The sequence below is a fragment of the Pinus tabuliformis genome, chromosome 2_2 (genome assembly GCF_031772625.1).
Source record: "Pinus tabuliformis cultivar Carrire ecotype Pingquan chromosome 2_2, CPIR1, whole genome shotgun sequence".
NCBI lineage: Eukaryota > Viridiplantae > Streptophyta > Pinopsida > Pinales > Pinaceae > Pinus > Pinus tabuliformis.
Genome location: NC_142300.1, coordinates 1022942899 through 1023087077, shown reverse-complemented (window position 1 = coordinate 1023087077; position 144179 = coordinate 1022942899).

Genomic DNA, 144179 nt, shown 5'->3' with positions numbered 1-144179 from the left:
TCTTTTTAATATAAACAAAATATGTTTACAATCTTCTAATAGTGCAGACTCATACCAGTATAAAGGCACCCACCTGTAGAAGGCTACAACCTTCCCTCATTCTCTAGCTTCTATTGGAATGGAGCTACAACCCCCTAGCTCTTATTCTAGTTGATATGTTTACTAGTATGTAGGTGCTAACCTATAAAAGGCTACAACCTCTTTTCTTCCTCGAGGGACCACATTTCATAATTTTTCATATTGGATGCTCTTGGTACACAACAACATAATATGAAGGCCTCGTTTCATCAAATTTTCACACTCGACCCATTAAAAAATTTGAAGCTCAAACTCTATAATAATAACTTCATCCAACAACAATCAGTTAATCTGAAGAATCAGATCATTGTCACCAGAACACTGTGCTGAACCCAGAATCCTCCATCATAATTCACATCCAGTTTCAACATCAAGAATCATACATCAGAATTCATATGCCACTTTAGTGAACCCAATCTGCATGTATACGCTACCTTATTTAGCAAAACTTATGTATACGTCCAAAAATAGTGAAACATAAAACTTATGAATCAAATCTGTACCAACCAGTAATATTTTGAACATATACTGTCAAATCACAACCATCTAGATAGGCAATAACAAAGGTCACCCTTCTCACTTAATCAATCAATCAATCAAACTCCATCTTGTCATGCATTTAGTTCTAATTTTAGATCTAAGAAGAGATCATTAACAGACAACAGTAAACCAATTGCACTGATTAGATATATCAGTCATTTCTAAATAACAGGATTTTATTTTGGATACGCTACTTGGAAGCTTCGAACCAGCGTGTATACGCACCTTCACTAAGGTGAGCCAATCTATATCTTCAAATACTAACTTACAATTTCACTGCTATTCCAGATTTTAGACATACCTAGATCATGACATTTAAAGAATTAAACTTGTGTAAGAAACCGGATCTAGCCCAACAAAAATAAGATCATTCAATGATAAGTAATTTCACGTCTCATGATCCTGGTCCAACACTGAATTCAAGGTGGACAAAATATTTTAGATTATATCATAATCATACCCCATGCAACATAAAAAGTCCTTCATATAGAAGTATTCCTGAGAAACCCTTTCACTTACACACTTAACCCTTTGACCTTCTCCTCCTTATATATTTTTTAGCCTTTCTCAATACCTCAGACAAAAACAACAGTTAGAACCTCTGGTATTCTTGGACGAGATCAAATATTCATTACTCCACTCAATATTGTGGGTTAATGCCATGGTATTGACCCTTGGTATTCTTTAATCTTGAAATTCCTTGATTTTCCAACCCATACACGATTTTCCCCTTATGAAAGTGCATGCATATGTATACGATATTTTTGTTTTGTTAGCCCACATGTATACGCTGCCTTGAAAAAATGAACTTGCGTATACATCTTAAACTAGCTTACAACATATTTTCCCTCAACTTCTTGATTCTCATTAGTAAACCTTTGTTCCAACTTCCTGTTCTTCTGTACCAATGCCCTGTTACCTCTGAATTGACCTGTTATAATGTGAGTTTCCTTTTACCAAATCTAAACTGACTTGTTAGAGAGTTTATGTTAGCTCTGCTACATAATCCAACATTTGAGGATCAAATGTAGTCCTGTTTGGGTTTTTTATGCACAGAAGGATGCCCAAAAATGGATACAAAGTGCCCCAAAAGCCTTCAAAATCCTCTTAAGGCCTCCACCGATCGAAATGGTTGCAAAGGAAAAGCCCTTGGGAGGGTGGAAATACATTATCGGGAGGCAAAAACATTCCAAAACCATGAAAAAATCAAAATCGCAAGCTTAAAGGTCCGAATTCATATCAGCCATCGGATCTGGCTGATCAACCATCCTGATCGCGTCGGCATATCGCAATTGGAGGAGGCAGGCAGTGGCAACGATGTGGGACATTGCCGATCAGCGACTGCCGATGCGTGCATCGGTGTATCAGCAGGTTGGAGCATCGGAGCATCGGAGATATCGGCAGTAGCATAGCGATGCGATATAGTGATTCGATCAGGACCATCGATCACGCATCTGGATCAATGGCCGAGATCACATCGCAATATCACTATCGGGATAGTCAAAGGGCCAGGGCTTTTACATATGATGTGCATGCAACCCGATGGGCCAGACCCGACGACGTTATTAATTCTTTTTGATAGATGTTTGGGTCCATGGCAATATCGCTATTAGTGTTTTCGAAGGGGCGAGGCTTCTAAATAAGTTATGTTGCGATGCGATGGGTCGGACCCGAAAGTTATACAACACTCTATTTCATAAATTTTCAAGTCTGCCAAAGAGAAATTTTTGTGTTTTACAGTGTTTTTTATGTATTTTCAAGTATAAGGACAAACAGAGGATTGGTCGGCTATGATATGCACTACGACCCAAAAGGCGGACCAGATAGAGGAAATATCGCATAAATGGACCTTTGATATTTAAAAGTGGCAAAACGGGCAGGATTTCTCAGTGGCACGGAACTGGTTAAAGCCGACATGGAGCAGTACAGCGCAGCAGGTAACCACATGCAACTAACAGCTTGGTCGAGAAGGAAATAGGACAGCCTCAAGCGGTTAAATACATTTACTAGTTATGGGGCGTCTTTTAGCTAATATTCCAGCTACCAGAGAAGGACAACAAAATATCATAGAAGATCAATTTTGTTTACTGACAGAGTCACGCTATAGCAGAGACCCATACCAAGCAGTTAGAATGGTTGGTGATCCATTATGATCCCTCCACGCATATGTTTAGCTGAGATATTTTGTAATGTAACACCATATATACCTGTAACAGAGGTGTAATCGAGGATGAGTGTTAGATGAAGGTGACTTTGTTGTAAGGTTCAACTTCTGGAGACTGTAACTACTTTATAACCTGCAGCGTCTTGTCTTCATTTCCAGCTAATACAAGCTTCTTTTGTTGTTAATTGCTCACTTTCCACTTCTCTTTCTTGTTCGAGGCTGTGGCTGTTTGCATTGATTCATGTTCTGTTAATGTTTAGCCTTAGAGGGGCTGCCATCCCACCTCTGCGTTAGGATTTAGCATGTATCATTGAACGTGTATGCAGGTTTCTATTGCTTAATGTATAGAGAGCTGTCACCCTGTCTGTGTATTAGAAACTAGATTTACAAACCTTTTAACTGGTTGTAGCCGGCCATCACAGGGTCCTGGGCATCTGCTGGTGTGGTCAGTCTTGTCCATTATCACCTTATCCTCAAACTATGAGTAATTGGTGGTTAAAAGCATTGTAGTGTGGGGGTGTTCACCCATGTCTGGGGTCAATCATAGTAGAAGTGGTTACCTAGCTTGAATATGCAGCATTTGTTTCATTCATCCACCATTTATCCAACTATTTTGTTGAATTTGTAATGTTCCCGAGCATCACCGATATGCAACCTAGGTGAGTTCTTGGGGTGATAACATTAAATGTCGCCATTTCTGGGGAGAAGAGAATCGAAGCTCAGCTTCCCTGGGAGATGACACAGCTTCAAGCTTTGATGACAGACAAGGTTTGAGCACAGATTTTGGTTGTAATCATCTGTCTGGCGACTCCACTGTAGGAATGCCATCCTTTGGCAACTCCACATTGAAGTTCTGGCATAGCTGCTGAAACATGCACGAAAATATCTTCAGAATATCAGCTGAATCATTGCCTGATCCTGAGAAGATCATTCAGTAGATGAAAATTTCACAGTAGGGAGCATCAGGGTCAGGTAAGCCTTAAAAGTTCCATGTGTCTCTGTTAGTGAATTTCACCTTCAGAGATTCATTCAGCTCCTTACCCATTCAGTTCCCCTTCGGACCTCAGTTGAAAGAAGATTTCCATGCTGTCCTTCGTATTCCTATGTTCCTGTCATGCTTTTCATTGATTAATTCCTCTCAATCTACCAATATTCTTTCATATACCTCAGTCATGGAAAGCCATCAAGCTCCAACAAAAATAGAAAGAATCATTGCTGCTAGGTATAGACCTCTGGTCTTTCCTGTTCCTCTAAATGCCATGCCTGAAAGAGATTATCAGGAATACATGCCAAAGTTTACTAGTACAGAAGGAGTATCAGCTGAGGAACACCTCGAATCCTTTTATAACTTTGCTAATAACCTAGATATCTATGAAGATGATGTATGGTTGAGGGTTTTTGTCCAAAGCCTATATGGGGACGCTAGAAAATGGTTCAATGAATTACCCCCTAGGACTATTGTAGACATTGAGGCCCTAGATGATGTGTTTTCAAAGCACTGGGGAGATAAGGAAGATCTGCTCTATGATCATACTGAGCCTGGGAACTTTCAGAAGGGTGGTCTCTCATCATCCTCAGAGCATGAGATTGAAGAGTTAGTTGGGATGATTGAGTTTTTGGCCTCTGAAGTTTCCAAGTTAAAAGCTGAGCAACATTTTGTAGAAGCAGGAGCTCATTGTTCCATTTCTTTTTCAGCTCCAAAACAATATAGAGAAGCCAATGAGCATATGCAGATCTTGTAGAGAAAAAGAGATACAAATGAAGATAAAGGGGAGAGGCTCCTTTTACAGAATATAGTCATGGAATAAGTGTATCCTGAGGAGGAGGGGGTCTCTGGTTTGGAAGGTGCTCCTTTCCTAACCAAAGCAGCCTATGAAGAGGCATTGGCCAAGAGTGTTGCTCGACAATTTGTTGTAGTTGTAGAACAACAAGTTGACCAGCAGTGGCAGGATGCAGCAAGCACCTGCCACTTCCAGCAATCTGAGCCCGAAGTCAACACACCTCTCCATGGCTATGCAGATCTGCAAATTTTCCAGCCTGCTATTGTCCCCAGTTCAGTGATTAAAAAGGGGGAGGAAAGCTCCCCATCATCTTTTGCTTCTTTGTCTGCTCAAGTGAAAATCCCTCTCAGTTGCCCCTTAAACACTGAGGCAGGAAATAGTTCAATGATCGAGGCTGAAGCTGATGATCTCGGTCTTGATATTATGAATCATGCTCAGATGGCCTCCACACAAACTGAAGAGGCAGTTTATCAGTTAACACAGGAAGAAAATTCACATTCATGGGACTCCTCCTTGGATGAGGACTGTTCTATGAAAGATGCTGGAGCAGATGATGTCTTTGTGTCCCCTGCACAAGAATACTGTGGCTCACCATTCATATTAGTTGTTCAAACCACAGATAACACAGATAAGTATACACCAGAAACGAATATTCAGCTGGTATACAAAGGCTCCCATGAAGAACATCCAAGGAGGAAAATACATAGAAAGGGAGTGAAATCTGATCCCTACCTACCTGTCAAGCTCAGATGTCCTAAACTCTTTAAGGTAGAGGATCAAATCAATCCATTCCTGCTGATCTATGAGGAACTGGGCTGAGAGTAGGAGAAAAATTTTGGTTGACCTGCAAATGGGCAAATTTTGAAGTTTAATTTTTCAGGCTTTTATGTTTGCAATTAAGTTCTTTTACAGTTTTATGTTGTATGCTTAGTTGACTCCATGCCCAATGGACACTAGGCAAGTGTTTTTATTGTTGTTTTTGTATGAAGGCATTGGTCTGTAGGTTCTTGAGACCTCACAGGGAGGATCTCATCCCCAGAAGGAGCCAGTGTTAGCTCTGCTACATAATCCAACATTTGAGGATCAAATGTATTCCTGATTAGGTTGTTTGTGCACAGAAGGATGCCCAAAAATGGATACAAAGTGCCCCAAAATCCTTCAAAATCCTCTTAAGGCTTCCGCCAATTGAAATGGTTGCAAAGGAAAAGCCCTTGGGATGGCGGAAATACATTATCGGGAGGCAAAAACACTCCAAAACCTTGCAAAAATAAAAATCGCAGCTTAAAGTTCCAAATTCATATCAACCGTTGGGTCTGGCCGATCAACGGTCCAGATCGTGTCGGCATATCGCAATCGGAGGAGGCAGACAGTGGCAGCGATGTGGGACATTGCCGATCAGCGATTGCTGATGGGTGCATCGGCGTATCGGCGGGTTGGAGCATCAGAGCATCGGAGCATCGGAGGTATCGACGGCAGCATAGCAATGCGATATAGCGATTCGATCAGGACCGTCAATCGCGCATCTGGATCAACAACTAAGATCACATCGCAATATCGCTATCAGGATAGTCAAAGGGCCAGGGCTTTTATATATGATATGCATGTGACCCGATGGGTCGGACCCAATGGGCCGGACTCGACGGTGTTATTAATTCTTTTTGATAGATGTTCGAGTCCATGGCAATATCGTTATTGGTGTTTTCAAAGGGGCGGGGCTTTTAAATAAGTTACGTTGCGATGCGATGGGTCAGACCCGACGGTTATACAACACTCTATTTCATAAATTTTCAAGTCCGCCAAAGGGAAATTTTTGTGTTTTACAATGTTTTTTATATATTTTCAAGTATAAGGAGAAACAGAGGATTGGTCAGCTGTGATATGCACTACGACCCAAAAGGCAGACCCAATAGAGGAAATATAGCATAAATGGGCCTTTGATATTTAAAAGTGGCAAAGCGGGCATGATTTTTCGGTGGCACGAAACTGGTTAAAGCGGACATGGAGCAGTACTGCGCAACAGGTTACCGCATGCAACTAACATCTTGGCTGAGAAGGAAATAGGACAACCTCGAGCAGTTAAATACATTTATCAGTTATGGGGCATCTTTCAGTTAATGTCCCAGCTAGTAGAGAAGGACAACATAATATCGGAGAAGATCAATTTTGTTTACTGACATAGTCACGCTATAGCAGAGACCCATACCAAGTAGTTAGAAGGTTTGGTCATCCGTTATGGTCCCTCCACGCATATGTTTAGCTGAGATATTTTGTAATGTAACACCATATATACCCAGAACAAAGATGTACTCGAGGATGAGTGTTAGATGAAGGTGACTTTGTTGTAAGGTTCAACTTCTGGAGACTGTAACTACTTTGTAACCTGCAGCGTCTCGTCTTCATTTCCAGCTAATACAAGCTTCTTTTGCTGTTAATTGCTCACTTTCCACTTCTCTTTCTTATTCCAAGTTGTGCCTGTTTGCATTGATTCATGTTCTGTTAATGTTTAGCATTAGAGGGCCTATCATCCCACCTATGTGTTAGGATTTAGCATGTATCATTGAACGTGTATGCAGGTTTGTTGTTTAATGCATAGAGAGCTCTCATCCTGTCTGTGTATTAGAAACTAGATTTACAGGCCTTTTAACTGGTTGCAGCCGGCCATCACAGGGTCATGTGTATCTGCTCGTGTGGTCAGTCTTCTCCATTATCACCTTATCCTCAAACTGTGAGTAATTGGTGGTTAAAAGCCTTGTAGTGTGGGGTTGTTCACCAATGTCTGGGGTCAATCTTAGTAGAAGTGGTTATCTGGCTTGAATATGCAACATTTGTTTCATTCATCCACCATTTATCCAACTAGTTTGTTGAATTTGTAATGTTCACGAGCATCACAGATATGAAACCTAGGTGAGTTTGTTGGGGTGATAACATTAAATGGCACCGTTGCCGAGGAGAAGAGAATCGAAGCTCAGCTTCCCTGGGAGACGACACAGCTTCAAGCTTTGATGACAGACAAGGTTTGAGCATAGATTTTGGTTGTAATCTTCTGTCTAGCGACTCCACTGGAGGAAGGCCATCCTTTGGCGACTCCACATTGAAATTCTGGCATAGCTGCTGTTATCGACATTTTTGGGCACTACAACACCAAGCATGAAATGTCCATAAACCAAGGGCTCCTAAGTCCCTAAAAGTGTTCTTCTAACCCCTAAAGGAACAAGGTCAGCTCGTTACAGCTTCTCCCAGAAGTTCTCCATAAAAAACTGCTCAGAATTGGTCAAAACAGGATCATGTGAGCTGCTCCATAGGCCATGTGCGTTGCATATCACCTAAATACACTGCGTGGATGCATTGCATTTCAAAAATCCGTTCTATGGGGTGCGATGGGTGAGAAATGACAAATGGTAGTGTCATTCCGCAAGGTGGAGAGGCAATGGAAGCTTCCAAAAACTTCTCCTGTGACACTTGCCTCTCTGAATTCGACCAAGGATGAGTAAGAGATCATCAATCTCCAAGTGGAAGAAAAACTATCAGAGGGAGGAAACTAATCAAATCACACGCTGACTCATCTCCCTTACAGATATCTATATATGGATCCCTCATCCTAGAGATCCAGGGGGCTGGAATTTTGCATATTGTAAGGAATTGTTGTTGGTTTCTTGAGATAAAAAATCAGATTGTTTGGTGATCTAAGCTTTGTATGAGGTGAAGAGGGGATTCCTTGCTGAGAGGATGATGCCGGGTCAGAACAACTGGTTGTAACTCCCCTTGGCTCTCTCTTGTTTATCAATAAAAGCTATTCAAGTTTTCCTCCATACTCTTGTGTAATTTATGTTTGTTGCATTTGTATGGTCAATTTACATCTGATCCTAGATTGTTTATGATTATAGATCCATGTTCTTGTATAGTGCTATGATACTGTGATCTTACATGTACTTTGTGAAGCTAGGCGTGCAAGGGAACAAGTAGCGAAAGACTATCAAGAAAGAGAGGAATCGAACCAGGAGATTAGTGCAAGACAGAGGTTGGTCTTCTTTGTTCTTCTCTATCTATACTTCATAAAGGAAAAAAGAAAGTAGCTTTACTTTGTTTGTTTCTAAGGCAGCTATCACACCTTAGTGGGATAAGCATTTCTAAGTAGACACTTTTCCATGAAACAAAATGGTGACTCCACTGGGTACGAATTGGTTTGTTTGTTTATCTTCCTTGTTGTCTATTTCATAAACTTATAGACGGAGTCTGAAGTCGTGCCAGGTAGCTTTCAAACTACATTTTCTATGCAAATGAAAAGTAGATAAATGTCGCTTCAGTCAATCTCCAGGATCTGTTTATGATTTAAACAACTCATTCACAAACTCTCTGATTGCCCCTTGTGGTAGCTCTTAGATCCTCCTTAGATCTACCCCTGATTGTTGCATTACTAATTATCATTTGCTCAGACAAAATCCATGAACTGAACTGCAAACTGTGACCGAGAACCCAAGCAAAGTCTCGTCTCTGGCCCAACGCGGGTACTGTTCTGAGAATCTGAAATTCAGCGCACTTCCTGAGTTTAGTAGGTGCGCTACATTTCAAATTCCCTGTGTTACAGGTGCGCCGCCTTTCAAATTCCCTGTGTTACAAGTGCGCTGATCAGACTAGGCATTGTGCAGTTTTGGTTTCTGTGATTCGTTCTTTCCAGTTCTATTCATTAATTTTGCTGCCTGTGATCAGTATATCTCTGTTTGAAACCCCTTTTCCTTGCTATTATTCCGCCTCCTTTGTACAAAAGAATTGTAAATGTTTTTGTGTGTTTGTTGAGTCATTTTCAGTTCTCCTTTGCAAAAAGTAACATAATCGCACTGTCGTCATTTGATTTGAAAGTGTCGCAAGTGTCATTTTCGATCATAGGAAAGATTTTGATTTCTTTAGATAGTCGATTATCCTGTTACTATTGTTTTTGGTCTAAATTTGTAATTTTTCTAGTGTCGAAAACAAGCATTCATTTCCAAATCGTAAGGTGTTGTGATTGTCTCCATTTTTTATTTCGAAAAGAAACTTGTTGATAACTGTCACTTGAAAAGTAATTCAGATTTGTGCATCAAATTTCTTTTTATCATTTACATACTAATAAAGTCGAAAACAAATACATGCATGTGCATTTGCATTTAGACAGTCTGATTGGTTTGATTTAGGAAAGTGCATTTAGAGTGTGCTCTTTGCTCATTGTGAAAGAATTATGTCTTTCTTTCCTTAGTAGCTAGGATTTTCATTGCACAAAGAAGATAAAAAGATTTTTTATCATCTTAGATTGCATTTTAGGAATTATACTACATCTCGCGGTGAACCTGAAAGGCAAACTTCATAAACAAGATCAACTATAAAATAAATTCAATGAATCTAACAATGCTTTGGAACCTAATACACAACACTTAGAAGTCTAGGCTAGAGACGTATTTTGGCGTCATAAAGCCCGATAACTATTATTCTCACTGATGGTTGGGTGATTCCTCCACTTTGAGACGATAAGTGCCAGTACGGACTTGTGCTCCCACGTACCATCCAGTATATTTTGGGAGACCACAGTAGGCTTAATCCTTTATCCATAGGAAGCTATGTCTATTTCCCTATCGATCACAATGCACTGAACACAGCATTCGGGAAGATTGACTGCCGTACTGTAAAAAGTATTCTGCAGTTTTGTGATTGGTTTAGTATTCCCTCTGCCTAGATTTCCAGAGCATTCCCTTCCATTCCTTTTCAAAATCTTTAATGGAAAAGGTCCATCTAAGCACTTGTCACTTCAGGCTCATTAAAAATCGAAGGCGATTAGAGTCATCTTTTGTTTTTTATCGACTCTGAAAAATTGAAAAAACAAGTTGTGTTAAAGCATCTAAAATTTATTTTAAACGGAATAATCATCACCCTTTCCTACGTTGATCTTAGGTTGAAGAAAATGGAGTCCACCAACCAAGGAGTTCCACTTGGAGGAAATCCTAGTCCCTTCTCCTCTTGGGGAGATGTTGGTGCACCCCATATGGCCACATTGTCGCTTCCAGGACTGACAATCGGCTTGCCTGTATGGCTCTTCTCAACCTCTGTCATTCAGAACACCGCAATTCCTAAACAGTCGAGTCAACAACTAGACGAATCCAGAGTTACCCACCAACCTTCCACTTCCTCCAATTCTTCCTCTCCTCCTTCTTCTTCGCTTGATGGGGTTGGAAAACCCAAAAATCAAGTACCTGAGAAGAAGAAGGAAAAGAAGAAGAAAGAGAAGAAGAAGAAGGAGCCAAAAGCAGAAGGAGGCAACCAAGCGTCGTCTAGTGAAAATCCACACACTGCACTGACCAGGCCTAAATCACCATGTGTCGTTTGCAAAGGAGACCACTATCATAGAGATTTTCCTTGTATCCCTCGGATCTTAAGGGACTGGTCTCCTCGTTTGCACAACCTGGTGTCGTCAACCTCTGATGATCATGTTGAAAACACACCGTCGACTACTGAAAGTGAAGCCCCAAGACAGAAAGGAAAATATAGATTTCCTTGTAAATTGTGCGAGGGAGACCATGCCGTCCACTGTTGTCCCTTCTTAGACGAGGCGAAAAGAGTTTTGGACGATCGTCTGGTTTCACAATTACGTCTTCCTCCTGGATATAAAAAACTCTTGCCGAGTCCGTCACTAGTTGGAAAACCGGCTGACCCGCCCAGATGGTCGGCTGAAGCATCTATCATTGAAGACAAACCATCTGAACCCATAGCAGACAAAAGTCAAAAGGTCAAGGCAGCAGCTGACCCGGTCTTGCCTTCAGAGGTTCCATCTTCAGATGATACAGTCACCGAAGAGAACAAGGATGGCATCATCCAAATTCTTTTCATAAGCACAGACTTTGATGAACATGGGGGAAATTTACCCGTTCCTTTACCGTAGGAAGGAAGTTCGTCAGAGTCATACCCAGCCGTCTATTAGGTCCCACCTCCAAGCAACCTAGTTGTTTCCTTCGATTGGAATCAACTAGGCAGACCCCGTTTACCGGCTAATGTACCATTCCGCATCATTGCTCAAATATATAGGATGGTTATGGCTGGTACCATCATAGATGAAGGGGCTTCTGTGAGTATCCTTTCCTCGACTGCTTGGAAAGCGCTTGGTTCACCATCGCTTTTGCCTGAGATGAGAAATCTAACAGGCTTTGACAAAGGAACCAGTCGACCATTAGGGATCCTTCCCAATGTGCCCATAACATTGAGAGGGAAAACCATTCAAATGAACGTAATGGTAGTTCAAGGACCCCTGGATTATAATCTACTCCTTGGACGAGACTATATTTATTGCATGGGAGCAATTGTCTCCTCACTCTTTAGAGTAATGTGTTTTCCGCATGAAGGAAGAGTGGCCAAGCTCGTGGACTAGCTTTCATTTCCCTGATCACACAGAGCAAATAGTCATATACCATCCCTGAATGGACTTTTCACACAAGGAATCTCTCATCAATCTCCAGTCCGTCCGCCTGATGAGCGCGAGTGATTCGGGGGACATGACTGAAACCCAGGGGGCATGCACCCTGGTCTGCTTCAGCAGGAAAACTTCGTGTATAGGGTAGGTTTCCACGAGAGAATATGACTAGTCTGTACTCCCATCCTTGATTGGAACAGGGGGTTATTCTGGAATAAGATTCTCTTGTCAAAGTTATGTGGGTTGGCAGGCATTGCCACTCACCTTTGTTTATTTTGATAAACATCGTCGAACAAGTGTTTTGTTTACACCGTAAATAGAACAATCTTTGGTAACCTATAAGAGGTAGGCCTCTCTGAGTAAAACAAATGTTTTGACGAAAGGAAGAAGGGGTAAGCTTGAAATTCTATTTTATACCTGGGGGCATGCAAACCTTTTGGCATGCAAGCGAAGAGTGACTATTTATTTTTTAAATTTGTAAGTCCTCTAACCCTTTAAACTCGTAGGATTGGTCGTTTCCTAACTTTCATAAAGGAAGGATGTGGGGAAAAACTCTAAACATTTCCATTTTTATATGAGACATTCTTATTATACAACTAGATTAATCGAGAAGTTTTAGGACATAGTTCAGGCTCGTTAAAAAATAAGCATAAGTCATGAGCAAATGTTTCCCCCCAGTGTTTAAGCTCAATAAAAAAAAATGAACCGATTTCCCGGTAAATAACCATCCTCAATGTAGTATTTCAGCCTTTAAAAGCCTTGGTCATGTTCTAATCATCACCTCCACTCTGTATTGGCCGATCATTCACCTCCATTTGATTGTTTACCCCTTTTGAGGAACAGTTGCGAAGAGTGATCTCACTAGCCATCCTTGTAACGTTGTCGTGATTGGAAAATTCTAAACCTTAGCTAGAATCAGCTGCTACCCATTGCCATTGGCCTCTCCAGCTCGTTAAAGAGACCGGAAGTGTTATCCCTCCTCTAAATTTTAATCTTTTTTGACCTGAGGGATTATTACACAAAAAGATAGAGCGCTTGTTTTGTTGGGCTCGTTAAAAGTATTGAAAATTCATCCCTTCTGTATTGTTTTATACTTTTTCGGACTTAAGGGATTAGATCACGAAAAAGGAATTTTGGAGTTTCCTTTATGTTCCTTTTCAGACTCTCTAAAATCTAAAAGGACCAAGTTATCTTTGTCGTTAAACTCGTTAAAATTTTAATAGCGACAAAGTTGTCTATAGACGAGAACGAGTTTCACTATCGCTAGGCTTGTTAAAACATAGCGATGGGTTTGCCTGGAGGAAAAATTATAGAACAAGCATATGTTATCCTCCTCAAGCTTGACAAAAATAAAGAGGTACTAGTCAACAATGACTGGGGAAAAAATGGGAAGAAAACTTGAAGAAGTCGGGTTGGGTTGTTTCATTCACCGGTCACATCACCATGGTCCCATCACACCATCCACATTTGGGGTTAATGCTACCAATCCATCATGTCATTGTTGCCGATATGTTCAAGAGAAGTCATTCAGAGAATTCACCTGTGTCTCACCTGCTACAATACATTTACACTCCATTCTTTCATGGCCGCCACCCTGAACCTTATATCACCAGATCGTTTTCATCTCCATTAAAATCATTTGCTCCGTTCCGTGTCATCGATATGGGATTCATTAAGTCCCTCCTATGACAGATTTCTTCTTGTCGACATCAGCTCATTATCCAAGAAGTTGATCTAGGAACACCCCATTCAGTACTTTGAAGCTTGTATGCCTCAATGGCAAGTTTCTCACTTCTGGCAACATGTTTACATCAATGACCTTCGACCAAAATATTTTGCATGGTGTTCGACGCCAAGTCCTTTATTCACACCACGTAAATTGTACTGCAGTACCTTGAGGGTCATTATCATTATCGGTGATTCGTCTCGTGTTTGTTAACAGCTTACATCATTGGTTGGTAATCAAGCGATGTCTTTCCATGTTCGACTCCAAAACATCTCTCACATGGATAGACTTGTACATCGAGTGAAGATTGAACAAGATTGAAGACCCTGGATCTAGTTTCATCCATCCAGGCTGGGATATATATTCAGGGAAATAAAGACATCAAATGTACATCGTTGCTGCACAGATAATCATCCAATCGAAGGGATGATGGCTCTACTAGAATCATCAGTCTACACTCAGACGATTGTCTGTCCTATGTACATGAAAATGAATTTATAAAGCTAAGCATGGGAATGCCCGCCTCAGCTAGATCATGAAAATATTATGAAGATAATGTATTGTATTGTATCTTATTACATGTCTCCTCCCAACTTGAAAGAATTTCAGATCCTCATAATAATGCATTTCACCCGACATCAAAAGATTAATGACCTCATGCTTTAGGGGGCAACTGTTATAGATATTTTTGGGTAATACAACCCCAAGCATAAGATGTCCATAAACCAAGGGCTCCTAAGTCCCTAAAAGTGTTTTTCTAACCCCTAAAGGAACAAGGTCAGCTGGTTACAGCTTCTCCCAGAAGTTCTCCTTGAAAAACTGCTCAGAATTGGTCAAAACGGGATCATTTCAGCTACTCCATAGGAAAAGTGCATTGCATCTCACCTAAATACATTGTGTGGGTGCATTGCATTTCAAAAAGCCCTTCTATGGCGTGCGATGGGCGAGAATGAAAAATGGTAGTGTCATTCCACAAGGTGGAGAGGCAATGGAAGCTTCCAGAAACTTCTCCTGTGACCCTTGCCTCTCTGAATTCGAACAAGGATGAGTAAGAGATCATCAATCTCCAAGTGGAAGCAAGAAATATCCGAGGGAAGACACTAATCAAATCACAAGCTAACTCATCTCCCTTACAGATATCTATATATGGATCCCTCATCCCAGAGATCCAGGGGGCTGGAATTTTTCATATTGTAAGGAATTGTTGTTGGTTTCTAGAGATAAAACATCAGATTGTTGGGTGATCTAAGCTTTGTATGAGGTGAAGAGGGGATTCCTTGCTGAGAGCATGATGTTGGGTCAGAACAACTGGTTGTAACTCCCCTTGGCTCTTTCTTGTTTATCAATAAAATCTATTCAAGTTTTCCTCCATACTCTTGTGTAATTTATGTTTGTTGAATTTGTATGGTCAATTTACATATGATCCTAGATTGTTTATGATTATAGATCCATGTTATTGTATAGTGCTATGCTACTGTGATCTTACAGGTACTTTGTGAAGCTAGGTATGCAAGGGAACAAGTAGCGAAAGACTATCAAGAAAGAGAGGAACCGAACCAGGAGACTAGCGCAAGATAGAGGTTGGTCTTCTTTGTTCTTCTCTATCTATACTTCATAAAGGAAAAACGAAAGTAGCTTTACTCTATTTGTTTCTAAGGCAGCTATCACACCTTAGTGGGATAAGTAGTTCTGAGTAGACACTTTTCCCTGTAACAGCTGCTGAAACATGCACGAAGATATCTTTAGAATATCAGCTGAATCATTGCCTGATCCTGAGGAGATCATTCAGTAGAAGAAAATTTCGCAGTAGGGAGCATCAGGGTCAGGTAAGCCTTAAAAGTTCCATGTGTCTCTGTTAGTGAATGTCACCTTCAGAGATTCATTAAGCTCCTTACCCATTCAGTTCCCTTTCGGACCTCCATTAAAAGAAGATTTCCATGGTGTCCTTTGTATTCCTTTGTTTCTGTCATGATTTTCATTGATTAATTCCTCTCAGCCTACCAGTATTCTTTCATATACCTCAATCATGGCAAGTGGGCAAGATCCCAAAAGAATAGAAAGAATCATTGCTGCTAGGTATAGACCTCTGGTCTTTCCTGTTCCTCTAAATGCCATGCCTGTAGGAGATTATCAGGAATACATGCCAAAGTTTACTGGCACAAAAGGAGTATCAGTTGAGGAACACCACGAATCCTTTTATAACTTTGCTGATAACCTAGATATCTATGAAGAGGATGTATGGATGAGGGTTTTTGTCCAAAGCCTAGATGGGGACGCTAGAAAATGGTTCAATGAATTACCCCCTAGGACTATTGTAGACATTGAGGCCCTAGATGATGTGTTTTCAAAGCACTGGGGAGATAAGGAAGATCTGCTCTATGATCATACTGAGTCTGGGAACTTTCAGAAGGGTGGTCTCTCATCATCCTCAGAGCATGAGATTGAAGAGTTAGCTGGGATGATTGAGTTTTTGGCCTCTGAAGTTTCCAAGTGAAAAGCTGAGCAACATTTTGTAGAAGCAGGAGCTCATTGTTCCATTTCTTTTTCAGCTCCAAATTAATATAAAGAAGCCAATGAGCATATGCAGATCTTGTAGAGAAAAAGAGATACAAATGAAGATAAAGGGGAGAGGACCCTTTTACAGAATATAGTCATGAAAGAAGTGTATCTTGAGGAGGAGGAGGTCTCCGGTTTGGAAGGTGCTCCTTTCCTAACCAAAGCTGCCTATGAAGAGGCATTGGCCAAGAGCGCTGCTCGACAATTTGTTGTAGCTGCAGAACAACAAGTTGACTAGGAGTGGCAACATGCAGCAAGCACCTGCCGCTTCCAGCAATCTGAGCCCGAAGTCAGCACACCTCTCCATGGCTATGCAGATCTGTAAATTTTCCAGCCTGCTATTGTCCCTAGTTCAGTGATTAAAAAGGGGGAGGAAAGCTCCCCATCATCTATTGCTTCTCTGTCTGCTCAAGTGAATATCCCTCTCAGTTGCCCCTTAAACACTCAGGCAGGAAATAGTTCAATGATCGAGGCTGAAGCTGATCATCTTAGTCTTGATATTATGAAACCTGCTCAGATGGCCTCCACACAGACTAAAGAGATAGCTTATCAGTTAACAAAGGAAGAAAATACGCATTCATGGGACTCCTCCTTGGATGAGGATTGTTCTATGAAATATGATGGATCAGATGATGTCTTTTTGTCCCCTGCACAAGAAAATTGTGGTTCACCATTCATATTAGTTGTGCAGAACACAGATAACACAGACAAGTATACACCAGAAATGAATATTCAGCTGGTATACAAAGGCTCCCATGAAGAACATCCAAGGAGGAAAATACACATAAAGGGAGTGAAATTTGATCCCTACCTACCTGTCAAGCTTAGATGTCCTAAACTCTTTGAGGTAGAGGATCAAATCAATCCAATCCTGCTAATCTATGATGAACCAAGCTGAGAGTAGGAGAAACAGTTTGGTTGCCCTGCAAATGGGCAAATTTTGAAGTTTAAGTTTTCAGGCTTTTATGTTTGTAATTAAGTTCTTTTACAGTTTTATGTTTTAAGCTTAGTTGACTCCATGCCCAATGGACACTAGGAAAGTGTTTTTATAGTTGTTTTTCTATGAAGGCATTGGTCTGCAGGTCCTTGAGACCTCACAGGGAGGATCACATCCCCAGAAGGAGCGAGTGTTAGCTCTGCTACATAATCCAACATTTGAGGATCAAATGTAGTCGTGATTGGGTTGCTTGCGCACAGAAGGATGCCCAAAAATGGATACAAAGTGCCCCAAAAGCCTTCAAAATCCTCTTAAGACCTCCAACGATTGAAATGGTTGCAAAGGAAAATCCCTTGGGAGGGTGGAAATACATTATCGGGAGGCAAAAACACTCCAAAACCATGCAAAAATCAAAATCGCATGCTTAAAGGTCTGAATTCATATCAGCCATTGGATCTGGCCGATCAACAGTCCACATCGCGTCGGCATATCGCAATTGGAGGAGGCAGGCAGTGGCAGTGATGTGGGACATTGCCGATCAGCGATCACCGATGGGTGCATCGGCGTATCGGCGGGTTGGAGCATCGGAGCATCGGAGGTATCAGAGGTAGCATAGCGATGCCATATAGCGATTCGATCAGGACCGTCAATTGTGCATCCGGATCAACAATTAAGATCACATCGCAATATTTCTATCGGGATAGTCAAAGGGCTAGGGATTTTACATATGATATGCATGCGACCCGATGGGCTGGACCCGACGGAGTTATTAATTCTTTTTGATAGATGTTCAGGTCCACGACAATATCGCTATCGGTGTTTTCAAAGGGGCGGGGCTTTTAAATAAGTTATGTTGCGATGCGATGGGTCAGACACGATTGTTATACAACACTCTATTTCAAAAAATTTCAAGTCCGCCAAAGGGAAATTTTTGTGTTTTACAGTGTTTTTTATATATTTTCAAGTATAAGGAGAAACAGAGGATTGGCCGGCTGTGATATGCACTACGACCCAAAAGGCGGACCCAATAGAGGAAATATTGCATGAATGGACCTTTGATATTTAAAATCGGCAAAGCGGGTAGGATTTCTTGGTGGCACGGAACTGGTTAAAGCGGACATGGAGCAGTACAGCGCAACAAGTAACCGCATGCAACTAACAGCTTGGCCGAGAAGGAAATAGGAAAACCTAGAGCAGTTAAATACATTTATCAGTTATGGGGCATCTTTCAGCTAATGTTCCAGCTGCCAGAGAAGGACAATAGAATATCAGAGAAGATCAATTTTGTTTACTGACACAGTCACGCTATAGCAGAGACCCATACCAAGCAGTTAGAATGGTTGGTGATCCATTATGATCCCTCCATGCATATGTTTAGTAGAGATATTTTGTAATGTAACACCATATATACCCGGATCAGAGATGTAATCGAGGATGAGTGTTAGATGAAGATGACTCTGTTGTAAGTTTCAACTTCTAGAGACTGCAACTACTTTGTAACATGCAGCGTCTGGTCTTCATTTCGAGCTAATACAAGTTTCTTTTGCTATTAATTGCTCACTTTCCACTTCTCTTTCTTGTTCCAGGTTGTGCCTGTTTGCATTGATTCATGTTCTGTTAATGTTTAGCATTAGAGGGGCTGTCATCCCACCTCTGTGTTAGGATTTAGCATGTATCATTGAACATGTATGCAGGTTTCTGTTGTTTAATGCATAGAGAGTTGTCATCCTGTCTGTGTATTAGAAACTAGATTTACAGACCTTTTAACTGGTTGCAGCCGACCATCACAGGGTCCTATGCATCTGCTGGTGTGGTCAGTATTCTCCATTATCATCTTATCCTCAAACTGTGAGTAATTGGTGGTTAAAAGCCTTGTAGTGTGGGGGTGTTCACCCATGTTTGCGGTCAATCATAGTAGAAGTGGTTATCTGGCTTGAATATGCAGCATTTTTTTCATTCATCCACCATTTATCCAACTATTTTGTTGAATTTGTAATGTTCCCGAGCATCACCGATATGAAACCTAGGTGAGTTTCTTGGGGTGATAACAATTTCCATCAAGGACAACACTTGTATCACAATGCCAACATGTCATGGTAATGTATGGATCAGGACTATATACATCTAGCTGAGCAGGTTGTACTGACGATTATCATATGATTTGTTGGGATGATTACCCCTGACCGACTATTGGGGCTTTAGATTCTGGGCTTGAAGAGACTACATGTTAGGTAGTTCTTTGATTGGGCTAGATTTGCATATAGAGGGATGGTGTCATAACTAACATAGGTGTGATAAGGCTAGCTACAAAGTTTCTACTACATGAGCATATTCTGTAGCATCCTCTATGAGAGAGTGGTCATGCTACATTCTATATTGGCAATGCCACTAGGTCTTGCAACAAATGCATGGATTAGGAGGTGCGATTGAGTGATGCCACGAGCTTGTGGCGACAAAGTGCGGTGCTAATGAAATTCCACGGTGGAGAGATGGTTTCAATCCAACCCTGAGATGATCCTAGAGTACCCCTACCATGTTTTTGATATCAATGGTGATCTAGACATGGGGCTTCCTCTTGGTGATGCTTCGAGGCCAACATGTATGTGGTTTTTGTTTTATACATTTTTTCTTTCTTACATGTAATATGATGTATATATATTATGATTCTAATATCATATATCTCTTCTTATATATGCTGGACCCCACAGATGATCATTGGGCTACTTGGTAGGCAATAGTCCTTGACTGTCGAGGGTAGATGGTGTGGTAGTTGTTCCATAGGGATGAAGAGGTGGCATGGATCAAGAAAATCCAGAGAGAATAGTGTAGTGTTGTTGCCTGGATATAGGTGGTCCCTTCACAGAGGGAGGTAGCTCGTTTTCCTGAGCAGATATGAACAGGTTACGGGATCATGTAGAGGCGATGTAGAATAGAAAGGCACAACAAAGGGATTCGGGAGATACATGGCGTTGAGCGGTCACCCTACTGAGCGGATGCATGAAGAGGACTGGGCTAGACTAGGGGAGGAGATGATTGATACGGTCCTAGTACATGATAGAGCGTGATGTCCAAAACTTCATCACCTAATGATGGAAATAGCGACTGTGTCCCATCTTAGCACCATATGATGTGAATGGACCTCAGGAAAGGGGCTCTAGGGGTGGAGGGAAAAAATGATAGATATTATGATGTATTTAAAAAGGAAGGAACACATTATGAGAATACTCCCTTCTTTGAGACCTTTTTTCTGGCTTGAGCTAGAAGATGTATATTTTTGTACTCATATATATATATATATATATATGATTTCTTGCAGCTCTCATGATGTGTTCTATATTTGTAAGCTTCTATAAATGTGATGTATGTTTGCATTTATTTTATGGATATGATGTTCATGATATATGTGTCTTGATGGCGATTTATATCTGATAGTGCCAATCTAGGATTCAACTAGCTATGCTATTAGCTATATAATTTTGATTTCTTGGAATATGTGTAAATGTTATATGATCAAAATGACGAGCTAACCATTTTTCATGCATATATTTTTGAAAAAGGCATGGATCATGAACTTTGATGTTTTGTTCAATTGTGATACAACAACTTTAGAATCACAGAATACATGTAAGTGATATATACCTAATTGGGAGGCATCAACCAAGAGGCCTATGATGACGTCTTATTCATCTAGATTGTTGGTAGTTGACCCAATACATAGTCCATTGGTTAGAAGTGGTGTGAGGTTAGGAGAATATATGTCTCAAGTAGCTAAAGTGACATTTTGTGACCATTGAGAGGCACAATCACCGAACCGATGATGATGGGATCATGTATGATCCATCTAGGAAACATGATGAGGAACTAGATTTAGTGTGTATCCATGATGAGGTGGTCATCATAAAAATACGTCATGGTGCATACATTTACATGTTATGGCTCTTTATAATTCTTATGGATGCAATTTTTTAATATCCCATTGATAGAATCTTTGAGGCAAGTCCCATCAGGCTCTGCTAAGATGTATGCCCCTTGAGGAGGCAATATTTGACAATGTACGAGCCCTTCCATAATGTCTCAAACTTCCTAGGATCTAATTCTTCCTGGGGAACATCGTAGTGAAGGCCTAATTCCCCCTTCTTAAATGAATGAGAAGTGAAATTGTGGCCGAAAGAGCCTTTAGTTCATTTCTTGTGTGCTTTGTTATGCTGAAGAGACTCTCGCCAACTTTCGTTGACATGTTCTAGCTGTAACAACCTTTTATCTAAAGGTGTGGTGTCAGATAGAAGCTCGATGGACGAATGTAAGGAGGGGATCTCACACTTTATGGGGAGGATAACTTCAACCCCATAGACGAACTAGAAGGTTTTGAATCCCATAGATGCTTTGACTACTATGAGATATGCCCATAAGGTTGAAAACACCATGTGGTGTCAATTGGTTTTGTGATTGTTTACCATCCACTGTAGCATTGTTTTGAGGACTTTGTTGAAAACTTCTATCTAGCTATTGGATAGAGGGTAGAATGGGGAAGAAAAATCATGATAGAAGCGAAGGTGTGGGTGTAACTCCTGAAATATTTCATTATTGAAATGTTTTCCATGATCGGATACCACCTCCTTAGGAATACTGAATGGTGTGACGTGGTTAAATAAAAACCATGCATCAGTTCTTGTAGTTTATTTTATGTGGGAATGGCCTCTACCATTTGGTAAAGTAGTTGACGACAACTAAAATGTACTTACGGTTGCCTGATGATGGGGGTTCCAGGGCTGATGACGATGATTAAGTGAAGGGGAGATGGTGGTGCTCGCATGTTATGAAACCAGCTCAAGAAACGATAGAAAAGATAGATCAACGCCTTAGAATTCAACCTCTTCGAGGGGGCAACCTCCTTTACATTACATAAATGAACAATTCCTGGATGATTCAAATGACAAAACCTCCTTTCTATATATAGGAGTCTAAGGAGTCACAATATAATCCAACCGACCTAACAATAATAATATAAAGCCAAAAAATAACAATAGAGGGATTCTATGGGCACATTAATAACAATATGGGGGCAATGGGGGCACAACAATATAAATAAGGGGTATAACTACAATAGTAATGGGGTAATCACTAGTATTATAGGGACCCAACATGCCCCTCTCCTTCAAAAAAGTGTTGTCCTCAACGCTTGAGTAGTTCTGGATACTTCTGCATAAAATTCTCATCCTCCCATGTGGAATCTTCAGCGGATAAGTTCTTCCACTTGATAAGGTACTCTGAAATTGATCGATTTCGTAGCTGTCGAGTTCTTGTTTTTATAACTGCTTCCGGTTCCAATATAATTTTTCCTTCCTCGTCAAGTTCTGGCAATATTGTTTGAACGGGGAGCTTGTCGCCTATAACCTTCTTTAAGCATGAAACATGGAAAACTGGGTGCAATCGAGAAGCTGCAGGAAGCTCCAATTTGTATGCCATAGTACCAATCTTTTGCAACACCTTGTACGAACCATAATACTTTGGTGATAATTTATTATCCTTCTTAGCTTGCTTGAGGGACATTTGCTTATATGGTTGTAGCCGTAGGAATACCCAATCACCTACATCAAAACTTCTTTCACTGCGATGTTGATCTGCCTGTTGTTTCATTCTATTATGTGCCAACACGAGGTTATCCTTTAAGAGTTGGAGGACTTGTTGTTGATGTTCGATGTGATGTTCCACTGCCTGAACCTTAGAATTTTCTCTTAAATATGATGTGATGGATGGTGGTTGATACCCATAAAGTGCCATAAATGGGGTCATTTTTTTTGCTGTATGAAAGGAAGTGTTATACCACCATTCAGCCAGAGGCAACCATTTGACCCATTGTGTCTGTTTATCAGATACAAAGCAACGAAGATATCCTTCCAAACATTTGTTTACTATCTCAGTTTGCCCATCAGATTGAGGATGATAAGATGAGCTATGAGCTAACTGAGTACCAAGACAAGAAAATAATTCTGTCCAAAAATTTCCAGTGAAAATGGGATCTCTGTCACTTACAATAATCTTTGGGTTTCCATGTAGCTTTTGAATTGTTTCCATAAATGCAGTAGAAACTGTACTGGCTTTAAATGGATGTGATAATGCACAAAAGTGTGCATACTTGGTAAGTCTGTCAACTACCACCATGATGACACTCTTTCCCTCAGACTTGGGTAAACCTGTGATAAAATCCATTGAAACCTCCTCCCAACGTTGGCTTGGAATGGATAAAGGTTGTAATAGACCCGGTGTCTTAATTGTTTCAACTTTATTTTGTTGGCAAACCAAACATTCTGCCACAAACTTTTGAATATCTGATTTAAGGCCATCCCAAAAAAATTCCTTCTTAACCCTGTGGTAAGTTTTTAAAAATCCTGAGTGCCCTCCTAAGGGAGAAGTGTGCAATTCCATAAGAATCTTTTGTTTTAGCTGGGAATTCTTACAGAGGTATAAGCGATCTTTGTACCATAACGAATCATTTTTCCAGCTAAATGTATCAGATGTACTGGAATCTTGTTGTAGCTTTCGAATAAGTGCCCACACTTCTTCGTCATTCTTCCATTCCTCCCTTGCTTCATTTATCCAATCTGGTTGGATAATAGAAATGGCACACAACAATGCTTCCACATCCTCATCCTTTCTTGAGAGTGCATCTGCCACCACATTTTGCTTCCCTTTTTTGTAGATGATTTCAAAGTCATAACCCAACATCTTTGTGACCCACTTTTGTTGCTCTTCAGAGGATAATCTTTGTTCTAAAAAGTATTTAAGGCTATCATGATCCGTTTTTACCTTGAAGTGTCTTCCCATTAGGTAGGGTCGCCATTTCTTAAGTGCATGGAGTATTGCCAACATTTCCTTCTCATAAATAGCTTTTCTTAAAAACTTTCCCTTGATTGGACGACTTTCAAAAGCAATGGGTCTTTCATCTTGCATTAGAACAGCACCAATTCCATTTCCTGAAGCATCACATTCCACAATAAAGGTTTTTGTGAAGTCCGGTGTAGCTAAGACCGGTGCTTGGCACATTGCCTCTTTAAGATGTTCAAAGGCCTTTGTTGCTTCCGGAGTCCATGAAAATGCATCTTTCTTCAATAATGTTGTTAGAGGTGCTGCTATTCTCCCATAATTCTTAACAAACTTGCGATAATACCCTGTCAACCCAAGAAATCCTCGCAGATGCTTTATGGATGTGGGGATTTTCCATTCCTTAATGGCTTTAATTTTGCTAGGGTCTACCTTAACTCCTTCATGAGATACAATATGACCCAAATATTCCACCTCCTGGACTCCAAAGAAACATTTGGATCTTTTGGCATATAATTGTTTCTCCTCCAATAGTTGTAGCACCCTGTCAACATGTTCAACATGATCCTTCCAAGACTTGCTGTAGATTAGTATATCATCAAAAAATACTAACACAAATTTTCTAAGGAATGGTTTGAAAATTGAATTCATCAAACCTTGAAATGTTGAAGGTGCATTGGTAAGGCCAAAAGGCATGACCAAAAATTCATAATGACCCTCATGAGTTCTAAATGATGTTTTCGGAATGTCTTCAATCTTCATTCTGATTTGATGATATCCTGAACGAAGATCCAACTTGGTGAAGTAAATTGATCCATGCAATTCATCCAGTAATTCATCAATGACAGGAATGGGGAACTTATCTTTAATAGTGAGCTTGTTGAGCTCCCTATAATCCGGACACATGCGCCATGATCCATCCTTCTTGTGCACCAATACTACTGGAGCAGAGAAAGAACTTTGACTCGGTTGAATTATACCAGCCTCTAGCATTTCTGCAACCATACGTTCAATTTCACTTTTTTGGACATAGGGATATCTGTACGGCCTGATGTTTGGAGGAACACTTCCTGGAATCAGATGAATAGCATGATCATGATCATGAATAGGTGGGAGACCTTTGGGAGTCTCAAATGTCTTGGAAATATTGTCTAGGACTTTTTGGAGATCTGCAGAAATAGACTATTTTAATGTGGAAACATCTAGTGAACATAATTTTGCAATTACACTCCTTTTCTCCCTTTTTAGAAGCTTTGTCATACCATTAGAGCTGATTATCTTTCCTGGTTTCCCTGCAATACCCCTTAATTCAACTTCCTTTCCTTCCGTAGAAAATTTGATGAAAAGTTCTTGAAAATTAAAAGCTATTGTACCCAAGGATTGTAGCCATTGGACTCCTAGTACAACATCAACACCTCCCATTGGAATGGAAAGCATTGGGCTAGTCAATACATATTCTCCCATGGATAGCTTGATATTATGGCACTTTCCAAAGAAATTTATTGTTCCTCCATTTGCAATCATCACTTGACACTCTGGTGCTGGATATAGGAAGCAATTCAATTCTTTTGCTACCCTACAATGAATAAAATTGTGGGTGCTTCCTGAATCAATCAACACTATTACCTTTTTCTTCTTGATTTGTCCTTCTATCTTGATGGTTTGAGGAGTGGTAATTCCCGCCAATGCATTACAAGATATGGTCGGATTTATTTGTTCTTCATCTAGGCTTTGTTCCTGGAGTATATCCTCTTCTTTTGACCTTTCTTGCTCCTTTTCTTCTTCCTCTTCACAATCTATGTAGAATAATTTCTTCTCAGCACACTTATGACCTTTAGTGTATTTGCTATCACAACTGTAACAAAGCCCTTTTGCTCTTTTTTCTTCCAATTGTTGTGGTGTCAACCTTATAGGTTGTGGAAGACTAGGGACAACAACACTTCCGTCTTTATAGTTGTGAGTGGTATGCTTCCTGGTTGCCATAATTTTGCTTTCCATTTTTCTTGCTAACCTGAATGCCTTCTCTAATGAATCAGGTTCCCAAAGGCGAACATCATGTTGGATATTATCCTTTAAAGACCCTATGAACACATCAATCCTATGCTCCTCTGGAATATCTTTTACCCTTATGTTCAATTTTTGGAACTCCTCAATGTGCTCCATTATTGAACCCTTTTGTTTGAGACTTATCAATTGGCTAAAAAAAGTGTTGCTTTTGTATCCTCATAATGTGCTATCAATTCTTCCGTAAAAATTGCCCAAGTGATAAATTGTTTACGAGAGAAAAGCCATTGATACCATACAAACTGATTTGGTTCCAAATATAAAGTTGCCATACGTACCTTTTGTGTGTTTTGCACATTATTGAGATCGAAGAATTGCTCCATCTGTAATATCCATGTGGCGGGATCCTTGCCATCAAACTTCCTCATATCGATTTTTGGAATATGGTGGGTCTTCGATCCAACATTAGAGTCTATGGAATCATGATTAACATTTTTTTTGTTCACATCATGAGTTTCCTTTACAACCTTTTCACCATTAGTAAGTATTTCTTGTAGAAAATTTGTCAAATCTGTCTTCAAATATGCCATGTCTGTCTTCAAATTTGTCATCAAATCTGCCTTCAGATCATCCATCTTAGCTTCGATGCCCTTTATCTTAGATTCCACACCATTTATCTTAGCATCTGTTAGCTTTTGTGAGCGTGACATTTGTTGCACTTGTTCTTGTAATTTTGATATATCATGTAGCATTTCTTCCTCTTCTTCATGAGTCATGCTAGAGCTTTCAGGTTCCTTACTAGGTGTTTGCATTTTCTTTCCTCGGGGCATCAGTTACCGATAATAATGCTTTACTATGCCCTTTGAATTCCTTCAAACCAAGCTTATGCAAAAAATTTAAAAAAAAAACTACACACCTTTTTTTCTTTGTAGAAGCCTGATATTGAATCTGATGTATCTCTATAATTTCGAATCATCCAGTTCTGAAATTGTGACCTGTAGTAGCGTTCTATGTCCTCTTTCCAATGCCACTAGTCTGATCCAAATTGGATTCTTCAAGGAAGAGTTATTCACAATCTCCCACAGTGACCTGATTATAGACTAGTTCAGTAGAGCAAACTTGTATGAAGTGCCACGTGTCACTGTTTCAACCTTTGACTCTGAAAAATATATAAAAGAAAACTAAAGTCCGTCCTCTTTCTGTACCTTCTTACGAAATTTTAATCCGATGCACAGAAATAAAGTTATGACGATTTTCCCTAGGTCACCTGTTTTGAGTGTAATTTATGAGTCTGCCAAAAGACCAAATTCCTCAGATCATATCTCCGAAAATATCACGTAAAAAGCTCTGAAATTCGGACCAAAGGTTCACCACGATTTCTTCTCAAATGGGTTTTTTTTGCGACTTCTGAAACGTCACAAAAAAAAAGCTATAGTGCAAATTCCACAATGACGTGTTTGGAGGAGCGAAACCCTAGAATCCAAATCTCTGATACCAAATGTTATGAAACCAGTTCAAGAAAAGATAGAAAAGATAGATCAACGCCTTAGAATTCAGCCTCTTCGAGGGGGAAACCTCCTTTACATTACATAAATGAAAAATTCTTGGATGATTCAAATGAAAAACCTTCTTTCTATATATAGGAGTCTAAGGAGTCACAATATAATCGAGCTGACCTAACAATAATAATATAAAGCCACAAAAATAACAATAGAGGGATTCTATGGGCACATTAATAACAATATGGGGGCAATGGGGGCACAACAATATAAATAAGGGGTATAACTACAATAGTAATGGGGTAATCACTAGTATTATAGGGACCCAACATCGCACCTTATGAGTGTATCTTTGACACTGCTCACATCTCTTTACTGCTTGAATATAGTCATGGAAAAGGGTGTGCCAAACCTAACCAGCACAGGTTAATTTACGAGCGGTGGCCATCCCTAAGAGTTTTCCCCACAAGCCTCATTGTGGCAATCATTTAATACCTACTCATTTTGTTTGTGAGTGAGGCATCAATGAAGGATGGTGCCAATGCCCTACCAATAGAGGATGCCCCCCAAAAGGAGGTAGTGAGGGGCTTGGTGGAATATGCACCTGTGGTCATCACGAGTAACGTAAGGCTTGAACTTCTAAGTTGGAAAAAGGAGGAGGATGTCATCGTACCAAGGGTCATATGTTGATACTAAGAACAGATGTTCATCAAGGAAATCATCATTGAATGGGAATTCTTGGGGCTATGTAGGGAGATTAGTGATGAATTTGATAAGTTAAAGGGTCTTCTTTCTCTTAGGGGATGAAAACTGAAGATTGAATTCTTGTAGAATAATAAATCAATGAGTGTAGTTGTAGTTCATCATCTCACGAGTGAGAAAATATCTCATGGGGTTGATATTTGATATGATGGTGGTGGTCTGTAAGATGATGTAATGTTGAAGCTTCTGTATGGAGTGTACGAGGGCTAAAGTTGTATTTTTGGCCGACTCATACCTCAATCCAAGCCCAAAGATGTTCTTGCTAACGTTCCATAAGTTCCTTAAGTTTCCTTCAAAAAAGAAGAAATCATCCTTGTAAATAAGAAACCAAAGGGTTTGAAAAATTCTCCGACTTGGTAAAAAGAACAATTATTTCATTACTATTAAAGATTCAGATAGTCCACTATCAGTGACGTGATAAGGGAATAATTTGTCTTAGAGATAACACAAAACTTTAGTACCTGACAGTAAGAAAATTAACACGTATCAGTTAGCATAGAGTAGTACCTTTATAGATATCTACAAAAAATAAATAATATTAAAATGAAAGTTTCAAATGTAAGGAAGCATTTATACCTTGTATTTAATTGTAACTCTTGAGCAACCCTTTGCACAAATAGAATGGGAGTCAAACCTATTAAAAAGGTGCCTATCTATATATATAGATATATATATAACTATAATTAACATGGTGGATGATTATAATAAACCATGGAGAGTTTGTAAATTATATAAAAAGTTTGATAGTTGACACAATACAAACACCCAATTCAAATTTAATAAAATATCCTAACATATAAGCGATTCAACCTCTTCAATATTGTAAATGGAAACAATACTGAGAATGAAAATGAGAACCAATGAAGAGTCAAATCCTTTATTTTAACAAAAAAAGTAAGGAATATTTTCGAATGAAGAGACATAGTTACCACATTATAGTAATCCATATAACTATTCCAAAACCCCATTTATCAACCCAAATTTATATTAAAGGAGAGAAAATCCCTATATAAGAACTTTACAATAGCCATGGAAGTATCTTAAGAGAGAATCTCTCTAAGGAAAAAAAAAAAAAAAGTAGAAATAGTATAGAAACCCTATGAACATTTGAATTTAAGAAACTTTAATAAGCCTTATGATATTTAGTATTTGTATGAAAAATAAAATCAATAGAATGGAGAAAAATGGAATTTGAGATCTAGGGTTTCAATAAGAGTAAATCAACTAGAATTCTCACTAAAAACATTTACCAACAATGTACGGTAAAAATATAAATAGAAAACTATGTATCAACACTAAATATAGGACAGAAAGCTTCAAGGATTCACCACAAAATAAACCATCTATGATAATTGTAAATCAATGAAAATAAAAAAATTAGGTGTATTTATTAAACAATGATTTACACCATGAAATTTGAAAATATCAAATGGGAGGAGAAACATAAATAAGTCTTACCTCTACTAGTAAAATTTAACATGTTGCAGAAGAAGAATTATTCTATTTGACATAGCATGAAATCAAGAAATTTTAATTGACAAGTGGTGAGAATTAACATTGAAAGAAGGGTAATATAGAGCCCTTGGTGAACCATACATTAAAATGCTAGTGCCAGAGTAGCAATATTGGGAGAAAACTCTAGAGGATTGAATGTGACATATTGAGATCTCAACATAGTCATTAACCTCATCATAAAACACTAACAAAACATCTACCATCAATTCAGAAACAATAAATTGTGATCCATTGACGTGTTAAATAAATAATCAAAACATGACAACAAGGATTTACTCCACACAGAGGTGAAGAACCATCTAGATACGTTGATGCATGTCTAATAATCTCAAGGTGAAGTGTTAACATAGAGATAAAACAAAAGCAATACCATACCCATAGATATAACAAATTTGATAGCCCCACCCAAGGTTCTCGTATGAAACACATTGTAAATATGAAGTAAATATTATGTAATAGTTGAAATAAAAGAGAAAGGGGATTGATTCTATCAGACATATATTTCAGAGTCGGGGTTGGAGAATTGGTGCTTGGGATGTGGTGGTTTCTTGTGCCAAGGATAAAATTGGTTTGACAAGGAAATCATTAATGGCTTGAGTTAATGAACTAGCTCTTGAAATTAAATGTGTTGAAAAAAAGTACTCAAGCCTATGCTTTATTGAGAAAATACAAGAAGCAAAGCGAATAAAGATTTATGAAGGGGCTGCCAACAGCAAGAAGGCAACAATAACGAAAGGAAACATAAATATTGACCAAAGAAGCAGTAGGAGGAGAAAGAATAAGAATGCAGAAATGTGGAATAGAGAGAGAGGATACTATAACACAAGGAGAATAATACAAAGAAGAGGGAGAGAACAATTTGAGCAACACATAGGAAGGGAGGAAGAGACTTTTAATTAGTTTCAAGGATGGAGACTGAGTGGAGGATGAAAAGCGAACCTCCAACAAAAACTTTGAGCAAGTAGTGATGAAGAGAATAGAAGATAAGGGAATTGGTTTTGTGTTCCTCGATGCTGTGCGTTGAGTGTTACTATTCATAGCCCTATAATAGCTTGGGTTCCCTAGAGGCTGTGGGATGAGATAGGATTCCTTGAACCCTATAATATCTTGGGTCTCTCAAGGCTATCGGTTGAGACAAGAGGTATCTGGAGCCCTATAGCAACTTGGGTCCCTAGAGGCTATGGGTGGAATGAAAGATCTATAGCCCTATAACAACTTGGGTTCCTTCAAGGATTTGGGTTGAGATAGCTACTTTGAAGCCATATAACAGCTTGGGAGTAGATCATCCTAAAGTTGAGTCAGAGATAGGCTTGATCATAATTCTTCGTTAATTCGTTGATTGGTAAACTTTCAGACTCCTTAGGAGGGGGTGAAACATTGTATGTGTATGAGGGTGTGAGTTTTGGCACTTATATACTCACCATGTAGGAACGAAGGAGGTAAAAGAGTTGTGGGCATAGGGATATTTGTACGGCCTGATGTTTGGAGGAACACTTCCTGAAATTAGATGAATAGCATGATCATGATCATGAATAGGTGGGAGACCTTTGGGAGTCTCAAATACCTTGGAATGATTGTACAAGACTTTTTGAAGATCTGGAGAAGTAGATGATTTCGATGTGGAAACATCTAGCAAATATAATTGTACAATTACGCCTCTTTATTCCTTTTTTAGAAGCTTTGTCATACCATTAAAGTTGATTATATTTCTCGGTTTCCCTGCAATACCCCTTAATTCAACTTCCTTTCCTTCGGCATAAACTTTCATGAAAAGTTCTTGAAAATTAAAAGTTATCATACCTAAGGATTGTAGCCATTGGACTCCTAGTACAACATCAGTGCCTCCCATTGGAATAGAAAGCATTGGGCTAGTCAATACATATTCTCCTATGGATAGATTAATATGATAGCACTTTCCAGAGCAATTTATTATTCCTCCATTTTCAACCATCACTTGACACTCTGCTGCTAGATATAGGAAGCAATTCAATTCTTTTGCTACCTTACGATGAATAAATTTGTGGGTACTTCCTAAATCAATCAACACTATAACCTTTTTCTGCTTGATTTTTCCTTCTATTTTGATGGTTTGAGGAGTGGTAATTCCAGTAAATGCATTACAAGATATGGTCGGATTCATTTCTTCTTTTTCTAGGCTTTGTTCCTGGAGTGTATCCTCTTCTTTTGACCTTTCTTGATCCTTTTCTTCTTCCTCTTCACAATCTATGTAGAATAATTTCTTCTCAACACACTTATGACCTTTAGTGTATTTGCTATCACAACTGTAACAAAGCCCTTTTGCTCCTTTTATTTCCAATTGTTGTGGTGCCAACCTTATAGGTTGTGGAAGACTAGGGGCAACAATACTTCCATCCTTATCTTTGAGTGGTATGCTTCTTGGTTGCCATAATTTTGCTTTCCATTTTTCTTGCTAACCTGAATGCCTTCTTTAATGAATCAGGTTCCCAAAGGAAAAAATAATGTTGGATATTATCCTTTAAAGTCCCTATGAACACATCAATCCTATGCTTCTTTGGAATATTTTTTACCCTTATGTTCAATTTTTGGAACTGCTCAATGTGCTCCATTATTGAACCTTTTTGTTTGAGACTTATCAATTGGCTAAAAAAATCACTACTTTTTGTATCCTCATAATGTGCTGTCAATTCTTTCATAAAAATTGCCCAAGTGATAATTTGTTTACAAGAGCAAAGCCATTGATACCATACAAACTTATTTGGTTCCAAATATAAAGTTGCAATACATACCTTTTGTGTGTTTTTCACATTATTGAGATCGAAAAATTGCTCCATCTATAATATCCATGTTGCGGGATCCTTGCCATCAAACTTCCTCATATCAATTTTTGGAATATGGTGGGTCTTCGATCCAAAAATAGAGTCTATGAAATCAGGATTAACATTTCTTTTGTTCACATCACGAGTTTCCTTTACTACCCTTTCACCATTAGTAAGTATTTCTTGTAGAAAATTTGTCAAATCTATCTTCAAATCTATCTTCAAATTGTCAATCTTAGCTTCCACGCAATTCATCTTAGCTTCCACATCCTTTATATTAGATTCCATGCCATCTATCCTAGCTTCTTTTAGCTTCTGTGACAGTGAAATTTGTTTCACTTGGTCTTGTAATTTTGATATATCATGTAGCATTTCTTCCTCTTCTTCATGAGTCATGCTAGAGCTTTCAAGTTTCTTACGAGGTGTTTGAATTTTCTTTCCTCGGGGCATCAGTTACCGATAATAATTCTCTACTATTCCCTTTGAATTCCTTCAAAATGATTTTTCAAACCAAGCTTAAGCAAAAATTTAAAAAAATTCTACATACCTTTTTTCCCTTTGTAGGAGCTAGATATTGCCTCTGATGTATCTCTGTAATTTCGTATCATCCAGTTCTGAAATTGTGATCTGTAGTAGCCCTCTATGTCCTCTTTCCAATGCCACCAGTCTGATCCCAATTAGATTGTGCAAGGAAGAGTTATGCCAAATCTCCCACAGTGACCTGATTATAGACTAGTTCAATAGAGCAAACTTGTATGACATGCCACGTGTCCCTGTTTCGACCTTTGGCTCTGAAAAATATATGAAATAAACTACAGCCTATTCTCTTTTTGTACCTTCTTACGAAATTTCATTCCGATGCCTAGAGGGAATGTTATGACGATTTTCCCCAGGTCACCTATTTGAAATGTAATTCAGGAGTCTGCAAAAAGACCAACTTCCTTAGATCATATCTCCGCAAAAGTAGCACGAAAAGCTTTGAAATCTAGACACGAGCTTCAACACGATCTCATCTCAAATGGATTTTTTCTTTAGCTTTTGAAACATTGTAGAAAAACAAATTATAGCGAAAATGACACGATGACCTATTTGGAGTAGCAAAACCCTAGAATCCAAAGCTCTCATACCAAATGTTATGAAACTAGCTCACAAAAAGATAGAAAAGATAGATCAACACCTTAGAATTCAGCCTCTTCAAGGGGGCAACCTCCTTTACATTACACAAATGAATGATTCTTTGATGATTCAAATGACAAAACCTCCTTTCTATATATAGGAGTCTAAGGAGTCACAATATAACCCAGCCGACCTAACAATAATAATATAAAGCCACAAAAATAACAATAGAGGAATTCTATGGGGCACAGATAACAATATGGGGACAATAGGGGCACAACAATATTAATAGGGGATACAACTACAATTGTAATGGGGTAATCACTAGTTTTATGGTTACCTAACAGAGGTCCTTTGGAGTACCTGACTTATCTCGAAGCTTGTCTGTGGTTCCAAAAGCAAGAATTCCCGCTTAAACTATAAAATATGGCTTGGGGGTGGTAGGTGAATGTCGAAGTAGCTACAGCTATCTATGGTTGGGTGGAGAGTTGTAGTCCAAAACTCAATTTCCCTGTAGACTAGAAGACAAGTATTTGTGAATACAGATTGCAATTAAGAGATTATGTTAGAGTTTTGTTTATAATAGATATGGAAAATAAGGACTGTAATTATTTTGTTTTTTGTATACCTGTGGTGCAACCATGAAGGGATAGTTCCCTAATTTGTATATTGAATATGTATATATATATGTGTGTGTGTGTGTACATATGTGCTTGTGTTTGCACTTAAAATTAAATATGTTTAATATCCTAAGAAATGGAAACCATGGAGTATTTGAGGTTAAGATGTGAATATTGTTGGAAGAATCACCACACCGCTATAGAATCCGTAATTTCCACCCTGGGGATCCTAGTTACTGGCTTGTAATGTTTACCAACACCTGCGGGTTTTGGTGTAACGGCAAACCTCCACATGGTATCAGAGCTTGGACCCAAGTTCGATTCCCCCAAGTTGCGTTTGAGGGGGGGTGTTGGAAGAATCACCGCACCTCTATAGAATCCGTAATTTTCACCCTGGGGATCCTAGTTACTGGCTTGTAATGTTTACCAACAACTGCGGGTTTTGGTGTAATGGAAAACCTCCACAAATATATCCTATTCATAATGATGCCCAAGTTACAGAGCAGAGGCGAACTCTTACTCTCAATAAAATTCTTGAACGTGTCAAAAATAGTACAGTGGCGAAAATTAATGAAGTTAATGATCTATTTTAGGCCCAAACCATGAACAATTAAAATAAATGATTTCTGATACTTTTTATTAATTTACAAATTATAATTAGACCCTATGTTGGACAAAGTTAATCATTATATACATTGAGGTAATTGATTACTAGTTGTGGTGCCGACACGAAAGGAGTATGTGAGATATGAAGGGATTGTTCATAGGGCGGGATGTGCCTAGCAGACTTACTTTAATATCCTTCAATATTACATATGGAAAAATTCCATTCCCTCCATAAGGATTTTGGTGATGAGGACTACAAGCCTCTTCCAATAGTAAAATGAACTCACAACCCATTATTGGTGCCATGAAACTGCTTGTAAAGTTTGTGTAGAGCATAGAATTGTTGTCATGTAGGAGGAGAGGTGGGAGCCTCCTCTAAGATTGCACTAGGACTCTTGTAGATGTTATACATAGGAGCATCTATGCTGCCATGCACAGAACTCCCTATCCGAAGGTAGGGAAGGCCCGCGGGATAGGAATCCCTCAAGGTAGCTCTCACTCAAGCTCAGAAGGGGCAACATAAAGGAACATATTAATCTGACTCCAATGGAGTGGTGAGATATTAAAGGATATGTAGAGGCTCACTAGACGCTTGAGATGGACCATGGTTGAGAAGACGAGTTTGAAGAAGCATGCACAGTGGTATATTTGGCCTCTTGGGAGAGTGCAAGGAGAGTGTAGAGATCGCTACCAATGGCATTAGATAAGGCAGCGTTGAACTCCTTTGACCGAACGATCATAGAATGGTAAGGGAATGGAATCTGTTGCGATGTAAGGGAGAAAAACCCTGACGTTATAGGAAGGATTGGATAGGGTTATTCCATTACAGATCAAAACCTTGGACATGAAGGCTTCCAATTGGAGTAGTTAGATTCTCCTCTTAAGCGACTGGTTGAAGGAATCAACCATGGCTGCCCACGGGGTTCACACATCTAGATGGACAACCTAGAGTTCAGAGCTCAGAATAGATACTTTTGTGGTAAAAAAAGGAGACAATTGATAACCCTAACTTACTTAGAGGTCATGAGGTTGGTCTGTGTGTTGAAGGAAGGAAGCCTAGTGGATACGCTGACCCAGCAAGACTGGAAGTTGGGGGTCAGGAGGTTAGGAGGAAGGAAAACCCGGAGGTCTTAAAATGGGCCGACCTTGACCCAGTGGGGAGGTCAGAAGTTTGGTATGTGGGGTGACATTGTGAGTACGTAGATGTACATGTATACACCATCACGCTTACTTGTTCTTTATATGAGCCCGTGGTGAACTGCTGCATGATAGCAAGAGATAGGTGATTGTCATTCCCCATGTGTAAGAAAGGAAAGGAAGGAAATATAAAATTTAATGAAAAAAAGAACCAAGGGTTGGAGTCTCATAAACTCGTTCCCATGAACATAAAATGGGGAGCCGATTCCCGAGTAACGACTCTCTTACCTATGGGTGAGTAAGGGGGTATGTTACAACTAAAGTAGCAATATAAATATGGCCAACATTATTTTAAGACGTTACAAAATTTGTATTAATATATTAGATATGAGAGGCTGATTTATTATAATTGAAGCACTTTCACTCCTAGAATTTAATGGATTCGGTGATTTATCATGATAATTGGAACTGTTATGAAGGTAAATGACATAGACAATTTTCATATAGATTTGGACTAAGATCTACATTTTATAAAATGAGATAACGTGACAAAATCTTTGTATTTGTAAACATTGTTCTACAGTTAGTGTATTACATTACATATTAAAAAATTTGGGTTAATATCTTACGTTGTGCATTGATAAGTGGTATATATATATACATTAGGAAATTAGAGAGAATGAATGGATAATTATTTATACAAAATAATTCACATCGAGAAGAGTGTGAAGTGGTGACAAATAGAATATACTAGGATTAGAAATAACCTTGTTTGTCACACTAGGGTACTCAAATTTTCATTATGTATGAATAAATTATCATTACAAGAAGGAAAGGTTCTTAAGAAGTAGACAATAAGTGTTGTCCTTTATTACTATTATTAATGAGATAAAAAATAGAAATTGGTATGTATGTGAGGGTTTTTAAAAGTGGTATGAAAGTGTTGCTACAACATTGGGCCTTGTTGTCACTGCAACAACAACCCTCCAAATTTTTTTCCTATGTTCATTTTGAATCCTATGCTAACTCTGGTTTCAAGCCCCCTTTTATTGTCCTGAGATTTGATTTGTTATTTGTGTATTTTCACCTAGTGTCGCATCCTCCAAAGTCAATGTCCCTAAAGCATCATCATTTAATCATTAGAATAATTTTAGTTAGTATCTTTATGGTTAGGTGAAATCATGGTATTTCTTGACTTAGAAAATTTCCTCATTGCTATGTATACACTAAAAAAGCACACACAAGTGGAAAAATAAAGAAAAAATCAAGAAAATAACTCATAAAAGAAAAAATTTCACTTTGAGTTGACAAAGGAATTCTCTTGAAGTAAGCACACTCCTTCGGGCTAAATAAGTGTGACCTACTTGAGCTCATTTATTCAAGCTAAGCAAGTGCGCCCTACCTAGGCGCACTCCTTCGTGTTAAGACATAGACCTTGTTCAAATGCATGCATGATCCTACTTGATGTATGAGGCTTCACTCTTAGAATATAGGAACCCCTTGAAGTCCTTTTTAAATATTCCTTTCATGCAATGACAAGTGGCACTCTTGAATTGACCAATTTTGTATGTTAATTTCTTTAAGTAAACTCAGTTAATCATTCTTTTCATAAGGACTTCATCTAAGTGAAGTGTTATTGTAGCTGCTACAAACACCCTCCAAAATTTTTCCTTAGCTTGTTTTGGAGCTTCCCTATCAACCTTTCACAACACCTTGTCTTTCTTCGTAATGTCCTCAAGCTTCAGTGTTTTCCTCGCACAAAGGCAACTTTTCGATCACAGTTTGATCCATTCCCCTCACATGTTGTTCACCCGAACTTGGTCTAGCTACAGGCTGAGCAGCTTCCCCAAGAAAATTTCCCATTTTTGGAGGGAGACCAACCTTCCCTCAAGAAATTGTGCAATCCTGATTGGTAGCATGCTGGGCTCCAGGATTGCACAATCCTACCAGTGAACACTCCCAACAGGATTTGCGTAAATTTCCCCAATAGGGCTTCTTAGCTCAGAATTTTCACAAATTTGGGAAGCAATCAGCTGCTCTTGCCAATAATTGCACAAACCGCGTGGTTAGTCAGTCCATCTCCCAGCCATAAATGTGCATTTTTCCCAAGGAGTTGAGCAACTGCATGCATGAGAATTTTGGTTGACCAGTTCCACCCAGGAGCAAGGAAACTTGACTCGCATGCATGCATGACTTGCTCTTCCCGGAATAGCAAGAGGAAACATGCAAAAGAAATTCCATGATTTAGGGAGCTACTTTTATTAGCCTGGGGTTACATGCAAATTTGTTTTAGAAACTTCCCTCCAAGTGTCAGTTTTTCCTAGGTTTGTGGCATGAACATCATGAGACTAAACGTATTTATTCGACTGAGCTTAGTCTCGAAATATCCACAATAGAAACCATATTTGTCAATGTTTCATATCCTAATAGGGATTCATCATCAGGTCCAATCTAAAAGATGATAGAAGAAGATCTTTGTGATAGGATAAATAGTTAAAGAAATAATTTTGATTGAAGGTCGGCTCATAATTTAATTTTTATTTTTATTTTCAATAATAAAAGTTTTTATCATAATTTAAGTATGGGGGATTTAATAATTGAAAGTATTTTATAAAAAAAATCTTTTCATATATTTAAATTATTACTTTTATCATAAATAAATTATTATTATTAGTAATTTTAATTGTTTAATAAATGATGAATAGTCTAGGAATTTACAGGGTAAGTTCCTCAAACAGAACACCAAAAGGACACCGATCACAAATAGATCACAGATCAATACACTAGTATTTTGACGTGGTTAAAACCCTCAAAGAGGGAAACAGTCCACAGCTTGAGCCAACGCGGCCACTTCAGGAAATTTATTAATAAAAGAATGAAAATTTACATAATCTTCTCTCACGAACGGTTAACCTACAAATGACCCTCCATGATCTTTAAATAGAGATCATGGACCAATCGGGTGCTAAGCCACGGATCAAGTGTCAGTAATACTGAGGAGAGAATGAACCATTAGATCACTACATATCGTGACCGTCAGATTGTAAGTCACAAAATGTACATAGTAAAGAAACACACTTTACATAACTCTATACCTAACTCTATACTAGACCAATTTGTACTTAATTATTTCCTATGTGTCAGAATATCCTAACATCCCACCTAAGAACAACTTGGGATAGGATTGAAGGATTTACAAATATGACACAATAGGAGAAGGAAGGAGCCACTAGAGCCTACGACCCCTTAGTGACAACCTCCTGAACTCCAACCATAAATCGAAGTTTAGTGAACTTCGCCTCTGTGAGAGCCTTTGTAAAGATGTATGCAACTTGATCATCTGTGGAACAATATTGCACTTCAAGAACATGGTCATGAATGAGCTTTCTAATGAAGTGCATGTGCAGTTCAATGTGTTTGTTGCGCTGATGTTGGACTGGATATTTGCATAGTTGAATGGCACTTTGATTATCACACCAAAGTGTAGTCGGGTGCTGCTGCTGAAAGCAAAACTCTGACAGGATCTGACGAAGCCACAAGGCTTCCTTACTATCTTCTACGGCACCATGATACTCTACTTCTGTTGAATAAAGAGAAATGGCACCTTGTTTCTTGGAAGCCCATGTAATAGGTTCTGAACTAAGAGTGAACACATAACCTGCAGTAGACTTCCGATCATCACGGTCACTAGCCCAATCAGAATCAGTGAAACCAACCAATAGAGGAGATGCTTTGGCACTGTAATGAATCCCAAACTGAACGGTACCTTGAACATAATGAAGTATTCTTTTAGCTGCTTTCCAATGACTTTCACGTGGGTTTTGCATAAACAGAGCAACAAGGCCAACAAAAAAGGAAAGGTCAGGACGAGTATGGGTTAGATACAAAATTTTTCCTACACGTTGACGGTATAAGGTAGCATCAACTTCAGGAGAAGTACAAGTGGCTGAAAGTTTGACTCCAGACTGAAAGGGAGAAGGGGCTAGCTTATAGTCTTCCATGTGAAAATGGCGTAGAATATCACAGGAATACTTGGACTGGGAAAGGGAAATACCTTCCTTGAATTGCAAGACTTGAAGACCAAGAAAATAATGTAAGTGTCCTAAGTCTGTCATTTCAAACTTCCTTTTAAGGCTAGACTTCACATGGTTCATAAGGTTGGGATCACTACCAATTAGGATAAGATCATCAACATAAAGAACAAGAATGATAAGAGACTTTCCCACTTTCTTGGTGTAGACAGTATTGTTAGAATGACAACTAGAAAATCCATTTTCTAAAAGAAAGTTATCCATTTTGGCATACCAAGCTCGAGGAGCTTGCTTGAGACCATAAAAAGATTTCTTAAGCCAACATACAAGGCTAGAGTCTATTTGTATAAAGCCAATAGGTTGTTCCGTATAGATTTCTTCATGAAAGTCCCCATGCAAGAAGGCAGACTTAACATCCATCTGATGGACTTCCCATTTGAAAAAGGCAGCAAGGGAAAGAACAAGGCATATAGAGTTCATTTTGGCAACAGGGGAGAAGGTTTCAGTATAGTCAATGCCTTCAACTTGTGAAAAACCCTTAGCAACAAGACGATCTTTATGTTTATCAACTTTCCCATCTAGTCCATACTTGGTTTCGTAAACCCATTTGCATCTGACAAGTTTTCGTCCCTTTGGTAGAGGAAAAAGATCCCATGTATCATTTGCCAATAATGAATGATATTCTTCATTCGTAGCTGCTTACCAATCTGGATGGCCTGAAACTTCTGCAAAGGTGTAAGGATGATAATTCACTGAAGCTTGAGCCAGTAAAGAAGAGGCTCTCTCGAACTAAGAACGTGTATGTCGCTGATCTGTAGGATCACCAGCAAGATCACCTGCTGCATCCCGAGTAGCACAGATCCATTTTGGAAGCTGAGGAGCTGAAGGAGGTTCCTGAGAAGGTGGGGGAGGATTTTCATCCTCGCTTTCATCATCTCAAGGAGAAATATTTTCAGAAGTAGAAGAGATAGGAGGTGGTGGCACATCTGCCGAACTAGGCTCGCAGGCCGATATATTTTCAGCAAATTTTACATCTCTTCTAATGATAAGATTTTTGGACTTAAATGGAATAAGTCTATATCCTTTGACATCTTCAAAATATCCAACAAAAATACATTTTTCACTCTTAGGTTCTAAAGCTTTATGTTTCTCATCTGGAATATGGGCCCATGCTTCACTTCCAAAAACACGAAAGTGACTTACATCTGGTTTGATTGAGCTCCATGCTTCTTCTGGAGTGATATTCTTTAAAACCTTAGTAGGAGTGCGATTTATTATGTAATTTTCACAGTTAATTGCTTCTGCCCAATAATTAAGACTAAGTACTTTAGATTGAAGCATACAATTAGCCATTTCCTTTAAGGTGCAATTCTTTCTTTCAGCTACACCATTTTGTTGTGGAGTATATGGAACAATATGTTGCATTTCAATTCCATTCTAAGTGCAAAAGTTGATGAATGTGTTTTTAACATATTCTTCGCCATTATCAGATCTTAGCTTAAGGATTTGATGTCCAGATTGTTTTCAACAAACGCCTTAAAGGCCAAGAACATGTTAAATACTTCACTCTTGAGTTTTAAGAAGTATACCCAAGTGTGTCTTGAGAAATCATCAATGGAAGTTAAGAAATAATTGTAGCCAGAGAATGAAGCAACTGGAAGTGGACCACATAAATCACTATGCATGAGTTGTAAAGGGACTGAGGCATGCCAAGAGGCACGTTTTTCAAAACTATCTTGATGATGTTTTCCGAGTACACATTCGGAACAAACACCATCTCTGCAAGATACCATTGGAAGACCTGTTACCAGATTTTCCTTACATAGATTTTGAAGAGAGCGATACTTTAAGTGACCAAATCGCTCATGCCAAATTTTGATCATTTCATCATTATGAGCAACAAATACTGAGGGAAGATTTCATGACCCAAAGTTGTGAAACTTATAGAACCTTGTAGAATCATCAGCAATGCCAGTAGATAAAATCTGTCTAGGATCTCTTAGGTCCTTAATTACAACATCGTGAGGTGAAAATTCAACGATTTTACCTTCACCTGAATGGGTTATCTGATATACAGATAGAAGGTTGCAGGATAAGGTTGGAACACATAATACATCATTAAACTGACCATTGTCTAGATGAATAGTTCCAGTCCCTACAACACTAAGAGATCTATCATCACCAACATATATATTTTTGGTGTTACAATCATTTAGAGGAGAAAACATGGCTTTGTTTTTGGCCATGTGATAAGAAGCTTCATAATCAATGAGCCACTCACGAGAATGAGAAGAACAAGATACATTTAGTGCATAGCCAGACTGAGATGCTTGACAACCACATGCAGAAAGTGCCATTCCTGAAGATGAAGTTGAAGTTGAAGATTGCTCTAAATGGATGTTATGCTTCTTCATTGCTGCTTCCAAGGCTTCCATCTTCTTAAAGCTTTTGGATTCTAAGTGGCCATCTCGATTACAAAAGTTGTGATGTTTATCAGTCTTCTTCCATTTTTTTAATTTGTCTTATCATTTTGTTGAAATGATTTTTCATTTTGAGGTGAAAATTTCTTAGGACCCTTGTTTGGTTTAGGACCATTCCTTTCAGGATACGACTTCTTAGGATTCTTTGAATTTGGTTGCTTCTAGGCGGCTAATGCTTTCTTAGAAGAGTTTCCAAGATGAAGAAGACGAAGGTGTAAGAGTTTTTCTTGTTCTCTTATTAAAGAATCACAAAAGGAATCAAACGAAGGGGACATGTAGGATTGTCCTTGAGAAATGAAGGCTTCTCTTGTAGAATGGAAGGTGGAAACAAACACAGAATAGGCTGGTCCCAACTTAGTAAGAATGGAGTAGATAAGGCTACTATCTTCTTTCTTAACCTTAACACCTTCGAAGAGAAGTCTAAGGGTCTTGAACTTGGACAAAAAATCTTCAATGCAAGAAAAATTATTGGGGTCCAACGTAAGAAATTCATTTTCAAGTTGATGGGCTTTAAGTTCATTTTTAATTCCAAAGACTTTAGTAATTTGTTTCATTGTTTCATCAGAAGTATCAACTTCTGCAATATGTAATATAAGATCTAGAGAAATAGACATCCCTATCAACCCACGTGCTTGGTATTGCCTATTTTCCCATTTAGTTGCCTTGTCTTCATCTTTCAGTTTGGTCTCTTGGCCCGTTGCTATTCTGTAAGGACCTTTACTTCTAAGTAAATCCAAAATGTAGGACCACCATTGGAAGTAGTTGGTGCTTTCAAGAATAACTTGGCATGGAATTTCCATTTAAAAAAAACTGAAGCTACAGATACTGAAACTAAGTGTTTCAATCGAAAGATCTCGAAAAATTAGGCTTTAAAAAAAAAATGGTTCTGAAAATGGCTTCCGGATGAAGAAGTTATGGCTTTTTGAAGAAAATTTGATGAAGTCACCGATGAAGTGCGGGAATGTGTGGAAATGAAAAATCTGCCCCCACAAAATGGAGACTTGAACCCAAGACCTCTACTCTCATAAATTATCTTTGCACCAAGTGAGCTATACAAAAAGTTTACGAGAGAGAGAGAGAGAGAGAGAGAGAGAGAGAGGGAGGGGGGGATGCTTTGGGTTGCATGCTTGCTTTGAGAAAGCTCTTTTTCCCTACAAAACAAAAAACACAAAACCCAACACGGACATACAAAAAAAATAAACCTTGCGGCTCGAAGTTAGCTTTAGCCGGGAACTAAATATTGTCCTCAATGTTTCTGATTTTCCGAGATCACACTAAAGCGCAGCGGAAAAGAGCATACACAGAAATGAAAGGTATAGATCCGGTAATAAAAAAGCTAAATAAACCAAAAACCGAAATAAACAAAGAGAAAACAACCGTAAACTAAAAATAAACATTGTATACTTCCAGATCTTAAAAATGACGCAGCTAGGGCTACTGGAAAACTTTTCGTGTGAAAAAAAAGAGGTTCCTCACTGGAACAGATGTTCCCAACACAACAAAGTAGTCCTCTTAGCCCGGAAGCAGTCATAAACAGTAGATCTAGGAAACAGTAGTCAGATGCAGTTCTACCGGCTTCAGATTTGGATCACCAATGCACGCGGCCCTCAAATAGCTCTGATACCATGTAGGAATTTACAGGATAAGTTCCTCAAACAGAACACCAAAAGGACACCGATCACAAACAAATTACAGATCAATACACCAGTATTTTGACGTGGTTAAAACCCTCAAAGAGGGAAACAATCCACGGCCTGAGCCAACGCGGTCACTTCAGGAAATTTATTAATAAAAGAATGAAAATTTACATAAGCTTCTCTCATGAATGGTTAACCTACAAATGACGCCCCATGCTCTTTAAATAGAGATCATGGACCAATCGGGTGTTAAGCCACGGATCAAGTGTCGGTAATACCGAGGAGAGAATGAACCGTCGGATCACTACATATCGTGACCATCGGATTGTAGGTTACAAAATGTACATAGTAAAGAAGCACACTTTACATAACTCTATACCTAACTCTATACTAGACCAAGTTGTACTTAACTATTTCCTATGTGTCGGAGTATCCTAACAAATAGTTAATTAATTGAATATAGTTTAAATTTTTTAATTATTATGTTTTCAATTCTAAAAGTAATTATTATTATAATTAATTAATAATCGTTATTATTATTATTATAAAATTCTTTATTAATAATATTTATATTCTTTATTTTTATGATAATTATTATTATAAATATTTAATAAAATTATTATTAAGAATAATAATTTCCTTCTAATTTTTTTCTTAAAGATGAGATAGTTTGATAAACTATATTAGATTATATAGTTTTTATTATATTATTATTACATGTTAATATAAATATATAAAAATAGATAGTATTAATAGTTAAAAACTCATTATTATTATAAATAATCTTTATATTTAAATGATAATAATTATTATAAAAACCTAATAATAATAATATCTATTTTAATTTTATTCTTGTGTATTAATAATATAATTATATAGTTATATGATTAGATATTTATAAGGAGAGGAGAGGAAAAACAACTACCTCATTACTCGGGGTGTTTTGGTGGTTCTTACCCTCTAATTAAGGGAAGCCAAATTCTACCGATCTGAGTAACAGTGTCCCTATTGAGATTATGTGGGTGTTTTATAATCTCAAGGGCCTCCCTGATCTTCCTTCTTTGATATTGCTCTTCCCTGGTGATAATTGAGGCACTTTCAAAACAAATTTGATGTTTTGTTTTTCTGGAATGCTTTGCAAGGGCCGAAGTACGATATCTTCTACTCTTCATATCAACTCCCTGTTCTTTCAGTCTTTTATGTAAAGAATGACCTGTTTCACCAATGTAACTTTTTCCACAAGAAAAATCAATTTTATAAACCCCCTTGAGTTGTTGTCTATCAATATCATCCCTAACAGACTTCATACCATGTTTAATTGTTCTAGGTGCTGAGAACTGTGTGGCTATGTATTTCCTTCTTAGGATTTTGGAAATCTTATCTATCACCCCTTGAATATATGGTAGGAAAACTCTACTACCCTGGGTTAGGTCTTGGGCCTTAGGTATCTGAGATAACACCCTCCCATATGCTCTCTCTATGGCTTTCTTAATTTCATTTTCTTTGTAGCCTATACTCTTAAATACTAAAGATAAATGTTCCTTCTCTTCCCTAAGATGTTCAGAGTGAGAAATTCGAAAGGCCATAATGGAAATAGTGCTAAGAAAACCAAAATTTTGGGATGGATGATGGTAGGAATCAACTTGGAGGTAGCTTTCTATGTGAGTGGATTTCTTAAAAATTTTATGTCCTAAAGAGCCATCCATTTTTTTAATGATAAGAAGTTCTAATAATGGGATACTATTGCTTTCCTCCAGCTCCATAGTAAATTTTATTTCAGGAGAGATAAAGTTCAGGTGCACAAAAAACTTATCAAGCTCTTCCCTACCGTGGGTCCATTTTAGGTTGGTATCATCAACAAATTGTTTCTACCAAGCTAGCCTCAAAGGATATGATTCAAGGACCTTATTTTCAAAGTATTCCACATATACATTGGCCACAATTGGAGAGACGGGTGATCCCATTGCCACCCTAGATGTCTACTCATAATATCCTCCTTTGAATGTGAAAATGGTTGACCATAAGCAAATATCAAAAAGTTTTGCAGTTTCTGGGTCAGTAACCTCCTTTATAACATGAATAGCTTCATCCAAAGGAATCTTGGTGAATAATGAAACCACATCAAAACATACTAGGATGTCATCATGGTTTACCCTCTCATTTTTGTTGGAATTATGACACAAATTTGGCACTATGACACAATTTTTGTCTTTGATGGAAACTCACTCAGATGAAAGATCACAGTTCAGGCTCGCAGAATGAAGAAAGAGAGGTATACATAGGTTCCTCATTGGCCAAGTCGTGTGTACATGTGGGTTTGTAGACTAAAAGGTGTGTATAGCGTAGACATGCACTTTCACGAAAGGAAAGGCATGTACATGTTGGAAAACTTTGTTTTGGTCCGTGGTATTTGGTCCATGGTATTTTGATCCATGGTATTGGTCCAAGGTATCTTGTCTGAAGTGTTGAACCCAGGTATTTGGTCTAAGGTATTGGTTCTAATTTGTTTTCGTCCATGGTATTGAGTAAGGCCTAATACTATAAAAGGAGGAGATGATCATTACGCAAATGCACTCAAGTATTGAATATCTAATGAAGAGCAAGATCTAGAATACAGGTCATTGGGTTGTGATGCATAGCTGGATCTAAATCAAGGATGAACCTTAGCGCTTGATAAAAGATAAGATCTAATAATCAGTCAAGATCTTAAGGCTTGAAGAGAAGTATCTTTAAGTGGTTTCGATGTTTTATTTGAATAACTAGAGCATGTTGTAATATGTAAATATGATGATATGGGTATAACTGATGTCTAGAATTGTTGTAAAGTTTAAATTATCATTTAGAGATCTCTACGTAGGTTCACTCTAGCAAATGCGCATATACATGTTGGTTCTGCATATCAAAACAACATATAAGTAGGTTCGCCTTGAGAAAATAGCTTATGCATGCAGGTTAGACACATTGAAGTAGCATATACCTAATAAAATATGCTTTAGCTACTTCTGTTTGTTTTTGCGGTGTATTGGGTTCTGGCTCGGGTACTGGTTACTATTACTATATTTGGGTTACAACATTCTGAGAAGTGATTGATTGATTCAATTTTGGTTGATGCAAAGGAGATTGGTTGATACAAATATATTTGATGGTTGATGTTATTGATGGATCTAGTCTGAAAATTCATGAAACGTGGTCCTTGGAAGAAAAGAGAAGGTTGTAGCCTTTTGTAGACCAGTACCTACATACTAGTAAACACATCAGCTAGAACAAGAGCTAGCGGGTTGTACCTCCCTTCCATGAGAAGCTAGTGAATGAGATAAGGTTGTAGCCTTCTAGAGGTAGAAGCCTGCGTACTGGTATAAGACTACACCAATACAAAAATTATAAAGAGAAGTTCCTTATTAAAAGAAGATAGAGACGACTGTAGTAGGTGGTTTTCACCCACATTGGGTTTCCACCTTATATCTTGTGTTCATGTGTGTGATTATCTTCTCTATTTTTACTGCACCTGGTTACTATTTATATGATTCTGATGCACAGATTAAAGATCAACATATCATGACTTAACTAAGTTATAGGTTTGGAGGGTATACGCTAGTTGCCTTAAATACAATTGCGTATACACACAAGTTTCATTAGCTGAAGTAGCGTATATAAATCTGGTTATTGAAATGATATATTATTGACTTGCTAATACTGACTCACCCCCTTCTCAATATCATTTCCAACAATTGGTATCAGAGTAGTTCATCCAAAAGAAGCTTGCTCGCTTGAAGGAATATCTATCATCATGAGTAACTACGAAAGAGGGGGATCCATTAGACCACCAATCTTTAATGGGAGAAACATCAATTATTGGAAGGTAATAACCATATCCTATCTCCAATATATTGGAATAGATGTTTGGGAAATCATGGAAGGAGGATATACATTTCTATCATCAATTCCTACAGATACAATAGGTAAAAAACAATATGAAGCCAATGCCAAGGCTATCAATACATTAATGGGGAGTCAGTCACAATCAAAATTTGTCAAAGTTATGCAGCTCAAGACTGCCAAAGAAATATGAAACAAGATTGTTCTAAGCTATGAAGGAGACAATCTAGTAAAACATGCAAAACTACAAACTCTCAGAATTCAATATGAAACTCTCAAAATGCACACTGATGAAAGTATAACTAGTTACTTCTTACGTATAGTTGATATTGTTAACTGCATGAAAAACTTGGGTGAAGAGATAAAATAAGTTACTTTAGTTGAAAAGGTTTTAAGATCCTTATCTACTAAGTTTGAATCAAAAGTTTCTGCCATAGAAGAGAAGCAGGATCCTCTGAATATTATTATGACATAGCTACATGGAATCTTAACTGCTTTCAAAATGAGAAAAGGAGGTCCATCAGATATGAGAGAATTCACATTGAAAATGTTATGAAAACAACTCTCAAAAAGATAGAAAAGATAGATAAACGCCTTAAAATTTAGCCTTTCCAAGGGTGTAACCTCCATTACATTACATAAATGAAAAATTCTTGGATGATACAAATGACCAGGCCTCCTTTCCATATATAGGAGTCTAAGGGGTCATAATATAATCAGAGCTGACATAACAATAATAATGTAAGGGAAAAATAATAACAATAATGGGCTTCTATGTGGCACAGCAATAACAATATGGGGACTACATGGGTACAACAATATGATAAGGGTGTTGTTCTAATAACAATAAGGGGTTACACTAGTAGTGTAGGGGCCTAACATTCCCATCTCCTTCAAAAAGTGTTGTCCTCAATGCTTGAGTAGTTCTCGATGCTTCTTTATAAAATTCTTATCCTTACATGTGAAATCCTCAACAGGTAAGTTCTTCCACTTGATGAGATGCTTTGAAATTGATTGATTTCGTAGCTATTGACTTCTCGGTTCTCTAAATGCTTAAGGTTCCAATATGCTTTTTCCTTCCTTGTCAAGTTCTGGCAATATTGTTGGAACTGGGATATTCGTCAAATTTTGAATGAGTTCCCACCCTGTTTCACCATTCTTCCATTCATACCTTCCTTTATTTATCAAATTTGGTTGGATAATTGTACAAACCTCTACCATTTTTGCAACCATGTGTTCAATTTTACTCCTTTGGGAATATGGATATCTATTAGGCTCGATGTTTGGAGGAACACGTCCTGAAATGAAATTAATAGCATGATCATGATCGCGAATACGTGGGAGACCTTTGGGAGTCTCAATTACCTTGGAATGATTGTCCAAGACCTTTTGGAGATATGGAGGAATACATGATTTTGATGTGCGAACAGTTAGCGAACATAATTGTGCAATTACACCTCATTGTTCTTTCTTTAGAAGCTTTTTCATTCCATCAAGGTTAATTATCTTTCATGGTTTCCCTATGATACCCCTTAATTCAACTTCCTTTCCTTACGAAGAAAATTTCAAAAAATGTTCTTGAGAATTAAAAGCGATTGTACCCAAGGATTGTATCCATTGGACTCCTAGTAAACATCAACACATCCCATTGGAACAGAAAACATTGGGCTATTTAATACATATTCTCCCATGGATAGCTTGATATTATGGCACTTTCCAGATAAATTTATGGTTCCTCCACATACAACTATCACTTGAAACTCTTGTGCTGGATCTAGGAAGCAATTCAAGTCCTTGGCTATATTACAATTAGTAAAATTATGGGTACTACCCGAATCAATAAACACTATTACCTTTTTCTTCTTGATATTTCCTTTTCTATTTACAGTTAGAGGAGTGGTAGTTTCAACGAATGCATTAAAAGATATGGTTGGATTCATTTCGTCTTTCTCTGGGGTTGGTTCCTGGTGAGTATCCTTTCCTTTTGATGTTTCTTGATACTTTTCTTCCTGATATTTCACTGATTGAACCTTCTTCTTCTTGATATGTCCTTTTGTCTTGAGAGTTTGGGGAGTTTTAATTTCTTCCAATGCTTTACAAGATATGGTCGGATTCATTTCTTGATGCTCGATGTGATCTTTCACTCCTTGAACATTTTTCTTCTTGATATGTCCTTCTATCCTCAGAGTTTGACGAGTGGTAATTTTTGCCAATGCATTACAAGATATGGTTGGATTCATTTCTTATTTATCAATGTGATCTTTAACTTCTTGAATCTTTTTCTTCTTGATATGTGCTTGTATCTTGAGAGTTTGAGGAGTGGTAATCCTTGCCAATGCTTTACAAGATATGGTTTGATTCATTTCTTCTTTCTCTGGGGTTGGGTCCTGGCACATATCCTCTTCTTTTGATGTTTCTTGATCCTTTTCTTCCTCCTCTTCATACTCTATGTAAAATAATTTCTTGTCAGCACACTTATGACCTTTAGTGCATTTGCTATCACAATTGTAACAAAGCCCCATTTTTCCTTTTTCTTCCAATTGTTGTGGTGCAACCCTTGTATGTTGTGGAAGGCTAGGAGAAACAAGGCTTCCATTATTATAGTTGTGAGGAGTAAACTTCCTTATTGCCATAATTTTACTCTCCACTTTGTAACAAAGCCCTTTTTCTCTTTCCAATTGTTGTGGTGTTGTTCTAAAGAATGTGTTTCTCTTTGTATCCTCATAATGTTCTATCATTTCCTCTGTGAAAATTGCCCAAGTGACAATTTGTTTACGATAGCAAAGCCATCGATACCAACAAACTGATTTGGTTCCAAATATAAAGTTGCAATGCGTACCTTTTCTGTGTTTTGCACATTATGGAGATCGAAAAATTGCTCCATATGTAGTATTCATGTTGCGGGATCCTTGCCATCAAACTTCCTCATATCGATTTTCTTGATTTTAGGAGGTCGATATTGAAATGATTATAACTCTGTAATTTCAGTTCTTACATTTCTAAAATTGTGACCTATAATATCCCTCTACGTCCTCTTTCCAATGCCACCAATCTCATCGAATTTAGATTCTCCAAGAAAGATTTATGCACAATCTCCCAAGATGACCTAATTATATACCTTTTTTGAAGAGTGAATTTATATGGAGTGGCATGTGTCACTGTGTTAAACTTGGGATCTGAAAAATATACACAAGAAACTATAGTCCATCCTATTTCTGTAACCTCTTACGAAAGTTCAATCTGATGCTCAAAACAAAATTTATGACAATTTTCCCCAAGTCACCTGATTGGAATGTAATTTGGGAGTCTGCAAAAAGGCCAACTTCCTCAGATCATATCTCCACAAATATAGTGCAAAAAGCTCTGAAATTTGTACTTGAGGTTTAGAATGATTTCAGCTCAAATGGGTTTTTTTCTTAGCATTTGAAACATCGCAGAAAAAATTTATAGTGAAAATGCCACAATGACCTATTTGGAGCAGCAAAACCCTAGAATCCAAAGCTTTCATACCAAATGTTATGAAACCAACTCACAAAAATATAGAAAAGATAGATCAACGCCATAGAATTCAACCTCCTTTACATTACATAAATGAATAATTGTTGAATGATACAAATGACAAGAGCTCCTTTCTATATATAAGAGTCTAAGGGGTCATAATATAATCAAAGCTGACATAACAATAATAATCTAAGGGAAAAAAAATAACAATAGTGGTCTTCTATGGGGCACGATAATAACAATATGGGGAATACATTGGTACAACAAATAATAAGGGGGTTGTACTAATAACAATAAGGGGTTACACTAGTAGTATAGGGGTCTAACACAAAGCTTCAGGAAGAGAAGAACTCAATGAATTACGACATATTTCAGAAGAAGAGGAAGAAGCAAACTTTTTCAAGAACCTTCAACGGGGTTCTAGAAGATTCATAGGTGAACTACCTTTCAAATGTTTTTCTTTTGGAAGAGTTGGTCATTATGCTGCCAAATTTCCTCATAGAGATAAGCTTGATAAAGGTAAGGAATCAGTAAATTGGAATAGAAAACAAAGTGTAAGTAAGAAGAGCTACTATACGCATGAAGATAGCAATGGTTTATCAAATAGTGGTGAAGATAATGATGACTATAGAATTTTGATGGCTTTTGAATATGATGATTTCTTGGATGCTTTAGACGAACATGATCTTGATTAAGAAATCTCTAGAAATCAAAATATATTTAGAAGAAAAGAATATGATTATAGATACACTGACATTCCAACTTACTGAAAGAGAAAAACACAATGAAAAACTAGAATGTGAAATTGTGGGTCTAGGAAACGATATTGAGAAAACAAAAGCTCTCAATCCCAGATTTGCTAAAGGATTAGAAACTTTAGATGAAATTATCAAAGTGAAGCATTCTCCTCTGATAAAGATAGGTATTGGATATACCGAAGAAGCATATCAAGCACATAAGCCGTCAACCTCCACTAAAATCTATCTTGATACAACAAAGAGCAGTGAACAGTTTGACAATCATCAACAAAGGCATAAAGAAGATCACCAAGTAAATCGAGTTAAATATACTTCAAGGATGAACAAAAGTTACAACCAACCTCAGGTAAATCATACTCAATTTGATTTAGGAATGAATGTTAATGAAATCTACAATCACCAGGTGAGTAGATTTGATAATTGTAGGAACTTCTTTAATCGCTAATGTTTTCCATGTCATAACTTTGGACACAAAGTTGCTCAATGTGTTGCTTACAAGACCATCATGACTAGACAAGCACGAAATCAAAGGAATGTGACAGGGATCATGAAAAGGACCTACAATAACTTTTTGTTTCTTCGAAATGAAATAGAATTCTCTATATGTAACAACTTCGGTCATGAAGATTCTGAATGCAGGAGTAAATTTCAGCAAACATCTCAGAAGGAGCAAACTTCAGTGAGTCCCAAAATATGGAGAAAGAAAGAACCACAAACAAAAAGATTTGGTATATCCTTGTATGCAGAAGGACAAGAAAATCAATGGTACATCAACAGTGGATGCTCGAAACACATGATAGGTGATAAAGAAAAACTTCAGTCATATAATGCCTTAGAAAAGGAAAAGAACGCCTCATTTGGAAATCACACTCCTACTATCATAAAAGGTAAAGGGTCTGTTCTCCTAAAAGAAGAGGTTAAAGCTGGGAATGTTATGTATGTTGATGGTCTAAAGAATAACCTATTGAGTGTTAGTCAAATTTTTGATCAAGGAAATGTAGTATTTCGATGAAATGGATGTGTTATTTGTGAGCTTGATACAGGAGAAACTGTGATCAAAGGCATAAGAACTCCAAAAAACTTATACATACTCAAGGGAGGAGAAAAAAAATGCTATCTAAGAAAAAATGATGAACACTGGCTATGGCACAGAAGATTGGGGCTTGTAAGCTTCCCTCAAATAAGGAGAGCATGCAAATTCTAGGCAGTTCATGATCTTCCTAATATCAGCATTCCAGAAAATACAATATGCATATCATGTCAATTTGGTAAGAAAACTAGAGCACATTTCCCTGAGAAAGAAGGATCAGATAGTAAGCTTCTTGAACTTGTTCATACTAATTTATGTGGTCCGTCAAGGAAAAAGTCACCTCGTGGAGAAAAATACTTTATATTGTTCATTAACGATTTTTCGAGAATGTGTTGGATAGGACTTCTAAAGCATAAAGATGAAGCATTTGAAAAGTTCAAAGCCTTCAAATCTTTGGTTGAAAATGAATCATATCGCAAAATCAAATGCCTCATATCTAATCGGGGAGGGGAATTTACCTCAGATGAATTCTTTAACTTTTGTGAAGAACATGGAATAAAAAGGGAATTCTGCACCGCAAGGAATCCTCAGCAAAATGGATTTGTAGAAAGGATGAATAGAACTATTCAAAAAATGGCTTCTGCCATGTTAGATGAAACTGGAACTCCTGTAACCTTCTGGGGTGAAGCTGCATTTGCTGCTGTCACTGTTCTGAACAAAGAAAATGTTTGGGTAAACATCACTCAAACTCCACATGAAAATTGGTATGGTAAGACTCCTACTGTAAAATACTTGAATGTTTTTCGAAGAAAATGTTACATCAAAAGGACTAATGAAAAACTTGGCAAGTTTGAAACCAAAGCAGATGAAGGCATTCTCCTTGGTTACTCTTCCCCAAGTAAAGCATATAAGTGTTATAATAAAAGACTTGGGAAAATTATTGAAAGTATTAATGTTGTGTTTGATGAAGCAGGCAAAAATTAAAGCAGGTGTTAGCACCTAAATCTGCCTCAGGCTGAAGGAAGGCAAAAATTAGGGTAACCACAAACCACGCTCAGTCTTGTAGCTAGCCCTACCAGAGCAGGAGAGGGTTGTCTCCGAGTCACACTCGGCGAATGGATAGGCAAAATGGTCTAAGATGACTTGCAATGCAATATTTACCTTAGGCTAGTAAGTGAAAAAGAATTTCGGAAAAGATTTTTGAAAGTGGCCAAGCTTCTGGGATGTATATGGATCTGGCGCTTTAGTAAAGAATAGAGAATTGAGAATGAAGGCACAGATTATTGAGTGAGGCGAGGTAGGCGGGAAGCGCAGAAATTTCAACTTAAGGTGACACAGAATGGAAAGATTGCCGAAGAGGGTGAAAAGGGCATGGTCGCATGAATCCCTTTCAATAGAAGAATAACACTCCACATGAAATTTTCCCACAGGCAGAGCAATATAAATTGAATTCTACCTAACCTCACTTAGAAAATTTCACTGAAATGAAACAAGAAATGAATTATGAGACATAAAAAGATACATATGGAACATAATAACACATTTGATACACTCACAACCACAAGAATCTCATGAAATAGAGCCGCTGCATTTCATTAAATTCTTTGTCAAAAATACCCAGTGCAAAAACAGAGTTTCTTTCCCACAGTCTCCCAGAAGTTACAAGCCAGCCAACCCTTTGAAAATAACTTGCATACAATATATAGAAAGTGTAGAGAAGAGATGGAATGCCCAGGGGTTGGGAAGTTACTCAAATCATTTCTAAAAGGAGATGGAGAGCCAACCATCAGCTACAGGTGCAGCGTTCTCAAGCATGACATTTGGCTGTGGTGACCCTTTGCATTCTTTGCCACTTGGATAGATGCCCATATGGAGAGAAAAGTCTTTAAATTCCGTCTATGGTGCCAAAAAACCGAAGTGTAGATGACCGGACCCACTTGGAGAAGTCGCGACCCGAAATTTTGCGAAACGGGAGCAAATTGGCCATTTTTTCCCATGTGCGTCGCGCCAAATTCTCTGTGTGTCACGCCACTTTGGAGCATATTTTGGAGCACTTGCAGGTGTCCAAAATGTGCCCAAGTGGGCTTGTTGGAAAGCTTATCCCGTCTACTTTCTAACCCCACTAGAATTTCTCAATTTGGTGCTTAGTTTCCCCTCCAAATATTCATTCTCCTAAGACTGCTTTCTGTGTGTCAAAAAAGTGGCAGAGAGGCCATTTTCGGGTTTTTTTTACCTTTAGGAGACCCAAAACTTGTCAAAATTTCTTGCGCGGACACTAGTAGTCATAATATTTGATGATGAATCCAAATATGTAAGCGGTTTCTCCATTGGAGCCCTATAAGTTTAGGACAGGGAGAAATTTCCTGTTTTGTGCCCAAAAAATTTGCCTGTGACCAAAATTTGCCCAAATTCTTTGAAATTTGGGCTGGATGTTCCCTATGAAGTGCTTTGCTATGCCAAGGAAGCCTCATCCAAGATTCAAAGCCAATGTTTCTCCTTTGCCTCCTTTGCCTCTTTTTCCTATTTTCTCGCTTTGCTCAATTTTACCTTCAGGCTCCTGATTCGCGCGTTGGAACTCATGTTTCGGGCCTAGTAGTGATGAGTCATGTGCCACAGCATGTCTTTCTCCCTATTTAATTTGTCCAACCGCTGCTCCAAGTGAACATTCACTTTCTCTAGCACATACTCCTGGTCTTCATCCCTTTGCTCCATAGGTCTGCCTTGCACTGCTAGGATGTGTCGCCGGTTTTCCTTAATCATTTACAACTCTATCTCAGCTAGCCTATCCTCGAGTTGCTTGTTCCTTTGCTCCAGATACAACATGTTCCACTTGGCCCTATCTAAGTCCAGGGATAGTTTCTCAATCATAGAATGTTGCTCTTGAATGATCTCTCCGAGCTCATCATTTGTAGGTTCTGCATTTGTCTCATCATCCTGGAGGAGAAAAACTCAGTCTCTCGCTCACCTGATGGCCTTTCTTCCTGTACTAGTTCCTTGCCCTTACCCTGATCCTATGATGCTGATGGAGGAAGCGAGGACCCTTCCACCCCAGGTGGAGATAACACTCGCTTTGATGTTGCAAACAACGTTCTGGTGCCTTTCGGATAGCCTCTCTGATATGTGATGAAAACTGGCATGGTGGTAGTCTCACGGCTCTCAAACTGATGTGAAGGACTCTCCATCTCATGCTCAAACTGATGTGAAGGACCTGCCACCTCATGTTCTACCTCTAATATCACCGGTGGAGAGCTGAAGAAATCACGGGAGATGAAGTCCTCCCAAGCAATACCGTGCAATCCCAACTGATGGTCCACTAAAATACAGATGAGAGAAAAATGATAGACACTGTTTAGCTACTGTTGTGGGGTCTTGCGCTGCATGAAGTTTTTCATCTTCTCATTATTGTTGCAGATGAAGAATGGGAGGCTCTTCATCCATACCCTAGTGAAGTGCATAAGCAAGCGGATGTGATAGGCATAAAGGTGAGAAAACCTCCCCTTGCAACTAAAATACTTCATGATCAATCTCATGAGTGGCGCATACTCCTCCCTCAAAAATCTGAATGGAAAAACTCTAGTGAGTTGGCTCAAGGAGCTGTTCTAGATGTAAGGCTCATAGTGATGCCTCTCGACCTTCTTTTTCTTATGCCACTGCTCCCCAATGTTTGGTATCCCTGTTGCTACTGATATAGCCTCCGGTGTCAATGTGAAAGTGATCCCAGCTAGGGTAGATTGGCCTCCTTGTAGATGAGGTGAAAAAAGGCGGGCCGACTCATGATGAACTCTGGCATTTGCAACCCTTTGACAAAATTCATAGCATGCCAAGTGCTGAAAACAAGACATGGCAAGTGGGCATGCCTGCAGCTCAGTTAGGGTGCTTGGCTCATCTCTAAGATGTCTGCCACTCCGATGATGTCTCCTATGGGCCCTCTCTCCTGAATATGTGTCACTATGTGTCTCCCCGTCATAATCTGATGAAACTCCTGATGCCATCAGTATTGCTTGTACCCTGAGTTTAATGTTGCCCTTTGAATCCAATGACACTGATGAATGCTCTGAAAATCTGTTACCAAGGGGACAATAAAACAGGGGAGTGTTAGGAGGGGAATGATGAAAAGGGGAATAGGGGTTTTAAAGGAGAAATTTATCAGGGATTTGGGAGTGTTTGGGGTATGGTTTTGATGGGGTAGGGTTAAGGACATTTTGAGCTATAGGAGTAAAGGGGACAAAGGGATATGTTTAAAATGTAGCTAGGGTAACTATTAGGAAAACTTGCTCCACGAGAATTTAGGAGATAGAGATAGGATAGGAGCATATCTAGTTATCATGTTACTGTAGCAAAACCCTAGCTCTTTGTCCCTCTTTGTGTCATTTTTGTGTTTTCTTAATAAAAAATTTCCTTTAATTTCATGGCCAACAAAATATATTTTTCCTTGAGTTAAGGATCAATGATTAAATGATCTAGGGCCACTTTTGCAATGATGAGAGCCAATTACAAAAATTTGGGTGACTTCGGTGCTTTTTTAGGCTCACAGGCCTACGCACCGCACACTTTGCCCAGTGCGCCGTGCGCTGGGTATGTGTCACGCCAGTGCAGTGTTAACACTATGGCCGAGCTCCTAGTGCGATGTGCACCCTGAGTGTGCTGCGCCTCTTCATGTGTGCGCCACGCACTACAAAAATTGCCCAGTTTTTATTTGAAGGATAGGGAGAGGGTTTTAGTGGTGGATTTAGGGTGGGTTTCTTAGGAAAATGTTGAAGGGGAGATGAGAAAGATGAGGGGTGAGGGGCCAAGGGGAGTGAAGTGGAACCTTGGCGGCATGATCACAATCTTGCAACCCCATCTATCGTTTTTCTTGATGATTTTTTCATGGCTTACCTCGTGCATTTGGGGTACCATTTAAACATCTTCTAAACACCATATCATTGACAAAATTAATGGACAAGAGGTATCATAAGGCCTACCTGTCAACTTGATAGCTTTAACCAAGAAATTTGAGGCAATTTGGAATAATTTCAGGCCCCTTTTTCCCTATGCACCGCGCTCTCTGTGTGCACCGCGCCAGTGTAAATTTTACACTGGAAAACCTCTCCGAGTGTGTCGCGCTCTCTCTTTGCACGTCACTCTTTTCCAGGTGACTTGTGGAGGCCTTCCTTGTGTCAAAATTAGGTGTCGGATAGTGCGTTGGAATGGTATTTGAGTCTACTTTCCAACCCAACTAGAATTTTTTAATTTGGATTTCATTTTCCCTGTCAAAAGATGAATATTCCAAGACTGGTCAAAAAGTACCCAGTGAGGCTGCCTCAAGGCAGAGTTTTGTTACAGTTAACTTTTGAATGCCTTCCTCAACTCCAAATTGAGCTCATGATATCTCATTGGAAAGATATTTGAGTCGCATTATCATTTGACTCATCAAGTAAGTCATTTAACCAACTGAGCTAGGAGAAAACTTAATTTTCCCAAGGTCACTACAGAGGTGCATCAATTCTCCCGAGGAAATTTTATTTTTGAAACTTCTTCAAAACCATGACATCTGTGTAAAAAGTGAAGGAGGATTTTCTTCCTTGGCTTGGTTTGGAAAAAAACCTCTCTCAGTGTTTCCAAATTCATCTTTCCTTGCTCAGAAATATCATTTGAGTGAAACCTACCCCGATGTGTGGAACAAGAGATTTGTCGAAATAAAGTGAAATGAAGGGGATAGGGAGCTTCTAAATTCTTGAGGGAATTTTGGGAGGTAGGTAGGGATGTTAGAAAGTAGGGGAAAGTGGAATCTCTGAAACTGCGTGAGGGGAAGGGGTCAAAAAAGGAAAAACATAGGTCCAACCTAGAAATTTGCCAGGTTGTAGCAAGAAACTGGGGTTTGTGCGAAAATGAGGAATTTTTGGGATCTCAGTGATGGGAAGTGTTTGATAAGGTACTTTAAGGATAAGGGAAGGTTTATGAACATCAGGATACAAGTTTTACCGATTATTTGACCGTCTAAGAAAAATTTCCCTCAAAACCCTAGGAGAGGGAAATGACCGTAGCTAGGCGCTATTGAAGCATGAAAAAGGTGTAAAATGACCCATTGGCACCTGACATGATAATGAAAACTCTCTGAATGATGGTACACTCAGCTGAACTATGACATGGATCGACATTTGGCCAACTTTAACAAGGGTAAAATCAAACCCTAGACCCAATGCCTAGTGACCAAATTTTGCTTGAGGACTCATTGAAAGGACAAAATTTGACCTTGACACATTAAAATCACTTTGTAAGAGCATGTTTGATCACTGGAGGAAGGATGTAAAGACTGACACTAACATTGGCTCCAATAGGGATGGAAGCTCCTTGGAGGTGCCAAGAACTGCAGATCTTTGGGTGAGCAGACAGTGCCTTTCGTCCATTGGGCTATGGAGTCCATTATTCCGAAAAACCAACATGACTCAATTTATTGACTGAAGCTTGACTCAAAATAACTCAATGCGAACTGAAATGATTGAAAAACTTGACTCTATGCAAAAGGAAATGACTTATGACTGACTTAACTAAAACAAGTATTTACAAAGCTTGTTCAATGGTAGCAGTCCATCAAGATTCGAGGGTTTCAAATCAAGATGACAGCCACCTGCGTACTAATGCAATATGTACAACCATGTGTAATGTGTCTTCCAATGTAACCAATCAAGCAGATGCCTCCTTGATTGATTCTCCTGAACATATCTTCTGGTCAACAATAGATACTTGTAACCGGGCATCCAAAAAACTAATTGATCTTGATCTCCTTCATCACTGAATACTCCAATAATCACCTTCACGGCTGACTGCTGTAAATCTGCCATTGGATCCTGAAGAACATGAATATTTTCTTCATGCTGAAGAAACAAGGTGTCCTTTGCTTCAAATTCTGATCTTCCTTCATCATGTGCTTCAGTAAAACTATGCTCCTGGGCTTCAAAAAACTCTCAATAGCTAGATGAGCATATATCTTCTTGGAAAAACATTTCAACACATGAAACATATGCAGAGGAATCTGAATGGAAATCCTAAATGTTTTGATATTTTGTGGTGTGAATGTATTGAATGAAGGTCTGATCTTTGTCTAGTCAATTTAATGTCTTAAATTGCTCTACATAAATTATCAATCCGGGTATCGTAAACTGATGAAGTGTGGTGCACTATATGTGCTTAGTTAACCTTTCTCTTACTTCGTTGTTTTATAGTTTATGTTATTTTTGGGGTTTTGTTCTTACATGCAATAATCAAATAATGAGAGAATGACTATGAGACCCAGTATCCTTGTTGCTGCAGCAAAAGGACAAGATGATTCTATCACGTCATTAGTTCATTAGAAGGCTATGTGCATCATTAATCTACAATCAACTTGAAGGCATGCAGTAATTCAAACTGTAGATTAAACTTGCAAAGAAAGAGCTTGAAAGAAATAACTTGAAATGAAACTGAAATCAAAGCATAAAAACCACTTTCTAATGGCACTAGTCACTACTCATGCTGCTGCAAAAGAAATAAGAAAAACTACTTTAAAGACCAGTTATAATGTTCAACTCTTCTTAACTCTCTGCTTCCAACATATGGGATTATGTGAAACACGATTAAGAAGTAGTTAGAAATAAGTCTAAAAAGTAATCAAAATAAGAAAAATCCACTTTAAAGACCAGTTATAATGTTCAACTCTTCCTAACTCTCTGCTTCCAACATATGGGATTATGTGAAACACGATTAAGAAGTAGTTAGAGATTAGTCTAAAAAGTACTCAAAGCAAGATGTAATTTATTAATATTCTGATCTCTTAAAGATGAACAACTTATGATAAAGAGACCATCAATATGTTAGCATACAACTTGAGAAACTAAACTAGAAATCAAGCTAGAAAAATAAAATAAAGGCAGCAACTTATGAATATGACAACTGAAAATACCATTAGAGATAAAGCAAATACAACAAAGACACACAATCTCGGGAGAAAATAACTTGCATAAATTAAAATTGCATGAATGAAAATCTAATCTACCTTACATTCTACAAAGCAATATTTACAAAATGAAATCTAATCTACTTACATCCTAATATGCTCCATGACATCTACTTCACATCTCCTTCCATGTTGAGAACATCAAAGCTTTATTCAATTTCTTCAAAAGTGAAAAGTACAACAAAGCTCTCCAAAGCTTTCAAAAGCCATGGGACTAAGAAAAGACTAAAGGAAAGACTAGCAAATGAAGGAGAGAGATCTCTTATTTATACAAAAAGATGAGAGCCATCTCATTAATGATAGTCCATGAATCTCTCCCTCTACCTCTAGAGTCCTAATCAAAATAGGGACTGATAAGACACATGTCTTTTTAGAGTTACAATACAATTAGAAGATGTGACACATATCCTCATGATCCCATGATTATTTCCAACCAAATTCGAATTCGGCCTTAGAGTGCCACATAAGGGTCTTCTAGAAGCCTCCTTTCAACCTACACATGTCAACAATCTCAACCCATTTGTTAGGTATAAGCATATGCACATTATTTTCTAATGTTTAACCACAAATTCACTTAAAAGGCTTAGAAATAATAAAGATTGGAAAAACATAAAGGTGGCCCAATGATAATGAAAGTGGGATGAATGTGGTGACATAGTAGTGAAATGGAGGTGAAATGGAGGTGATATAATGGACATAATAGTGAAAGTGTAATGCAAATGAATGACATTTTCAAGACTCAACATACCCCCCAACTGAAGCTATTGCATGTCCTCATGCAATATATATTACATTAGCTCTTTTGATCCTTGAGCTTTGGCTTAACTTTGCATGATATCATTTGATAACTTCATATTTCTGCAAAGTGTTTCACTTGAATTGCAACATGGTTGGTTCTTGTGTTACAACCATTTTTTTTTTTTTTTGTTGTTGCCTTCTATTTTGATCTTTGAACTTTGCATAATGATATTTTGATTATTGTTGCAAAGTATATCTTTATTGGATTGCATGATGGTTGGTTCTTGTGTGACAACCATGATTTTGTTTGTATCCAATTTATCCTTTAAGCACTTTTTTCAAAAGCCATTGTATGCTCATAATAGCAATGTAATAATTAATATATGTTGGAAGTATGTGAGCTCCTGAATATGATATGGACATGGAAGGATATGAATATGAATGTATTTCGCCCCCCCGACTGATGGTATTGGCAATTTTATGAAATGAGGAAGAGAAATGTTTTTCCAACAATTATCATTCTAGCTTTTTATGGAATTCTATGGTTAAAAGTTAGAAAATGCCGTACCTTCACTTACCCTTTGGAATGGATGAGTTGTATGTGTGGTGGCTGAAAACTTTTGATCATATTCTTCTTCAAGTGGCTGAACAAGAGGGGTCATGGATAGAGAGATAAGATGGCTTTTTATTGCTTCTACTAAAACTTGTTGAATCTGCTGCAAAATGTTGAAAATAATAGTCTTCATGTCTTCAAAACTCATTGGCATAATTCCTACTATGTGAAAAGATGTTCTGATGTCGAACATAGTAGGAAATTGTTGGCTTAGTGGCCATTAATGAATGCTACTAGTCAACACGAGAACTCTTACCATTGATGACAATGAGAGTCAAGATGCCTCAAACACATCTTGCTAGGTACAAATGAATTTGCTGATGTCGAGTCACCTAGAAGATCTAATGAACAAGGGACATTAATGTATTCCCATTGTTTGTCAGCATGAGGACTTGCCATTAAGGCATGCAAGCCTCAAGGTGTTTTTACAAAGAACTTAGACTCAAAGGACTATGGACTCAATAATTTGCATTGAAGCAGGGCTTATTTGCAGAATGAAAATGACAAGGAATGGAAAATGGAAATGGAAAATGGCAATGGAGAACAGAAATGGCAATGGCAATAAGCATGTGAATGAGCCTCTTGCTTTTATTTGTGGGTTATGAATGGACAAAAAGAGATGGAAAGTGTATGTGAATGAAAATGGAAAATATGGAGTGGAATGAGGTGAATGGTTTATTATGAAGTATGGATGTGATGGATGGATGTGATGGAGACAATAGTATCTGAAAGTTTTTCAAGTGTTTGGATCTGATTTTGCATCAACGTATTTCCTCTTTGTTGCTGATCATCCTCTTATGAAACAAATTGGTCTCTTAGAGAGACACCATTCTCTTGTAGTCCTTTTTCCTTCCTCCTGGAACCTGAAAAAAACTAATACTTCTTCTGCAATGGAATGTAAGATTATCAAAAGAGAGAGGTGATCAATCTCTCTAGTTATGATATTTACACACAAAACTGAGAAGTTGTATTACTGAAACAAGTTCTCAAACGAAAAATCAAAAGAATTTATACCTGCTTTGGAATTAGTGCCTGAAGTTGATGTTGCTTCTTTCCAGCAATTTATTTCATTATTTGCCATTTCAAACTCCAATGATATATTTCTCATTGTATAGAGCTTGTTGAGATCTTTCCAATGGTACTTAAATCATCAAAATCTGATTTTGTATGAGAAAGATAGGTTGATTTGAACAATGAGGTTTTTCTGGCTGCGAAATTGGGGAACAGCTCTGTAGCTAAAAATCTTGAATAAAAAGTTAGCCATTCATCTTTCATTATCATTCCAAAATTAATCAATACCTTCAGAAAAATGAGAAAATAACTTGTTCATTTCATTGATTCAAAATTATTATTTTTTCTTGACATGCAGCGACTTAGTGTGGCGACTCAGTGTGGCGACTTTGTGATAACACCCAATTTGACTTCCCTTTGACCGGGGTCTTTTTCATCAAATTTGATTGAATGAATAGGACACCATCCATGTACTGACATTTCCTTAGCTACCCATGTGACTTGTTTTGCTTGATGACACCTGCAACCTAGAGTTTAACAAAACAACTGTGGAATCTGGGATTGGCTGTGGAAACGCTATATTGGCTGCGGAAACACTATATTGGCTGCGGAAAGTGCAGAGTGTAGTAATTACAACAAAAACCTCAGATCATATTAGGGGATCATATGACAAAAAGTCCATAACAAAATTATTTTGATCCTTTGGAGTCCAAATCTTAATGTTTTGTTGTTTTTTTTTCTTTATGACATGAATTTCCTATATGGGAAGATGACCGCATCATTCTCTGCTCTCTCAAGGGCAGCAACAGCAGAGTATATCTCTCAAGGGTAGCAATAGCAGATTTTGTAACAGCAAAAAGCAGCAGCACCTGGTGAAGAGGCAGCCATTATGGACATGGGCTTTTTCGTCAATAATATTGATGCAAGATTAATTTACTAGGATAGCCATAACAGGTTGCCCATATGTAGCAGAGCCATAACCAAAAAAATTCATGTAAATTGGCTATACGATGGTTACAAATGATGGCATGTACAAGTTCAACTTGTTCTCGAACTTCATTTGACAATTCAAGTTCTACATAAGCCAATTCACTTAAAGCTTGCTCCAACTGAGTAGTTACATTGTGAAATTTGCCTGCGGCTTGCTATGAACAGCTTGTTGCTCTCGTGGCAAAACTTGAGGGTCTCCACAACATGTTTACGAGCCAAGCGGAGAGATGACAAGGGTATTATCCTTAAGCAGGGAATCTGTCAAACATGATTTTCTCCCAACATCTAACCGACAACGATTTCATGGGATTTAATGGCAGAGAGTCGTGTTCAATTGGAACACGTCTCCAAACAGGTTGAGTTTAATGAGAGGGAAGGTGTGTAATCAAATTTCAGATGCCAGCAATATACAATGATTCCTAATTAGAATTCCCTTCCTCAGGCACGCAGAACACATTCAATCTATCAGTTAATCAATACAAATCCAGTTTTTTTCACGTGGCGGCAAAAAAGAGGGTCCAAAGAACCGAAGATTTCTCCCAGACCACCACGAATTTCCCCAAACGGTTTCTGGGTTATCTAACCAGCCCACCTGGAAAAAAAACCCATGTTTTAGGTTTTTGAGATTCGTCTCCATTTGGGCAAATCGAATGTTTGAAGTTTGACCTTTTTTCCTGTGTTTACGTTTTTCTGAGTTAACAGTTCTGTATTCGGCCTTCTATGAATTTGCATTCGTTTTTCTTGTGGTTTTATTTGTTGTTTTGCAAGTATGTTACACAAGTTCAATTCAATGCAGTCAACCATTTAGAACCTTCTGGCTCTGCTCTTAATAACTTGCCCATTTCGGTTATCAGCTCACTCTGCAGCTCTCACAGTGGTGTTTGCACACTGGAGGAGAAAACTATGCGGAAAAATAGTGCTCAACTGTGGGTATTACGGCTATAACAGAGTGGCTGTGATGAAATTGCAGGACTGGTGATCGGGGTTTTAGGTGGATAGGTGAGGAAAATGGAACAGAGAGGTTTACGATGAAACAGAGTGGTGAATGAAACCGAGAGTGAAAAAAAACGGTGGAGTGAGGGAGTAATCATCAATACGAAATTGTTTCCTTCAAGTCTGTCTTTAAAAGAACCAAAGGCACATATCATTTCTTTGCTTTATTATGCACAATATTCTAGTAGAGGTTTTACCCAAGGAATACCACTTTTATTTTGAAAAGAGTGGTTCACTGTTAAACGCTTACTTCTCTAGATTTCTCCTTCTGAACATCAGGAAGAAAACCTTGATGACATTGAGGGATGGTATGCAGGGGCAAATGGATACACAGAGGGACTTATATGAGCCTATACTGAGGTAAGCACAAGCTGGTCAGGGTCCTATTACATTTTTCTTTTTGAAAACAAAGTTTGTTTCAGGCCAAAGCTTGAACAAGGAGGCAGATTTTTATTGAAGCCACAATGAAAACTAGAAATGGAGATAGCCATAGATTGCTTTTCTCTTTTTTTTTCTTCTCTGAAATTGTAAAATTTTATAAAAAGGATTAATGATTTTCAATTTCAGGCAGCAAATACTTCAAGAAAAACATGTTAAAAACAAGACTTTGACTGAGGTTTTAGGCTGGTTTTTCATCGATCTGAGCTGGGTGACTAGGATAGGATCCATGTCGGGACAATTCTGGAGATGCCCATGTGGTCGGTTTTTTCATTGGATGCCTGTAACCTGCTAAACCTTGAAACAGCTGCGGAATTGTCAGCTAGCTGCAGAATTGTCAGCTAGCTGCGGAATCAGGGCAGTTTCCGCAGCTAAGTTGCAAAACCTTATTTGAACAAGATACAGTGTTTTGAAGACCACTACAAAGCATAACCAGACAATTTTGGACAATTTGAACCTATCAAAGCAGTTGAGTTTCATTTTTCATTTTTTTTTTTTATTGAATCAATTGAAATGTTTGAAGTTTATTTTGTCTCCTATTTTTTCTTTTAACAATTCTTTTTCTGATCCTCCAGATCACACAGAGTGCAGGAGGAGAGCATACTCAAGAATTATTATTTTGTCTTTTTTACTTAACAATCCTTTTTCTGATCCTCCAGATCACACAAAGTGCAAGAGGAGAGCATACTCAAGGATTATTAATTTTTTTTTTCAGATGTAAGAAATAAGGTCTCCTAATTACACTTCCCCGGCAATGGCGCCAAAATGTCTAGTCAATTTAATGTCTTAAATTTCTCTACATAAATTATCAATCCGGGTATCGTAAACTGATGAAGTGTGGTGCACTCTATGTGCTTAGTCAACCTTTCTCTTACTTCGTTGTTTTATAGTTTATGTTGTTTTTGTGGTTTTGTTCTTATATGCAATAATCAAATAATGAGAGAATGACTATGAGGCCCAGTATCCTTGTTGCTGCAGCAAAAGGACAAGATGATTCTATCACGTCATTAGTTCATTAGAAGGCTATGTGCATCATTAATCTACAATCAACTTGAAGGCATGCAATAATTCAAACTGTACATTAAACTTGCAAAGAAAGAGCTTGAAAGAAATAACTTGAAATGAAACTGAAAGCAAATCATAAAAACCACTTTCTAATGGCACTAGTCACTACTCATGCTGCTGCAAAAAAAATAAGAAAAACTACTTTAAAGACCAGTTATAATGTTCAACTCTTCTTAACTCTCTGCTTCCAACATATGGGATTATGTGAAACACGATTAAGAAGTAGTTAGAAATAAGTCTAAAAAGTAATCAAAATAAGAAAAATCCACTTTAAAGACCAGTTATAAAGTTCAACTCTTCCTAACTCTCTGCTTCCAACATATGGGATTATGTGAAACACGATTAAGAAGTAGTTAGAGATTAGTCTAAAAAGTACTCAAAGCAAGCTATAATTTATTAATATTATGATCTCTTAAAGATGAACAACTTATGATAAAGAGACCATCAATATGTTAGCATACAACTTGAGAAACTAAACTAGAAATCAAGCTAGAAAAATAAAATAAAGGCAGCAACTTATGAATATGACAACTGAAAATACCATTAGAGATAAAGCAAATACAACAAAGACACACAATCCCGGGAGAAAATAACTTGCATAAATTAAAATTGCATGAATGAAAATCTAATCTACCTTACATTCTACAAAGCAATATTTACAAAATGAAATCTAATCTACTTACATCCTAATATGCTCCATGACATCTACTTCACATCTCCTTCCATGTTGAGAACATCAAAGCTTTATTCAATTTCTTCAAAAGTGCAAAGTACAACAAAGCTCTCCAAAGCTTTCAAAATCCATGGGACTAACAAACTAAAAGGACTAAGAAAAGACTAAAGGAAAGACTAGCAAATGAAGGAGAGAGATCTCTTATTTATACAAAAAGATGAGAGCCATCTCATTAATGATAGTCCATGAATCTCTCCCTCTACCTCTAGAGTCCTAATCAAAATAGGGATTGATAAGACACATGCCTTTTTAGAGTTACAATACAATTAGGAGATGTGACACATATCCTCATGATCCCATGATTCTTTCCAACCAAATTCGAATTTGGCCTTAGAGTGCCACATAAGGGTATTCTAGAAGCCTCCGTACACATGTCAACAATCTCAACCCATTTGTTAGGTATAAGCATATGCACATTATTTTCTAATGTTTAACCACAAATTCACTTAAAAGGCTTAGAAATAATAAAGATTGGAAAAACATAAAGGTGGCCCAATCATAATGAAAGTGGGATGAATGTGGTGACATAGTAGTGAAATGGAGGTGATATAATGGACATAATAGTGAAAGTGTAATGCAAATGAATGACATTTTCAAGACTCAACAATCTTTTTTTTCATACACTCACTGGATTACCTCCACATGAAGGTTGTATTCTAATGAACTAAGAACATTTGGATCCAAAACTTTGTCTTCTTCATCCCAGATGATTTCAGAAGCAGAGTTCTCTTTCATAGGATTTCGTACTAGGAATTCTTAGTCATCACAGTCTAAATCTGGAACTGAAATAGCTGTCTTGACATTATCACATTCTGAAATTAGAACTGAACTTACTTGCATGTCGTCTTCTTCTATTGACAAATCTGAACCGACACTTTTTCTTTCATCAACTTCAGCCATATGGAACTCTTCAACCTGCTGATCTATTTCATATAATTCATGCTGATTGTCAAGATGCAGAATTCTTTCATCTTCCACCGTACTACAATCATGATCATGCTGCAAATTTTCATGATCGTCTTTACGCTGCTGAAAGGGATTTTCATACAGGGCTTCCATGATCTCATCATCCATGAAATTATCATCTTCAAAATATTTTTCAAGGCTTTCAATAAAAGTAGAAGCATGTTTGCAACAGTCATGAACTAGATTTAATGATGGATAAGATTCCTTATACTTCTCAAATAATATTGAATGAAAATCCTTTAGACAATAAATCGAAGCAGGTGGCAAACTTTCATACCAAGATCGGGCTTCGTCTTCCAGAGTAGCCATAAACATTTTCATCAAATAATCTTCAAGAAAATCGATCTTTAATTTATGCACGTGAATGTGAAATTTCATTAGATGTAGAGCAGCATCATTACCTTCCACATTTCTGAACACAGGCAAATTCTTTGACCAATCTACCTTGGGAATTTTATTTGGAAAACTTGGGATGTGATCTCAGCTCATGGGAGCATATCTTCTTGCAATCTGATCCATCTTAAGAAATCTCAAAGCTACTGATACCTCTGCAGTGGAGTCACCATGAAGGATTGATTGCATGGATTCTTCAGTGAATGGAGTCACCAGGTGAATGATTTCAGCCGTCTTCTTATGTCTGATCGTTGTTCACCATCAACAATCAGGTTTGAACTTGAGATACGTACTGGGGCAAAACAATCTACAAGTGAACCATTTCGTTCCCCAGCGGAGTCACCACTATATTAGCACCTAAATTTGCCTCAAGTTGAAGGAAGGCAAAAATTAGGGTGACCACAAACCACGCTCAGTCTGGTAGCTAGCCCTACCAGAGCAAGAGAGGGCTCTCTCCGAGTCACACTCAGCGAATGGATAGGCAAAATGGTCTGAGATGACTTGCAATGCAATATTTACCTTAGGCTAGTAAGTGAAAAAGGATTTTGGAAAAGATTTTTGAAAGTGGCCGAACTTTTGGGATGTATATGGGACTGGTGCTTTAACAAAGAACAGAGAATTGAGAATGAAGGCACATATTATTATGTGAGGCAAGGTAGGCGGGAAGCATAGAAATTTCAACTTAAGGTGACGTGGAATGGAAATATTTCCGAAGAGGGTGAAAAGGGCATGGTCGCATGAATCCTTTTCAATAGAAGAATAACACTTCACATGAAATTTTCCCATAGGCGGAGCAATATAAATTGAATTCTACCTAATCTCACTTAGAAAATTTCACTTAAATGAAACAAGAAATGAATTATGAAATATAACAAGATACATATGGAACATAAGAACACATTTTCTACACTCACAACCACAAGAATCTCATGAAAAAGAGCCACTAACTTCATTAAACTCTCTGTCAAAAATACACAGTACAGAAACAGAGTTTCTTTCCCACAGTCTCCCAGAAGTTACAAGCTAGCCAACCCTTTGTAAATAACTTGGATACAATATATAGAAAGTGTAGAGAAGACATGGAATGCCCAGGGGTTGGGAAGCTACTCAAATCATTTCGAAAAGGAGATGGAGAGCCAACCATCAGCTAGAGGTGCAGCACTCTCAAGCATGACATTTGGCTGTGGTGACCCTTTGCATTCTTTCCCACATGGATAGATGCCCATCTGGAGAGAAAACCCCTTAAATGGAGCCTATGGTGCCAAAAAACTGAAGTGTAGATGACCGGGCCCACTCAGAGAAGTCGCGACCTGAAATTTCGCGAAACGGGAGCAAATTGGCCATTTTTTCCGTGTGCACCGCGCCAAATTCTCTGTGTGTCATGCCACTTTGGAGCCTATTTTGGGGCACTTTCAGGTGTCCAAAATGTGTCCAAGTTGGCTTGTTGGAAATCTTGTCTTGTCTACTTTCTAACCCCACTAGAATTTCTCAATTTGGTGCCCATTTGCCCCTCCAAATCTTCATTCTCCCAAGATTGCTTTCTGTGTGTCAAAAAAGTGGCAGAGAGGCCATTTTTGGGTGTTTTTTGACCTTTAGGAGACCTGAAACTTGTCAAAATTTCTTGCCCGGACACCAATAGTCATATTTTTGATGCTGAATCCAAATATTCAAGTGGTTTCTCTATTGGAGCCCTAGAATTTTAGCGTCGTGCCGCATAGGGATAAATTTCCTGTTTTGTGCCCAAAAAATTTGCTTGTGATGAAAATTTGCCCAAATTATTTGAAATTTTGGCTAGAGGTTCCCTATGAAGTGCTTTGCTGTGCCAAGGAAGCCTTAGCCAAGATTCGAAGAAGATCTTTCTCCTTTCCCTCCTTTGCCTCTTTTTCCTCTTTTCTCGCTTTGCTCAATTTTGCCTTTAGTGTTGTGGGGAAAAATGCCTATGCAGGATGATCCTATCCACCTAAGGTGTGACAGTACCTTAGCAACAAACAAATACAACTACTTCGGTTTCTTCCTTTATGAAATATGAAAGAGAGGAGATTGGTAGACTTACCGTTATCTTCCGGTTGTCCCTCGATCTAGATCCTCTCCTCTTTGGGTGTCCACAGCTACTTGCCTCCTCACTTGCTCAAGAGAACAGCTACTTGATTCCCACGAGATCACAAGAGAACAACTACCTGTGACAAGAGAACAACTACTTGTGACAAGAGAAGGATACAACACAAAGGCAAATATACATATTCATAAATGATTCCGGATTAGAAGTAAATCAAATATACTAATGCAAATCATACAATATACACCAGCATATAGGAAAGAACCAAGAAGCTTTATTGATTGATAAACAAGGTTCAGGAAGAGATACAACCCATAGGGCTCCAACCCAGCATCTCCTTCCCAGCAGAATGGAATTCCTTCTTCAGCCCCTTTCAAAGCATAAACACCCAATGATCTAACCACAAACCAACAACAATTCTTTGCAATCACAACATTCCAGCCTCACTGACCTCATGGAGAGAGATCTATATATAGGAGTTTTGGAGAGAGGATGAGTCAGCTTGAGAAGTGACTAGTGTCCTCTCCCTCTTCAGTTCTTGAGTCCACTTGGAGGTTCTTGCTTCCACTTGGAGATTTGGAACCTCTTACTCATCACCAGTCGAATTGCCTGATCCAAGTGTCATTTTGGAAGTTTCCTGGGCATTGACACCTTGAGAAATGAGCCTCCCACTTGTCCAGTTACGCTCAACGCAGGTATCCTTTGTTGCAGTTGACATTCAACGCAGGTAGACAGTGGAGCAGTTGACATTCAGCGTAGATGCTCAGTGGAGCAGTTGACATGATCTAGAATTGCCTTGTTTTTGAGTGTTTTCAGGTGGAGAACTTCAGTGAATTGTTGTGGTTTGTTGGCCTTGTTCCTCTAGGGGTAGGAACAACATGTTTAGGGACTTTGGATCCCTTGATTATTGACATTTCATGCTCAGTGATGCAAGGCACAAAAATGTCTATAACAGTTGCCCCCTAAAGTATGAGGCCGTTTATTGGGTGAAATGCTTTATCTAGGGGAGTCCGAAGTTCATCCATTTGCTGGGAGGAGACCTGTAATAAGATAAAATACAATACATTATGATTCATACTGCTTTCATGATCTAGCTGAGGCGAGCATTCCCATGCTCAGCTTTATAAATACATTTTGGTACATAGAACAGACGATCGTCTGATGGTAGACTGATAATTCTGGCGAAACTCTCATCCTTTGAGTAGGATGATCATTTGCTGCAATGATGTACATGTCAAATGTATTTATTTTCCTGAATATATATCGCAGCCCGGATGGATGAAACTAGATCCGGGGTCTTCAAACTCGTTCGATCTTCACTCTAAGTACAAGTCGATCCATGTGAGAATTGCGCTGAAGTCGAACATGGAAAGACATCGCTTGATTACCGGTCAATGATGTAAACTGTTAACAAGCATGAGAGGAATCACCAATAATGATAATGACCCTCAAGGTACTGCAGAACAATTCACGTGGTGTGAATAAAGGACTTGGCGTCGAACACCACGCAAAATCTTCTGGTCGAAGGTCATTGATGTATACCTGTCGCCGGAAGTGAGAAACTTGCCATTGAGGCATGCAAGCTTCAAAGTACTGAAGGGGTTGTTCCTAGATCAACTTCTTGGATAATGAGATGATGTCGACAAGAAGCGATCCGTCAAAGGAGGGCCTTAATGAATCCCACATCATTGACACGGAACGGAGCTAATGACTTTAATGGAGGTGAAAACAATCTGTGAGATATGATTCAGGTGGCGGTCATAAATGGATGAAGGATAATGTATGGCAGTGGATGGGACCCGGTTGACTCTTTCTGAACGACTTCTATTGAACATATGGCGACACTGATGCGATGGATCGGTAGCGTTACCCCAACTATGGATGGTACGACGAGACCATGGTGATGTGACTGGTGAATGAAACAACCCAACCCGATGTGGTACGGAGGAAAAGTGTCATGTTCAAGAGCGACCTGCTACCATCAAAGACTTCTTGATTTTTTGCCAATTTTTCCCCAGTGATTACTAACCAGTACCTCTTTATTTTTGTTAAGCTTGAGGAGGATAACATATGCTTGTTCTATAACTTGCCCTTCGGGCAAGCCCATCGCTATGTTTTAACGGGCCTAGTGATAGTGAAACTCGTTCTCATCTAAAGACGAGTTTGTTGCTATTTAGTGATTTTAACGAGTCTAACGACAAACAAAACTCGACCCTTTTCATTTCTAGAGAGTCTGAAAAGGTACATAAAGTTAACTCCACAATTCCTTTTTCGTCATCTAATCCCTTAAGTCCGAAAAAATATAAAACAATACAGAAGGGATGTGTTTTCGATAGTTTTAATGAGCCGAACAAAACAAGCGCTCGATCTTTTTGTGCAATAATCCCTCAGGTCCAAAAAGATTAAAATCTAGAGGAGGGATATCTCTTCCGATCGTTTAACGAGATGGAAGGCCAAAACTCGGCAATCTTTTCATATTTTACGAGTCAATAGAAAAGAGCTTAAAGAAGACTCGTCTTTTGAGGAAAGAGTGATGAACAGGGCTAGCAGCTGATTCCAGGTACAGGTTGGAATTTTCCAATCACGGCAGTGTCACAAGGAAGGCTAGGTGAAATCACTCTCCGTAGTTGTTCCTCAAATGGGTAAACAATCACATGGAGGTAAACGATCGGCCAAATGAAAAGTGGAGGTGACGGTACACAAACATGACCAAGGCTTTTATGGTTGATCAAGTTATATTCTTAATGGTTTTTTACCGGGATGGGTTCATTTTTTAACAAGCTTGAATGCGCCAAAACACTGCTCAATCTTATGTTTATTTTTTAACGAGCATGAACTATGTGCTAAAACTGCTCGGATCTCGCTTTTCTATTTTTTAACGAGCATAAATTCTGCGGTAAAACTGCTCGATTATACCAGTCATATGATAAGAGTGTCTCATTGGAGATTGCTATTTTTTATGGAGTTTCATCCCCTTACGCTTTACTCCTCATCCTTTCTTTATGCAAGCTTGGAAATGGCTAACCCAAAAAATAGATAAATAACCACTCTTTGCTTGCACTGCAAAAGGTTTGCATGCCCCCTGGTATAAAACAGAGTTTCAAGGTTACCTCTACTTCTTTTCCGCTAAAACTTTCATTTTACCGGGAGAGGCTTACCTCTTTCAGGTTACCTAAAGATTGTCTCATTAAACAAAACACTTCCCTGGCTTACCTCTTTCAGGTTACCTAAAGATGGTCTCGTTAGACAAAACAATTCCTCGACAATGTCTACCGAAATAGACAAAGGTGAGTGACGCACACCGCCACCTCACATAACTTTGACAAAAGAATCCTATTCTAGAACAACCCTCTTTCCTCTACGGACGGGGTACGGACTAGTCATATTCTCCCGCGGAAACCTACCTTATACCCAAAGTTCTCTGCCGAAGAAGACCAGGACGCATGCCCCCTGGGTTCCTGTCATATCCTCCTGGATTAATCGTGCTCATCAGGAGGACGGACCATGGGTTGAGACACTTATTGCGTGAATAGACCATTTAGGGATGGTATGTGACTATTTGCGATGTGTGATCCGGGAACGAAAGTTGGTCGACGAGCTTGACCATTCTTCCTTCATGCGGAAAACACATTACTCTAAAGAGTGAGGAGACTATTGCTCCCATGCAATATATATAGTCTCGTCCAAGGAGTAGGTTATAATCCAAGGGTCCTTGAACGACCATCACGTTCATTTGAACGGTCTTCCCTTTCAATGTTATCGGCACATTGGGGAGGATCCCTAAAGGGCGAATGGTTCCCTTATCAAAGCCTGATAGATTTCTCATTTCAGGCAAAAGCGCAGGCGAACCAAGCGCTTTCTAAGCAATAGAGGAAAGGATACTCACAGATGCCCCTTCATCAATAACTGTACCAGCCATTACCATTCTGTATATTTGGACAATAATTCTGAATGGTATGCTAGCTGGCAAGCGGGGTCTGCCTAGTTGGTTCCAGTCAAAGGACACAACCAGGTTGCTTGATGGTGGGACCGAGTAAATGGCCGGATAGCGCTCTGATGAGCCTCCTTCCTGCGATAAAGGAATGGTGGCATTGCCCCGCTAATCATCAGAGTCAGTGCTGATGAAGAGAATTTGGACGGTGTCGTCTTTATTCTCCTCTATGATGGTGTCATTCGAAGATAGAGCCTCTGAAGGCAAAATCGAATCAACTGTCATTTCAACCTTTAGACTTTCGTCAGGTATGGATTCAGACGGTTGATATTCAATGACAGGTGCTTCGGCTGACCACCTGGGTGGGACAACCAGATTCTCAACTAGCGACGGACTTGGCAAGAGTTTTTGATATCGAGGAGGAAGATTCGCTCGTAATATCGGGCGATCTTGCAGAACTCTTTTCGCCTCGTCTAAGAAGGGACAACAGTGGATGGCGTGATCGCCTTCACACAGTCTGCAGGGAAATTTAGCTTTCCCGCTCTGTCCTGGAGCTTCACTCCCACTAGTTGACAGTGAACAATTGACATGGCTATCAGAGGTCGATGCTACCGAATTGTGCAAACGAGGGGACCAGTCTCTTACTATCCGAGGGATACATGGACAATCTCTATGGAAGTGGTCTCCCCTGCATATGACACATGGCGATTTAGGCCTTACGAGTGCTGTGTGTGGATTTTTGTTAGATGACGCTTGTTTGCCCCCAGTCACCTTAGGCTCCTTCTGCTTCTTTTCTTTCTTCTTCTTCTCCTTCTTCTCCTTAGGAACCCGGTTCTTTGACCGACCAGTTCCGTCAAGCAAAGAGGAAGGAGGAGAGGAAGATGAAGTAGAAGGCTGGTGGGCAACTCTTGTCTGATCTAACTGTTGACTCGACTATTCAGGAATGGTGGCATTCTGAACGAAATTGGTTGAAAAGAGCCATACAGGTAGGCCAATTGTCAGTCCTGGAAGCGACAATGTGGCCATGTGGGGCGCACCAACATCTCCCCAAGAGGAGAAGGGACTAGGATTTCCACCAAGGGGAGCTCCTTGGTTGGTGTGCTCTATCTTTTCAACCCAAAGATCAATGCCAGAATAAGGGTGATTGTTCCGTTTAAAATAAATTGTTAACGACGCTTTTAGACACAACTTGCTTTTTCACTTTTAAAGAGTCAAGAAAAAGCTAAAGATGACTCTAGTCTCCTTCGATGTTTTAACGAGCCTGAAGTGACAAAGGCTCGGCTAGAATTTTTCTGTTATAGTGTTTGAAAAAGGCCAAAAGAAACTACTCTGGAGATCTAGGCAGAGGGTGTGCCAAACTTTTCGCAAAACCACAGAATACGTTTTACGGTACGGGTGGTCGATCTTCATGAATGGTGTGTTCACTGCATTGCGATCAGTAGGGCGGCCGACACGGCTTCTTAAGGATAAAGGATATATGCCTATAGGGGTCTCCCAATATATACGCGACGGTACGTGGGAGCACAAGTCTGTATTAGTGCTATCGTCCCTCAGGAGGAATCACCCACCTTCTTCGCGATTGACAGTCACTAGGTTTAATGACGTCGAAACACGTCTCTACCTAGACCTCTATGTTGTGTGTTATGTTGCAAAGCGTTGTTAGGTTCATTCAGTTTATTTTAAGTTGATCTTTTTAAAGTTTGTCTTTCAGGATCACCACGAGATGTATGGTACAAATTCCTAAATGCAGTCTAAGATGATAAGCAAGCTTTATAATCTTTCAACTTTGAAAATCCTAGCTACTAAGGGAAAAGAGAGCGACTATCTTTTCTCAAAGAGCAATCAGCACACTCTAATGCACTCTTCCTAAATCACACATGCAAACTTATCAAAATGCAAATGCATAATGCAGGTGTTTGTTTTCCACTTTCTTAGTATAAATGCCTACAAAGAAAGCTTTTTGTACAACTTTGAATTTTCTTTTAAATGACTGAAAATAAACAAGTTTACTTTTTCCAAAATCAGCAAGGGTAGAAGAGATTACAATCACTTTGCGATTTTTCGAAAGAAATACTTGTTTCGACACTTAAAAGTGACAAATTCAAACCAATAAGCAAAAGCAAATGATAATCAAACTGCAAACAGCCAATGAACTCTCTCCTAAGATCACAATTAATCAATCAATCAGATCTGAACAAAGGCTATGGGATGAGTATTTCACTCATGCAAAGGAAAACTGTAAATGATGCCACAAACACATAAAAACACTTACAGTATTTTTGTACAAAAATGAGGCGGAATTCAAGCAAAGAAAAGGGGTTATCAGAGGTGGTACCTATGTTGGTTAAAGGCTGCAAAAACATAGATCAAAACAGGGCAAAAGACAGCAAGGAACCCCAGCTGCACAAGGCTACATTGGTTCAGCGCAGGTGTAACACTGTCAGTTTGACATTCAGCGCAGGTAGCCTTCACGGGACCTGCATTGAAATGCAGACTGCCTTCACAGCGTCTGTGCTGAAAGGAGAAACTCTCGTTTCTCTTGGTTTCCGGGTCATAAAATGCTCAAAAATCAACTGTTTCAGGCCAAATCAGAAACACAAGCAAGGTATAAACAGAGGGATGCTTTGAGAGGGTACTAAAGACTATCACAAAGGATCATCAAGTCATTTTTGAGTCCATTGTTGAGATCATAGACAAAAACCAAGTGAAGGTTCAAAGCAGCAACATTCTACTTTGCAAAGCAGTTCGATTGTTGTTGTTGAGTCTATGAAGTAAAGAATGATGTAAACACAAACAAAATGACTAAAACAAATCTCCCCAGTGGAGTCGCCAATTTTTTGTGGGGAAAAATGCCTATGCAGGATGATCCTATCCACCTAAGGTGTGACAGTACCTTAGCAACAAACGAATGCAGCTACTTCGGTTTCTTCCTTTATGAAATATGAAAGAGAGGAGATTGGTAGACTTACCGTTATCTTTCGGTTATCCCTTGATCTAGATCCTCTCCTCTTTGGGTGTCCACAGCTACTTGCCTCCTCGCTTGCTCAAGAGAACAGCTACTTGATTCCCACGAGATCACAAGAGAACAGCTACCTGTGACAAGAGAACAGCTACTTGTGACAAGAGAAGGACACAACACAAAGGCAAATATACATATTCATAAATGATTCAAGATTAGAAGTAAATCAAATATACTAATGCAAATCATACAATATACACCAGCATATAGGAAAGAACCAAGAAGCTTTATTGATTAATAAACAAGGTTCAGGAAGAGATACAACCCATAGGGCTCCAACCCAGCATCTCCTTCCCAGCAGAATGGAATTCCTTCTTCAGCCCCTTTCAAAGCATAAACACCCAACGATCCAACCACAAACCAACAACAATTCTTTGCAATCACAACATTCCAACCTCCTTCCTCATGGAGAGAGATCTATATATAGGAGTTTTGGAGAGAGGATGAGTCAGCTTGGGAAGTGACTAGTGTCCTCTCCCTCTTCAGTTCTTGAGTCCACTTGGAGGTTCTTGCTTCCACTTGGAGATTTGGAACCTCTTACTCATCACCAGTCGAATTCCCTGATCCAAGTGTCATTTTGGAAGCTTCCTGGGCATTGACACCTTGAGAAATGAGCCTGCCACTTGTCCAGTTACGCTCAGCGCAGGTAGCCTTTGTTGCAGTTGACATTCAACGCAGGTAGACAGTGGAGCAGTCGACATTCAGCGCAGATGCTCAGTGGAGCAGTTGACATGATCCAGAATTGCCTTGTTTTTGAGTGTTTTCAGGTGGAGAACTTCAGTGAATTGCTGTGGTTTGTTGGCCTTGTTCCTCTACGGGTAGGAACAACATGTCTAGGGACTTTGGATCCCTTGATTATTGACATTTCATGCTCAGTGATGCAAGGCACAAAAATTTCTATAACATTTAGGTTCCTGATTCTCGCCTTGAAACTCATGTTTCGGGACTAGTAGTGATGAGTCATGTGCCTCAACATGTCTCTCTCCCAGTCTTCTTTGTCCAACCGTTGCTCTAAGTAAACATTCACTTTCTCTAGCACATACTCTCGGTCTTCATCCCTTTACTCCATAGGTCTATCTTGCGTTGCTAGGATGTGTCGCCGATTTTCCTTAATCATTTGCAACTCTATGTTAGCTAGCCGATCCTCGAGTTGCTTGTTCCTCTAATCCATATACTACACGTTGCACTTGGCCCTATCTAAGTCTAGGGATAGTTTCTCAATCACAAACTGCTAATCTTTAATGATCTCTCCCAGCTCAGTATTTGTAGGTTCTGCATCTGTCTCATCATTCTAGAGGAGAACAAACTCGGTCTCTCGCTCACCCGATGGCCCTTCTTCCTGCACTGGCTCCTTGCCCTTACCCTGCTCCTGTGATGCTGATGGCGGAAGCGAGGCCCCTTCCACCCTGGGTGGAGATAACACTCGCTTTGCTGCTGCAAACAACAGTCCGGTGCCTTTAAGATAGCCTCTCTGATATGTGAATGACTCTCCACCTCACGCTCAAACGGATGTGAATGACTCTCCACCTCACGCTCAAACTGATGTGAAAGACCTCCCACCTCATGTTCAGCCTCTGATATCACCGGTGGAGCACTGAAGAAATCACAGGAGATGAAGTCCTCCCAAGCAATACCCTGCAATCCCAACTGATGGTCCACTAAAATTCAGATGAGAGCAAACTGATAGACACAGTTTAGCTACTATTGTGGGGTCTTGCGCTGCATGAAGTTTTTCATCTTCTCAATGTTGTTGCAGATGAACAATGGGAGGCTCATCATCCGAACCCTGGTGAAGTGCATGAGCAAGTGGGTGTGATAGGCATAAAGGTGAGAAAACCTCCTCTCTCAACTGAAATACTTCATAATCAATCTCATGAGTGGGGCATACTCCTCCCTCAAAAATCTGAATGGAAAAACTCTAGTGAGCTGGCTCAAGCAGCTGTTCTTGATGTAAGGCTCATAGTGATGCCTCTCCACCTTCTTTTCCTTATGCCACTGCTCCCCAATGTTTGGTATCCTTGTTGCTACTGATATAGCCTCCGGTGTCAATGTGAAAGCAACCCCAGCCAGGAAAGATTGGCCTCCCTGTAGATGAAGTGCAAAAAGGCGGGCCAACTCATGATGGACTCTGACATTTGCCACCCTTTGAAAAAATTCATAGCATGGCAAGTGCTGAAAACAAGACATGGCAAGTGGGCATGCCTATAGCTCAGTGAGGGTGCTTGACTCATCTCTAAGATTTCTGCCACTCCGATGATGTCTCCTATGGGCCCTCTCTCCTAAAGATGTGTCACTGTGTGTCTCCCCCTCATAATCTGATGAAACTCCTGATGCCATCACTGCTGCTTGTACCCTGAGTTTAATGCTGCCCTTTGAATCTAGTGACACTGATGAATGCTCTGAAAATTTGTTACCAAGGGGACAATAAAACAGGTGAGTGTTAGTAGGGGAATGATGAAAAGGGGAATAGTGGTTTTAAATGACAAATTTATCAGGGATTTGGGAGTGTTTGGGGTATGGTTTTGATGGGGTAGGGTTAAGGACATTTTGAGCTATAGGAGTAAAGGGGACAAAATGATATGTTTACAATGTAGCTAGGGTAACTATTAGGAAAACTTGCTCCAGGAGAATTTAGCAGATAGAGATAGGATAGGAGCATATCTAGTTATCATGTTACTATAGCAAAACCCTAGCTCTTTGTCCCTCTTTGTGTCATTTTTGTGTTTTCTTAATAAAAATTTTCCATTGATTTCATGGCCACCAAAATATATTTTTCCTTGAGTTAGGGATCAATGATTAAATGATCTAGGGAAACTTTTGCAATGATGAGAGCCAATTACAAAAATTTGGGTGACTTCGATGCTTTTTTAGGCTCACAGGCCTGTGTGCAGCGCGCTTTGCCCAGTGCACCGGGTATGTGTCGCACACTTTTCCCAGTGCGCTGCACGTTGGGTATCTTCCGCACCAGTGCAGTGTTAACACTGTGGCTGGGCTCCTAGTGCGCCACGCACCCTGAGTGTGCCGCGCCTCTTCATGTGTGCGTCGTGCGCTACAAAAATCACCCAGTTTTTCATGGAAGGATAGGGGAGGGTTTTAGTGGTGGATTTAGGGTGGGTTTCTTAGGAAAATGTTGAAGGGGAGATGAGAAAGATGAGGGGTGAGGGGCCAAGGGGATTGAAGTGGAACCTTGGTGGCATCATCACAATGTTGCAACCCTATCTATCATTTTTCTTGATGTTTTTTTCATGGTCTACCTCGTGCATTCGGGGTACCATTTAAACATATTATAAACACCATATCATTGACAAAGTTGATGGAAAAGAGGTATCATAAGGCCTACCTCTCAACTTGATAGCTTTCACAAAGAAATTTGAGGCAATTTGGAACAATTTCAAGCCCTTTTTTCCCTGTGCGCCACGCTCTCTGTGTGCGCCACGCAAGTGTAAATTTTACACTGGAAAACCTCTCCCAGTGCGTCGCGCTCTCTCTGTGCATAACGCTCTTTTCCAGGTGACATTTGGAGGCCTTCCTGGTGTCGAAGTTGACTGAAAGATAGTGTTTTAGAAAGGTATTCGAGTCTACTTTCTAACCCAACTTGCAGTTCTCAATTTAGAGGTCATTTTCCCTTTCAAAAGTCCAATCTCCCAAGACTGGTCAAAACGTTCCCAGTGAGGCTGCCTCAAGGTACATTGCTGTTATAGTCAACTTTTGAATGCCTTCCTCAACTCCAAATTGAGCTCATGATATCTCATTGGAAACATATTTGAGTCTAGCTATTATTTGACTCATGAAGAAAGTCATTTTGCCAACTAAGCTATGATAAAGCTTAATTTTCCCAAGGTCACTTCAGAGGTGCATCAATACTCCCGAGGTAATTGTATTTTTTATATTTCTTCAAAACCATGAAACCTGTGTAGAAAGTGAAGGAAATTTTTCTTCCTTGGATTTTTGTGGACAAAAACCTCTCTCAGTTTTTCCAAATTCATCTTTCCTTGCTTGGAAACATCATTTGAGTGAAACTTACCCCGATGTGTGGAACAAGAGATTTGCCGAAATGAAGCGAAATGAAGGGGATAGGGAGCTTCTAAATTCTTGAGGGAATTTTGGTAGGTAGGGAGGGATGTTAGGAAGTGGGGGAAAGTGGAATCTCTGAAATTGAGTGAGGGCAAGGGGTCCAAAAAGTCAAAACACAGGTCAAACCTAGAAAATTGCCAGGTTGTAGCAAGAAACTAGGGTCTGTGCGAAAATGAGGAATTTGGGGGATCTCAATGATGAGAAGTGTTTGATAAGGTAATTTAAGGATAAGGGAAGGTGTTTGAACATCAGGATACAAGTTTTACCAATGATTTGACCGTCCAAGAAAAATTTCTCTCAAAACCCTAGGAGAGGGAAATGACCATAGCTAGGCGCTACTGAAGCATGAAAAAGGTGTAAAATGACCCATTGGGACCTGACATGATAATGAAAAATCTCTGAATGATGGTACACTCAGCTGAACTATGACATGGATCGACATTTGGACAACTTTAACAAGGGTAAAATCAAACCCTAGACCCAATGCCTAGTGACCAAATTTTTCTTGAAGACTCACTGAAATGACAAAATTTGACCTTGACACATTAAAATCACTTTGTAAGAGCATGTTTGATCACTGGAGGAAGGCTATAAAGACTGACACTAACAGCAGGTAAAAACTAAAGATTGTAGAGAAGATGAGGATTATCCTTCCACATCAAATCAGACTAATTCTGAAGAAGAAGAAACCAATGAACCACCAGAAGAATAGATAACAGCAGAAGAAAAACCATCTAGAGACTCAATTTTTGGGACAAAAACAGGCAGGTGTGGAAACAAGAAGAACTATTACAGAAGCTTCAAGCTATATTGCATTTATTTCCTCCATCGAACCTCAAAATGTAAATGAAGCATGCAAAGATGAATGTTGGATCAAGGCCATGAATGAAGAACTTGAGAAAATTGAAAAGAATAATACTTGGGAATTAGTTCCTAGACCTCATGGTAAGAATATCATAGGAACCAAATGGATATTCAAAAAAAAGCTGAATCAAAATGGTGAAGTTATTAGAAACAAGGCTAGACTTCTTTATAAACGATATGCTCAACAACAAGGTATAGATTTTGAAGAAACTTGTGCACCTGTTGCTAGACTTGAAGCCATAAGAATGTTCATTTCTCTTTATAGATTTCAGAAATTCAAAGTATACCAAATGGATGTAAAATCTGCCTTTCTTAATTGAGACTTAGAAGAAGAAGTATATATTGAGAAACCAGATGGATTCATCCTTGGAAATGATCCAAAACTTGTATATAGACTCATAAAAGCTCTCTATGGTCTAAAACAAGCTCTAAGGGTCTGGTATTACTGTCTTGACAAATACCTCCATCAAAAAGGTTATTCAAAAGGATCAGCTAATAACAATCTATATACAAAGATTAGCAATGATAAATTATTAATACTAGTTGTATATGTTGATGGTATAATTTTTGGTAGAAATGAAGAAGCCATGAGTCAAAATTTTTCTTTGGTAATGCAGCAAGAATATGAAATGTCCCTACTTGCTGAGCTCACACATTTTCTTGGTCTACAAGTTCAACAAAAGAAAGATGGTATTATTTTGTCACAAACCAAGTATCTCAAGCAGATCTTGAAAAAAGACAACATGGAAGATTCTAAACCAATATGTACCACTATGGTAACAAGATGTAGTCTCAGCTCAAATGATGAATCAACAACATTACATCAACCAACCTACAGATCCGTAATTGGTAGTTTGCTTTATCTAACAGGTACTAGACTAGACATCATGCATGAAGTAGGAATAATTGGAAGATTCCAAGCCAATCCAAAGTAATCACACCTTCAAGCAGTCAAAAGGATTTTCAAATATCTTCAAGGAACACAGAATTTTGGTTTATGGTATCCTAGAGATACAATCTTACACTTCATGCATATACAGATGCAAATTGGGCGAGAAGAGTTGATGAAAAAAAGAGAACTAGTGGTGGTGCATTCTATATGGGTTCCAGATTAGTGTCATGGCTCAACAAGAAACAAATTTCAATTTCATTATCTACAGCTGAAGCAGAATATGTGGCCACTGCATCTTGCTACACACAACTCCTTTGGATGAAGCAAACATTACAAGACATTCAGATCAAATGTACTCCACCCATATCCATTCTATGTGATAATACAATTGCAATCAGTATTTCGAAGAATCCAGTGATGCATTCTAAGACGAAGCGCATACCCATCAAATATAGTTTTCTACGTGAATAATTTCTTGAGCAATAGGTAAAATTGGAGTATGATCCCTCCAAAGAAGACGTTTCTGATATAGTCACCAAGCCATTGCCGAGAGAGACATTTGAATATCTCAGATAGAGGCTAGGAGTATTCGATGCATCATCTTACTGTTGAAACTTATATGTTTCATAGAAAAGTTGTTATACGCGAGTTTCATGAAGCGTATCTGCATACATACACTAGTTTCTGTGGATACAGTCGCGTATATGGTGGTTTGAAGAAAAACAGTGGATCAAACTAAGGATGAAAAGAGTGTAATATGGGTATGACAGTGATCATCTAACATAGGTTCAGGGGGAGCATAGACTTCTAATAATGCATTGTTTTCATTATCTTAGAAGATCTTGGTACAAATTCAGAGTTATTTTTTATTCAGGTGGAAGAAGTTCATGGGGAGATCATGGTTTCTGGTCTAGATGGTGATTGACAGATGCTTCTAATGATAGTTGTTGATAACTATCTTATTCTTATTTTAGATATTTGGTCTCTATGTCATGTATATCTTTTAATGTCAAGGTCATGAAATGACCTATTTTTTTCCCCACTATACATGGGATGGATGATGTAATGTTCTTGTTTTGACATCTATAAACACTTGGTATATCATCACTTGGTTCGGAGATGGATGTATGTATAAGTCATTGGTGATAGGAAGGTCACTTATGATATATGTATAGTCTCATGTTCTTCTTTTACAACATCATTTTGCAGACCTTGCTTATTTTCAGGGGGAGCATTCAGCATATCATAGCATTCAGCATGTACTCAGATGGAGCATAACCTTTGCCTTTGATGACAAAGGCAGAGAGTGACTTGGGGTTTCCATCAAGTCCAATGGGAGAGAATATTGGCATTATGACACAGATTTGGCACTATGACACAAGTTTTGTCCTTGATGGCAACTCACTCAGATGACATATCACAGTTTAGGTTCACAAAATGAAGAAAGAGAGGTATATGTAGGTTCCTCATTGACCAAGCCATGTGTACACATGGGTTTGTAGACAAGAAGGTGCATATAGCATATGCACACACTTTCACGGAGGGAAAGGTGCATACATGTTGGAAAACTTAGTTTTGGTCTGTGGTATTGGTCGAAGGTATCTTTTCCAAAGTGCTGACCCTAGGTATTTGGTCCAAGGTATTGGTTCTTAGTGGTTTTGGTCCATGGTATTGAGTAAGGCCTAAGACTATAAAAGGAGGAGAAGATCATTAGGAAAATGTACTCAAGCATTGAATATCTAATGAAGAGCAAGATCTAGAATACAGGTCATTAGGTTATGGTACACAACTGGATCTGAATCAAGGATGAACCTTAGTGCTTGATGAAAGATAAGATCTAATAATCGGTCAAGATCTTAAGGCTTGAAGAGAAGTATCTTTGTGTGGTTTTGATATTTTATCTGAATAACTGGCACACGTTGTAATCTATAAATATGATGATCTAGGTATTACTGACATCTACAATTGTTGTAAAGTTTAAAATATCATTTATAGATTTGTACGCAGGTTCACTTTAGCAAAAGCGCATATACACGCTGGTTCTGCATATCAAAGTAGCGTATACGTAGGTTCGCCTTGAGAAAAAAATGTAAGTACACATGTTAGACACATTAAAGTACCATATACCTAATAAAATATGCTTTAGCTACCTCTATTTGTTGTTGCAGTGTTCTAGGTTCTGTCTTGGGTACTATATATTGTTACTGTATTTTTGTTATAGCATTCTGAGAAGTGACTGATTGATTCAGTTTCGGTTGATGCAAAAGAGATTGGTTGATACAAATATATTTGATGGTTGATGTTATTGATGGATACAGTATGAAAATTCATGAAACATGGTCCCTGCAAGAAAAGAGATGGTTGTAGCCTTCTGTAGGCAAGCACCTATGTACTAGTAAACACATCAGCTAGTAAAAGAGCTAGGGGGTTGTAGCTCCCTTCTAGGAGAAGTTAGAGGACGAGAGAAGGTTGTAGCCTTCTGCAGGTAGAAGCCTGTGTACTGGTATATGACTGCACTAGTACACAAATTGTAAAAAGAAGTTTCTTATTAAAAGAAGATAGATACGATTGCAGCAGGTGGTTTTCACCCACATTGGGATTCCACCTTATATCTTGTGTTCATGTGTGTGATTATCTACTCACTTTTTACTACACCTGGTTACTATTTAAATGATTCTGATGCACAGATTAAAGATCAACATATGATGAATTAACTAAGTTATAAGTTTGTAGGGTATACTCTAGTTGCCTAAAATACAGTTGCATATACATGCAAGTTTCTTTAACTGAAGTAGCATATATAAATCTGGTTATGGAAATGAAATATTATTGACTTGCTAATAGTGATTCACCCCCCCTCTCAATATTATTTCCAACAATTTTTGATAAGATTCAAAAAATCATGGGATTCCTTGATGAAAGAATTGGTATTTCCAACCATAGGTCTAAGGATGTTGGCAACATACATTACGAGTTTATAGGTTGGGGAGCCAATAGTGTTAATTATTTGTCTAAGAGAAACCCCTTTCTAATGGATCTTGGGCAACCCACAAATTATTGGGATGGTTTCACAGGAAGGAGTTAATCTCTTCTTTAATTTTTCGTCAATGCTAGAGTCTGAAATTGCCTTCTTGACCTCTCTCATAATCTTAGGAATTGGATTAGTGCTAAGCCACTTATAACTGCCACAACTAAGCTATTTGTTCAGTTTACAAATGTAGTCTTCTTTATCGAGGATCACTGCTGCTCCTCCCCTTTCTACCTTAAGAACAACAATTTTGTCATTATTTGGTACGGACCTAAAGGAAATTTGTTCTTCCTTACTTAAATTACTCTTGGGAATTCTATCCTTCCTCATTATGATAGAAAATTCTTGTCTCAATGCCTCCTTATCCTCGATAGATAGGTTATTTATTCCATCCTCTATGCTACAAATTATCTTCACAACCAGAATTCTCTTCAGAGCAACTGAAAACCCTATACCTTTGTTGAGAACACTAATAATTTCTAGGCCTAATTCCTGGGAAGACAAATTGATCACCCTTCTTTTGGAAAGAATTCTATAGGATAAGTTGGAACGTAAGTTATGGAATCTTGATGTTCTTACAAAATTCATCGAATTGTAGTCTCTTCTTAATGAACTACTTTCATCACACTTGCTGCGAATTACTGAACAGTCACTATCATTGACTTCAATGTCCTGTCCTACACCTCAGTTCCTATTTGGTTCACTTAGTTTATCAGCACCATCCTCATTAGTTATGAGCTTCAAAGCTTTTCTCTTATTAGTTCCCCCCTCGACTACAACTGGATCCCCAAAATTCTTAGCGTTTGATATGTTGTTGCTTAATGTTAAATTAATACCTACATTTTTTAATTCCTCTGATGTGTTGGGGATAACTTCCTTAGTTTATTCATGCTTAGAATATAAATTGTCTAAGTTGCTGCTAGTTGACACATGACTGGGGCGGTCTATGTCTACATCCTTCATCCTATCAGCATCCCCTAACCTATGTGCTTTGTTGCTATCTTGAATGTCCTCTAACCTATCATATTTTCTACTATATAAAATGTCAGCGGTAATCGATTTATCTATGATTTCACCCTTTCTGGAGTTGAGGACAATCTCCACAATCAAATACTACCTATCCGAGCTGCTCAGAGCTAATATTGAAGCCTCAATGTGTCTGTCATCGCCCATCCTACTGCTGCCCTGAATGTTAGCATTAACAACTTTATTTGGCTCACCTATCTTTCTTGTGTGCTCAACCTCATTGTGTTTACCTTCCTTGGATTAACACCAAGCTTTCACCGTTGTTGTGTTTGCTCTCACTACATCCTCTAACCTATTTTGTCTGTTTTTGGCTGGATTATCAATGACTTCTAACCTATCATTCTCGCTACTCCCTAGAATGTCAGTGCCAACAACTCTCATTGATTTTCCTTTGTCCTGACCTTTTCTGAATTTGGGGAAAGTATCCACAGTCCAATAGTGTTCAGGGACATTGTACAAGTTGTTGTCTGAGTTATTCGGAGTAGCAAATTAACTTGGTTTGTTGATTATGTTTTCCAACCTCTTACTGCCCTAAATGTTAATGTTATCATCTCTAATAAGATCACATATCTTTCTTGTCTATTTTCCAACACTACGTTTGCCTTCCATGGATTTACCACATGAATTATTCTTAGAACCTACGTTCACTTTCAGATTGCTGCTCATGATTGTTGAGTTCATTCATTCACATCGATATTGGAGCTCTGACATCCCACAACAAATCTAGGAGTCTTTGACACATCTCGCTCAATTATTCACCGATAAGTGGCTTGAACTTGTCATTTTTAGCATTTCTGTCACTTTTTGTGTATTCGCTTGTGTGAGTGATGTTTGCTTGATTTCTTTGAATGCTTGCAGTCATTAAAATGTATACTAGCTTTTCCTAGCTTTGTCACGGTTTTCATTGCTATATCACTGTTGTCACATGCATGAAACTATTTTGCATGGATGTTCGTTGAACCAATGAACCACCTCACCCACATGCATGTCGATCTGTTTGTTGAATATTTCATTCATGTTTTGCATGCATTGTCAATCCGTTCTGTGATCACTTAGTGTTGCCATGTATTCACTGTCTTATTTTCTTTCAGTTTCTTGTCGGCGGGCGAGGAAAACCTTGGCCCTCACTCTGTATTTAGCAAGGTTACATTGCACAATCTAGGGAATGAAGGCTCTTCCTTCCTCTCCAAAAATGCACATTTCTACCTAGCACTGGCCTCGATGACTATTTTTTGCATTTATAGAGGATAGTGACTGCTTGGCCCATGAAATTGTGCAAACCAGTCTGTGGGCTTACAGTCCTTCCAAGCTGGAATTGTGCATTGTGCAATCCTAGTAGCTAGCTATAAGACTGGATTGCACATTTTGTAGATCCAATAGCTATGCCTGCCTCCTAGATAGCCCAAACTACCTTTTACACAATTCTAGATCCCAGTCACCTAGCCTCTTAGAAGAAATTGCGTAATCTTTCTCGTCTAGTAGATTTCCTCTAGTCTACTGATCTATGTGTTGGGTTGTGTTATATTCTTTCCACGACTAGCCCACATAGTTCACCAGGGGGTTAGAGGGGGGGAGGAGCCCCTCCATTGCGCCAATTGCGTAGCGGGGGGTTCACATGTTTTTGGAGGCGATGGTTTTCAGTCCATGGTTTTGGACGCAATGTTTTTTAGTCCATGGTATTGGATGCTTTGACGTGTATAAATATGTGTTATAACATTGAAAGGAACATAATGAAGAAACAATCTGGTAGTCCCGATTTTGGGATTCAGGGGAAAATCCCTGTGTATATGTGTTTTATGTGTTATGCTCTTGCATTATTTATTTTTTGTGTTTTATAATTCATGTGCAAGTAATTTCTATACAAGGTTAAAACCTACATTTGACATTAGAGTTGTTTTGGCTTCAAGGGGATGCCTTTGTTGCTGAGGGGTTTCACTTGGGCCTGTGGTAGACCCTGTTCAGTGGGAGATCTACGAGATCGATTCTAGTGGTGAAAGAAGATGGCGAGTAGTCGAAAGATAGAGATCGATAAATTTAATGGTCAGAGTTTTGAGTTGTGGAAATTCAAGATGGAGGATCTGTTGGTGGATAAAGATCAGCGGATCTCAGTAGATCCGTGCACTAAAAAAACGGGAGGGTCTAATGAAGAATTGAAGAAATTGGATCGAGAGGCAAAGAGAACAATATGATTGTGTGTCTAAGATTCAATATTGCTTAATGTATCAAGGGAAGCTATGACGAAGGCTTTATGGGATAGGTTTGGTACTTTGTACCAATCTAAGTCTCTGGTCAATAAATTGTTCCTGCGAAAAGGTTGTATAACCTGAGGATGAAAGATGGAGACTCGGTGAAAAAGCATCTAAATGCATTTAATACTGTGGTAAGTCAGGTAGCATCTGTTGATATTAAAATTTTAGATGAAGATAAGTGCATTATTTTGTTGCGTCCTCTGCTAGATTCATGGGATAGTTTGGTTATTGCAATATGTAGCAATGCAACTACCTTGCAGTTTGACGAAATAGTCTCATCCTTTCTGATGGAGGAGATGAAATAGAAAAATATGGAGAGCCATAATGGTGATTCCTTGTCTGTACGAGGACGGTCCTAGAACATAAACAAAAATAAGTCATTGAGTGGGAGATCTAAATCTAAAGGGAGATCTAATCTCCAGGAAAACTCATAAAGGTGGTGTGCTAGAAATGCGGAAAGGAAGGGCACTACAAAAGGGACTGTAAATCTAAAGCTCCTGATAAAGGAAAGGGATCTGATGATGCTCCTTCTGCATAGGCGAAAACGACATCAAATGAAGGTGGGGATGTGTGCTTGGCTTCTTCAAGTACACATGTAGATCATGAGGCAAGGTTGATTGACTCAGTTGCATCCTTTCACTTCACTCACCATAGAGAGTGGTTCTGCGAGTATGAGAAATACGATGGTTGATATGTCTTCTTACGGGATGATAGGAAGGCTAGAATTGTTGGTCATGGAAAATTAATGTTGAAGTTGCAAGGTGGAAGGGTTAGAAAACTTCTGAGGGTTCTGCATATTCCTACATTGGCCAGAAATTTGATTTTCGTGAGCAAGTTGGATGAAGCAGGTGTAAAAATAGTTTTCGAGAAGGATACCTGGAAGATGGTTCGAGGAGCACTGGTATTGATGCAGAGAGTTTGGATTTGAACTCTGTAAAAGCTACAAAGTAGCATGGTTGTTGATGGGTGCAATATTTCTGTGGTTCCTAAAAGTGGAGCAGAAAATCTAGTGGTCTCTAGATAGAATACCGTGCTGTGGCATTAAAGGCTTGGACATATTGGAGAGAAGGGACTTCTAATACTTCATGGTAAAGGTGTGGTAGAAGGTATGAGTAATTTTTTATTTCTGTGAAAATTTTGTATATAGGAAGTAGAATAGGGTGAGTTTCCCTGATGGTGGTAAGAGGGTGAAACATGTATTAGAGCTTGTGCATAGTGATGTGTTTGGACCTGTGAAGGTTCCGTCATTGGGTAAGTCTATGCACTATGTATCATTTGTAGATGACATCTCAAGGAATACGTGGATATATTTCTTTAAGAAGAAATCTAAAGTCTTTGACAGGCTTAAAGAATTCAAGAGCAGAGGTGCTGTTGATGGTCATTCTTCTTCCTCCTATGTTGTCTGCTGATGGTTTATTAGCTTTTGTAGGTGTCTATGACTGAAGATCTGAGGTTTCTGCTGCTGTTGTGGAGCTCCTGGACCTGATGCTGCTACTATGGAGCTCCTAGATCAGCACTTGGCAATGTTTGGTGTCTCCCTTAGAATTTCTTGATCATGTTGTTGGTTGGTGCTGTGAGGATGCTGTAATGAACGGACAGAGGGAGTAGGAGTATATGTCGATGTATGGATCATGGTAATGGTTGGGGTGATTCTCTTAGAAAACACAATCTTCACTTGAATTGAACTGTTGGAAAACTAGACAGAGAAGAAGATAAAGGTGCTAAGGACAGATAACGGTGGAGAGCATTGTAGTAAGGAATTTGAAGAATTCTATAAGAAGTGTGGTATATCACGACAAAATACTACTCCATATACACCTCAAAAAAATGCAGTTGGACAAAGAATGAACAAGTCGTTGATGGAAAGGGCAAGAAGCATGCTTAGTGGTGTCGGGTTAGGATAGGAATTTTGGGCAGAGGCGGTGGAGACAACATATTACTTGGTCAACAGATCACCTTCATCGGCATTGGAGGATAAAACTCCACAAGAGGTATGGACTGGTAAGAGACCCTGTCTTTCACTTCTAAGGGTATTTGGATGTGATGCATATGTACATGTTCCAAAGGAGAAAAGAACCAGGTTAGATAGTAAGTCTAAAAAGTGCATCTTTATTGGGTATATGGATGGTTTAAAGGGTTATAAGCTTTGGAACCCAGTAACAAGGAAGGTTGTGTGCAACCGAGATGTGGTGTTCATAGAGGTGAATGATGTTACTAAACATGAAATCCAACCAAAGGAGCCTGAGAAGATAGAGTTTGAGCTAAACGAGAAAGAATCAGACTCTACAACAGAGGAGAAATCAGAAGATGAAGAGCCACAAACTCCGGGTGTGAGAAGATCAGTTCGTGAAAGAAGGCAACTAGAAAGGTATAGTCCATATTCTTTCTATTAAAATTTTTCTTTATCTATTATTAATGATGATCCCAAAACTGTGAAGGAAGCAGTAGATTCAAAGGATGGAAAACTCTGGAAAGAGGCCATGGTTGATGAGATGGCATCCTTGCGCAAAAATGATGCTTGGGATCTAGTGGAGTTGCCAGATGGAAGGAAACCCATTGGCAGCAAATGGATGTTCAAGAAGAAGACAAATGAAGAAGGAAAGGTGGAGAAATACAAAGCTCGGTTGGTAGAAAAAGGTTATTCCCAAGTGCTGGGAATTGATTTTGGTGATATTTTTTCTCTTCTTGCAAAGGTAACTTTTATTAGATTACATTTATCTGTTGTTGTTGCCTTTGATTTTGAGGTAGAACAGATGGATGTGAAGACATCATTTCTTCATGGGGATCTAGAAGAGGAAATCTACATGAAGCAACTTGAAGGCTTTGCAGTGAAGGGTAAGAAAGAACTAGTATGCAAGTTAAAGCAGTCTTTCTATGGGTTAAAACAGTCACCAAGGATGTGGTATCATAAATTTAACACATTTATATGGGGACTTGGCTTCACCAGAAGCAAAGAAGATCATTGTCTGTATTTGGTCTTGTATGTGGATGATATGTTGTTGGTTGGAAATGACAAATAAATTATCATGGATTTGAAGACCCAACTATCCTCCAAATTCAACATGAAAGGTCTTGGTGCTGCAAACTATATTTTGGGCATGAAAATTAAAAGAGATCAGAAAAATAGGAAGCTCTGGTTAAACCAGAGGAAGTATGTCAAGATAATATTGTAGAGATTTAATATGAAGGATAGTAAACCTGTGAAGGTTCCTATTCCTGTAGGTGTAAAGTTATCTGCTGAACAGTGTCCCAAGACATAAGAAGAGGAAGAGGACATGTCCTGTGTTCCATATGCAAGTGAAATTGGTAGCATCATGTATGCAATGGTCTGTACTAGACCAAAGATTTCACATGCTGTGGGAGTATTGAGTAGGTTTATGTCAAAACCAAGAAAGGAGCATTGGACAACAATGAAGTGGGCTTTCAGGTATTTGCATGGCACTAGTGATTATGGTTTGTGCTACCGAGGAAGACCAGGATTGGATAGAGTGTTGGATATTTATGGCTTTGTTGATGCAGACTGGGTTGGGGATATGGATCAGAGAAGATCTACAAGTGGGCATGTGTTTAACCTATTTGGAGGTGCAGTCAGTTCGATGAGTAAGAAACAATTTGTAGTGGCACTATCATCTACAGAGGAAGAGTACATGGCAGCCACTCATGCAAGCAAGGAAGCAATTTGGTTGCAGAGGTTATGTTCAAGTATAGGGTTAGTACAGGGAGCTATAAGCATAGACTGTGACAGCCAAAGCGCAATTATTTTCGCAAAGAACCCTCCATATCATTCAAAGAAAAAGCACATTGATGTTCAGTATCACTTTGTGAGGGATATGATAGAAGACAAAAAGTTGTCACTGGTAAAGGTGGAAACTTTGAAGAATTATGCGGATCCATTTACAAAATCTGTGAGCTATGAGAAGTTCTCTTGGTGTAGAGACACAATAGGCATTGTAGCCCTAGATAAATGACTAAGCTCTCTTGTGGCCTCCAGTGGAAAGAAAACAACAAGTGGGAGAATGTTGCGTTGTGTTATATTCTCTCCACGACTAACCCACGTAGTTAACCAAGGGGTTAGAGGGGAGGCAGAACCACCCCTTCGTTGCACCAACTACGTAACGGGGGGGTCACAGAGGGTTTGAGGGGTATAGGTAAGCCCACTCTATGGGGTTTGGTGTAGCACCCCAGAAAATTTTGGTTTTGGAACCTATTTTAGGTTGGGCAGACCCACTTATGGTTTTTTCCATGATTTTTGCACATGTTTTTGGATGCGATGGTTTTCGGTCCATGGTTTTGGACGCAATGGTTTTTGGTCCATGGTATTGGATGCTTCGGCATGTATAAATATGTATTATAGAATTGAAAGGAACATAAATAAAAATCAAGCTGGTAGTCCCAGTATTGGGATCCACGGGAAATCCTTGTGTATATGTGTTTTATGTGTTATGCTCTCACATTATTTATTTTTTATGTTTTAGAATTTGTATGCAAGTAATTTCTGTACAGGGTTAAAACCTACACTATGAAGATACAAAGTTGTATCTATATAAGGACATCAAACTGAAGTGGAAAGATGTTAATGAAACATTCACATGCACATTAACGGAAGGCCTCGAAGACTGTCACGTGTATGTGAACATTCAAAAGTCTAGATTATACCAGATTGCGTGTAGATAACCTACATTCCCATGCATGAACATGATACACTAGATCAGCTCTCACACTGATCTCGAGATGATGACCTTGAGCAGTGTGTTATAGACATATTTGGGCACATCCAGCCCAAACTTATACGTCGATGTATTAGGGCTCATCAAGCCCTAAAAGAGTTGTTTCATACCCTCAAGGAACATAGTCATATGAATACATCATTCCCCAAAAGTTCCATCTGAGAAACCATACAGAAATTGCCTAAATTGAACCATACTGACTGCTCCACTGGAAAAGTGCGATGCATACTGAGCGGTACGTTGCCAGGGTGTGATGGATACTATTAGGCCTTCTATAGGGCACAATGGGTGAGGATGGACAAATGTCGAGGACAATTTGACATATGGTTGCCCATGTAATCTTCTAGAAACTTCTCTTGTGCCACTTGCCCCTCTGAGTTTGCCCAAGGATGAATAAGGGATCTAGGAAACCATCTCCAATCCCTTCTCTTGTGGAACCAATTATAACAAGTGGAATGACACTAATCAAACCCCATGGATGAATCATACCATTGCAAACATCTATAAATGGATCTCCAATCCAAGAGATTAGAAGGCTGAAATATTGTGAATTACAAGTAAGTGTTGATAGTTTGAGGAGAGAGCATTGTATTCTTGTTGGAGTGATCTTGCTATTTCATGAGGTGAAGAAGGATTGAATCTTGGAGGATGGCGCTGGATCAGACAACTGGGTTGTAATTCTCCTTTCTATTAATAAAGCTCTTCAAGTTTTCTCCCACATGATTGTGCAATTCTGAATGTTATCATTTGTGAATGCTATCATTTGTTCATTGTATATCTGATTATGTAATGTTTATGTTGTAATAGATCATGACACTTTGATGGTTCTTTGTTGTTGTACTTGTGTAGGTACTCTCCAAGTGGGTTAAGTACGAGGAGGAGTTGCAGGATCTGGGAAAGGAGAGAGAGAGAAAGTAAGGGATTAAGCAAAAGATCCAGGTTGGTTCCATTATCTTTCTCTTATCTGTTACACATAGGAAAAATCATTGAATTGCTTTAAACTATTTTTTCTAGTGTAGCTGCCAAACCTAGAGGGCTAGCATTCTTTAGGAATACTAGTTTTCCTAGAAACACAATGTTAGTGGGATGAAGCTTGCAACCTTTTGGGTAAGACATTATGACGATATGTATTATATGGTCGAGCCCCTGACTATCATGAGTCCACCATTCAGCTTGCCCAACACGAGAGCTAACTCTAGACACATTCAAAAGGATTGGGTAAAGGAGCCAGCTCGATTCAGGATGACACCCAAGCAGATCTACAGGATGAAGATACTCAAGAAGGCATACCAATACTTGGTCACATTCGTATGTCGATTATGTGGCCAAGAAAACACTGAAACCTTTCCTCAGTGTTGGATGATTACATTGGACCAACTCAGTAGAGAAGGAAAACCATGTAACTAGTATGGCATACAGGTTCATCAGTAGAGGGAACAAGTCACGAAGGCTTGACAATCACCTTAAGGTATGCATGCAGATATTTACATGTCCTCCTACATCCTAGATGTAGCCTGTGCCCAACATGAATTCCCAGGGTTGGAGTCGGCATGGTCACTGGCGAAGATTGTTGTGAACACATATTTCAAGTTTTTTTTTGAGTGCAACTTCAGAGGAGTAATGATATGTTTGTCCAATCATTTTGTCACCCTAATGTGCAAGATGATATTTGAATAAGATCGACCCTGCATGTTAGAGGAAGAAATGGAGGCATTGTTAGGCACTGCATATTGGTATGCCTCATCGTCTGACACTTTCATCTGAATGTTCACTGTAGAGAAGCCTTCGCATGTTCTACCAAAGTTTTCCTTGGACATACTTGTCATGCAAGAAGTAGCATATCACATCTCGATAGGATTTACATCTAGACTGCAATGGAAGAAGAAGGAACCTTGGCCTACTCTTCCATTGTGAATTGGATTATATGATATTTGTAGTATCAAGCAAGTGGATGTCGAAGTAGAAAAGATGAAAAAGTACCACTTCGACCTCCAAAGCTTCAATCCGTATGACCTGCATTACATTGTGAAGGACTGTTGCACGAGATTTTAGTTCAACTGGATCCATGGGGCTTTTCATTGGGCCAAGGAGGACTCATTGAGGTATTCCTATAGTTCCTCCATACCCAATGAATAGGTCAGCTTCGCTGTGGAGTCGTTAGTGAAGCAACATGAAGCAACATCAGAAAGAGCACTAGCAGTAGTAGTAGTATCATCAGAGGCAATAGAGCGAAGCATACTTGTGCGCAACAAAGGGAAGAGAAAGATTGTCGATTGCATGGAGGAGGAGAAACGCTGCAATTTTTTAGCAGATCCACTTGTAGAACAAGCAACTATGGCTATTCAGTCAAGGAGGTAGCAGCGCAACAAGAGAATCACTCGAAGGCAGAGGGATAAGAAGAGAATGGATGAAGTAGAGAACAAGTTGCATGAGCTGAGGGATCAACTATAAAGAGAGCAAGAGTTGTACCAATAGAAGGAGGAATCGTAACAACAGTAGATACAGTAGTGGGATAAACATGTGTAGATAGATGAAGCAATTCTTGTACAGGTAGTTGATCCATATGAATAGTTGGCATCAGGCGAACAGGGTGAACCATTGCAGGGGTAAGACTTTGCTCATGAGATAAAATAGGTGCTTCAACATTTGTATGCAGACATGGAGCAGCAGTAGTTGGAAGAGGACATTGACCCCATGGCGCAGCACAAAGAGGTCGGCTCACCCACTTCAATGCATCCAGATGACGAGAAAGTCTTGAATGACCAAGGAGGCACTGAGATCCTTGGTGGTCAACCAGAAGGCAAGATGCATAACATCTCATTTGACAAATCCCATCACAAAGTTGTGTAGTCTCATAGAGTAATGACTCCAGAGTACCAAACATCTCCTATGCATGTTGAAGAATGAGTGATCATGACTGATGTGTAGAAGAATCCAACTACTTTGGCCAATGCAGCCAGAGTGTATAGTAAAGCCACTAGCTCAAGTGTTCACTTTGTGATCGATGATAAGGAGAGAATGGCGAAGGAACTACAAGTTGCCAAGCAAGGAGGATACTTGGTGACAATTTCCACCTGAGCTGAACCGAAGAAGGCAATACTAGATGAAGTATTCTCCCTTGACAGAATTATGCGAGCATTGTACTACAAGTTTGGTACCGTGCACTAAGAAATCATCCGTCTCAACAGATGGTAGCAGTGATATGCAAGAAGAGAATGCATCTTGATGAACATACATGATTTTATTGATAACATGGAGACATGGACGATGAAGTACAAGGGAGGCCCACTTCACTTGGGAAAGATGATGATGGCCAATGTGGTCGAGACATAAGAACATATGCAGAGTTAGATCCAGAACTATCAGGACTTCCCTTAAATCATCACTAGCATATAGGATTCACGTGCACGAGTATTCAAGAGCATCGATGTTTTGGAGCGTACACATTCGATCCCATCACTTGGGACTCTCACCGAGGCAAATACAAAGAAGTAGGTTTGATAGGAGCTTGACTCATACTTTGACGAGTTGATGCGCAACGCCACCAACATAGACTTGCCTATTACTGCAGACATCCTGTGAAAGTATGTCACTAGTCCAGCTACAATGAAGACAATGATGTACATGCTTTCAGATGAGCTGGATATAGGAGCCTTAGGAGTGTACCTGGATGCTATGGAGGCACGGTTTTGCTTTCAAACAGATGTCACAGTGGAACACACAGGCACTATCAAAGACTATAGATCTTGGCATCAATATGTTTCTACTGATCAGCATGAGGATGTCAAGCATTTGGACTTCTATAGTTGTCTAAGTAAGAATGATGTCTAGTTTGGCTTGTTGAAGCCATTGTTCACATGGTTATATGTGCATTGTAATTTTGAGTCATGTCAAGTGTAATTCAAGTGTCGATTGTCTATGCAACAATCATAGAGTAGGTGCAGAGTCATGAGGGTAGTTGAATGGTCATAAAGGGGAATTTCAAGGGTCACCCCACCCTTTGCTATAAGTATTCCCTCATAACCCACTATAAAGGATTTTGGTCAATCAAGCTTTTGATAATACTATCTTGGAAAGAGCTTGGACAATATTGTAACGTGCCTTGGCTTCTCAACTGGATGGAGCTAGTTCACCTCCTTGAAGGAGTAGGAAGATGTGGCTATAATGTTCCAATGTTGGTGATAGAATATTTACATGGACATCTTGTATGATTGGAACTTACCCTTCTTTATATAATAAGAGCCAACAAATTTTCATGTATATGTTGTTATTGTAGTTGGATTGTTCAATTGGGTGGATATATTATCATATGATTTTCAATGTCAAGTGGGGAAGGCCAAAAAATCTTTATAGGAAACTCAAGCACCAAAGTTTTACATGTTTTCATTGCTCTTGGATGGAATTTGTGCACGACATGCATTCCTGAAGTTGTATTGCAACTAGTCTCCTAAAGAGAGGTTATGAGTTTATTTCCATTGCAGGGTGTTATCAAAAGGAAGCTTTAGAGGTGAATATAACAAATTGTATGAACACTTATTTGCAACCATCTTTCACATGATATTTGAGACTTATCGCCACTTCATGAAAGATCAAGTCAAAGAGTCACTTCAATATATTTCAGACTATTTTTTAGCTCATGATGGAAAATAGTCAGATGTTTGAGATGTCAAACAACCCCTCATCTTATGCCACAATATGTGACAAATAAGGTGGTCATGCAGCAAGTAGATAATTGGTTGGCAAGGGGATTGTTAGGAATCATTCATAAGAGGAAGAAATTCCCTTGACCTATCTTATGATTAAGGATCCTATTGTATGAATTGAAGAGTCACAAGGCGATAGGCTGAGAAAGAAGAGTTGGATCATCTACACTTCACCAAAAAATATTTCAATGTGTATGATCATAGGAGAACTGTTAGGAAGCACTGTCAAAGGATCAATCATAACATAGGGTATTCATAATTTTCCAAAGATGAAGATGAAAAGACAAATAATTGGTACAATGCTAGAATCAAGACACATCCAACCATGAAGACTAGTTCACCCCCCAATCCACTAGCTTAGAACTCGTAGGAGCAGGAGCAAGAGGAGGAGGAAACAACACCTCAAGTAAAAAAGATGGCTCCCAAGAAAAGGATCTAGTATTCATCAAGCAAGAGAAAAATGAAATGGAAGGTCGATTTTCTAAATAGAGGAGCCACAAAAACAAAGCGAGAGAGGAGAGAAAGGGGAGAAGGAAAAGAAGAAGAAGAAGAAGAAGAAGAAGAGAGAAGGAAGTAGGATGAGTTTCTTGAGAAGCAGCAATCAGAAGGACAAGAGTGGAGAATGATAGAAGATGAGCATCAGAGGTAGTACTGTGAGGAGGAGGCATTGCAGAGGTTGGAAGAAGAACAATTGACGCAAGAGTTCGAGGAGGAACAACATGAGGAAAAGGACACCATCTAGCCCATGGATAACTAGAAAAGTACTCTATAATAAAAACCACTTACAATTGGTCCTCTTCCATTCAGATAGATAGGTATTACACCCCCACCAACAGATAGAATCACAAATCTTTGTAGCATAACATTTGATTAGCTAAAGAAGAGGAAAATGTATCAAAGGCATAGATACTTTAGTAATGATCCTCAAAACCTAGTCTCAGTTGCCACAGAGAAGTTGACAGCCTCAAAGACTAGAATAATTCCAAGGGTAGTGTTGTGATATTCAACAACCCACCATTTTTTAATAATAGTAGTCAATATTAGATTAATAAATGGGGAAGCTTTCAAAAATCCTTTCAAAAATAATTTTAGCATTTAGGCATTTTCGTTATTAAATTTTGGAATATAATAAGATATCAATCAAACTCGTTTTCAAAAAACTAGTAAATGTCTGCCCTTCCCACATATCGCATGATCAAGCATGACTAAAAGCATTGCTAATCCACCAAAACTAGTGAAAAGCGATCAAAATATGACTTTGTGCTAAACACTTCGAAACTAGTACATTTCTTATATAAACTAAGTCCTAAGGCATTTCCTATTAAAACTAAGGCCTCCATCACATATTGCTATTTATAGAAGGTGCACCTTAAAGAGTTACCTTAAAACTGTTAGATGTGAAATTATGATGACAACATTTCCCTTATCGCATCACATTTTGGATATTAGAAAGAACACCACAAACTTACCATCTTTCGAGATTGCGAAATGTGAATGAGACCTGGACCCACTCCCAAGATACGTCAAAAATGAGTATTTAGATTTGCTGCTTAATAAAAGGGTATTTACACAAGAAAACCTAACAAATAAGTTGTGTTTTGGAAACAATAGTAAGTGGCCCACATCTCTAATCTCGCAGAAACAAAATAAATGATAAGGAAGGCATACAAACAATGTAGTAATGTGATTTGTGATATTGCATCATAATCGCAAAATCAACATTTTGGCAATTTAATGTCTCACCACCCTAAAAAGCTTTCTTCCCGACTTACAATGCAAATATTAATGAGCAATAAAGCTAAGAGATAGTGAACCATTAGTGGGCACTTAATAAAGGTTAATGGCATTTATGTGTGAAAATATGTTCAACGTGATATGATATATTCTCACTTGCATTCAAATAAAACTCCTTTCTGATCACCTTTTCAAGTTATCTGTATTATTCCATCTTACATTCATTCTTATCTCTGTATATCTGATAGCTGTTGTTTTTCTCCATTTTTAGGAAAAGTCCACAGAATGATTCTTTGAGAGTAATGGAAAATAAGGGGAAGGAAGTTGTGTTTGAGAAATTAGAAATGACTCCATTATTCATAGATAATACATGCAATAGTGAAGGAGGAACCTCTACGGAAACCATGTATGATTTATTAGAAGAAGAGTAAACAATACCTCAGGAAACAAAGGTCACAACTGATGTTAATGTTTCCTCAAATGCTTCCATTTTTGAGATGACATGCTCATTTCTACATCGCGTAGCCACACGACCAAAGATAATCCCTTATACAGATATTGTCAACTGGATAATTGATCAGGTCGATATCTCAAAGAGAGAATTTAAGAATAGCAGCTAAGAGGTTATGGGATATTTTTTGCCATACAACCTATGACTTATGTACCACCTACTAGAGCTGCAAATGATCTACAACAAAAAGTTCCTCAAGAAGTTTACCAAAGAGAATGAGGACCCAACAGATGTCATGAGGACCAGGTTGAAAAATGAGGGCAAGATCAAAAAGGACAAAGAAGTTATGTACTCTACTACATCTATTTCTCCCCCTCATAGTTTTGTAGCAACCATGCTATGTAAGATGTTTAGCAAGCTCGATAGCACTAAATTTTCCCTAGAATGGCTTCCATTAATAGATGCAGCTATAAACACAACCATAATGAATTGGGCCCAAATTTTGTTTCATAATTTAGCAAAGGTGATAATTGATTATACGAGGAAAAGGAGTATCTCTTCGAGGGTTTACCCTCTATTTTTTATGAATGCCTATGTGATGGATGAAATTTGTTTTGATTAAAAATTTCCTATCATGGGATGGAGGTGGACTATGAAGGATCCACTTCCCATTCATATATATCATAAGGACATGCGAGAGTGTCAATTTCACCCTATTTCTACAAAAATTTTCACAGAGTCATGTTGCCTATACAGAAATAGGTTTACAACCAAAATGCCCCTAGGTTCTCTAAGGAAGCTGAAGTGGATATCCTCTTAGTGGCCAGATGGTTTGGGGTGGAAACATTCACATATATCAAAGTATTTGGGAGCATTGCCTCACCACATGTCCTCCCATACTACGTCCCCAACAAATTGATGGCTAAAGAGATAGCCTACCAAACAATGAGTGAGGTTGGGCTGAGAAAAGGATTGAAAGATCAGGAAAAGGCCATTTGGCCAACATTACCGTTGCAGTGTGGAGAATTTTCACTACATGATTTTGGGAATGCATGTAAATAAGTGGAGATAATGAAATCTCTAAAATTACCTAAATTCCCAGGAGGGTAGTACGACCCAAATGACACTACCAATGCCTTCACTACCCTGGTGAAACATTCACAAATGTGAAGCACATGGAATCACTACTTTTTGACCTAGAAGAGCTTGAAGCTTTTCATGAATACAAATAAAGGAGATTTTTGAAGGTCCTGTTGGACCAATTATAGTTTGAACTAATATGGGAGCCAAATCCTAGCGTAAGCCTAGAAGAGAGCTCCAAAGAAAATTCTAGTGATGATTTTGAAGTAGAGTCCCAAGACTAGTGTACTAGGGAATCTGAACACTCAAAAAAATAGTTGCACAATGGGGGAAGTAAATGAAAGTAGTCAGAAATGTTGGCATTACGACGCATGTGTTGTACTTGATGGTAACCCACTTGTAGGAGAACAACTCACTTGTATATGCTAACTAGATGAATCTACGGGAGAGATATTAGATGTGACAGAATGCATGGTAGTTCAAAGGAATCATTTTAGAAGTAATATGGAAAATCACAGTGTAACAGGTCTATTAAGAGGTAACAGGGCATTGGTACAGAAGAACAAGAAGATGGAACTAAGGTCTACTAATCAGAATAAACAAGGTAAAGGAAAAGGTTGATGTAAAGCATATTAAGAAGTATACGCAGGTCCACTTAGTCAAAACCATATATACATGCTCGTTCACCAAACAAAAAGAGCATATACGTATACATGCAATCCCACAGGAGGAAAAGCATGTACATGTTGGAAAGCTAAGGTTTTTGTCTGGGGTATTTGGTCCAAGGTAATTTGGTCGAAGGTATTGGTTCAAGGTATTTGGTACATGTTTGAAAACTCAGTTTTTGGTCCGAAGTATTTGGTCCAAGGTATTTTTGTACAAGGTATTTGGTACATGATGGAAAGCTAAGGTTTTGGTCCGAGGGATTTCGTCCAAGGTACTTTGGTCTAAGGTATTGGTCCAAGGTATTTGGTCTGAACTATTCACCCTTGGTATTTGGTCCAAGGTATTGGTCCTAAGTGGCTTTTGTACTAGGTATTGACGAAGTATCTAAGTATATAAGGAGGAGAAGATCAAAGTGCTAAGTGCATAAGTAATGAATATCTTATGTTAGATAAAAAGGAAAATATGCATGTTATGGGTTTCTGATGCTTTATTTGATCTAGACCAAATATGAACCTGAGCGTTTGATGATGGATGAGATCTAATGATGGATCAAGATCACAACGACTTATCATTATGTGATCTGATAATGGATGGGATAGATATGATTGCTAACCCATGTTTTATCCTTTGTATGTTATGATCTAGGTATATCTGAAGTCGAGAATTGCAGCGAAGTTATAAGTAAGTATTTTTAGATATATACGCACTGGTTTGGCTCTTCCAAGTAGCATATGAAAAATAAAAGCTTGATGTTCAAGGATGACTGATCTATCAGATAAGTGCTTCTGTTTTACTGATGTCTCTCAGTGATGTCTTCTTAGATCTAAAAGTAAAACTCAATGCATAAAAAGTTTGTGCCTCGTTTATTAATTGATTGAGAAACAAGGGTGATCCTTGTTGCTATCTATTTAGAACTTTGTAATATGACATTAGATATTTATAATGTCACTAATTGGTATAGTTTGTGGTTCAGAGGTTTTATGATTCAGTATATTTAGAGGTATGTGGTGGGTTGGACAAAAGGAAGTAGCGTATACATGCATGTTTGCTTCATTAAAGAAGTGTATACATTATGACACATGCCTTTTGAGGTTATAGTTAGTTCTAGTTTTTCATGCAGTGTTCTGGGTTTAGATATATTTACTAGTTACAGTGATCTGTCTATTCCAGTTTATTGGTTGAATTTGATTATGTTTGAATCAATGGTTGATTTAGCTATGTCAGAGGTTTAGTGATTGTTTGATTCAGTTGTGTCAGAGGTTCAAAGGTTTCAGTTATTGATTGTTTGAGTCATATCAGAGATTGATGATTGGGTTTCAGTTATATCAGAGATTGATTAGGTTTCAATGATTGGTTAATGTAGATGTATTGATGGTTTTATTGCAATGGTGATTAATTTTGAGCTTCAATGTTACTAATGGGTCCAATATGAAAATTTCATGAAATGACGCCTTCATGTGTATTGTCGTGTACCAAGAGCATCTAGTCTAAAAATTTATGAAACATGGTCCCTGGAGGATAGTGGGGGTTGGAGCCTTCAATGAGGAAGTCAAAGCTTCCTACTACTAGTGGTTGGTGATTTGATGAGGGGGTTGGAGCTCCCTTCCAGTAGCAACTAGAGAACGAGTGAAGGTTGTAGGTTTTTGTAGGTCGAAGCCTATGTAATAGTAAATAAATTGGCTAGTACAATAACTAGGGGGTTATTGCTCCCTTCCAGAAGAATTTGGAGAACGAGAGAAGGTTTAAGAATTTTGTAGGTGGGTGCCTACGTATTAGTATGATTCTACACCAGTACAATATTGTAAAAAAAAATTCTTATTATTAAAAGAAGATAAAGATTACAGTAGTAGGTGGTTTTCACCCGCATTGAGTTTCCACATTAAATCTTGGTGTTGATGTGTGTTGCTTATGTATGATGGTTTATTATATTATTATTGCAAATGGTTTTTGTTTACTGTTTAATAAATTATTGATGCACTGATTAAAGATCACAATATGACGAATTAACTTAATCATAAGTTCACTGGATATACATTGGTTGCCTTAAGAATAGTTGCGTGCACACGCGAGTTCCCTTCACTAAAGTAGCATATTTAAATCTTCTTAGGGAAATGAAAAGTTTATTGGTTTGTAAATACTAATTCACGTCCCTCTCAATATTATTTACAATAATTGGTATCAGAGTACGTCCTTTGGAAGAAGCTTGATCGCATGAAGGAGATCCATAGTAACAATGGGAAAGAAGCAAAAGAAGAAACCACCTCAAAAGAAGAAGACATCTCAAAGGAACTGTGAAAGTGGGATAAATGATTGGCCACTATGTGGAAGCAATTCTTTAGATTTAGAATCACCTCAAAATGAAGATGAACAAGAAAAATAATCATCAGGTATGAATTTATTTTCCTCTAGTGATACATTTCTCTGTTCATTTGAAGATAAAGAACGTGATAACAAAACAACTAAATTTTCTCTTATGGGTGAAAGAGAAAGAAATCAAATAGAGGAAGAATTTTAAAAGCTCACAGACACAATTAGAGATAAACGGGTACGAGACCTTTCAAGCATCAGAGCCCACTTTCTACAGAGATGACAAGTCTTATCAACCACTACTTACTTTCAGAAAAGATCTAATTGATAAAAGGGAATGTGCCTACAAAGAATTTTCCAAGTTCAAATCCCAGTTAGACGAAGGAAACAAAATAAAGAAGCACTACAAAGAAAAGGAAGATCAAAGTCAAAGGCTGTAGGATGAAGTGACATCATTAGGAAATGAAGTGAATGAATAGGACACAACAACCAAGGAACTTATAGAAATAACCATCTACTATGAAGGTCTTGAAGCTATGTTCATTTCTCTAAAAGAAGATCTCAAAAATTCAAATAAGCAGAATGAAGAACTACTCCAAGCATTAGAAGAACGATAAAATGAAGTTCTCGAATTAAGGCAACAAGTGGAAGAAGGAAGAAAAGTTGAAGAAATCATGAAGAAGGAGTATCTTGAAAAGGAAGAAAAATATGAGGTTGAGGTAAATATCCTAAAAGGTAGATTAGAAGAAAAGGATAAACTTTTACGATTTCAAGATAGTACTAAGATTTTGGATGATATTCTTAGTAGTCAAAGGTCTCCTACCATCAAATTTGGTCATGGCTTTCATGAAGACGTTAAAAATGAATCTAGATCACAAACTAAAGCAAGGAACTCTAGTGCAAAATATGAAATAATCAGCAAGGAGATAAGAGGTCAACCCCATCAACAATCAAGGAAAGATAGTCTTCAAAGAAAATCATTTACTCCTGACTATGGAAGTGTTAATCAATTATTTCCTTTGATGAATAATTTTGAATGTTTTTTATGTCATAATTTTGGACATGTTGCATCCAGATGTAGAAGTAGAATGGTTCAAGCTAATAACAGTAACATAGAAAGATCATTAGCTTCCAGGTACTTTAAGGGATATTTTTTTTCTTGAAATATGTTTGGTCACAAAGCCATTGATTGCTATAGAAGGAATATGAAACATATAAGATGTTATTCTTGTAACAAGTTTGAACATATAGCAAAAGAATTCAGGAACAAATTTCAGACAGCATACCAAAAGAAACAAACATCATCACACTCCAAGGTATGGAAGAAGAAGGAAGTACAACTAGAAATATGTGGCATAGCTCAGTATCCAGATAGAACAGACTCAAGAGGAACTATGAAATTTCATTGTTCTAATTCTCATACATAGTTATCATGAAGACAAGTCATTTATATATGCAGGTTAGAAGCTGCACAGTTGCATATATGTTCGTTTGGTGAAGAAGCAATGGAACATACTCAGAAAAAATGATCTCATATGGTTAAGACAATTATCAATTATCTTTTACGTCTTGATGATTGATGACTACAGTTTGTGGATGTTACTTAGAATTTCTTTTGATCCTCATACTTTGTTGATGATGATGCCTTGACATTTCTTACTGATATATGCAATGATAAGATCTGACAGTAAACAGGTGGCACAGGTTCAGGGGGAGAATATTCTATGCTTCTAATAATGCATTATTGGCATTATGTTTAGAAGTATTTGGTACATAATGATTCTTATCAATGGTGATGATGCTTGTGTGGCTAAATTTTTTAAAATATACATCATGTTGTGTTGGGGTTATGAGTTTCCTATGATGAAGTATTAGATGATACTTATATTGCTTGGAGTTACATAGTTGTTATTCAAATCAGATTTATGGATGATTGTGGATGATTTTTTGATAATGCATACAATACATATATGTTTCCTACATAGTGATCTTCATAAGGACAAGGAAAAACACAAAGCTTGAGTAGAAAAATTCATTATTTCATGATAATCCACTCATTTATTTTATGTTGTTGTCATCATGCCTTCAAAGATGCATAAAGTCCATACGGTGCAGTTATGATGTAGGATTCCTATAGTTCTTGGCTCTGACATGGTTGAGGATTGTTGTTTTTTATGATATCAAGAAATATTGACAAATGAGTATGAGCTCATGGTTTTCTAGATACATATTGTTGGATACACATTATGATTGGATACATGGATGATTTATTAAGTTGCATATTGATAGATATTGTTGGTTAGCTAAGAGAATGGTGTTGTTAAAAGTTCCATATCCATTTGGAGACATGGCTTACTTAGTCACAGAATGATGATGACTTCTTACTTTATGATGATAGGCTTGATAATCACATATGTTGATTATCGTGGTTGATGCTTATCATATGTGGGATGTTTCGAAGTGATGTTACATGGTTGATATGTTGAATTCTTGTGCAAATATCGTGTAGTTTTTGATGATGATGTTATGATCATAGATGATGAATATCGTGTTTTCACGTACATATGATATGATGTGAATTATTTTGTGTTACTGCTTGGAGATATGGCGTATAAGTTTATGATAAGGATCATTCTACTAAGGAAACAAAGAAAGTTGATCTTGACGAGATCAAGAGGATGATTTGATATCTATATGCAACATAGTTTGTCACTGGTTGATGATAATTACATGGTCAGGTCTTGGGAACTAATGATGGACATATATAGGTTGTTGGTCTAGATGTTGCTGACAGATGCTTGTGGTGCAGATCATACATGGTGTATGATAGTTGACGATCACTATCATGGTCTTGTTTAGATCTTTGGTCTCTATTATGAATATCATTTGATATAAATGTTATGTAAAGACCCATGATGTACTATGTCTTTGTCTATCGTAGCTTTTTAATGAGTCCCTCTTGGTCATATGATGTAATCTGTACCCCCACTATGCCTGGGAAGGATGATTTAATAATTACTATATTTCAGTCGTGTATAAAAAATTGGTATATCCCCACTTTGTTGGGAGATTGATGTGTCTAGAGCCACCTGGATCACTTAGAAACGTTAAAAGGATGGTTGACACCTATAAAACATGAAGAAATAACAAGGTGACACAAGGTAGTCTGAAATGACAGTTTATGTAGGCTCCAAAATTGAATAAGGGCAATAGAAACCTACCTAAAGGAGACATCAATCCCATCATAAAAATTTTTAATAATTGTTTTTCTCAACTTCTCTAATCTTCACTTTATAGCACCCTTTATGTCTCCAATTCTCTACAATTTTCATATACACAAAATCTTTATATTTTTCCCAATTTCCACTTATATTCTTTATTGAACTCTTCTTTTCACGTTGTCTGTCTTTTCTACTTTAGATTTATGACATTAAATAGCTTCATTTTTTCCCAAATCTCTCTCTCTCTCTCTCTCTCTCACTCTCTCTTCATCAACACCATACCCAATCAAGAAATCCACTTATATAAATTTGTACAACTTCACTCCCTCTCACGGACTTCCACAATTCTTCCTACCTTCTATAACATTTTCAACTTTTGGCTTCACATTTAGTTTGGATATTTAAACAAACATACAATTAGCTCTTAGGTGTGTAGGAATTTTAAAAAGTGTCACTAATTCCTTACTAGGACCAATTGAAGACATATTGACATGATTTTTCAATGAATGGGGATGAGAGATGGAGATATTCCTATAATTTGCAGTCCCATCGACTCCCACTGCCCTATTGGGCAAACACACAAGAGTTATGAGAAGACTACCTATATGCCTAATCTTCTTGATGGCCGATAGGCCCCCTAGGATCTTACTTCCTTAAACATATGACCATGGGCCATAATCAATGTCCTAAACATGAAAGGTCCTAATTTGTGGATATGAGGACTGAGGATCTTCTTCCTTTTTCAACCATTAGAATACTTAGACCACCTAACTTCTAGATTCCCATATGTGCATAGTCCTAGAACCTTATATGCGCATAAATTTCATGTGGATTTTAAGTATCTGATTAAATCTAGATTCAAGAAATTTGTTATAGTGCATGTTGCATGCATTGCTGGATCACCAAATTACATGATAAATCTAACTAGACCTAGAAAACTTTGATATGGGGTCCACCTTACCTCGCTAATTGTGCTAACTTATGGATCCAAGGATTTGACATTCGACACATTCTTCATGTACCAAATTACTTGCACTATTCAACTCTTGGATGTTTGGATTTATTGACAATCGAACCTGTACTGATGGCCATATCCGAAGAATATGCTTATTTGGCCCTTTGGTAATGAAGCATGATGTCTAAACCTCTGAAGCACCAGATACCCAAATATTCTTCTTCATCTAGACTTCAAAAAGACGTAAAATGTCAAAATATCTTAACACTTCAAGGCTTTAAAAATCAACTTCTTGGTGTGAATCCTGAGCCTCCTCCTCTTCCATTTCCATGACACAACAACCTTATCTTCCAAGTCAACTCTCAACAACATCTCATGCCACATCACTACCACATGTCACCCTGAAATGGTCCACTTTTCCGCCAAAAATCTCCGAATATGCATCCTATGTGTCCTCACCTCAAGGTGCCAAATCATCACCTGCCACACATACTTCCATGTCATCTGGCATCCACCTTGGTTCGTTGTTGGAAAATATGACATCCAACCATTTTTGTTGTGTCTTACTTGTTACCTCTCTAGGATAGTTGAATGCTTGGATGGCCTTGAAGCCCAAATAAATACGGTTGATTCGATATCTAGTTGTTCCAACTATGTGATTCATGAATGCATCCTTAGAGACCTAGATGTCTAGATGCCTCAGTACATCGCAGATGACTCTGGATGCCCCTCATGTCTGGATGAATCCAACATCCACATATTTCTACTCTATTCCAACTCTCTGCACCCAACATGACTGAGATGCCTAGATTTCTTAACACCATTTTTCCCTGCTAACACTTTGTTTACTTCAAAAGGATTTTTCTCCTCAATTCTTAGGATTTTGACCAAGTGTCATATCACATTAGAAATCTCTCTGAGTAAAATATACAACGAAGTACTTTTCTTGTCCTTTTGAATTCATTACATTTAGAACAAATTCCTTCAAAGATAGGGAATCAACAAAAAGCGCTTGACAACAATGACTAGACTTAACATCAATGGAAACAACTTCCAAGTTGCTCCACATTTTGGCTACAGTTAGAAGAAATTTTAGGAAACCACTCAACTTCCATGTTGTATAAATTCTTCTTTTACATTATATACCTAGTCATAGTGATGCTTTTAATATGTGAAAACATAAATTCAATCAAGAGGTTGGCATATGGAGTACATCCTTTAATATTGAGGTTGTAGGTTATAAAATGCATTTAGATCTGCTCAATATTCCTATAATATTCTGTGGAGATATTATAACCCCAAACCTCACAACTATATAAAATAACACAGTCTTAAAGTTTTTATCCCAATCCAAAGATCCACAAACTTACAATTGTTTTCAAGCCCACAACAAGCTTCCCATCCTCAACTTATCCATTTCTCAATGCTATAATTCCAATTAAGTTGATAATTAATGTCGATCCTAGATATTTGTATGAAGGAACCTCCTCCAAGTAGAATTTATCGTAAGTGAAAGAGTTGTAAGTTATATTTTTGGATTTAATTATCATGAATTTAATATTGTTAGCATTAACAATCATACCCATCTTGTAGCAAAAATCTTGGAGGATTCTTAGTTGATTGTTGAGATCATCGTGGCTCCTTGCCAAAAGAATAATATCTTCAACATAAAGGAGAATAGTTATGATGATACTAGTGGGAGTGGGTCCAACACATCATGCATATTCTAAATACTATTCAATGTTATCATTGTAAATACCAAAAATGGTAGGGGATAAGGGACACTTTTTCTTGACCTTAAGATTGCAATTAATTTCTTCTAACCAACCCTCAATGGTATTAATATTGGCACTAACATTATGATATAGCCTTGTTAGAACAACCCTCAACTCGAGAGGAACCATTAGCTCCTCTAGCCTCTTCCATAGCTTCATCTTAGGAATGATGTCAAAATCTTTTCTAAAGTCCACAAAACAATAAAATAGGTTAGACTTATTATCACAACATTTGTCTACAATGATCACAAGAGTAGAGAAAAGGTGAACATTCAAATGATGTTTCATAAAACCAACTTGGCCTTTAACTCTTTAAACATGGATTTCAAGCTATAATCTAATCTTTTTTCCCAAAAATAGTTCGTAAAACTTGGCTAAAATGTGTCTGATCATAATATTTTTGTAACTAGAGAGAATGCTTTTATCCCTAATTTTAATGATATACATAGTGAGGCTTTGCTTCCAAGGCTTAACAAATCCTTGCTTGACTAGCAGGTCAAAGAGCTTGTCAACATGAGGGATGACAACAAGCCCTCCCATTTTAAAAGTTTTAGCTTGATAGCTTTCAATATCCATAGCTTTCCCATTAGAAAGTTGCTTAACCCCAAATTCAATGTGTTCTAAATAATATGTATCATCTTCTATAGGAGCATTCAAAATGGTGCCCCTCGAATTAGGGGAATCATAAATGTTTTTTTGGTAGATATTTCAATTCTTTAAGGAAATCATATTATTTTCTTTAAATTTACAAATTAGAAGTTTCCTCCAAAAAAAAAATTGGGATCAAATTTGAAAGGTGAAATAGCTACTCTTGCTTCCTATGATATAACATATTTTCGTTATTTTAATAGGAGCTTTGTACAAATTTATTTGATAATTTTTTAACGTTGTTTTAGGAGTATCCCCAATCGACACTCTAACAATTTTACAATCAAAATAATAACAAGGTTTGGTAGTTTTATTATTATTTTTATATGTCACCTAGGTAGAGAACGCAATGATGGTAGCGGAGAGGGTTGTAGTAAAATTATGATACATGTGATCAATGTTATCCTTATAAAAGCTATAAATGCATTAATAAGAGATCTAGTTTACATTTGTCAAATAGTAGGTGCCTTTGGGTATCAAGATTTTCTTGCATGTTGCTAGTGTGCATGTCAAAGTTTAGAGTAAAAGATAAAGAGTCATTGCTTGCACTGATGCCACTCCTCTATTTTCTCTGTCTCAATTCGGATGAGGCTGGTCTCTTTGCAATGTAACCTCTGTAAGAGGTAAGGTATTTTTGTTAGTACTAAGGTCCAATTTGTTTTTGACCTCTTGGATTAGTAAGGTGAACTAACACCACTGAAAATAGACCAATTTAATAGATAAAACAAACCTATCAATATAAGGCTATTTTGTTTTTTTCTACCTACCAGAAAAAAATTATTTCAAAATTTAACATATCTCCTTACAATCTCTATCCATAAAGGTATGTGTTGCTTTGGCATACCTGTTAACTGCTCGCCCCTCTACCCTGTGACTAATATAAGTGGAAATAAATAAATACTTCTTGAATGGTTAATCTAAAAACTAATATTTTTTGATATCTATTTTAGAAATATCAAAAATATATTTTTACTTAAAAAAAGAAATTAATAAAATTAATATTGCTAATTAGAAAATAAATTTATATCAGAAATAAAATTTATCATGGAAGAACTTGTCATGATGTTCCAAATATAAAAGCAAACAATTTTTCAGAATATATTATTAATATTTTTATTTTTAAAATAATTAAAAATCAATTTTTAGTTTCTATAATAAATTTAATTAATTTTTTTATGATTATATTTTTAAATTAATAAATCTTTTCTGTATGACTAAAACACAAACATTCATTATTAAATGTGTAAATGGGAGGGTACAGATGAACACATGTATTTGATAAGGAAAATCTAATGATAGTAGAAGAAAATCAACTAGCAATTGTGAATGCCACTTTTATTTTAGAAGGCTAGAGGAAGGTGGAAAAGAAAGAAGGGGTAACTAGTCCTAATGGTGGTTTTCTTCACTGTTCTAGGTTGTTGCTTTATGTCACTATTTTTTTGGTGCATGTTATTGAACACTCTAGAGCATATATAACATGTAATTTTATTTTTTAATAAAATTCTCATTTTTCCTTCAGGAAAAAAGTGTAAAAACTAAATATTACACTTCTAAAAAAAACTATAAAAGTATGTTTAAAATTGTGTAAGCTAGTAGATTTAAAGGGATCTTTTCACTTACATATTTTGTAAAAGATATTTTAAAATCACTTCTCCTTTGTAAGATCTGAAATCCAAATATTTTGTCAAAAAGTTTCACAATATACTGCAAATTATAAACCTCATTGATTTGACGAAATGTAACAAACCAAAAATAAGTTAAACAATAATACTAATGAAAAACACATTTATAAAATATATGTTGTATATTAATTTTCCATTATGGTAACTTTTATCTCTTTATAATATTATTTAAAAAATAAAAACAATACCAATTTTGATGTTACTATGGTTTTAACATTATTATGGTAAAGTGGTAATGAGGGGTCATGCAAACAACTAATTCATCTATGTGGGAGACAGTGCACAATCATGAATTTTCAAATATGTAAAAAATTATGCTAGAAAGTTAATCAACAATCACGCACAAAAGCTAATCAACTTATGTGTTGGACATTGCACCAACGTGCATTTTCAAATATGTAAGACCTTCAAAAAGAAAACAAAAGATAAAGATAATACCAATTTTAAGTTTGTGTTTTTTCAGTATGAACATGGTAAAAGGCTAATATCTAAAAAATTAGACATTTTGCAACTCTAAAAAGTTGAAAATACATGTTTAAAAAATTTGTATATCTCTAGATTTACAATAAGAACTAAAAAATTAGGATAATATCAATTTTGAAGTAAACCTTCTATATGTTGTTAGACTTACACCACAAAATAAAAATTCAAGGTAATACCAATATTGAAATTTGTAGCTCTTTCAAAATTATTACAACTTGTTTAAAACTTTTGTATCAGATATCATTTTTTGGGATTCAACTATGTTAAGTCATTCATTTATGACCATTTCCATGAGAGGTAGTTGTAACTCACTAATTTCTCATGAGTTTTGAATAGTCCACTTAGCACTCATTCAAAAATCACAAGAGACTAATTTCTCATGATTTTTGAATGACTACCTATGATGGAATTTTTGGGACACCTAATTCTCTAAGGGTTGGTATGGAAGCTGAATAGTCTAAGGAACTCCAAGAGACCCTGGAAAACAAAACCAAAGGTCATATGATTGTACTATAAATTTATTTCATGTGTTAATAATAGATACACTCTCGTGCTTATTTTTAATATTTTGTTTTTGTCATGTATGTGTTTAACATGGTATTAGAGTGGACGTACTCCTGCCCTGCTCCAATTTGAGCCACTTATGTTGTGGCCTTTCTGTGCATGTCAGTTCTGCATTTCTGTAGTTATTATTGTGTGCATCCATATTCATGCTTCACACTGTCCGACTGACCTCCCATAGCTAGATTTGTGTTGGGTTCTCCATCCACTGCCTTAAATAGAAAAACACACCTGTCTAGACTCTGCACCTGAGTGCTCTGCGTTTGATAGAAAATTGAACAACCTTTAAACTCTGTGTTGCGTGGAAGATTGAGATGAACATGGTGAGTGTTGTGAGTGTAGTAAGTATGTATTGTGGCCATACATATTTGATACATATTCTGCATTGAATGGTATTCTTCTTTGAATGGTCATGTGTTGACTGCGTTTTGGATGAACATTGTGTTGCTTAACATGGAGTGATTGTCGTGCGGTATTACCGTGCTCATAATATTGCATTACCATGACTTTTTCTTGGCTAACACCTCTCCTTCCTCACAATTAATAATCCTGACTCCACACCATAATAACTACTCTATGTCAGTGAAATTATCAGTGAAATTGTGTTGCCATGTACACCAAAACTGTACACAGTGATTGTGGCTTCCTGAATCATATTAGTATATACACCATCTAGTTATATGAAAATTTCCCCTATTGCCACATTAGACTCTCTATGGACTGCAACTTTCTTATCCACAGGTGACTTGCCAAGAAGCTCAAAGCCAAGACTGAAACCCTTAAGTGGGACAGGAAGCTGAACATGCAAAATTGATACTTTGTTGAAGGCTAGAAATCCTTCCAGCTCGAGGTCCAGTGAATCAGGCGACAGTGCATAGTAACCATTGGATTAGTCGGATCAATGGACAAGGTTAATGGAATATGAGTGACAAAGATCTTATCACAGGAGATTAATTTAAGAAATGGATGGATCACATCAAGGCATGTGTCAAAAAAGGGTGGAAAATGTGCAGAATAATGGAGTGGTCTTTGTAGGCGGTAAGCTATATCTTGCACACCCTAAAAGTTGTAAATGGTATTCTACAATTTGACGTGATTAACCTGAGGGGTTGACACGTAGCACACGATGGAAAGAGAAAACCACTTTTCTCATGCACTCTCGACTTGTTATGCATCGTGCAAGATTTCATGTAAGATTACATGATGACCATTGGATTGAGGTAGGAGAAATAAACAATGGAGATTGGCCAAGCTAGTTGGGACAAGTTATTGCACGATAACCATCGGATTCAGGAATGAGATTGATGGTGAAGATTTAGTGCACTAAGGAGAGAAGAAATATATGTGCAAAGGTTTGTAAAATAGAATAAAGGTATGGTTTAAGTGTGGTTTAGGAAATATTTCTATTATATGGGAACTATAATAGAAATAAGCATGATTAATGTGTTATGGTTTAATTTGAGTTTTAACCAAAGTCTAAAATCCATGAAATGGTTAATACGTGTGGGTAATAATAATTAACCAAAGATTATGAAGGATTTATAAGGTTCCACTCAAAGGTTTATAAAGGTCCAATATTTCAATAGTTAAATCAAACATTTCCGCATAGAGTTTATTGAAGGAGCATTCAACCTTGACTTGTGAAGGTTTTACTAAGAATGGAATTTTAAAATTCCTGGGACATGTATGTGACATGCATTTTATATGCATACTATGGGTATGTGCGGCTTAGGCTACATCATTGTCAAAAGTTGCAGCGTATGGTGATTTCTCTCCAGCTGAAAGGATTCTCTATTATGGAAAGTCCTAATAAAGTTCTTCTCCACCACTCTACAGCAGCATCAAAGACAACCTTTTCCCCTTCAATAGCACTTTCCTAGAGGAGCATTGTGGCCATAGAGTGCAGACTCGAGTTAAGGTAAAAGTGGAAAATGAGAAAGAAATTCGGCAGACTGCTAAAATTGATGGAAATCATGGGGAAGCGGTGATCGTCTAATCAGAGGAGATCGATGCATATCGCATCAGAACATGCAAGCATGTTAACGTTTTAAATGAATGTGATGTGGTTATTAAAAATAGTTTATGGCTCAGATTAAAATGCTAAGTGGTATATCTCATGGGTAATAAAACAGTAAATGATATTTGTATGAAGTGCGCGATGAACCATGGTGGTGCCACATAGCACGCGAAAACTAGAAATCTCACGTGCTTTTGACTTGGTATCGGTCATGCAAGAATCCGTGCAAGATTGCGCAATAGCCATTCAATTGGATGGGTCACATCAATGGTAGAGATCATCCAGGCTAGTTGGCAAGTGGATGACGCGATATCTGTTGATCTAAAGGAAGAAATCAATGGCACAGCTTGAAGTGCCTAACAAAAGGAAATTTAAAGAAAGGACTGATGGTGATTGGTTAGGTAAGTGGGGCCCTTAAAAAAAAATACAAGTACATAATCTATATAACGTGCAGCTCTACATACCGGTCCATCATATATCAGTTATTGGAAGAATTGCAATGGTGGTTGTGATGAATAATTTCAACACAGGTTGAACATTTTATGTTGGTTCACATAATATTTACAGTTGGTTAATGCTTGGTATCATCACCATCATGTTGCCTTAGGCTTGGTGCCTCCACACCAGAAGATAAAACACTCGTTGGCCGTCTTTATTGGTAAAACACTCTATAAAGAACACTGTAATGCCATTAACTGGTATCATAACACCATTGGAGAAAATAAGTCAAATTGGTGAAGTATTGGAGTTCTTGAAAACTCTAATATAATCTACTTCCAATGACAAATTCCAAATCAATAAAGGCTCTCTCAGAAATTCAGACTTGTCTACCATATGCACAAGAACAGATTGATTTTTTGCAGCTTGAATCTCAACTACAGGAGGAAGAATTACAATAGCGGAGTCATCATTCTGAACCTGTTTCGATTCCGAAGATTGAAACAGACTCCCATAAACAAAAAAACAATAATCTTACAATTGATTCATATCTAGTTCCCAATAAAGAAACAGAGTTACATGCAGATGCAGAAGTTCAGTTTGGAGTTCCCAAGCCCGTCATCAAAGCTTGGGAATAGATTTTCCACAAAAAGCAAAGAACAAGTCTTAGATATGATAAGGAGGCTTCATTTCATATTCCAGACTATTCCAAACCAATAAAATTTCAGAGTGCTAGATTCCTTCATGACACTTCACCTTCAGCTATTCCAGATTTTGATCCTCTTCCACAGCAACAACACCAACAGATTGTGAAATGCCAACATTATGACTGAGTTGGCCATATGGAATATCATTGTTTTTATCTTCATCCATGTAAGCATTGTTATAAAACCAACCATTCTTCAAATAGATGTTTCATAAACAAACCTCCTGCAAGAACAAAGATTCATCTTGGATGGATCACTTCTTGGCAATGGGCATCAACAACCAAGAATATATTTGAGTCATATGTCTGAACTTGCTCTAGAGTATTGAACAGTCTTGTAGTTGAGTTTTCTCCATCATCTCACCCTGTATTTGACAGGGGGGAGATGGTGGTCATATACAAGCTTCAAGCAAGCCTGAGTCACAACTTGTTATACCAAATTCAGAGTTGTAGCCATAGAAAAAGATACCCGTGAGCATGCTTTCATTTGGTGATGCATCTTCGAAGAATTGGAGACACTTCCTCTAGCATAAGACTTCAGCTTCTTGCCAGTTTTGGAAGAGTTCCATTAATTACATTAAGCATTCTTGAGTTATTGGTAATCCTTAAACCATCACAGGTTGAGACCTCCCTTTTTAGGTTGAGGTTCTCCATTTTATGTGGGTGAAACCTCCCTTACATGGTTGAAGGTTTGCCTCTTCAAAACATCAGGAGCACTTCCTCTAGTAGAAGACATCAGCTTCATGCCAGACTTTGAAGAGTTCTGGGAACTGCACTAAGCGTTCAAGTGTTGGTGTTCATCCTTAAACCACCTCCCTTTATACCAACATTTCAGAGAACACATTCAGCCTAGTGCTACCATACTTTTTTGCATGTTTTGTATAACAGCTCTCTTCTTGGACTCATACATAACCCTTCGGATTAAGGGGGCGAATGTTGGACACCTAATCCTCTAAGGGTTGGTGTGGAAGCTAAATTGTCTAAGGAAGTCTAAGAGACCTTGGAATAATAAAACCAAAGGTCATATGAATGTACTATAAATGTATATCATTTGTTAATAATAGATACACTCTCATGCTTATCTCTAATATTCTGTTGCTATCATGTATATGTTTAACAGAAATGGTCATAAATGAATGACTTACTTAATGCAGTTGAATCCCAAAAAATGATATATTTTATAATGCACTGTGGAAACTTTTTTATCGTTAAACATAAATACAAAATGCTCCTCTTAGCTCTTTTCCATTGTTTTGAGAAAATATAGCAAACCAATAATCTATCAATTTGTTGAGATCTAGTTTAGAAAGCCAACTAAAGTCTCATATACATTGTGGTTGCTTTTAAAAAAATGGACTTAGCTAAAAGACAACTTCATTTCCCACGCAACACCATTCAAATATTAAGCTCTCACAGTTTCTAAATGCATGCTTTGACTAAATCATTCCATGTTTATTGTGAAATTGCGAATAAAATTCATTGCCATAATTACTATTGAGTAAAAACAATGACAAACAATAAGATATGTTCTCATCCAAATCATCTGAGAACCACTTAGATACTTCATTTATTCCATTAAAAATTATTTTTAAAACAAATTTAGTCCCCATCCATTATTCACATGACAACTTTTATGAGCAATAACGGTTGAATTTCTACAATACTTTTAGAAAATTTTCACCTATTAATGGGATTTAGGCAACACCATAGTGGTTGGGTACAAGTGTCATTGTCACTACATTTGATATTACTACACTTGGGGAGTAGTCATTAGTGTGAAAAGTTTTAGTTGTTGTTGCACGTGATATTACTGCACTTGGGGGATAGCCATTAGTGTGAGAAGTTTTAGCCTTTGTTAGAGTCCAGGGATATGCAAACAATAAGAAAATAATGATTAATTGAAATCTAAAAATTTAACAAAAATTGAAACAAATAAATAAACATGAATTTCAACTTCAACTTCACAAGTTGTCACTTTCTAAATCTATAATATTTAAGTGCCCACAATAATGGCAAGAGGTCTTTAAGATTTTATGTAGAATGAATAAGGAGATGTGTATATAAGACAATGGAAAAAATTACACTCAAATTTTGTTTAAGTTTTATTAATTTCTTATTTGTAGAATTATTTTTTACTAATTTAATTATATTCATTGAAATGAAAGTTTTATTCTACAATTGTTTCTTTAAGAATTATAAAAAGGTGTTGGGAAAAAAAGTCAAATTAAAAATTAACAAGAAACAAAATAGAAGCCTATTTTTAATGGAATTCTATTGAAGATAGTGAAGAAAAGGGCAAACAAAAAAACAAAACAAAATAAAAGAATTTATTGGAAAATCCTTTTAAAATATTTTTTCCTTTTTTAATTTTGCCATAAAATATGGAGAAAAATCTATAATGGAGGTGAATGAATATTCCAGAAAAAGAGAAAAAAATCAAAATCAAAAAGTTAAATAAAAAAAAAAAAACTACAAAAAAATAGTAACGTCATTTCAAGTTATTTTAAATTGAAATACTGTGAAAAAATTATAATTCATGAAAATGGAAATACTAGAATAATACAAAAAAGAAAAAATTAGTAACTAATAAAAATGGTTGTTACTAAACAACTCATAATAATACCTCAACCAATCACCTTACCAAAAAAAAAAAATGAAATAATAATAATAAAATAAGAAAAATTGAATTCCTAATGTTAAACTATCGAATTTTTTTGTCAAACACAATACATTATATCATGTCGGCCTTATAATAAAGGGCGTTTGTTTTGATAAAATAAATTTGATTCCTTCAAAATCATTACTTTGTTTTGTTTTGTTTTTTTTGTTTTAATCAAATAGATTTTTACTTTTAATAGCAGATTTTAATAATTAAATTTATTCATTTAATTAAATAAAATGATAATTCAAAAAATTCATAATGACCCAATCCTTTTATAGTATAGAATTTTTTTATATAGAATTTTAAAATCTAAGGAAAAAATATGACTTCATATTCACCGATTTTCATGTGGCTTGTTAAAATTTTCCTACTTCAAAATTTTCACATTTAGTATTGATATTTTGAGTAGCTTTCTATATATACAAGAAAATTTTACATTTTTAAAAGTTCCCATGTTTAAAATGTTCATAGCATTGATATTTTGATAAACTTTCTATACATACATGAAAATTTACATTTCTAAAATTTTACATGTTTAAAATGTTGATCCTAGTAGTTGAAGAAATTTGTATGGAGATTCTCTAATTTAATTATTAAGAAATGAATTATCCATGTTAGGTATTAGTTACCTTGTGGGCATTGAGTCTCGATACATCAAAGTTTGGGTTCCTTTCCACTTGGTATTGTGTCTCTTTTTTATGTGGGCAAGAATCAAAGTCACTTTGGAAGGGTATATATATTATCCCAAAGATAGTTATTAACATATTTGGGTGTTGTGTCTGAATTCATCAAAGGTTGGGTTCCTTTTCACTTGGTATTGTGCCTCTTTTTTAATTTCACAAGAATCATAGTCACTTCAGAAGGGTAGATATATTATCCTGTCATCACTCTAAAATTTCCCTAGAGTTATTATGAAAGAAATGCTAGAGGTAACCACAAACCTGCTTTTGAGATCAAGATCTAATCTTCCTAATACTCAGAGAGGGCTCCCTCTTTATGATTTAACTTTGTTTTAGTTAATTGATTTTATACTAGTTCTTTAAGCTTAGATGGGGTTTTTATTTTGATTTGGTGGTGGAATCACTGACTTAGATGGGTAGAGGAATGCCTTTTACCATTAGGCTATGGGGTCAAGTGTCAAGAAAAAAGGACTGGATGAAGTTTTAAAGATAGTGTGTACAGGGCAAGGTAGCTGAGTAAATTAAGATCAATTAGGCTGGGTGGTGAAGTGGTTTTAAATCGGGGTCAAGGAGAAATTAAGGGTTCCTCAAACTGGATAATGAATGAAATAGTAGGGGTCAATAAAAGATAGGGAGCAATGAAGGATTCCCTACTATGGATATTAGAAGAAAACATTAAAATGATTAAATGTTCAAGAGAGAGTCTACCTAAACATATTCTACAATAAATTTCCCATTATTTCATTCAAGTTAGATGACTTGCAAGTTTGTGAAACACCTAAGAAAATAAAAATTTGACAAAAATAAAACACTTCATTGAAGTGGCCCAACACATGAATCCTGTAATGCAATTTCTTTATTACTGAGTCTAGTCTACTGACATGAAAAATTGGTACAATGAACGCTCATGTTATAGATCAATACAACTATAGAAATGTTTAGCAATCCACCTTCTATACTTCAAATTATGAAGTATTTATACAAAATGTATTACAAAATATCCCAAACTATTTACATAATTATCATAGGAAAAAGAAATATATTCATGCAAGAAGATACAGACATATATAAAACTGATGTAAGCTATCCATATTTATTTGGTTGTGTTGTCTTATGATTTTATCTATTATTTTTCCTCCTTTTTTGTTGGTCTTCCAAACTCACAATTTTTTTACTTTTCCATTTGACTGATACTCTTTCATCTGATACTCTTTGACTAGGCCGACATGTTGTTTTTCTTTTACTACTATGTATTCACTTTTAATTTGAAATTTCACAATACATCGTTTAACTTTTCCCAAGTCTCTAGTTTTGGTAATTTAATATTTACCTTTCTTCTATAGACTTCATGTGCTTCTGTATATTTTTGAAAGGTGGGCTTATTTACAAAAAGGTGTTTTACCTCATGTTGGAGGTAAAATAGGTTCTCAAAAGTCGGGTACAAAACTTTTCCTGTAGGCGTCCCTTTCATAGAAGAATTATTAGCTTGAACTATTTCCACTTGTCTGATTTTCCTGTTATAGTCTTCATGTGGTATCAAAATGTCATTTATTACGAAGGGATTTGTTAGACGTTTCTGCCTTAAAGCATCAAACTTAACCATGAACTTTCCTATAGCCAGCTCCATGGTTTGACATTTGTCCTCCAGTTGCATCATTAAGTTCCTCTTAGTGATCACTTTCTTCACCTCTAGTATAGTATCAGTCTTGTGAGCTATGTCCAGGTCGTGCAATTCATATATATCTTTAGAGTTAAGGAACTGGATTATCCTTGAGGTTTCTTCTATCATGTCTCCAAGTTCAGCCTCACCTCTCTGAATTGCTTCAGTAGCCTGTTTGACTAAATCATTTTGTTCAAAGATGACTTGTATAGATGGTCAAATATCATTCACATAGTCAATGATATTGGCCTATAGTTGTTCTTTAGCTTGGGCAAGTGGCTCCATTAATGTCAATTATTTTTCCAAGTTTTTTAATTCTCTTAGTCAACATATTTGACTTTTGTACTTCATTTTTGTGCATAATCTGAGGCAATTTCTTCTCATTCTCCAGAATTGTTATCTTTTCTTTGAATTTATTTATTTCAGTGGTATGAATGGACATGTCCTCCATGTCTTTGACTAGTTTACTTACTTCATCACCTGGATGAGCTAGTTTTGTTGTTTAACATGTTGCTGATGTAGATGCTTTTGCAGCTGGAAGTGCTATAGCTAGTCGAGCTATGGGGGCCAATGAAGCTAGAAAAGTTGATGGAATTATTGTTGTAACTCTAGGAATGACAGTGGCAGCGGTTGTCTCAAGGTTGGTCTATTTCAATTGTATTAAATTATCCAATTCATTCTCCATTTCCTTTAATTGATCATTCAATTGAAGAATGAGATCCATCATTTCCTCCTACTTGGTTTGTCATTCTAGGACCTCCTTCATCTATGGATGTCCTAAATTAGGAAGCTTTAGTTTCTTCTTCAAAGCAACAATATCCTCATTTTTATTTTTTATAAGTTTTTCTCCAAACTTGACATCATTGGGATTATACCCAATTTCAATCACCAAGTCTTCCAATGACTTGATTCTGTTATCCTTTTCCTATGAGGATGCCTTTTCTAGCTTAGGTTGTGCTGTGATGTTACCTAGTGAGCTCTGAAGTTTGTGCACAGTCATTGCTTTATTTGTCAACGTGGAATGAATCATTTCATTGGTGTGTTTATGGAACTCAATTTAGTCAATAGGATGAGCATGCCTAGCCAAAACTTCAAAATTAATTTTCCTATAGTCTGCTGATGATCTGGGCTGCTCGACTGTAGGCTACATGATTGTCATTTTCATTTTACCTATTTTAATTTCAAAGGCTAACATTAATCTATTTTGATGTGCATGTGTTTGTTTGAAGTACTAGGCATAAGTTTCAGCCTTTAATGCCTCATTCCTCAACTTCATTTCCTTGTACTTCTCTTTTATACCTTTCCCTTTATCCACAGGCTTGCTGGATGAAGAGACTTCAATGCTAAGATGTTTTTCAATAAGTTGAGTGTTTGAAGTAGAAGGTTGGTGAGTTTCCTCTCAAACTATTGGGCCTTTACTCTTTCCAACCATTTTGCAACTCTCAATGATTTCCACTATCTCAATGGTGTCTTATTACTCAGTTACCAGATTAAGCTTGGGCATCTTCCTGTAACTGATCTCAAACCTGTGATGTGTAGTGTCCACCCCAGAACTAGAACCTTCTTCCCTGGTTCCTTTTACATTTCCGTCCTCAATAGTTGGAGTATGTAGAATGGGAGTAATATTCATCTGTTCTTGTAGGTCTGGTACCTGCAGAAAGGAACTACTATAAATCTGCTTTTCCACATCTATTGAAGCATCCTCCACATCTATTAAAGCATTCTCCAACCATTGTAACTAGTTGGCAAATATTTTAATGCTTGCCCTGGGGTCATGTATGAAAAGACGTAGCTTGAATTTGAGCCTTAATTTATTTATGAATCCATTAGGGTCATAATTGCACATGAAACTACTTTTGAAGCTCATCTGTTGTAATATATTGTTTTCCTCTTGTCTAGCTTCCCTATTATTACAAATAAAAGGGCTCAATTGGTTTTTTATTTTAAACTAGGGATTCTTCCTAGTTGACAGGAAATTAACCTCATCATAGTTTAAATTTACCTGAAATACTCTAATGAAAATATCCTCATGGGGAGGTATTTGGGCAGCTTGTAGCGCGTTAGTTGGCATCCATATATCCTGATTTATGTGTGATCCTGGTATAGATACTAGTCTCCTACTCTACCTTTCTTAGCCAACTGTAAAACTCTCTTAATCTCCTCATTTATCTTGGGCTGATAGCTAGTGGTTAGCATGTTTATAAATGGATGAAGAAATGAATCAATGAAATATTTATAAGAAAAAAATAGTGGAATATCTTTGGATCAATGGTGTCTAAAAGATGACAGATCTTGGATTGCTCTTTTTGTCTAACTTTTGGATGCTAACTGTAAACTTGTCTGACTGAAAGTATGAGAACATGTGAAACAATACTAATGAATATTTGAACACTCTCTCATTTGGTAATTTGATGAACTGTTCATGGATTCTGTCTGCTATGAACTGAGAAAAGTTGTAGACTATAGAAAGAGGCTTTCCTGGGAAAAAAATAGAAAGGAAAGAAAGAACAACCTCATCCACATGCTCATCAGTGATGTACCATAGAATGCAAGACAACATGGTTATAATTTGTCTACTTCTCTCAGAGAAAATGGTGGAAGTATATGGATGACTATGTGTTGGAGTATGAGACTATTGAATGACAAAAGTCTGAAAGACCTGAGCTTTCTTGGGAAGGTATAGCTTGGTGTAGTGTTCAAGTAAGCATTGAATGGAAAGTGGGGTCTATTTTGGGCCTGGCTGGATCTGCAACATCTGATTTATTGGCTTTGTAGTAATGGTGAATAGAAAATATTGCTAAGGGGAAACTATGTTTCTTTGACTGGAGACATAGCAAGCTTGGCAGAAGTGGATGATCTCTAGGAATAGGTGCACCTATGGGAACAAGTACTTGGGAAAATTTGACTCCCATAGGTGAATGTCATTATTATTGTTTAAAAACTTGTCTTCACTCCAGTAGTCGAGTTTCAGTAGTGGCTAGGATAGGTAGTATCTTTAATTTGAAACTCTTTATCAGCCAATGGGAGGTGGTCAATATCTAAATGAGGGGTTTGCAGAGGTCTTACATCTAGAGATCTTTGGGAAGCCATAAATTCATTTGTTCAATGCAATTACTCTTTCTGTGGCTTTAGGAGTAAGGTCAAAAGGTCTGGAACAATGGGGAGGGTAATTACAGTGTGTAGAATAGGGTTTTTCGATGCACGGTAAGGCTTTCTTGAGTTTAACAAGGTTTTACAATTAATTTAATTAATTAACCTTTTAATGTTTACTATGCATAGAGTAAACCACAAGCTTGTTTTGGTTCTTCCAAGAATACCTAGAAATTGATGATTTGGTGCGTAGATAGGGTTATGTGGCAGCAACAGAGGTTACTGAGGCTTCAATAGTCAATTTCCAGCTTCAATTTGGTGTGTGCAGTGCCTTCAGGTGGCAAAAGTTGATAAAAATGATTGTGCAGAGGTTCAGGGTGTCAAAACTGGTTAACAAATGTTTGCAGTGAGAATCAACGAAAAGAGCAAAAGAGGGCTTTTTCGGCCTTTTAACTAATAACAATAAGATTTTGGTGTGAAATTTAGTACATGAACAGTAGGCAACTTTTCTTTTACATGAGAAGGTGGTCTTAGGGCATATCGCACCACTTTTTGGTGGAGGGCGGTATTTTTCGCAAGCATGTGATATAACCTGGTGCCGCCACATAGCCAAACAATACCCGGCCAAAACCGCAAATTTCATGTGCCTTTGGACCTTTAAATATCAGATTGTGAATTTGTGCGATCTTTATATGCATTGCTGGATCTAGAGGTGGGAGGTTAGAGGGATGTCACACAGTGAAGTTGCACGGACACTACCGAATTACAATGAATTGTAATTAGTTAACAAATAATGATGGCATTTTTAATATAAGTGATAGGTTAATAAAGGTTGGGACCACGGGTTTCTATGGTCGAGGATTTTTGCTATACACCAAAGTTTGGTGAGTTAAATGGTGTCGGAGAATTATAATGCGGGGAATTATAAATCGAGACTTTTAGGAAATAACTTAGGATAAAGGTTTTTAGTGGGTTTCTAAGGGAAAATGGGAAATTAATAAGGGGGGAATGTATTATTTGTGATGACAATAGATTTCACACTAGGGAAAGGGGATTTAGGAAGAGGAAATGATTTTTGAAGGGTAATGTCTAGGGAAATGTGTGAAACCAAGGGATAATAGGTCAAAATGAGGGGAAAGGGTTTTTACAAGTAATGAAGGGATAATCAGGTAAAATTAGTAAAATAATTATGTGCGGGGTCTAGTGAGATGAGGGGAAATTATTAAATAAGCTTTAGTGAATGTCCTTTCTCTTTGACAATTCCTTCTACACATGAAACATAGGATTAAGCATGATGAATGTACTTTTGACTTAGCAACCTTGTGCACTTGCAAAACTTCTTCTACCTACCCTTTATTTACCCTAACATTTTCTCTTCATTCGTTGGGTGCATTTGAGCTTGCTGACCCTTCATTTCTTTTTATTTTGATAAGAAAACTATCTAATTCTAACCTTATAACTTCCATTGCCACAGATTAAACTGATAATCTCATTATTATTTTCTACCTGACTACTGATATGCCAAGATTAAACAGTTTGGCTAGATCATTATTCTTTATCTATCAACATGAAATTTAAAGCATGAATGAGTCAAGATTAAACTATTTGACCATCATGGGTTGTGGCATTCTTGAAAAGCTACACACAATCTTATTTTTCGAAGTAAAGTAAAAGGAGTGGCATTTGAATTTGCAGACTTTCATGATTTATTCTTATCTCTTTTTTGCGGTTCATATTTTTTTATTTTTTGATGTTTTTCTTTTTTTTTTATCGTTTGATTATTCTTTTAGGACATACCCTCTTTACATTTTTTAATTTTAATATGGGAAAACATTTTGCAGAAAGCAAAAGCATGTAAAATATTACAAGACTAACCATAGCCAATTCAAAATTATGAATCCTATTATTATAGAACCCTAACAGTGACTCCAAATGAGGATGGCATTTCTTAGTGAAATGTCGAGAAATTTAAGATAATTAGCCTTTGAAACTTTGACTGTGATTTCCTTGCAACCACTCCCCTGTGATATGCTTTATTCATACATATGATGGTACACCTTTCAAAGCTCAGGGCCTTCTCTCCGCTATTCAACATAAGAAGATTACCATCCAATACAATCTAAACTTTGCAACCTTGCTACTGTTAATACATGGATAAGTAATGCTTCAACATTCTACCATTGATTGGTCCTCTTGGTAGATCTGTTCCATCTAACTGTCTCAAGAAAAATGCATTGTTACCTCTGTAACCATAAATGATATAAGGGCCTTTCCATAGGAAATCAAATTTACCATGTTTACCCTTCTATTCTCTTCTAGAACCCCATTTGATTACCTTATCACCTATGTAAAAATCATTGCCTTTGGTTTCTTGTCAAAAATACTTTTTATTTTATCCTGGATCACTTGTGCTTTGACATAGAATTCTTCTCTAGTTTGCTACAAATGTATTGTCTGATTTATCCTCCTTTGGATATCATTTGGTTCTACTTGTAACTCTTCAATCATTTTCATCACTGATAATCCTAAAGAGCATGGAAAAGGAGCATCCTTTCCATATAATAGCTGATAAGGAGATGTACCAACTAGTTTTTTGGTAGATAATATGTCTGCCCATAAGGCATTAACCAACTTTTTTCTCTAGGTCTTCTTGGTGTCTTCTAGTAGATTTTTGATGATATTAACAAGGCTTCTGTTTGATGATTCCGCAAGTCCATTACCTTGAGGGTAATAGGTAGTGGAATGGCCAAGGGTAATGTGATATGTACTACAAAATTCTACCATTTTCTTCAATTTGAAAGTAGTTGTATTATCAGTAATGAGCTTTTGTGGACATCCAAACCTAGATGAGATGTTGTTCTCAAGGAATTAAATGATGACATAGTTTGTGGATTGTCTACAAGGGATGACTTCTACTGATTTAGTAAAGTAATCAGTGGCTATGAAAATCCATTTATGTGGGCCTGAGGAGGATGGGTGAATTTCCCTAATGAAGTCCAAATCCCATTTTTGAAAAGGCATTTATGTGGAGATTGGTTTGAGAGGTAATCGTAAGAGCTTCCTTTTGCCTTCAAATATTTGGCACTTGTGACAAGAGGTCACATATTTCTTGACATCTGCAAAGATAGTGGGCTAGTAAAAACCTGCCCTTATGATCTTATCAAGTTATTTTCCAATGTAGGTGTCCTCCATAATCTCCTGCATGAAATTCTTGCATAACGTTTTCAGCTTCATGTTTTAATAAACAATTCAATAAAATTCCACCATTATATTTCCAAAATAAAGCATTGTCTATGATACAATATTTCATTGATTTCATTTTAAAAAATATAGCTTTAGTTCTAGATAAATGAGGAGGAGCTTGTAGGTTTATTAAAACAAATATGATATATGCATACCAAGGTGAACCAATGAAACGTTCATTGATCTGTGGAGTCACCATCTCTTCCTAATCATCTACCACACCAATGAAATTTATATCTAAGGCCTGATAGTTCGATTCAGCCATGAGTTTAGCTAAACCTTGGCATTTGATAAGTTTTGTAGGCTTTATTTCTATGTCATATTCTAAAATGGTGGAAATCCATTTTCTTCTCTTTCCTTCAGGCCCATTTTGTGTCAAAATGTCCTTTACTATTGAATTTGAAACATAAGAAATGACGTGTGAGTACAATATGTACACTCTGAAATATTTCATAGCTTTTACTAAAGCAAGTGCTCTTTTTTCCATTATGTTGTACTTTAGTGAAGCATCTCTCAAAGATTTGCTGAAAAATGCAATAGGATTCTCATAACCTTCATCATTCTTTTGCAACATTACTACTTCAATAGTATGTTCTGAAGCAAAATAAAAAATTATAAATTCTTTTTTGAGATCACAACTTATGAGTATTGGTGTTTGAGTAAGGACTTCGTTGATTGTGTCAAAAGACTATTTAGCCTCTATTTTCCACTTAAGTGTTGAATGTTTCTTTAACATGTTATTTAATTCTCTAATTAATTCTGCCAAGTTAGAAATGAATCTCCTAAGAAAATTTATCTTTCCTAAGAATGATTGTAATTCTTTGATGTTTCTAGGATGAGTGATGTTTAGGACTACCTCTATTCTAGTTGGGTCTATTCTGATTCCATCTTTTGATATTATGCGTCCTAAGAGTTTACCTTCTTCTAGACCAAATAGTGTATTTTGGGATGCAAGGAAATGCCAAATTTTCTACATTTAATAAAAACTCTCCTTAAATCATCTACATGTTCATTATATGATTTGGAAAATATTGTGATGTCATCTTGGTAAACCACTGGAAAGTCATGGATTTCTTTTGCAAAGGCTATGTCCATTACTCTTTGGAATGTTGCTCCAACATTCATTAATCGAGAAGGAATATTTAAATACATGAAAGTATCCAGGGAGTGGAAAATGCAGTCTTTTCTTGATCCTCTGGTTAAACTAAGATTTGGTTGTATCCAAAGAATCCATCGAGCAATGAAATTCTGGATGAGCCTACTACCCTTCGAAGAATGTGTTCCATTTTAGGGAGAGGATGGTTATCTTTTAATGACACTTTTTTCATGTTCCTTAAATCAACACAGAGTCTCATTTCTCATGTTTTCTTTCTAGTAGTGACTAAATTAGAGACCCAATCTGAATATCTAATTGGTGCTATGATTTGTGCATCATACATCCTTTTAACTTCTTTTTCAATTAATCACTAGATTAATTCTCCTAAGCTTTTGTTTAAATGGTCTCTGATCTTGTTTGATGGGTATCTTATATTGAATAATGTTGGTATCATAAGAATTAAGGTATTCATAACTCCAGGCAAAGACATCTTGAAACTCTTTGAACAGACTTATGTATTTCAACTTTTCATCTCGAGGTAATGCTTTGGATATTTTGATAAGCTTGGGTTTTTCTTCTATTCATATGTTACATTCTTATATGCATGTTATTAAAGGAACTATTTTTGGTTTTCTAGCCACATCATTTGAATCAAACAAATCTTCTAATGGTACTAATCCTTTACACAAAAAGCTATTTTTAAGATTTAAAATATCTGAATCATCATTGATTATTTTTTCTATTTGTATTTTTTTCTGAGTTATTTATTTCTACTTTAGTGAATTTAGTGGGTTTATCTACATCTAAAGCATTTATATCTACCTCATTATTCATGATGTTCTCTACTGTACAATCAATATCTATGTTACAGTTTTGAAACTCTCCTTTAGCATTCATGCAATCATAGATTTGAGAATCTTGTGAAAAAATCTGCCAATATCAATATTTCAAATTGTCAAGTATAATAGGCCTGTGTCTTACTTTTGCAGTGTACTTGTCATTGGGCTGAAAAGGTAATCTAAAAGTGATAGAAAAAGTATCCAAATTATGAGCTTGCATGTTCTACTTCCTAGGAATAGTAACAAAATCGGTTTCAAGAAGTTCCTTAATCAGATCTAGAACAATTTCTCTATATTGGCTAAGTCTATGATTATTCACAGAATATTCTCCTTTAATTCGTTTTATAATCAATTCCAAGTCTCCCATTATAGAAAATCTCTTGGCTCCAAGTTTTCTTATAATTTGAAGTCCTAACATTAAAGCTTCATTCTCTGCCATGTTGTTTGTGCATTTAATGTTTAATATAAAGGTATGACCTTCATCCTGATTATTTTCCATGTTATGAATTCAAACACCTGCATCTTCTCCTAATATTTTTACAAAGCCATCAAAATCCAAATGCCATAGAGAATCATGAAATATGTTTTCACTATCAGGTGCTTTGTATTTTTCTTCTAAAATTGTGATTTCATTTTTGTCATTATCTGAATTATACAAGATAAATGAATCCATATAAGAATGCAGGGAGTATATAGTGTAATTCTGTGGTTTTTATGAACTACTTACCATGTATTTCATCAAGGTTTCTCTATAAAGTCTTCTTTGCTGACCAAAAATAGATATGATAGCATATTACATGTCTAACTGTAGAGATCCTTGCAATTTGGCTCCCCATGAGCAAGATAATAACATTACATACTTGGGTGGGATATCAGAAACTAGTATGTCCATAACAATACTCTTTGCTGGGCATGGGACTAAAGTCACACACAAACCTTTAATCAGGCCAAGGAATTTGACTTGGCTAGAATAAAAGGAAAACATGTCCTTGTATGGTTTGGTGATATCTAAGTTTAATCTCTGAATGATTTCTTTAGCCATTAGGTTATTGGATGCCCTTGAATAAAGCATAGCATTATGTAAAATTTTATCATGAACATTTAAACTAATGTAGAATGGAGGGATACCCCCTTGTTGATGTTTGCCATTTCTTTTGGACAAAATAATAACTCAGGTTGATCATCACTAAGGTTTACAACATCTTCTCCTTCACCTATGTTTAGTGTTTTAGTGATTTGTGATTTGTATGATTCATTTCTCACTAGATTTTTCAATGGAACTAATATTTTTAATTTGGCTATCTCCCTCTTAATGTTGAATGGCAATTGAGTTTGGCCTGATTGTATGAGATCTTCCTAAGCAGTTGTGGTCTGTGTAGTTTTATCTTCTTTATCAGCACTTGGAAAATCAGTTTATGTATCAGCAGTTTTGTTTTGAATTTTCTTATTTGGGATAATTTGATTAACCGTTGAAATTTGAGTTTCAACTAAAGTTATATCTACAATTTTTGGGCTAGATGTCTCATGAGTTCCTCTAGGGAGAATTTGTAGAACTTTGTTCACAGGAGATTCTGTTATTTTTTTAGTTTGGGTTTGGATTGATTTCTTAGTGGGAATTTCAGTATTCATTTTGCTTCTAACATTTTACTATTTGTGAACTTCATAGATAACAAACTCATAACCTTGTTTGTAGTCAAAGGACTCCCCATATTCTAATTGCAATTGTTGTAACATGTACAATTCTTGTTGTTCCTAAGTAAGAAAAAGAACATATTCATTTTTAATCCCTAATAAGTTTATCTGGGTGTCCTCCTCTTCTTCATGGTTTTGTGAACCTTCAACATAATATCTAGGAAAGGTGTCTAACCTATTGATCAGGTATAGCATCTCTTTTTCTTCCAGTATTAGGATTTTTTCTAAAGTTGGGGTTTCTTATTGGGTATCGTCGTTGATTTTCTGACTAATATTTTCTTTCGATATTTTCTAATCTATCCATTATCCTTTCTACACTTTTAGCTAAATTGTCTATTTTACCATCTGAAGTTGATGGTTCCTCTTTAATGGTAACTCATTTCTCATTTCTCATCCTAGCTTTCTTAGCTAATAAATTTTCTTTTACACTAACAACATTACTTATCTGAAAATCACTCGTGAGTGTTCTCAGTTAACTAAATTAATGAATGAAGGTATTACAGACTCTTGTGCTAGTCTGTGTCTATGTTATCATAGGCAATAGATCGATAAGATTGCAAAATACACAGACACTAGAAAATAGTAAGAGAAACACAACAAGCAAAATAGAACACAAAAAAATTTAATAAGGAGTTCACCTAATCCTCCTGGGCTACCTCTCCGATCCAGGTTTTAGTGGTCGCCTTCTTTTATTGTGTCTTTGAATAGATTTTTTACAATGAGGAGCTCGAATTGCGTTTCCTAGAATATATGATGCCTAGTAGGGTGGTTCTTGGATTCCCCAAGCCACTAGAGTGCACAGACTCCCCCTTATTAAGTCTCGACCTCAATTGGTCTTAATGCGATGAGCCTACTTAGGTACACAGTTCCCAAAAGATATCCTGTCTGAGATTGCTTGAACCTCTCAAGCTTGGTTCTGTCTGCTCGATGTTGCCTTAGCTCTGTAGGTCAGCTCAGCTCCCTATTCTCTGCTTCTGTCTCTCTCTATATCATTGTCTCTTCTTCTCTCTTTCTGCATTGTCTTTTCACTTCACTCGTCTCTTATTCTTCATCTGTTCATGGCTTAAGGACAATCTGTATCATGATTGTTCGCTTCCTCTTCCTCCTCTTCGAATTGCTTGCTGCTATCTTCCTGGAATCCCTTGCCTCTACCTCATTGCCACTGTGTAGCATCTCACAGGGAGGTGGCCACTTATCCATTAATGAACTGAGTGCCAACTCTTCCTCGACAGTTCGTTATTTCAGTTACATTGTGAAATGATTCGTCCGCCAACTCAGCGGTCAAATCAGACTTCAATTTTTTATACGCTATAGCTTATTTTCTCCCTCTAAATCTGGTTTCTCATCGGGTGAAATCTCCGCCGCTTGATCTGGGGCCTCTAGACCCTACTGTTATCACTGTTATCATGCAATTGACTTACTCAGATGTTAGCCTGCTATGAGAGTGGTTTTCTCTCTCATCCACCAGACACACATCATCCAACGTATGGAATCGCTGGGTCTCCTGACAAACCCGCTTACCACCCATAACTCCTCCGATATCCCACCAGCTTTTGGAGTGTCAGTTTTGGAGGGCGGAACCTTCCTTTCAGTTTAGCACTTTTCCCATGGTTTTTAGGTTTCCTTTGTGATTGAGTGCTCAGGGCTAATCCATTTCGAGCGGTTTTTCCCAGCGATGTGCATTGAGCTAATCGCACATCAGAAATGGCCTCCATTTTTAGATCTGGATTTCCCAATTACCAGTTTGTACCATTGCGTGGTCTCCATGGGCCTCGATTAGTGCACTTTGACCGAGGTCCTCATTGTTCTATGTTGGCTTCAAACCACCATTTTCTAGAGGTCCTTCCTGATAGCTCTTATTCACAAGTTTCCCTTTGAATTTTGTCATGATTTGATATAGTGATCGAACTCTGATAATTTTTCATGGATCCAATTTGGATCATGACCTTCCCACTGAAAAATCGTTTGGACCACCAAAATTTCGTTTTCAAGCATCGACTATGTGAGGATACAATTGTCTCACTTCTCCAATCTCTATCCATCTTACACTGCTTGGCTTTGAACCCTTGAGCCCAACTCTGAGGTACTCAAATCTCCCTTGCACGTCGTCCTCACCTTTCTGTCAAAAACTATGTCTTCTTGCAATTCATTAATATATTCAGGTAACAAGTCATCAATAGAAGGCAATTGACTCTATTCTTCGGGATCCTCAATTAATGAAGGTTCAAATAGTCTCAAGCTGTCTACATTTACGACTCACTATATGTGCATGTAAGATGGTAAATCAAGGTGAAAATCATTCTCACCAATGTTCTCAAGTATCTTGAAAGGTCCATACCTGATAGGTTTTAGCATTTTACCTTCACCTTGCATTCTGTCTTTGTTGATATATAGCCAGACTTGGTCACCAAATTGGAAAATATGGTCCATCCGATGCTTCTCATGCCTTGCCTTGTATTTGGCTTGGATATTTTCCAATTGTTCGTGTACTGCTTGGTGTATCTCTTGGATTTGTTCAATGAACCTAGTTTCGTTGTCCACATCACCGTTTCCATCAACTATTGTGTCCCTACCAAAGATAAAATCAAAAGGAGACCTTGATGTGAAACCAAAATAGGTCTCAAAAGGAGATCTCTATGTAGAAGAATGTTTCGCTCGGCTGTAAGCATGCTACACATAATACAAGTGCTCATCCCAAAGCTTAGGATGCTTACTACAATATCCTCTAAGCAACTGGATCACTCTCATGTTGACTACTTCTGTCTGGCAATCGGTTTATGGATGGAAAGCTATGCTTTTCTTTAGTTTGGTGTCCATTAGCTCCCACAGACTCAACCAAAAATTCCCCACAAATTGGGTGTCTCAATCAGATACAATGGAAGTGGGTAATCCAAAATGAACCCATATATGTTGAAAGAACAGTTTCGCAGTTTGTTCAGCTGTAATCTATTTACTACAAGGTATCAAAATACACATTTTGCAAGGTATAAAAATAAACATTTTACTGAACCTATCCACAACAACATACAAATAATCATGACCTTTCCAGGATTTAGGCAATCCTCCAACCAAATCCATAGAAACACTTGCCCAAGGATGAGAAGGAACTGGAAATGGAGTGTACACTCCTAGTTTTCTATTGTTCGGCTTGCTTTTAGCACACATAGTACACCCTCTTACATATCTAGAAACTGTCTCATTCATTTTTGGCCAATAACAAAACCTTTGCAGCCGTGAAACTATTTTACTTACCCCAAAGTGACATGATATTAGAGAAGTGTGTGCTTCTCGAATTATCTTTACTCTTTCAGCTTGTGGAATGCATAACTTCCCACAATGATATTGGAGTTGGTCCTTTACATGATAGTCCAATTCTTTCATTTGTTTTCCTTGACTTAAAGTTGCATATACATCTTTGAAATCTATATCTTGAGCATATTTTTCGATGTAGCTCTCATGTAACACAAAATTATGCTTAAGTATAGTAGATGCATTTATAATGGGTCTAGATAACATATCTACAACTTTATTGTGTATTCCACTTTTATATCTGATGTCTAAATGAAACTATAGTAGAAAGTCGATCCATATATAGTGTCTTGATTGCTACAACTTACTTTGGGAGTGTAGATATTGAAGTGGTTGATGATCAGTATGTATTACTGTCTCTTTTCCCATTAAGTAATGTTTCCACTTTTTCACACTCTCTACTAATGCATACAATTCTTTATCACATGTAGGATAGTTAACTACTATAGAATTAAAACTCTCATAATGATAACATATGGGTTTACCATGCTTTTTCAACACTGCTCCCATGGCATAGTCACTGGCATCCGTTTGTATCTCAAATGGTCTTTGAAGATCAGGCAGTGCTAGTACTCGTGTTGTACTAATCTTTTCTTTTAAGGTGTTGAAGGATTTTTGTTGTTTTCCTCCCCACTGAAACACCTTGTTCAATCCTGTCAAAGCATGTAAGGGAGCTGCAATTAAGGAAAAATTGGAAATGAGCTTTCTCCAATATTGTACTACTCCTAAGAAGCTCCTAACTTTTGTAGTAGATTTGGGTTTAGGCCAGTTTACAATGACTACAACCTTAGAGGGATCTATCTTCAATTCACCACCCCCTACTATATGTCCCAAAAATTCAAAGATGTTTTGCCAAATTCATATTTTTAGAGTTTAACATAAAGTTTCTCTTTTCAAAACATCCAGTGTCTACTTAACATGCTTTAAATATTCTTCCCATGTTTTTTTAAATATCAGAATGTCATCCAAATACACAATAACGAAATCATCAAGAAAATGTCTGTGTACATCATTCATTATTCTCATTAAAGTAGTAGGAGCATTAGTCAAACCAAAAGGCATAACCAGCCACTTATACAATCCCTACTTTGTTTTGAAAGTAGTCTTCCATGCATCCTGTTCTCTAACTCTAACATGATGATATCCACTATGCAAGTCAAACATGGAAAAATAAACAACTTTTTTCAATTGATCTAAGAGATCATCTATGTGAGGAAGGGGATAATGATTTTTTATTGTTATCTTATTCAGTGCTTGGTAATCAATGCACATTCTCCACAAGCCATCTTTCTTTCTCACCAAAACGATTGGAGATCCACATGGTGATGTGATAGTTTTGAGGAACCCCTTCTCAAGCAACTCTTGCACCTGCTTCTTGATTCCAACATTCTCTAAAGCGGACAAAATTTACATTCCAATGTTAGACAATGGAGCATCTTGCTGCAAATTAATTTCATGCACTGTTTCCTTTTTGGGTGGCAGATGTTTAGGTTCTTGAAACAATATATCATTCTCTGAAACAACTTTTTCTAAATCAGCTTGTTGTTTAGCATCACAGCCCTCAAGTACATTGGTTTTATCAAGTTTCTTTTCCTTTACAACCATCAACAAGAATTGTTTGCATGAATTTATCATTCGTTTCATCTACCTTGAGTTTATGAGAGTATAATTATTCTTGAGCTTATGAGCTCTTACAAAGTATTTGATTCCATCTTTAATGAGTAGATACTTGTTCTCAACTCTATAGAAGATAGCTTTTCTATCATACAAGTAAGGACTTCCTAAAATAATTCCACATATATCCAAAGGAATTATGTCTAACTCAACCTCATCTACAAATGTTGACCCAGAAGAAAATTTGAGTTTGCATTGTCTAGTCACTTGTAGTTGTACTTTATCATTTAACCATCCTAATGGGTATGATTTCTTGTTAGGTGTGGTCAGTAATCCCAACTTCTTTACAATTGCTTCAAAAATTAAATTTACTTGTAAGACACTATCAAAAAAGGATCAATCTTCTGATATTTGGACATAACTCGAATATGGAAAAGCTCATGTCTTTTTCTCTCATTTTCTTCATCAATAGTAGATTGTGTAGAATTACTAGTAGATGCTTCAGAATTCTTACCTTTTATAGTTGTGGTTGCAATAGTTGTTTCATCTCCTAAGTCTGACCCCAAATCTTTCTGAATAGTTGCAACAATTTTCTTCTTCTTGCCCTCGAATTTCTTAGGCCTCAGCTCTAGATGCAGAATCCAACAGTGCTAATCATCATGTCCATCCTTCTTATAGTTAGTGCATGAAGGCTTGCTCTTCTGTGCAACATTAGCCTTCCTTGCTTTCCATTTCTGTTTCCTTTTCTCTTTATTTCTTCTTACAGTGGGTTCGGATGATCCCCCAACATCTGGATTTCCATTCTTTCCTCTAGCTTCTATATGAGTAGCTTGTATAGATACCTCATCTATACTAGTGGGATTAAACATGAAGATAGTGTGCCTCATGTAGCTATGTAGACCACCGATGTACTTCAACAGAGTCTCACGTGAGTCTACTGAGATTCCTATAATCAATGCTCTCTTACTAAATTCTTGGGTGTATCCTTGTACACTTTTCCCTTTCAATTGTCAAAGAGTTTGCCAGCTCATCATGACTTGCTGCATGTAGACTGTGTTTTGATTGCAAAAACAAATTCATTCCCGACATAAATAGTCTTACCATGTCTCTTCATGTCATCTTGGGTCCTACCTTCCCACCAAACCAAGGCAATGCCTCTAAGGCGTAGGCTTGCCAGCTGAATCTTGCTCTTGTCTGAATCGATACCTTGCACTCTGCAATAAACATCAATTTGTCTGATCCAATTGTCTAGATTTTCTGCATTCAACTCTCCATCATATATAGGTAAATCAAATTTAACACCTAGCTTAATCGAAGATGCCATATTTTTATGTTCAGGGCTATTACAAGGTGTGAGAAAGCTTTCTTCTTTACCTTTGCCCTTTGAGTGGTCATGGAGGAATGACTCTTCTTCTCTTTTATCTTGTTTAAAGCCTTATGAGTCTTCATCCTTATGTTCTCTAAAATCCTTATACATTTCCTCTACCATGGACCTTATGGCAAGGAAACTATCTATGAATTGAGGGTTTGGCCCCACAGAACCTTCTTCTGACATGGTCTTCTGAGGATAGACTCTCCCAATTTCAGGATTAGTTTCGACCAACTCTCCTTCTCCTAATTTTAGCTTTGACCTAGTTAGCATTCAACAACTAAATCTAACACAAGCTTGTAAAACCTTAACAACCTAGAGCTCTGATACCACTTGATCTCAAAATCACCCATGAGTGTTCTTAGCTAGTTAAATTAATGAATTAAGGTATTATAGACTCATGTGCTGGTGTGTGTCTATGTTATCTTAGGCAACAAATCGATAAGATTGTAAAATACACAAACACTGGAAAATAGTAATAGAAACACAACAAGCAAAACATAACACAAAAAAATTTAATAAGAAGTTCACCCAATCCTCCCGGTCTACATCTCCGGTCTAGCTTTCAGTGGTGGCCTTCTTTTATTGTGTCTTTGAACAGATTTTTTATAATGAGGAGCTCGAATTGAGTCTCCTCGAATAGATGATGCTTAGTAGGGTTGTTCTTGGATTTCCTAAGCCACTAGAGTGCACAGACTCCACCTTACGAAGTCTCGACCTCAACTGATCTTAATGGGATGAGCCTAATTTGGTACTCGGTTCCCAACAGATATCCTCTCCGGGATTGCTTGAACCTCTCAAGCCTGATTTTGTCTACTCGATGTTGCCTTAGCTCTACATTTCAACTCAGCTCTCTGTTCTTTGCTTTTGTCTCTCTCTGTCTTGCTGTCTCTTCTTCTCTCTTTCAACATTGTATTCTCGCTTCACTCATCTCTTGTTCTTCATTTGTTCATGGCTTAAAGCCAATCTATATCATGACTATTTTCTTACTCTTCCACCTCTTCGGATCGCCTGTTGTTGTTCGCATGGAATCCCCTGCCTCTGCATCATCGCAACTGTGTAACATCTCACAGGGAGGTGGCCACTTGTCCCTTCACAAACTAAGTGGTAGCTCTTCCTCGATGGTTTGTTATTTTGGTTACATTGTGAAATGATTCATCCGCCAACTTAGTAGTCAAATCGGAATTTTAATTTTTATATGTTGTAGCTTATTTTCTCCCTCCAAATCCGGCTTCTCATCGACCACAATCTCCACCATTAGATCTGGGGCCTCTAGATCCTACGGTTATCGCTCTTATCACGCTGTTGACTTTCTCAGATGTTAGCCCATGATGAGAGTGGTTTTCTCTCTCATCCGTCGGACACGCATCATCCAATGCATGGAATCGCTGGGTCTCCTGACAAACCCAGTTACCGCCCATAACGCCTCTGATATATCACCAGTTTTTGGAGCACTGGTTTTGGAGCGTAGGACACACCTTTCAATTTAGTTCTCTTCCCACGGTTTTTGGGTTTCCCTTGTGACCAAGCGCTCGGGGCTAATCCATTTCGAGGGGTTTTGCCCAGCAAAGCGCAATTAGAAATGGCCTCCGTTTTGAGATCTGGATTTCCCAATTGCTAGTTTGCACCATTCCGCGGTCTCCATGGACCTCGATCAATGTTCTTTGACTGAGGTCCTCGTTGTTCCGTGCTGGCTACAAACCACCATTGTCCAGACATCCTTCCTAATAGCTCTTGTTCACAAGTTTCTCGTTGAAGTCTGTCATGATTTCATACAGTCATCAAACTTTGATAATTTTTCATGGATCCAATTCGAATCAATTACTTTGCATCTATTCCAATGTTTCAAGGTTTCTTTCTCTCAATTAGTAAGACATATCAGTGTCAAAACCATCAGGAAATTTGATTAATTCTAACTTTGGTGGAGGTTTAATATTTATAGGGATTGTGTTACAGATACTGTTGAACCTAGTGCAATAGTCCTGAATAGATTCATTAGGAGCTCTTTTAATGTTGTCATATCCAGACAATATTTGTAAAGGATTTTTCCTTCTTTCCCATATATCAATAGACAATTTACGAAAAGCAACTAAATCAGAAATATGATTAGTAGGTAAACATTTGAACCATTTTTTAACATCTGTTATCAATATTTGGGAAAATAACCTCATTTTCACATTCGACTCATCAATCTTGTGGAATTCAAAGTAGTGAGTCATTTATTCACATGTTGTTGGGTAGTATAGTGACGAGTATCATCAAACAAAGATATTTTACTATGATAGTCTTGGGGCATGGCATGTAGTTGAGCTAGTAAGACCAAATGTGCATATCTATCTGCCATGGCTGAGATTTTGGTTTGACTAGGGGGCAAAGTAATGGTGCTTAAGGAAGGACTTGAGATGTTTGGTTGGATAGGCAGATGAGGTATGAATGGTTTAGGGGAATGAACTTTGGTGTATATTATAGGTAAGGTGGTAGTAAATGAAGTTGTTTTAACCGTTTTTCATGACTCTATAGAAATTTTAATGGTAGGAACAGTCAGGGAAGCTAATTCAACTAATTGTTGAAGATAGTCCTCATCTATATCAAGATGTATAGGCACGTTTTTTGGCTCGATATATTGAATACGATTGGGGTCTATTAGAGTATCATGAATTGAATTTTTAGATTTGGTTCTAAACAAAGAAAGCTCAAATCATAAATCAAATTGAATATCCTTTAAACTTGATAACTCCTTAGGGAGTGAATTCACCTTAAGTAACTCACTACTACGTCCTTGAGTTTATACATTTTTTGGTTTTCTTAAAATTTTGTTAGGATCATCAACTATTGTAGCAAGGTTTGGATTTGGATTTTCCCTGGTATAGTGTGTTCTTTTGTGAGCCAGAATTTAATTTTTTATTTGTTTTATGAAACCCTTTTAACAACTTTCAAATGACCTTAAGGTGCAAAACATGATATTTAGGATTTCCTTAAAGTTTTAGTAAACTGAGGATTGGTTACCATTATGGTCGCCAACATATTAAACTAAGGACTGGTCCCTAGTGTGGTCACCAATATGTTATACTCTAAAATATCCATAAAGTTTTACGAAAGAAATGATAGAGGTAACCACAAACCTACTTTTGAGATCAGGATCTAGCCTTCCTAATGCTCAGAGAGGGATCTCTCTTTATGATTTAACTTTGTTTTAATTAATTGATTTTAAGCTAGTTATTTAAGCTTTGATGGGGTTTTGAATTTGACTTCGTGGTGGAATCACTAAATTAGATTGGTAGAGGAATGTATTTTACCATTGGGATATGGGGTCAAGCGTCAAGAAAACAAGACTGGATCAAGTTCTATAGATAGGGTTTACAGGACAAGGTAGCTGAGTAAATTCATATCTATTAGGCTAGACGGTGAAGTGGTTTTCAATCAGGGTAAAGGAGAAATTAAGGTCTCCTCAAATTGGATAATGAGGGAAATGGTAGGGGTCATTCGAAAATAGGGACAGTGAAGGATTCCCTACTTTGGATATCATAAGAAAATATTAAAATGATTAATTGTTCAAGACAATGTGTACTTAAACAAATTCTGTAATAAATTTCCAGTTATTTCATTCAATTTAGATGACATGCAAGTTTGTGAAATGCTGAAAAGAATAACAATTTGAAAAAAGGAAAATACTTCACTGAAGTGGCCCAACAAATAAATCCTGTAATGCAATTTCTTTATTACTCAGTCCAGTTTGTTGACTTGAAAAATTAGTACAATGAACCCTCAGGTTATAGATCAATACAACTATAGAAATGTCTAGCAATCCACCCTCTATACTTTGAATTTTGAAGTATTTATACAAAATTTATTACAATCGGGGCCAAGGAGAAATTAAGGTCTTCTCAAACAAGATAATGAGGGAAATGGTAGGGGTCATTCGAAACTAGGGACAATGAAGAATTCCCTATTTTGGATATGAGAAGAAAGCATTAAAATGATTAATTGTTCAAGACAAAGTGTACGTAAACAAATTCTATAATAAATTTCTAGGCATTTCATTCAATTTAGATGACATGCAAGTTTGCAAAACACTTAAGAAAATAACAATTTGAGAAAAAGAAAATACTTCACTGAAGTGGCCTAACACATGAATCCTGTAATGCAATTTCTTTATTACTGAGTCCAATTTGTTGACTTGAAAAATTGCTACAATGAACCCTCAGGTTATAGATCAATACAACTATAGAAATGTCTAGCAATCCACCCTATACAAAATTTATTACAAAATATCCCAAACTATTTAGGGAATTATTCTAGGAAAAAGAAATATCT